At 40.2% G+C, this 144179-nt stretch overlaps 2 protein-coding genes and 1 long non-coding RNA gene across 4 annotated transcripts; 1 reads left to right on the top strand and 2 right to left on the bottom strand.

Annotated features, from left to right (window-relative positions):
* The first annotated feature begins 48412 nt into the window (after nt 1–48412).
* ABCD3 (ATP binding cassette subfamily D member 3) lies at nt 48413–94985 on the top strand. Its single transcript, XM_081946615.1, has 23 exons — nt 48413–48649; nt 56400–56433; nt 58229–58327; nt 62847–62935; nt 66582–66651; nt 69121–69218; nt 70938–71061; nt 71453–71509; nt 72441–72583; nt 73436–73505; nt 75366–75435; nt 76922–77019; nt 77116–77207; nt 77735–77823; nt 77922–77994; nt 80132–80195; nt 81471–81548; nt 81638–81703; nt 81795–81884; nt 83695–83814; nt 85491–85595; nt 89449–89505; nt 91940–94985. Exons 1-23 carry the CDS (start codon nt 48525–48527, stop codon nt 92015–92017), a joined length of 1989 nt encoding a protein of 662 aa, XP_081802741.1. The 5' UTR covers nt 48413–48524; the 3' UTR covers nt 92018–94985.
* Nucleotides 94986–107390: 12405 nt separating this feature from the next.
* F3 (coagulation factor III, tissue factor) lies at nt 107391–119746 on the bottom strand. Its single transcript, XM_081947729.1, has 6 exons — nt 119524–119746; nt 113355–113469; nt 112155–112342; nt 110835–111013; nt 109214–109373; nt 107391–108688 (listed from the first exon to the last, which is right to left on the bottom strand). The coding sequence occupies exons 1-6, from the start codon at nt 119612–119614 to the stop codon at nt 108543–108545; spliced, it is 879 nt and encodes a 292-aa protein (XP_081803855.1). The 5' UTR covers nt 119615–119746; the 3' UTR covers nt 107391–108542.
* Nucleotides 119747–130491: 10745 nt separating this feature from the next.
* LOC309389958 lies at nt 130492–133768 on the bottom strand. 2 transcript variants are annotated; one of them, XR_014175039.1, is made up of 3 exons: nt 133667–133768; nt 132696–132840; nt 130492–131946 (listed from the first exon to the last, which is right to left on the bottom strand). It is a non-coding gene; the product is annotated as an uncharacterized lncRNA (long non-coding RNA). The 2 variants fall into 2 exon arrangements; XR_014175040.1 differs by having other exon boundaries at nt 130492–132196.
* Nucleotides 133769–144179: the final 10411 nt, after the last annotated feature.

Below are 144179 nucleotides of genomic sequence, written 5' to 3' on the forward strand. Positions count from 1 at the left end.
GGGGAATATCTGCAGGACAAAGTCGCTCAGATCCGGAGCGGATGGGCCCCACTCAGTGGACCAGACGGGCCGCCAACAGCGAGTCTTGTGAGACCATCCTGGGAGGAGTTTGATTCTGTTGCCCCCGAGGATTTAGATAGGTTGCGTGGACGGCTGCAACCCACCACATGTTTAATGGACCCGTGTCCCTCCTGGTTGGTACTGGCATCTTGGGAGGTGACCCGAGGCTGGCTTCTGGGCCTGGTGAATGCCTCATTGGGTGAGGGATCCTTACCAACCGCCTTGAAAGAGGCGGTGGTGAGGCCCTTGCTTAAGAGGCCTTCACTCGACCCAATGGAGCTAGCTAATTATCGTCCAGTCTCCAACCTTCCGTTTCTAGCGAAGGTTGTTGAGAATGTGGTGGCGCAGCAGTTTCCACGACACCTTGACGAATCCGAGTATCTAGACTCACGCCAGTCCGGCTTCCGACCCGGGCACAGCACAGAGACAGCCTTGGTCGCGTTGGTTGATGATCTCTGGAGGGCCAGAGATAGAGGTTGTTCCTCTATCCTGGTCCTATTAGACCTCTCGGTGGCTTTTGATACCATCGACCATGGTATCCTATTGCGCCGGTTGGAGGGGATAGGAGTCGGAGGTACCGTTTTGCGGTGGTTTGGCTCCTACCTCTCCGACCGGAGGCAATGTGTGTTGACAGGGGGACAGAGGTCGACCCCAAGGCCACTCACTTGTGGAGTGCCACAGGGGTCGGTCCTCTCGCCTCTCCTGTTCAACACATATGTGAAGCCGCTGGGTGAGATCATCCGTGGTTTGGGGTTGAGTATCACCTCTACGCTGATGATACTCAGCTGTATATTTCAACTCCAAACCACCCCAACGAGGCTGTCGAAGTGATGTCCCGGTGTTTGGAGGCCGTCGGGGTCTGGATGGGGGACAACAGACTTAAACTCAACCCCTCCAAGACTGAGTGGCTGTGGCTACCGGCACCTCGGTTCAGCCAGCTGATCCCATCGCTGGCCATAGGGGGCGAACAATTGCCCCCTGTGGAACGGGCGCGCAATTTGGGCGTCCTCCTTGATGCCCGGCTGTCAATGGATGACCATGTGGCAGCCGTGGCAAGGGGGGCGTTCCACCAGGTTCGCCTGGTGCGCCAATTGCGCCCCCTACTGGACCGGGATGCCCTACGCACGGTCACTCATGCGCTGGTGACGTCCCGCCTGGATTACTGCAACGCTCTCTACATGGGGCTGCCCTTGGGATGCGCCCGGAGACTGCAGTTAGTTCAGAACGCAGCCGCGCGGGCTGTGATGGGGAGTACGAGGTACTCCCACGTAACACCTCTCCTGCGCGAGCTGCACTGGCTGCCTGTGGTTTTCCGGGTGCGTTTCAAGGTGCTGATTACCATCTTTAAAGCGCTCCATGGCACGGGACCTAGTTACTTGCGGGATCGCATCCTCCCACATACATCCCTGCGGCCAATACGCTCACACAGGGAGGGACTTCTCCTGGTGCCGTCCACTAGGCAATGCCAGCGGGCGACACCGAGGAGTAGGGCCTTCTCTGTGATGGGCCCAACCCTCTGGAATGACCTCCCCCCCGACATTAGAACCACTTCTGACCTCCGCTCCTTCCGGCAAAAACTGAAGACCCACCTGTTCTGATTAGCAGGCCTGGCATAATTCAACTGTCCCTCCTGGCAAATGTATTATATCTGGTTATTTTAGGGGCTTTTTAATTTACTGTATTTGTTTTTAGGGGTTTGAATTTATTTTATATCTGCTTTGTACAGTTCTTTTAACTACATTTTAACCTCCTCCATGTCAATTGTCAACTGTACATATTTAATTTAATTTTATTGTATCCTGTTATATTTTGTATGAACTGTACACCGCCCCGAGTCCCTTGCGGGAGAGGGGGCGGTCTAGAAGCATTAAATATTATTATTATTATTATTAATGTTATCTAATTCGGTAATGAAGCATATGCATAAAAATAGAGACCCAAAATAAAAATAGAGACAAAAAGAAAGAAACATCTACAAAAAAAACCCCAACCAAGCTCAGAGAGCATCAAGTACCTGTCAGATAATCTAATTCCATGCCCCATAGAGTTTTAATAGGCAATATCAAGTTAGTAATCTGAGCCTCTCCCTACTCCACCTCACACTTTTTTCTGATTGATGCAGGAAAGTTAAGAATGCCTCCATTCTGTAAAGAATTTAATTGTTTTTAGAGGATTTTAATTGCTTTGTCGTACAGCGGTTTGTCATTTTAGACAAGGGCAGACCCGTATACACCATGGTACATTAATCAAACTTGCTCATTGTTAGACAGTGATGGTTTTTAGGAAAGTATCGAATTGGCGAATCCTGGTATAAAGAATTATATGATTCTATATAATTAAGGATATTTGTAATTCTGTGCGAACACAGCTTGATAGCTTGGTCATACTCTCCAATCCTGAAAGAGAAAGTTATGGTGATTAGAACTGTTCAGATGGACATTTTTAATGACCTCTAATAGTGTGGGAACCAGGATGAAAAATTTACATTCTTTTCAAAAAGGTGCAGCAGGATAAAAATAACAAAGTTTTTCAGAAAACTGAAAGAAATCTAAGGGCTTTTTGACTTACATGAGGGGTGATCTCCAGCTAGAACATACAAGATTGCAAGTTTTTTTGAAACCTAAAAACAAGAAACCAAAACTAAACCAAGAAAAAATATTCCTGGCTTTGGGTAAAGGTAAAGGCTCCTGTTAGATTCGGGCAACGAGAGAACAGACTGCGGACACGTAGTGACTTATCAGCTCTTTATTAGTAGTAGTAGTGATCCAGCTTGCTCTGTGGCCGGAGGGTTCCCCTTTTATAGGAATCGGGTACGCCTCTCGACCAATCAGCACGATACCTGTTTCCCGCCGTAGCGGCGGACCAGAGAGGAGACTTGCTGCGATATATGCTAATATCTAACACCCCTCCCCTCTTAGACGGCGCATTCCGGTTGGTTACATAGTCCTTAAGATACGTTGGTGTTTGCCTTACACGGGTAGAACGTCGCAGTTCTGGTTGATCTGGAGTGGTTTCAGGATCGGTTGCTTTCTCTGCTTCGCGTTCGGGGGTCTGCAGACTTTCGTTGCTTTGGCGTTGTTCAGTTTCTCTTTCGACCTCTTGTTCTACCCTGGGCTCGTAGGTGTCGTGGTTCTCTGTGTTGGGGCTCTTGAGTGGCTGACTTTGTGCTGGCAGATAGTTTTCATCGTCAGCCCGCAGGTCTGAATGTGCCAGGCGACCCCGTAGTTGATCGATGTGCCTTTTCCAATTTCGTCCATCTTCAAGCTCTAGCAGATACGATCGTGGACCCGTGATGCCAATGATCCTTGCCGGCATCCACAATGTTCCCCCTGCATAGTTGTGGGCGTATACTGAATCCCCTATGCTAAAACTCCGAATTTTGCTTGTAGAGTCTGGGGGTGCTGTGGCAGAGTAATTTGGGTGAAGACGGTCCAGGTGAGACCGTAGACGGCGGCCCATGAGTAGTTCAGCGGGGCTCCTACCCGTCGTTGCGCTGGGGGTAATATGTTGAATTAGTAGGTAATGGTCAATGCGTGTTTGCCAATCACCTGGACCCATCCTAGCGAGGGCCTCTTTTGCGGATCGCACCATTCTCTCTACCTGTCCATTTGATGCCGGATGGAATGGCGCGACGAGGGCATGCCGAATTCCCTGACCTGCTAAGTACGTTTCAAATTGCATGGCCGTGAACTGGGGGCCATTATCGGAGACCAGGAGGTTGGGCAAGCCATGAGTGGCGAAAAGTCGCCGTAGAACCTTAATGACTGCCTCTGCCGTGGTTGAAGTCATTAGGACTACTTCTAGCCATTTAGAGTATGCATCCACAACTATAAGGAAAGTCTGACCTTGGACTGGCCCTGTGAAGTCGATGTGTATTCGCGACCAGGGTGCTTTAGGCTTCTCCCATTCTGTGGCGGGCGCTTCCGGGGGTGCTGGTCTTGATTCCTGGCATGGATCGCAAGTGGCCACCCATTCCTCTATTTCTTTGTCCATGTTGGGCCACCAAACGTAACTTCTTGCTAACGCCTTCATTCAAACGATCCCCGGATGCCCCACATGTAATGCCTCTAATACATTTCTACGTAACGCATACGGAATAACAACTCGATCCCCCCACAATAAACAACCTTGCAACACTGAAAGCTCATCACGTTTCCCCCAAAATAACTTGAATTCCGGGCCCACGTTTCCCTTCGGCCACCCCCTCCAAATCCAGGTTTGAACTTGCTTTATTATGTTGTCCCTAGCAGAGAATCTGGTAACGTCGCATGAAGAAACCGGTCCTGAGTCCAAACAGTCAATTAACAACACCGATACCTCGGGAGTGGGGTCTGGCAAGAGATCCGGAAGTGGGCAACGGCTGAGTGCGTCTGCATGTCCTAGAGTGGAGCCCGGTCGATGAATTAGCTTGTATGAGTACGCGGCCAGGAAAACAGTCCACCTGGTCATGCGTGGAGAAAGGGAGACTGGTGTGGGGCGGTTTCCCGCCAAAAGTCCCAACAGCGGTTTGTGATCTGTAATCAGTTCAAAATCGCGGCCGTAGAGGTATTCGTGGAAACGTTTTACTCCAGCTACAGCAGCTAACGCTTCCCTGTCCATCTGACTGTAATTCCTCTCGGCCGATGAAAGAGTCCTGGAGTAGAAAGCGATGGGTGCTTCGTTCCCGTTTGGCATCCTGTGGCTAAGGACTGCGCCGACTCCAAATGGTGATGCGTCGCAGGTCAATACCAGCGGTAGTGTCTGGCTGTATTGTACTAGCAGCGAGTCAGTGGTGAGCAGGCGCTTTACTGCGGCAAAAGCTGCTGCTTCGGATCGTCCCCATCTCCATGTTGCGTTCCTCTGGAGTAGTCGATGTAATGGCTCAGCAACTGTCGCCTTCTGTCTCAGAAAAACGCTGTAGAAGTTAAGTAGTCCGAGGAAGGCCTGCAACTCGGTCTGATTTCGTGGTGTGGGGGCGTCCTGGATCGCCTTAATTTTCTTTGAAGTGGGGTGTATTCCCTGACCATCGATTCTATATCCCAGGAATTCTACGCTAGGCACGTTAATTTGGCATTTCTCCTTTTTGAGGCGGAGGCCCTTTTCTCTGATTCTGGCCAAAACAGTTCTGACTCTTTTTAATAGTTGCTCCTCGTTTGCAGCGGACACCAAGATGTCGTCGAAATAGGGGACGACTCCCGGTATCCCTTGCAAAAGCCGTTCCATGACGCTCTGGAACAGACCTGGAGCAATACTCACACCGAATTGTAGCCGTTTGCATTTGAATGCTCCTCTACGCATCACTATAGTTTGGGCCTCCGCTGTGGCGCTATCCACGGGCAACTGCTGGTAAGCTTGTGCCATGTCTAATTTAGCAAATATTTTTCCTGGCCCCAACGAGTGCAATAAGTGTTGTACTACTGGCACAGGATATGCGCTTTGTTGTAGCGCGACATTAATTGTGCATTTATAGTCCGCGCAGATGCGGACTGACCCATCTGGTTTAACTGGGGTCACAATGGGAGTTTCCCAGCGCGCGTGATCTACCGGCTCAAGGATTCCTTGCTCTACTAACTTATCGATCTCTTTATCTATTTTTGGGCGGAGTGCAAAAGGCACTCGTCTCGGTTTAAGTCAGATTGGCGCCACTTTGGGGTCTAAATTGAATGAGATTGGTTTACCCACATACTTACCGAGACCGGGGCTGAACACATCCTCGAACTCCTTAAAAATCTGTTCAGCGCTGCTGTTCTCCACGGCGTTGATCCCGGTGACTTCTAACCCCAAGGCTTCAAACCAATCTAGTCCTAGAAGGTTCTGTAACGGAGCGCTGGCGATGGTCACGGGCAGCTGGGCTACGATGTCCTTGAAGCGAATTTGGAACGTGCCTTGGCCCACAATGGGGACTCGGTTCCCCTGGTAGTCTCGTAGCAGGATGTCTGGTGCGCGTAGTTGGCTCTTTTTGAGGCTAGGGATAGCCTTTTTCATGGAGGCCCATGAAATGATCGTCAAGGACGATCCTGTGTCAACTTCCAGCTCGCAAGGAGAGCCCTCCAAGCAGACTGTGACTTTCAGCTTTTTAGGCCGCTTGGTGCGGACCTGACTTATTGTGGTGAGATACGTTCGCAATTCCTCTCTCTGGGTCAACTCTATCTCAGCATCTGTATCCTGAAAATACTCTCGTTGAGCGTCTTGGTAGAACGCTCTCTCAGCTCTTTGTGTATAATCTCTCTGGGAATACGCCCTTTCAGCCCTTTGGGAATTGTCTCTCTGGGTAAACACTTGTGGATTTCTCTCTGGGCGCCCTTTTTGATTTCGCCAAGCCCCTGGGTTGGGCTTCTGTTGGCGGTATGTAGGCGGCTGCCGTGAGGCAGGGACTTCGCTCCGGCACACTCGTGCGATGTGCCCAAATTTGTTGCAGTGTGAACAAACAACGTTCCTGAACCGACAGGTAGACCGGGGGTGATTCCCTCCGCAGCTTGCACAGGGCGGCAAACGGAATCCGGGTCTCCCCCCAGGCCTCATGTGACTGCTCCGCATCAGGTGACTGTCCTCGAACTCGGAATCCTCGTAGTCGGGGTTTGTGTCCTCGTAGTGGACTCTGGTGTGTCTGGGTGCTGGCTGGCTTACGTTGAATCCGCGTTGTATGGTTTCCGATGATCTTTCCGCTGACTCGGATGCCCTTGCTTCGTTTAGCGCTATTTGTAGGGTTAAATTTGGGTTTGCCAACAGTCTTTTTTGTAGCGAAATGTTCCTTAACCCACAAACAAATCTTGCCAGGATATGCTCGTCCAGATCCCTGAACTCGCAGTGAGTTGCTGCTTTACGTAGGGCTGCAACATATTGGTTGATTGATTCTCCCGCCTTCTGGTTCCGCGTGTTGAATTCCTGGTGGCAAACATGGCGGGAAGGTTTTGGCGCGTAATGAGTCTGTAGAGTCTGTTGCAACGCCATCCATGATACCGCTTGTATCGGAGTAGGCGCGGTGAGGTCTCTGGCCGTGTTGAAGACTTCTCGCCCACAGTAGCCGAGGAAAATGTTTTTCTTTCGGGCATCTGTTATCCCCGTGTATTCGTTCGCTTCGAGAAAACACTCGAAGCGAATCATGAAAGCCTCCCATTCGTCGTTCGTTGGGTCGAATGGAGCGGATGGAGTGTGCATCACCATCTTCTCTTCGTTTGAATTTGCTGCGCTGCGTGTCCTGAGATGGCTGCCGGAATTTCTGCCGAATTCCTGGGCTGGATCGAATCCTGAGATTCTGAAGTAGTTCTCTTCGTCCTATCTGTCTCTCGATCCCACCTTCGTCGCCAAATGTTAGATTCGGGCAACGAGAGAACAGACTGCGGACACGTAGTGACTTATCAGCTCTTTATTAGTAGTAGTAGTGATCCAGCTTGCTCTGTGGCCGGAGGGTTCCCCTTTTATAGGAATCGGGTATGCCTCTCGACCAATCAGCACGATACCTGTTTCCCGCCGTAGCGGCGGACCAGAGAGGAGACTTGCTGCGATATATGCTAATATCTAACAGCTCCCCTTGCACATATGTGCTAGTTGTTCCCGACTCTAGGGGGCGGTGCTCATCTCCATGTCAAAGCTGAAGACCCAGGGCTGTCCAAAGTCTCCATGGTCATTTGACCGGCATGACTAAATGCCGAAGGAGCACGGAACGCTGTTACCTTCCCACCAAAGTGGTCCCTATTTTTCTACTTGCATTTTTACATGCTTTCGAACTGCTAGGTTGGCAGAAGCTGGGACAAGTAACGAGAGCTCACTCCATTATGCAGCACTAGGGATTCGAACCGCTGAACTGCTGACCTTTCTGATCGACGAACTCAGCATCTTAGCCACTGAGCCACCATGTCACTCGATTTGGGTATAAAGCTACAAAAAGGAAATGGTTTTGTGGGTAGCTAATAACAGATTGTTGATAAACACTTCTAGACAGACAGGAAGGAGAAGTGTTAGCTTTCTGTAAAGAAAAGAAAACAGCAACAGGGAAGTTGAAACTGGTGCAGAGTTAGCCAGGAATTGAATAACTATATGAATTATGCAGTATATCCTTCAGATTTACTATATTATCCTCCTTCACAAGGTCAAAGCGGCTTATTCAGGGGGATCTCCCTCAATAATAGGTAAGATTAGCTGAGACAATGACCTACCTTGGCTGAAGCTAAGCCTGGATCTCCTCATGCCTAATTCAACATTTTTAATTACTGTATGCTGTTACTAGTAACTTGTCTCTTAGACTGTGACTTACTGTTACCTAAGAAGTTTATATTGTTGTTGTGTTCTGTTGTGTCTATACAATAGTTTGCTACTTCTATCTCATGCCACCATGACAGTTTTGGAAAAAGTTCAGCACACATATACAAGTAGTCCTTGACTTACAAGTTTGTTTAGTGACTATTCAAAGTTACAACGGCACTGAAAAATGTGACTTATGGCCGTTTTTCATAGTAACAAACTTTGCAGCATTCCAGTGGTGGGTTCCGGATCCCGTTGCAACCGGTACAGTTGCAACGGGGCCTGGCATCCACTACATGAATCCGTGCAGTGTGCGCATGCGTCCTTACCTCTTGTGATGCCTCCGCGATGCTCCAGCTGCTCAGCGGAGCGTTGCACAGGTGCCGTGCACTCCTTGCATGGAAGCGCCGAAGAGCTCAAATGTGGGTAAGGAGCTTGGGCGGGTGGGCCCTCCGGAGCACCGTACCGGAACGGTACCCGGTGCTCATGGCAGGCACTGATACACCCGTACCGGGGCGTACCACCTGCAACCCACCACTGCAGCATTCCCATGGTGACATGATCAAAATCAGAGGCTTTGGCAAGTGGTTCATTTTTATGGCCTTTGCTTTGTCCCAGGGTGATGTGATCACCTTTTGTGACCTTCAGACAAGTGAAGTCAATGAGGAAGCCAGATTCGCTTATCAAGCCAGGTTGCTAACTTCTTATCTGCAATGATTCACTTAACAACTGTGGCAAGAAAAGTTATAAGATGAGGCAAAACTCACGTAACAAATGTCTACTTAAATACAGAAATGTGGGGCTCAATTGTGGTCGTAAATTGAGGACTACCTGTACAAGCTCCAGTTCTCAAAACATGGTTAACTAGTGCATAGTGAGGCAAGTGTTATAATGCATACACTACAATAACCCAATTTGCAGTTGGGAACTTTAGAGTGGCTTAGCATTAAACCCAAATAGTTCCAGAGCTGCCTTGGGCTAAACTAATGATGAGGTTGACAGAATATTGAACCTTCCCTTCCTGATGCTGGCAAAGCAAAACACGTGTTTTACGGTTGCCCTGAAGAGAAGTTCTCCAGAACTTCATAGCTCTCTGTTTTACTTTTCACCCCCTGCCACAACTACAGCTGAAGGGAAGCAGCCTCTCAGCTCTGCCCACAAAGGCGCCGACCCTGTTTAAGATATTGCAGTTCTTTTTCTCTCTATTCTTTTTTAAACATTTTTTTCAAAAAAAATCAAGAAATGAAATTTTTCAGCCACTTAGGGCAGCCAGAAGGCTATCTAAGACCACTCTTAGGCTTTTTGGCCAAAGCATCTTTGATGACACGCTGCTAGGGCAAGTAGGCCTTTATCCTAACAGAGTGGCTAAATGGTCAGCTGGTATAACAGGCAGAAGGAGTAACCTTGAGGAACAGGAGAAAGAGCTGCAAGGAATATAATGGCCAGACAAACGAAATCTGAGTCAGGGGCAGAAATGTAATTAGAGAAAGCGTCTCAGACATGACAGTCCTTAGTTCTCATAAAAAGGAAGGGAGGGAGGAAGGAAATGCACTCAGACTTGCAAGATTCTGTTATGGTAACCTAGTGTTTCTCAACCTTGGCAACTTGAAGATGTGTGGACTTCAACTCCCAGAATTCCTCAGCCAGCTGGCTGGGGAAATTCTGGGAATTGAAATACACACACCTTCAATATATATATATTGTTTTATTTGTTTTAGAAATAAAATGTCTTTTTGGACACAACATATCACCCGAAGACAGAATGTAGCCTTTAACCTGAAGGAGAATTGGATGCCTTTATTTAAGACGAGCACTCTTTAGAAGGCAGATTTCTATTGGCTCCTGCATAAATTTCTAGGCACAGTCTTTAAACAGCAGTCTTCTACAACTTTCTTTGCACAAGGTGAGAACTCAGATGTCTGATCACACCAATTATTCTGGTTGTATCATTTTGCAGTGCACCTATTTATTGGTAGACTCTAGTTAACGATCAGATGGATCTGCAACTTCCTTGATACTGAGGAATATCAGAAGTAAGATTTTGGGTTAATGTATTTTAGTTATGCTAACTTGAAGGGTGAGCATTTAGAAGGGATGAACCAAACCCAGGGGTGAAATGCTACCGGTTCAGACCGGTTCGCCCGAACCAGTAGTAAAAAAAATGCTATGAATTGGGCGAACCAATATTTCCGACAATCAGATGTGATGCATGACACACTGGACCTCATTTTTGTATCTGAACAGTGGACGAGTGATCTGGGAATAGGGGACTTAGTCATCACGCCCCTGTCATGGTCAGACCACTCATCCCTCCGGCTGGACTTCCCTGGCGCTATCCCCCACCGCGAGGAGGCGGAACCAGACTCTACAAGCTGGTACCGCCCCAGGCACCTGATGGAAACGGATAGATTCCAGACGGAGCTTGGGCCAATACCTGTAGCCTTGTCCCGCTCCCGCTCCGAGGACCTAGTGACTGCCTGGAATAGGGCGACGACTGGGGCCTTGGACCGGGTTGCGCCTTTGCGACCTCTCCTGCGGCATCGACCCACCCGGGCTCCTTGGTTCACTGAGGAGCTAAGGGTGATGAAGCGCCACAGGAGACGTCTAGAGAGCAGGTGGAGGTCCTCACGCTCCGAATCTGACCGAACACAGGTAAGAGCCTATTTGCGGACTTACCTTGTGGCAATAAGAGCGGCCAAGCGCAGACATTGTGCTGCCCTTATTGCGTCCGCGGATAACCACCCTGCCGCCCTGTTTCGGGTGACCCGCTCCCTTTTATCGCAGGGGATGCGAGAGACACCCTTACAGGGAAGAGCAGAGGAGTTTGGGGAATATCTTCAGGACAAAATCGATCAGATCCGGAGCGGATGGACCTCCGTCAGTGGACCAGACGAGCCGTCAACAGCGAGTCTTGAGAGACCATTCTGGGAGGAGTTTGACTCTGTTGCCCCCGAGGATTTGGACAGGTTTCGTGGACGGCTATGACCCACCACATGTTCAATGGACCCGTGCCCCTCCTGGCTGGTACTGGCAGCCTGGGAGGTGACACGAGGCTGGCTTCTGGGCCTGGTGAACGCCTCATTGGGTGAGGGTTACTTACCAACCGCCTTGAAAGAGGCGGTGGTGAGACCCTTGCTCAAGAGACCTTCGCTCGACCCAATGGAGCTAGCTAATTACCGTCCAGTCTCCAACCTCCCCTTCTTGGCGAAGGTTGTTGAGAATGTGGTGGCGCAGCAGTTTCCACGACACCTGGACGAATCCGACTATCTAGACCCACGCCAGTCCGGCTTCCGACCCGGGCACAGCACTGAGACAGCCTTGGTCGCGTTGGTTGATGATCTCTGGAGGGCCAGAGATAGGGGTTGTTCCTCTATCCTGGTCCTATTAGACCTCTCGGCGGCTTTTGATACCATCGACCATGGTATCCTATTGTGCCGGTTGGAGGGGATGGGAGTCGGAGGCACCGTTCTGCGGTGGTTCGGCTCCTACCTCTCCGACCGGAAGCAATGTGTGTTGACAGGGGGGCAGAGGTCGTCCCTGAGGCCACTCACTTGTGGGGTGCCGCAGGGGGCGGTCCTCTCGCCTCTCCTGTTCAACGCATATGTGAAGCCACTGGGTGAGATCATCCGTGGCTTTGGGGTTGAGTACCACCTGTACGCTGATGACACTCAGCTGTACATTTCAACCCCAAACCACCCCAACGAGGCTGTCGAAGTGATGTCCCGGTGTTTGGAAGCCGTCGGGGTCTGGATGGGGGACAACAGACTCAAACTCAACCCCTCCAAGACCGAGTGGCTATGGGTACCGGCACCTCGGTTCAGCCAGCTGACACCATCGCTGGCCATAGGGGGCGAACAACTGTCCCCTGTGGAGCGGGCGTGCAATTTGGGCGTCCTCCTTGATGCCCAGCTGTCACTGGAGGACCATGTGGCAGCCGTGGCAAGGGGGGCGTTCCACCAGGTTCGCCTGGTGCGCCAATTGCGCCCCCTACTGGACCGGAGTGCCCTGCGCACGGTTACTCATGCGCTGGTGACGTCTCGCCTGGACTACTGCAATGCCCTCTACATGGGGCTTCCCTTGGGACGCATCCGGAGACTGCAGCTAGTTCAGAACGCAGCCGCGCGGGTTATCATGGGGAGTACACGTTACTCCCACGTAACACAGCTCCTGCGCGAGCTGCACTGGCTACCTGTGGCCTTTCGGGTGCGTTTCAAGGTATTGATCTTTAAAGCGCTCCATGGCATAGGACCTAGATATCTGCAGGATCGCATCCTACCACACACGTCCCTGCGACCTATTCGCTCACACAGGGAGGGACTCCTCCTGGTGCCGTCCGCTAGGCAGTGTCAGCGGGCGACACCTAGGAGTAGGTCCTTCTCTGTGATGGGCCCAACCCTCTGGAATGACCTCCCCCCCGACATTCGAACCACCACCGACCTCCGTTCCTTCCGTCAAAAGTTAAAGACTCACCTATTTCAATCAGCTGGCCTGGCACTTTCTTAGTTTTACCTCCCGGGGATTTATTTTAATTGGGTTTGGGTTTTTAATTGGGGATGTTTTTAGGGTTTTAGAATATATTTATTTCTTGTACAGCCTATCTCCTCCATCCAAATGTATTTAATTGTTTTATGATTGTATTTTTATCTGCATTGACTGTACACCGCCCCGAGTCCCTTTTTGGGAGAGGGGGCGGTCTAGAAATCCAAGAAATAAATAAAATAAAATAAATGATTTATCTTAGCTAGAAAGCAGGATTTCCTGCTTTCTAGTTAACCTAAATCGTGTGGCACAGTGGATTCCCCCCCCCCCCCTTGTTGTTCTACTTACCTTTGCAGGCGACCTTGGTAGCAGGCTCCACCCAGCTGCTGGGACGTCATCGGGTCCGTTTTTGACGCTCTGCGCATGCACGTAAGGTACTACGCTTGTGTGGAAATGGCACAAGCGCTCACATTTGCGAACCGGTAGCAAAGGTAAGTAGATTTCACCCCTGACCAAGCCCCATAGCACCTGAGGCTTCCTTTTGACTTACAACCATTTGTTTTGCAATACTGTTTGAAACAGTGGTGGGTTCCGGATCACATTCCAACTGGTACGGTTGGAACGGCCCGGCGTCGCCCACATGGATGTGTATGGCGCGCACGGCGCACACATGCATCATACCTGCCTGTGACGCCTCCGCAAGCCTCAGCTATGCTCCAGCTGCTCAGCGGAGCATCGCGCAGGCACTGTACATGCCATGCACGTGTGCGTAAGCGCCAAAGGCTTAAAGGACAGGTAAGGAGCTTGGGCGGGTGGATGGGCCCTCCAGAGCTCCGTACCGGAACAGTACCCAGTGCTCCGGGCAGGCTCCGGTATGCCCGTACCGGGGCGTACCACCTGCAACCCACCACTGGTTTGAAGTTACAAAGGCACTTAAATAAATGACTCATGCCTGGTCCTCACATTTACAACCGTTGCAGCATCCTCATGTTTGGCAACCAGCATGTATTTTTGATTTTTGCAATGTCCCAGGGCAATGTGATCCCAATTTGCAACCTTCCCATCCAAGTTCAATGAAGTCAATAAGGAAAGATGTGCTTTGCTGAACAACTGCAATGATTTGATTTGCTTAACAACTGTGTTATAAGAAAAGGCCAATCTGGCAGGACTCACTTAACAATCACCTTGCTTAACAATGGAAATTCTGATATCAGTTATGGTTATAAGTCGAGGACTACCTATAGTACTGCGTGTACACCCACCTGGAGAAGAACTATTTCTCTATGGTAGGTCTATGAATAGATAACATTGCATTAAATCTTGCACTGTTTTTCTTCTAATGCCACTGAAAGAAAGAAAATCATTCATGACTCACCAGCGGAAAATCTTTACCTTCAGCAGTGTTTTTGCAATGTATTTCTGTATGGATGCCTATATGCAATGTTTTCTGTTCTGCGGGTATAATAAACAAAACAGTCAATAGGAAAGCAAGTAGCTCTGCTGGTGTCAACCAACATGCTTCAAAATAGCTGCAAGGATTTTTGTCCTCCTGATTTGACAATTGCATTTTGGGGGAAAGTACTTCTATCTTTCCATTGAGAAAAAAATGTTTAGAAGAACTTGGAAGGTTGACATATCAGTATTCTGGTGCCATCTGCTGTCTAAACATGGAAACTGCATTTTCTGTAATGCCACCTTCAGGGGCTTGTGCCCTGGATGTACATTGGCTAGAAATGAAATGCTATTCCAGATTTCAGCCCCTTGCAGTATAGTCTACAGGGCAGGCATGGTCAAAAAAGTCAAAATGGCAGGCTCGAGCCATGATTGAAGTCCTACCTTTTTGAATGTGTGTCACTGTGTAGGAAGTTAGCACCCGCCCCTCTCCTAGAAGAATGAAATATCCTAGGAAATATTGAAAAGGAAGTGTTAGATCTGGGTAACGAGAGACAGACTGCGGACACGAAGTGACTTAATAGCTCTTTATTAGTGATAGTAGTGATCCAGCTTACTCTGTGGTCGGAGGGTTCCCCTTTTATAGGGATGAGGCACGCCCATTGACCAATCAGAGGAATACCTGTTTCCCGCTGTAGGAGCGGACCTGAGGGAAGACTTATCCCGATATATGCTAATATCTAACACCCCTCCCCTCCTAGATGGGACGTTGCGGTAGGTGACATAGTCCTTTAGGTAGGTGGGTGTTTGTCTTGCTCGGGAGGAACGTCGGAGTTCAGGTTGTGTTGAAGTACTTGCAGGATTGGTTTCCTGTTGGTTTGAAGTAGTTGCAGGATCGGGTGCTTTTTCTGTTTCTGGAGGTCTTGCGTTTTCGATGCTCTTTTCCCTGGTATCTTGTTCGGCTGCGATGACGGGGGTTTGCTCAGCGGCTGTGATGACGGGGGGTTGCTCCGCTGCGTGCGTGATGTCCTGTCCCCCGCTTAGCTCGCCGGTGTCGTCGTTTCCTGGGATGAAGTTTCCCTGCGGTTGTCTTTCTGTGGACAGGAAACTTTCGCCCTCATCCCTTAAGTTGGAGTGTGCTAGGCGACCTCGAAGCTGATCGATGTGCCTTCTCCAATTCCGCCCATCTTCAAGCTCTAACAAATACGATCGAGGGCCCATGATGCCAATGACCCTTGCCGGTATCCACAATGTCCCCCCTGTGTAATTTTGAGCATAAACAGTGTCTCCTTCTCTAAAAGATCTGACCTTACTTGTAGAGTCTGGGGGAGCCGAGGTAGAATAATTCGGGTGGAGCCTGTCCAGGTGAGATCGTAGGCGGCGACCCATTAGTAGTTCAGCGGGGCTTCTACCCGTCGTTGCGCTCGGGGTAATGTGTTGAATGAGGAGGTAATGGTCAATGCGTGTTTGCCAATCCCCCGGGCCCATCCTGGCGAGGGCCTCTTTCGCGAACCGCACCATTCTTTCTGCCTGACCATTGGACGCTGGATGGAATGGCGCGATGAGGGCGTGTCTGATTCCCAACCCTGCTAAAAATGTTTCGAACTGCATGGCCGTGAATTGGGGCCCGTTGTCCGATACTAACAGATCTGGTAGACCATGGGTGGCGAAAAGCCGCCTAAGAACCTTTATAACTGCCTCTGCCGTGGTTGATGTCATTAGGACTACATCCAACCATTTAGAATAAGCATCTACAACTATGAGGAAGGTTTGACCCTGGAATGGCCCTGCAAAATCAATATGAATGCGTGACCAGGGTGCCTTGGGTTTCTCCCATTCTGTGGCGGGCGCTTCCGGGGGTGCTGGTCTCGACTCCTGGCATGGATCGCAAGTGGCCACCCACTCCTCTATTTCTTTGTCCATATTGGGCCACCACACATAACTTCTCGCTAACGCTTTCATTCTCACGATCCCCGGATGCCCCATATGTAAAGCATTCAATACCTTTTTTCGTAGCGCAAAAGGAATAACAACTCGATCCCCCCACAACAAACATCCCTGTAACACGGAGAGTTCGTCCCGTTTAGACCAAAACATTTTGAATTCCGGGCCCACATTTCCCTTTGGCCACCCCCTCCATACCCAAGTTTGCACTTGTTTTATTAAATTGTCCTTCGAGGAGAACCTTGCAACGTCGTAAGAAGAAACCGGTCCCGAATCCAAACAGTCAATGAGCAATACCGGTACTTCTGGAGTGGGGTCTGGCAAAATGTCTGGTAATGGGCAACGGCTGAGCGCATCTGCGTGCCCTAGAGTGGAGCCCGGTCGATGAATTAACTTGTACGAGTACGCAGCCAGGAAAACAGTCCACCTGGTCATACGTGGAGAAAGGGAGACCGGAGTGGGGCGATTCCCCGCCAAAAGTCCTAACAGCGGTTTGTGATCAGTAATGAGTTCAAAATCGCGGCCGTAGAGGTATTCATGGAAACGTTTCACACCTGCAACGGCAGCCAATGCTTCTCTGTCCATTTGGCTGTAGTTCCTTTCGGCCGATGAAAGAGTTCTGGAGTAGAAAGCAATGGGTGCTTCTTTCCCGTCGGGCATCCTGTGGCTGAGGACTGCTCCAACCCCGAACGGCGATGCGTCGCAGGTCAATACCAGCGGGAGGGTCTGACTGTATTGTACAAGTAGTGAGTCAGTGGTGAGCAGGCGCTTTACCCCGGCGAATGCTGCAGCTTCTGCTCGTCCCCATCTCCATGGTGCGTTCCTCTGGAGTAGACGGTGTAGTGGCTCAGCAACGGTCGCCTTCTGTCTCAGAAAAACGCTGTAGAAATTAAGTAATCCGAGGAAGGCCTGCAACTCGGTTTGATTTCGTGGTGTGGGGGCGTCCTGGATCGCCTTAATTTTCTTTTCAGTGGGGTGAATTCCCTGACCATCAATTCTATAACCCAGGAATTCTACGCTAGGCACGTTAATTTGGCATTTTTCTTTTTTCAGGCGGAGACCCTTCTCTCTGATTCTGGCCAAAACCGATCTGACTCTTTTGTTTAGTTGCTCCTCGTTTGCAGCGGACACCAAGATATCGTCAAAATATGGGACGACTCCCGGTATCCCTTGCAACAGTCGTTCCATGACGCTCTGGAACAATCCTGGAGCAATACTTACGCCGAATTGTAGCCGGTTGCATTTAAACGCTCCTCTGTGCGTCACTATAGTCTGGGCCTCCGCTGTGGCGCTATCTACTGGCAGTTGCTGGTAAGCTTGTGCCATATCTAATTTAGCGAAAACTTTTCCTGGCCCCAATGAGTGCAATAGGTGCTGTACTACGGGCACCGGATATGCGCTCTGTTGTAGCGCGACATTAATTGTGCATTTATAGTCTGCGCACAAGCGGACTGATCCGTCTGGCTTGACTGGGGTCACGATGGGCGTTTCCCAGCGCGCGTGATCTACCGGCTCAAGGATTCCTTGCTCCACTAACTTATCTATCTCTTTGTCTATTTTAGGGCGGAGTGCAAAAGGCACTCGTCTTGGTTTAAGTCGGATTGGCGCCACTTTAGGGTCTAAATTGAATGATATTGGTTTACCCACATACTTACCAAGACCGGGGCTGAACACATCCTCGAATTCCTTAAAAATCTGTTCAGCGCTGCTGTTTCTTACGGCGTTGATCCCGGTGACTTCTAACCCCAGGGCTTCAAACCAATCAAGCCCCAGAAGGTTCTGCAATGGCGCGCTGGCGATGGTCACGGGCAGCTGGGCTTCGATGTCCTTGAAACGGATGTGGAATGTGCCTTGGCCCACGATGGGGACTTGGTTCCCCTGGTAGTCTCGTAGCAGGACGTCTGGGGCGTGTAGTTGGCTCTTTCTGAGGCTAGGGATAGCCTGCTTCATGGATGCCCATGAAATGATCGTCAGGGTTGATCCTGTGTCAACTTCTAGCTCGCAGGGTGAGCCCTCCAAGAGGACTGTGACTCTCAGCCTTTTTGGCCGCTTAGGGCGGACCTGATGTATTGTGGTGAGATACGTTCGCAACTCCTCTCTCTGGGTCAACTCTATCTCACCGTCAACATCCTGAAAATACTCTCGTTGAGCGTCTTGATAGAACGCTCTTTCAGCTCTTTGTGTGTATTCTCTCTGGGGATACGCTCGCTCACTTTCTTGTGAGTAATCTCTCTGGGAATACGCTCGTTCAGCTCTTTGGAAATTTTCTCTCTGGGTAAACACTTGTGGATTTCTCTCTGGGCGCCCTTTTTGGTTCCGCCAAGCCCCTGGGTTGGGCTTCTGTTGGCGGTACATGGGTGGCTGCCGTGAGGCAGGGACTCCGCTCCGGCACACTCGTGCGATGTGCCCAAGTTTGTTGCAGTGCGAACAAACAACGTTCCTGAACCTGCAAGTAGACCTGGGGTGATTCCCTCCGCAGCTTGCGCAGGGCGGCAAACGGGATCCGGGTCTCCCCCCAGGCCTCAAGTGACTGCTCTGCATTAGGTGACTGTCCTCGAACTCGGGATCCTCGTAGTCGGGGCTTGTGTCCTCATAGTGAACTCTGGTTTGTCTCGGTGCTGGCTGGTATGCGCTGGCCCCTCGTTGTATGGTCACCGCTGATTTCTCCGCTGATTCTGACGCTCTTGCTTCGTTTAACGCTGCCTGTAGGGTTAAATTCGGGTTTGCCAACATCTTCTTTTGCAACGAAATGTCTCTTACCCCACAGATGAGCCGCTCTAAGATGTGCTCTTCCAAATCTCTGTATTCGCAGTGAGCTGCTGCTTTTCGTAGGGCTGCAACATATTGATTGATTGATTCTCCCGCCTTCTGAGTCCTCATGTTGAATTCCTTGCGGCAGACATGGCGGGAAGGTTTTGGCGCGTAATGAGTTTGCAGAGTTTGTTGCAACGTCGTCCACGATACTGCCTGTATTGGAGTAGGCGCAGTGAGGTCTCTGGCCGTATTGAAGACTTCCTTTCCGCAGTAGCCGAGGAAGATGTTTTTCTTCCTCGCATCGGTGATCCCCGTGTATTCGTTTGCTTCGAGGAAACACTCGAAACGAATCATGAAAGCTTCCCATTCGTCGTTTTCTGGGTCGAAAGGAGCGGGGGGAGCATGCATCGCCATCTTCTCAGTTTGAATTTGCCGCGCTGCGGTGATCTGAGATGGCTGTCGGAATTGCTGCCGAATTCCTGGGCTGGATCAAATCCGGAGATTCTGGAGTAGCGTTCTTCGTCCTATCTGACTCTCAATCCCACCCTCGTCGCCAATGTTAGATCTGGGTAACGAGAGACAGACTGCGGACACGAAGTGACTTAATAGCTCTTTATTAGTGATAGTAGTGATCCAGCTTACTCTGTGGTCGGAGGGTTCCCCTTTTATAGGGATGAGGCACGCCCATTGACCAATCAGAGGAATACCTGTTTCCCGCTGTAGGAGCGGACCTGAGGGAAGACTTATCCCGATATATGCTAATATCTAACAGGAAGAATATTATATTTCCCTGGATAAGAAATGGAGAAACATGTTTTTAGGCAGGAAACAGACTCACTCCTAATAGCCCCACCTTTGTCAATGGGCCATTTAAAAAGCCTGGGCCAGTCCATTCTACATAACAAAGATCTCCCCCTTTCAGCTCCAGGGTGATGGGATTAAGGCATGATAGTATTAGCCCTTTACCCATATCACCACAGGGTACCTGGGAAGAATCAATGCTCAACCAAACTTGAACTCAAAACACAGCCTAGAGAGTTGCCCCTGCACAGGCCCATGGGAGTCTGACACCCAATCAGAATACAAGATCAAGATCAAAGGCCAGAGAGGGCATAAAACCAGGAACTTTCAGCATCTCGCTCTCTTTTTCTTCTTCACTCAACATCTGGAAGCATGTGATTCCTCTTTTCTGTTCAGGAGCTCAAGCCATGTGATCCTGTCAACCATTAAACCATCTTTCCAAGCAGCCTCCATGTTTCCAGTGTCTTTTTCCCCACTTGGAACTGAACCCAGGAGGACATTTCTTCCAACAATTGTCACTGTTTTATACATGTGTGCTAAACTACCAAGTAAATTTTTGAGGATGCCCTTCATGTTGGCCACACGAATGAGCAAGTGTTCTTCTGAGATGGCAATCAACCTGATCTCCAATGGGTGGTTTTATTTTGTTTTGGAGCCTTGAAATCACTCTTGATTATTGCCACATGCCTAGAGAAGCCCCTGCATTTTGCTTGGCAATGTTTTTACAAGTGCACTTGCCTTCTTTTTAGGATTAAGCTAAAGTAACCGGCCCAAAGTCATCCTTCAGGCTTTGTACCTAAAGTAGGACTAGAACCCACTGTCTTCTGGTTTTCAGATCAGTCCTTTAACTATGTATCGAACTAGCTCTTATTTGGCAGGAAAGTAAGTACCCAGTGTAATAATGGCTTTTGAGGACTGGTTGGGGTGGGGTGGGGGAGGCCAATACTGTAGTTTTTTCTTATTTAGCTGAAAAGGGGAAACTTAGCAAACTGTTGTTAATTTTGTGGGTTTTTTTAAAAGCCTTTCTCTGCCGAATCTGTTTCAAACTAAGGGACACCAACTCAGAGACTGATTGCTTTGTTTCTTTCAATCTCATTTCTCCAATGGATCACAAATCAATAAATACACAACAAAGCACAAAACAAACACCACAAATATTATATTAGTTAATAGTCTAACACTGATCACATGGAAAGCACAACAGAGATGTAAAAGCCTGTTAACAAAGCCCTGAACCTCTCAATTATGCTTCTTTTTGGAAATTTAACTACTTAATTTTTCAGGAAGCGCTCTGTGTGTGTGTGTGTGTGTGTGTGTGTGTGTGTTCATTCTCCTAATGTTTTCCTGCAAGAGCAAAGTCTGTTGTTGGTGGGTTTTTCCCAACACTCAGTTGATGCATTGATTGGAACAGAAATTGACAGACTGGTCCACTGACAAACTTCTCATTCACACATCCTTGCTGAACTAACTACCATTTCATCTGGACAAAATTTGATCTTGCTTTGTTGCAACCGATTCTTACACCATCCTGACATTGGGTAAGGAATCCCACAATTTCCTGTTTAAGACTGGGTGGAATCATGTAACTAGATACCAGCATATTGATGATGCCTCACCCTGAAAGGAGAGGTATCTATCCCCAGATTATTGCCATCGTATGTACTTTATATTTCTAATCTTGAAATGATCCATTGCTAACGCAGCCAAGATTAGTTCTCGCACACATCCAGTACACATGCATATTTGTGTGTGCCCACACAGATAAACTTCCCAAACCACCCAATAAGGGTTAATCATGCTTAATGGTCCAGAAAGATGAATGCCGCATTTTCTTCATCTTGAAATATTCAGTCAAATGTTGGAAATGAATAGTGAAAAAGAGTATGGATGAATGTTTAAAGCAGGCTGACAGAGCATTCCAAATAGGAATGTTTTATTATCAAAGGTTCTAAGAGCAAACCCCTAACTTTATGTAATTTCTAGCTAAGCCAAGGTAAAACCATCCATGAACAACATTTTGAGACAAACAAACCACTGGTTTGTGATTAGATTTTGCTTGCATAGTCTTGTGAAAGTGTGAGATCTGCACAAATAGTCTGCCTATGATCCAGTTTTCCATCCATGTGATATTAGCCTTTTAAATCCCTTTGATTTACCAAATGCGAAGAAGAGCTGATTGAATGTCCATCTTCATAATCAAGAACCACAGCTCTTCTAATATCTCAAGGAGAAGTGGGCAATTGGTACATATACTAATGACAATCAGTACGTAAAAGTGGCTATACTATCGGTTCTTCATCTAGAAGCTTCCTCTATTACCCAGAGGGAACAATAATAACTCTTGCAATTCATGAAGCAATCATAATGAATGAAATAATCATCACTAATCCTGCAATTTTGCAATAATATGTTTCGTGATGATTTGTAATGTTGGAGAAAAGCTAACACAGACTGTGAAAAAAATAACTTTTAATCAATGGTGTTTGCTTGTGCATAGTGTATATACAGATGCTCACAATTCATTAGTATTAAACTACTTTACAAACAAGTTATTTCTTGCACTTGTGTAGGTAAAATTTAATGAAGTCTCCAAGTGCTGTTCAATAAATTGTCACAAGCTAGGGATTCAAACTGCTGAACTGCTGACCTTTCTGATCGACAAGCTCAGCGTCTTAGCCACTGAGCCACCGCATCCCTATTAAAAGTGTATGGGAACTATATTAACAGTATTTAGTATGTTTTTTGTTGAGATGTAAATTAAAGTTTTGTTCTGGCTTTTGATCACTTCTTGAGTATGCCTCTCAATATTCCAGAAGTACAAAAAGTTCTCAGCTCCCAACAGGCTGCAAAATTCCACCTCTATTCCATAGTATTCTGGTTTTAACTTATTTAATCTCTATTTATTTTAATTATGAATGTTTTCGTGCTTTGTGCCTTGGTTTTTATGATGTTTTGTAAGCTTCCCAGAGTTGCTTGATAGTGAGATGGACAGCATATAAATGAAATAAACAAATGCACATAAAAAAAACCCCAAGCAAATAAAAATCTTAACTTATAAAGATATTTATTTCTCCTGACTATTTCTCCTTGTTGCTGGTTACAGCATTCTAGTATTACTTCCTGGGTCTTTCAAGTCTTTCAATGCCACTGTAACTGAGTCCATACCTATTTATTAGTTGTCCTCATTTTCCCTTCCCTTCCACCTTTCCCAATAACATAGATTTCTCTAGAGAGCTGGGCCATTGTATAATATGTCCAAAATATGATATGTTGAGCCAGATAATTTGTGCCTCGGTAGATACTGTAGAGATTGAGTTAGACATTTGCAACATTAAAATTCACTGTGGCTCAATGGACAATCTGATCATCTTTGACACTTGTATAATGCTTCTGTTTTGAAGTTATATGCAATACCAGTTTGAGTCTTCCCTATCTGAAGCTCAAGGGACGTGGTGGCTCAGTGGCTAAGAGGGTGAGCTTGTCGATCAGAAAGGTCGGCAGTTTGGCAGTTCGAATCCCTGGCTCTTCGGCTTTGAAAAGGAAATGTCAGGAAGAACTAGCACATATGTGCGAGGGGAAGCTTTACTTTTATCTGCAGCTCATTGTCTTCGAAAACCTGGGACAAAATGTAGCTGAATAAAAACAAAGAACAAGATGAGACCCCTTTAAAAGAGAGCGAACAAAACCAGAATGTTAGGCAAAAGCTTTCTTAATGACAGAGAAAATGAAAATGAAAGCTGCTTTTATCATTCAGTCACTAAAGCCGTACCCATAGGTAACTTTAAGGGAGTAGCCTAAGTAGAAATGTCTATTTCAGTTTTTTCCACACAGTATCAAGATTGCAGGGTGAGTCTGTAGAAGAATACAGAAATATGTTGATTATAATTCCAATTTCATTCAAGTTAAATAAGGACTAATGCAAAAAGGCATTGCTATGCCACACAGATGTGGAATCTGTTGTTGTTGTTGCAGCATATTACAGTGGTTCCTTGGTACTCAATTGCTTTAAAACTCATCAAATATGGTACTCAATGCATTTTGATGCGAAAATTTTATCCCAGTAGTCACTGTTTGTTTGGTACTAAATGCATAAACTAAAACTTGTCGCTGTCAGTTGCCTTTTTCCTTATGGCAAAAAAATTGTTTGGTACTCACTGCACCTTTCGGAACCAAATAACAATGAGTACCAAGGTACCACTGTATTTATGAGATAGAAAAATGTAACTCACGTCAAGTGAAAACACAGTGAAACACTGGATGATCTAATCACCCCACCATATAGCATAATAGGGACGCAGTGGCTCAGTGGCTAAGACACTGAGCTTGTCGATCAGAAAGGTCGACAATTCAGCGGTTCGAATCCCTAGTTCTGCGTAATGGGGTGAGCTCCCATTACTTGTCCCAGCTTCTGCCAACCTAGCAGTTTGAAAGCATGTAAAAATGCAAGTAGAAAAATAGGGACCACCTTTGGTGGGAAGGTAACAGCGTTCTGTGCGCCTTCGGCGTTTAGTCATGCCGGCCACGTGACCACGGAGATGTCTTCAGAAAGCTCTGGCTCTTCGGCTTTGTAACTAAGATAAACACCGCCCCCTAGATTTGGGAACAACTAGCACATATATGCAAGGGGAACCTTTACCTTTACTTTATATAGCATAAAAGTTTCAACCTCACACTTCTCAAGCAATTTTCTGTTGTCCACAATATTACATAGAGGAATGAATAAGGGCACTGGACTACCCCAAAAGATGGCAAAATTGTTGCTGCCCATTTTGCAGGTGAACAAATTATTAACAGGGATGGAGAAAAAAGGAATGTGTGGGCTTGTTTGAAGCCCAGGATAGAAAGTATCTCACTGCATTGCATATATAGCAGCAGAATGAAAATCTACTCTAGGCATCTGACCACACTGACCTTGTTTCTTCATCCTCTCAGGTTATCTTAAGTGGTAGGGAGGCCACGTAGGTTGAAGAATTGGCAGGATCCATGAGAATAGTGTAGGGGAACAACCTGGCCTTAGCTGTGTTAGGAGTAGGTGGTAGGAGTTACTTTCTCGTGGAGTTCCAATGCTTCCACATTGAGTTCCAGGAGCCTCTCTTACACACCTAAAGGTTTGCTGCTCTTAGCTTCCCTCTATTCAGGAGTCCTCTTCCTTTCAACCATCTCCAATGTCAACAGCAATGGATGAAAGGAAATTTCCTGACACAATAATTTCAGCAAATATTTAAGAATAATTCTCTATTGAATTGATAGCACATTTCAGGGAATATTTAAATGCCAAGAACAGGCAGAAAAATCGCTGTGGTATCTGGGATTTCAACAGATATTGATATGTACTAACAGTGTCTACTTTGTGTCCAGGGGGAAATAGCTTATCACTGATACCATCAGAACTTGATGAGAAATCATGACAAAATGGTGTTCAGACCAGAGGTGGGTTCCTACTGATTTGGACTGGTTCGGCCGAACAAGTAATAACTTGGCGGCCTGGGTCGCTGTAGCCTGCAGCGACCCAAGGCTGCCACGCCCCCGAACTGGTTCTCTCGGCAGCGCTGTAGGCAGCACCATCTTGTTTTTGCCTTCTGCGTATGCGCAGAGCAGTTTTTGTTGCACTGTGCATGCGCACAAAGCACGCATCAAGCACACGGCCTGGGGTGGCGCATTCCTGAGCAAACCGGCAGCCGGAACCCACCCCTGGCTTAGACCCATGGTCCTGATCTACCTATATTAGGTAAACGTTCTGTTAGATTGGGTAATGGAGAGGCACACTCAGGCTAAAGGCAACAACAGCTGTTTATTGTAACAGAACAAGTATGTACAATCCAGTGAAGGTTGAGTCTGACAGCAGCCCTTTTATAGGGAGCTGTCAGACCCTTCGACCAATGAGATTAAACCTCTGTTCCCACCAGAACAGAGGACCTTGGTGGAAACCATTATAACTGTAGATAGTATCTAACACCCCTCCCCTCTTAGATGGAATCATCCTACGGGTAATGTAGTCATGCAGGTAGGCGGGCCTTTTGGTTGCTCTGCCAGACCTGCGCAGTTCAGTCGGAGGGTGTTCTTGGGACAGGTCGGACGGCTCTGCAGGTTCGCTTGGTGGAAGCTCCTGGAACCTTTCACAGGCCGCGGCTGGAGCTTCTAGAGCCTGTTCGCTCGGAGCTTGCTGCAGACCTGCAACACAACCAGATAAGTTCCCCGGTACCCTCGGGCTTGTGGAAGGAGTGACTTCTTGTTCCTTTTGGGTAGGGCTTTGGCTAACTCGTGCAAGAGTTACCTCTGGCTGCCTAGGAGTGGAGTTGGAGAGGCAGCCACAGAGTTGGTCATCGTGCCTTCTCCAATTCCGACTGTCCTCGAGCTCTATGAGATAAGAGCGAGGCTCGGTGAAGCCTATCACTGTGGCAGGAATCCACAGAGTTCCCCCAGCATAGTTGTGGGCATATACTGAATCACTTACGCTAAAATTTGAATTTTGCTTGGGGAGTCTGGGGGCGATGCGCAGAATAGTGTGGGTGTAGCTGGTCTAAGTGGGACCTTAGCCGGCGACTCATGAGAAGCTCGGTGGGGCTTCTCCCTGTAGTGGCACTTGGCATGATATGTTGAATTAGAAGATAATGGTCAACCCGTGTTTGCCAATCTCCCGGGCCCATCCTGGATAGGGCCTCTTTTGCAGATCTCACCATTCTCTTCACCTGACCATTGAAGGCCGGATGGAATGGCGCGACCAGGGCATGTCTGATTCCCTGTGCTGCTAAGTAGGTCTCGAATTGCATGGCCGTGAATTGGGGCCCGTTGTCAGAGACCAGGACATCGGGCACGCCGTGCATGGAGAAAAGTCTCCGCAATACCTTGATGACCGCTTCTGCCATAGTGGAGGTCATCAGGACTACCTCTAACCATTTCGAGTAGGCATCCACAACTACTAGGAATGTCTGGCCATGAACTGGGCCAGCAAAATCAATGTGCACCCTAAACCATGGTGCTTGAGGTCGCTCCCACTCCTTAGCGGGCACCTCTGGGGGAGCTGGTCTGGACTCCTGGCACAGTGTGCAGGTAGCCACCCATTCTTCGATCTCCCTGTCCATGTTAGGCCACCACACATAACTCCTGGCCAAAGACTTCATCCTGACAATTCCAGGATGCCCTACGTGTAAAGCCTCTAATACTGCAATGCGCAGTTTGGGTGGAACAATGGCCAGTCCCCACACAGCAAACAACCATTAACAACAGACAATTCATCTCTCTTACAATAGTACATTTTGAAATCAGACCCAATCGGCCCCTTGGGCCACCCCCTCCACACCCAGTTCAAAATTTGTTTGATGGTGGAGTCTTTTGCAGAGTGGCGGGCAACGTCACTAGACAAGACAGGACCAGTCTCTAAGCCAGTGGTTCTCAATCTTCCTAATGCCACGACCCTTTAATACAGTTCCTCATGTTATGGTGACCCCCAACCATAAAATTATTTTTGTTGCTACTATGTAACACCGGGAGCCACAAAACCTGGGTGGGTGTGGCCAACTCAACATCACTCCCACCCAGTCACATGACATCCCCCCCCCAGACATGCCTACCAAGGTTTCATATGTCAGTGTTTTCTGTGGGAATAGGGTCTCTCTCTCTTCTCTCCCCCTCCCTCTCATTTCTGTTTTTCTCTATTTTTCCTCTCCCTTTCTCTTCTTCCTTCCTTTCTTTCCTTTCTTCCCTTTCCCTCTTTCTTTTTCTTTCTCATTGAATATGATAGGAAATCCAAAAAGTTATTAATTGTAGGAAATTGCTTCTCTGTAATCTTTTTATAGTGAACTCTTAAGTTGATAGAAGCTGGCAAGATTGTACTAACAGCAATTGGATATATATTTTGATTTCTTTTGAGTTTGACAATATAATACGTTATTCAAAATTATTATAGTCTTATTTTCAGATGCATTTTTTGCCATCTCTGTTATTTTCTTTTTAAAAAATCAGACTTGCTTCCAATTTGTGCCTTCTGGCAAACTGCAGTTTTCTTGGCAAGAGATCTAGCTTGCCATTGCTTTCATCATAGGTCTGAGAATGTTAGTTTCTTTCTTTCTTTCTTTTTTTTCCTTTCTTTCCCCCTGATTTGTTTCCCTCTCTTTTCCCTCTCTCTCATTCTCTCCCCTCAGGTCTCTTTCATTTCTTTCTCCCTCTCCCCCTTCTCCCTCTAATTTGTTTCCCTCTATTTTCCCTCTCTCCCATTCTCTCCTTCCAGCTCTCTTTCATTTCTCTCTCTCTCTCTGTCTCTCTCTCTTTCTCCCCTTTTCTCTTTCATCTCTTTCTTTCTTTTTTTTAAATAAAGTTTTTTATTGGTTTTTTGATGTTTTACATAGGGAAAAGGTAGGGGAAAGGTTACAAATTTTGGCAGCTGCGAAATGCGGTAGGTGCACCCCCCCCTCCAAACTCATAGTATACATTTGCATAAAATTCAAATATTACATAATAGCATATAGTCAGTGTGGTAAATTCAATTGGTAATTTCGGTCAGTTTATATCACGTGGATTTTCTTACTTATTTGTGTGATCTGAGCTTTCTTGATGTCGTCCCATCTCCCCCAGCTGGCAGTGCTCTGGCCCCTCCCGTGTCTTGTACATCTACTGAAGTGTCCTCTGGTTTTTCTAGGAGTAGTTTATTTTTTTCCATAAAGGCCTGCGCCTCTATGGGTGTATTAATTCTAACTCTTGTCTCCTCCCAGAATATTAGCCTCTACGGGGCGTCCTGTGCCCCCCAAGGAGTGGGGAAGCCCACCGGGGAGCCGGAGCAAGCAACGAGTTGCCCGTCGCCGTCAGCCGCCGGAACCGGAAGTCCTCTTTCATCTCTTTCTTGTGTGTGCAAGCAAAATACCCTCCTGGGCCAGGATCACAGCGGCGGGGACAGCGACTCCTCCTGCTGCCGCCACTGAGAAGTGAGTAGCTGGCTGTGCTGCGCAGGAGACTCCTCAGCGCCAGACTCAGATCAGTCCCCTTTGTGTTGATTCAGGAAAGAGCCGGAGCAGTCATCTCTGGATGCAGAGTTCCAGAGCCCTGTGCAAGGAGAGCTCTTCCTTCCCTGCACCCAACCAGCTGCTGCTGCTGTTCCCCATTCTCCTCCTTCCTGAGCCAACACGAAGGGGACCGCGGCTTGCGCTGACCCAAGTATGGCGCTGAGAGTCTCCTGCGCTGCATACCGTTATTCACCTCATTACGCAGTGGCGATAGTGGGAGGAGAGTCGTCTCCTCCGCCTTGATATTTTGCTTGCGCGCACGCAAGAGATGAGCGCGAGAAAAGGGCTGGAGCTCTTCCCAACATGGAGTTGCCTGCGAAGGATGTGGAATCTCAAAAGCAGATGAGAGGCTCAGAAATGGTACCTCCTGGCCCGGCTTCTCGCCAGCCTCTCTGCGGGAGGCTCCTCGGCGACCCCTGTGAAAAGGTCATTTGACCCCAAAAGGGGTCGCGACCCACAGATTGAGAACTGCTGCTCTAAGCAGTCAATAAGAAGGACTGGCGTCTCGGGGATAGTGGCCGCAAGAAGTTCTGGCAGTGGGCAGTGACTCAAGGCGTCGACATGCCCCAAAGTGGAGCCTGGTCGATGAATGAGACAATAGGTGTATGCCACTAGGAAAATAGTCCATCTGGTCATCTGCGACGATAATGACACAGGAATAGGTCAGACCCCAGCCAGCAAGCACAATAGCGGTTGGTGGTCCACAATTACTTCTAAATTACGGCCATAGAGGTACTCATGGAACCTTTTTACACCGGCCACTGCAGCCAAAGCCTCACGGTCCAGCTGGCTGTAGTTCTGATCGGCAGCGGACAAGGTCCTAGAGTAAAAGGCTATGAGAGCCTCAGTTCCATTGGGCATGCGGTGGCTGAGAATGGCTCCGACGCCAAACGGGGAAGCGTCACAGGTTAGCACCAGTGGTAGAGTCTGGCTGTACTGCACCAGAAACATGTCTGCTGACAGGAGTCTTTTGACTGCGGCAAATGCGGCTGCTTCGGCTCTGCCCCAGAACCACTTCGCGTTCTTTGCCAGGAGATGCTGTAAGGGCTCAGCAACGGTGGCTTTCTGTTTAAGAAAGATGCTGTAGAAATTAAGGAGCCTGAGGAACGCCTGCAGCTCAGTTTGATTGCGAGGTGTAGGGGCGCCCTGGATTGCTTTAATTTTTTTCATGGTTGGATGAATCCCAGAGCCGTCGATTAGGTACTCTAAGAATTCAACCCTTGGCATGTTAATTTGGCATTTTTCTTTTTTGAGACGGAGGCCTTTGTCTCTAATTCTGGTCAAAACAGTTCGTAAACGTTTGAAAAGTTGTGCTTCATTTGCAGCCGATACCAAGATGTCTAAAACAGCTGATATCTGGAGGCCCGAGCTGAAACTGAAATTGGAAGTGAAACAAACTGTTGCTGTTTGCTACAAGGAAGAAAATTGCTGGAGGCAGTGGCAGATTTTTTTTTCTTGTGCTAATCAGGCTAAACTGAAACAGGCCGTTTGCTGTTTGCTGCAAGGAGGTAAGTCAATAACTATAAATGCCTATAGAATGTTTTAATTGTTAGACTTATTTTTTTAGTCTGCTTTATTATTGTTCTACAGAACTTAACAAAATGAAGAACCATTTTAGAATAAATGCTTGATCTGAAGAAGCCCAGTGCTATTGTATCTTCTTTTAAATAGCACAGAATAACATATACTTCCAGAAAGCCACATCAATTTTAACAGCATCTGTACAAGTATAGTCTGAAATGTAAGACCACAGTGTATATCGTCTCTACTGTTTGCTGTTTGCTGCAAGGAGGCAAATTACTGGAAGGCAGAAGCAGATTTTTTTTACTCCTTGTTTTCCTTCTCAAAAACTAGGTGCGTCTTATACTTCGGAGCATCTTATACTGCGAACAATACAGTAATAAGCACTTCTTGCATTAGGGAGAGATAGAGAAGTCAATTGAAAGGGAACAAAATCCAACCTCCTGCTCAAGCAGGAGACTCTATACCATTCCAGACAATGGCTATCCAATCTCTTCTTAAAATCCTCCAGTGATAAAGCACCCACAAGTTCTGAAGGCAAGTCATTCCACTGGTTAATTGTTCTCACTGTTAGGAAATTCCTCCTTAGTTCTAGGGGTTTTAAAATCAAACAATTTACTGGAGATACTGTTTCAAGCTCCTACTCTTCTTTATATTGGATCATTTTGGATTGTTGGACCTGGTGCCAGCTGCTACTGTGGTTTTTGCTTTACCTTAGGATACCTAGTAGTATAATTTTTGGTTGGATTTACATACTGCCAAATCTTGTTCCCTGTGCCTATTTGAATGTGAGGAATAACACAATCATGAACTTCCTGGATTACTTCAACTTATTCTATGCGAACCTAAATGGACCCTGACATGGTAGAAATTCTTCTTGCATAGGACTCTCTCAAGGAAGTAAATGGCACTTTAAGGGAATAATAATAATAATAATAATAATAATAATAACAACAACAACAACAACAACAACAACAACAACAACAATAATGTGAACCAAAGTACAGAAAAATTGCTGCAGGCTGTGAAAATGGAGAACAGTATAAAAACAACAGAAACAAAGGCAGAATATAAAGAAAAACAGCTGGCTGACAGATTAAATAGATGGAAAACCAAAGCTTTGCATGGACAGCACTTGAAAAACATTGAAGGAAAATATGATGACAAATTGACACGGACATGGCTTAAGATGGGAACCCTCAAGAAATAAACGGAAGGTTTAATCCTGGCTGCTCAAGAACAAGCACTACAAACTAATGCCATGAAAGCAAAGATACAAAAATCCACTGACAATCCAAACTGCCAACTGTGCAAAAACAAAGTTGAAGCTGTTTCACACTTAATATGTGAGTGCAGCAAAATTGCACAAACTGATTACAAAGCTAGACATGATAGAGTTGCTAAATTAATCCACTGGTCATTATGTAAAAAATACAACATACTTGTATCCGAAAAGTCATGGGAATATTGCAACCTGGCCAACGAAACTACACGGTTATGGATGGAACATGTAACAGTGATACCCATTGTCATCGGGACACTTGGTACCATGTCCAAGAATTTTATAAGATACATCAACAAATTGCAGCTACCTGTAATAACACAAGCGGGACTGCAAAAAACTGTGCTACTCGGAACATAGTATATTTTAAGAAGGTACTTGGTACCTAGAAGGTACCAAGAACGCTGGCAGCAACCCGTATCAACCATTAGCACCAGTCAATTTGTGATGCATTTTTTAATGTTCAGTTGACTGAGTTTCATGTTTAATGAAATAATAATAATAATAATAATAATAATAATAATAATAATAATAATAATAATAATAATAATAATAATAATAATAATAATAATGAATGAATATGTTCATTCTTGCCAAACTGAATAAACCATTGACTACTCTATTATGCAAACTTAACCAGCTTGGTTAGGATTCTATTGTGTAGCAAGCTTTGGAAGACTTGAGATATTTTAAGGAGCAAGAAGCACCCATAACTAGGTGGCCCTTTGCATAAATCCTGTGCACCAGTTATGACTTATCCAGGATTGGGCAGCCCTTCTTACAATCACTCATGCCTTTATCTCCCATCTGGACTACTATAATCTGCTCCACAAAAAGCTACCTTTAAACCTCACTCAGAAGCCACAACTGGTCTAAAACATGGTTGTATGTATAGTTATGTGTGTTCCCCATTTCATCTAGGAATCACATATATTCATTGAGCTGCCCTACCTACTGGTAAGCTTCCATGTGCAATTCAAAGTAATGTTTGTCAACAGTAGATTCTGTAGTAGCTTAGAACCTGGTTGACTCTTTCTCCTGTTGTTTCTACCTGACTCACAATATCTGATAAGAGTCAGTGGACTCCAGGCTCCAGCTGCAAAGAGATGTAATCTTATGGGACCTAGAAGATGTACCTTTCCTGTAATTGTGATTACCCTGTGGAATAGAATTCCCCCAGATCTGTATGGCTTTTAACTTTTCTGTGGTTTTGTGTGACTATACAAGCCTAGCTCTTTCTAACACAACGATACAGTGGTAGATTAAAGTGATCCACTCCCTAATAATTTAGGTCTGATTATGACGGAGTATCTTTTTCCTCTGATGCTCTGTATTTATTGGCTGTTCTTTTATTATTTTAAGATCTATTTCAATCCTAACTTGTAAGCTGCCTAGAGTTATTTTGGGGCTGAAGTAGCATACAAATGGATAAATAAATAAAATAAGAGGTGGAAACATCCAATAAAAGATGTACATTGCAATATTGTTCTGTACAAGCCATAGTCTCATGCAAATAAAAAGCAAGACAGTTAAAGGCGGAACAGTAAACTGATTTATTAATCTATAAATCCACCTGTAGCCAAGACACAGTTGATAACTAAAATAAGAAGAGCTGATAACGTAGACAAGACTTGAAGAATTCAGAGAAGTTGCCTTGTAAATTATTCCAGCGCTGTAAATTGCTGAAAGATTCAGAGATAAGGATGCCAAGAAGCATCTAAGACATTCTACATGTTGAAGCCAACATAATTATTTGTATCCATGCTGCTCAGCTCTCTTCACCTACTTGGCACTCTCTGACTCCTTACTATTAGAACAAGCTATTACAAGCTACGTTGTGTCAAATCCATCATTCATAGGTGGCTGCCAGCTTGTTGCCGGCAGCCACCTATGAATGATGGATTGAATTAATCTAGTAGGTTTTGCTCTTCAATCTTGAAGTTGAAGAAGTCCACAACAAATATCTGCTGACTGTACACATTAATTCTGAGGCAGATCAGATGTTCCATATCACAACTTCATAATAAGCAATGTTCCTGAGCTCAGAGAGATTTTAGTATCTTGTAACTTAAGCACTTCTCTCCTAGCGAGAAGTAGGCAGAGGCAGAGGCATAAGAATTGTCTCAGATGCTTCAAACATTGAAAGCCAAAACTGCAAACTGGCCCAAATGTCAAACTCAAGAGTTGATCACCAGGCAAGAAGCAAAAGGAACATGGGGCAGGATATCACAGGAACACTGGTCTGAGTCAGAAAAAAATGTTTTGGAGAAGGCAAGAGAACATGAAGACACCCCATTACATAGCTGTTACACTTGTGAGGTAGCCTAGCCAAGAAGCACAAACCATGAGTACCAACACTACCCTTATTGCAAGGTTACAGTAACAGAATCTTGCAAGTCTGAAAGCAGTTCCCCTCTCCGTTACTTTTACTTTCCAGAAAACTGTGGTCCCCTCTGAAATGCTTATCATGTCCTTTTCCCTTTTGCAGGCTGAGACACTTTTTACATGAGGATTGTCTAGGCTGCACTTCTTCTCCCTGTCTCTCATAGTCATTTACACGTACCATTACAATAGCCCAACTTGCTGACGGGTTAAGAAGCAGAATTTCCATCCTTCCCTCTTGAAGAACTTTGCTGATCATATCTGCTCTGTTGTGCTTAGTTGCCAGTCTCTTCTTGGACTTGCACTCTGTCTGGATCTGGCCCCTTGTTATCTGAATTAGCGGCATCCTGTCCTCTCTGGGAGCTACACGTTGTGTATATTCTGCTAAGCCTCAGCAATTTGCTACAAATTGCCATCCTTGAGCTTCCAATTCAAATCATATTCCAGAATTGCATGGATATATTTTAAGAATCAGAGTCTTTTAGATTTTATTTTTGTCTAATACACAGGTATAGGTCCATCTATCCATGGGAAGCTGACATTCCAGGTTTTGGTCAAAATATCATGAAATGGTACTACTCATGGTGAAGCAAGTCCTGAAAATCTTGTGTATTTTAATTTTCATAATTGGTTTGTCTGTGGGAAATCCATGGTTTATCCATTTTTCATGGTATTTTAGTCAAAATTCAAGCATCAGCTTTTGCACAGATCCACTCATACACGAGTATATGTGGGATATAAAGGTACTTTTAAAAAAGTATTACCAAACATACTTCAGACTAGTCCATCTGTGGATGTGCAAAACCCAATTTTTGGAATGTATTTCTATACCAAAAATTCTCACCTTATCCATGAATATATAAGGTATCATACTATTCAATATACGAAGGGGAAAATAAATTCATAAAATATAAAGCAATATATGTTACAACATCATAACCTAGAAAAAACACGATGACACAGAGAAAAGAAATACTACACATATTAAAATACTTAATGGTGATACTGTTTCTAAATACCATATTAAATCTTGCCCATACTGATCCAAATCAATCAGTATGTGTTGATAAAGAACACATTCAAAGGCTGAATTTGAATATATATATATTCAAGGAGGAGAGCCTGTGGTGTAGTGGCTAACAAATCTGCCTAATATGTAACTCATCCCAGGTTCAAATCCCAGTAAGGGTATGGCTAGCTGATGAGAGCTAAATAGCTTGAAATGGATCCATACTAGTCTCCCTTTATTTATTTATCAGCATAGTATGGATCCATTTCAAGCTATTTAGCTCTCATCAGCTAGCCATACCCTTACTGGGATTTGAACCTGGGATGAGTTACATATTAGGCAGATTTGTTAGCCACTACACCACAGGCTCTCCTCCTTGAATATATATATATTCAAATTCAGCCTTTGAATGTGTTCTTTATCAACACATACTGATTGATTTGGATCAGTATGGGCAAGATTTAATATGGTATTTAGAAACAGTATCACCAGCTATTTAGCTCTCATCAACTAGCCATACCCCTACTGGGATTCGAACCAGGGCTGTATTGCATATTAGGCCGATGTAATTGCCACTAAGCCACAGGCTCTCCTCCTTTATCAGCTAAGCCAGGGAAATAGGTATGTATTTGTGTTACCCCATACCAGGTATCAATCCAAGATTTTAAATCCAGGATAACTATTAATTATTCAGTAAAGTGAAGACATATTCTTGGATATCCTCCAAGCCTCATGAATCCAAAGTTCTCCATATGCTGCTAAATTCCACATTTTCAGAACATTGTGTCTTTAAAATTAATCCTCTTTCCAAAACCATCCTAACAATGGGTTGAATATCTGCCATAAGCAGATTATTATAGTCCTAATCACGTGTATCAAAATCTCCTCAAGAATTAGGCACAGAAGCACAGACAACTTGTAATTAGAAACCTGAGATGTGATTCTGAAAATCTTTATATTATTTATGTTTCATAGAAATTAATCTGAACAGCCAAAAATCTACCCACTGAATATTGTCATCCCTCTTTAATATTAAAAGAACAGATTTTCCATGTTGATGTTTTTAAAGCGCTCCATGGCAGAGGACCTAGTTATCTGCAGGATCGCATCCTACCACACACGTCCCTGCGACCTATCCGCTCACACAGGGAGGGGCTCCTCCTGGTGCCGTCTGCCAGGCAATGCCAGCGGGCGACACCTAGGAGTAGATCCTTCTCTGTGATGGGCCCAACCCTCTGGAATGACCTCCCCCCAGACATTCGAACCACCACCGACCTCCGCTCCTTCCGGCAAAAGTTAAAGACTCACCTATTTCAATCAGCTGGCCTGGCACTGTCTTAGTTTTACCTCCCGGGATTTATTTATTTTAATTGGGTTTTAAGGGTTTTATAGGCTTTTAACGTATTATATTTATTATTCGATTACAGTCTCATAACCTCCTTCACCAGTATTAATTTAATTGTTTATGTATGTATTTTATAATGTATTTTAGTGACTGTACACCGCCCCGAGTCCTCTCCGGGAGAGGGGGCGGTCTATAAGTGTGAATAATAAATAAATAAATAAATGTTTCCACTTTCAGATTATAAACTGATGCCTTAAACTCCTATTTTGTTTACTTTAAAAAAAATATTGTATGTGGTCCACATATTCCTTACTGGTTTTGGGGCTCACTGTAGAGAACCCCACCAGGCATAAATGAGCAAAAGCTAGACGGAGCTGTACTGAAGATCTCTGAGTGATCTTCAGTCAACAACTTTTCCAACTTTAATTTGATTAGTAACTACAACAAAAATATTTTTCCTGTGTGGTTTTGAGATAATTTCTGTGTGTAAAATAACGATGTTGAAACCAAATTTCTTAATAGGCCCATCTTGATCCCAAGCTCCTTTTTTAATTGTAGGGTTTTTCTTTTCAGCTGGTTTCCAGTGAAGACAGAATAAAATCAGATCTGCTTGCTCATGATACCAAGCCCAGTTTGAGAGGGCTGAACCATTTGCAAATGGTTATGCTGTGGGAAAAAGTTGAAAGTCATCCTACGCTAATTGGAGATGTTGCAAGGTTGAATGCCCTGAATCTAATGCATATTAATTTCCCTCAGTGAAAATTGAGTAACTGGATGCTTGCCTTTCCACTAAGGATGGAAGCACTGATTTGTTACAGTGATGGGAAATCTATGTGATGTTGCTCATGTTGCATTAAACTTTTGTGCATGTGAGTGTATTCTTATAAAATAGCTATAGTATTAAAGATTAAGAAAATTATTTTACATAGATTTCATGGGAGTCCTTATTTGCAGAGACTTTGCCCTTGTGGATCCAGGGAGATTGAAACTTTGATCCATGTCGTCATACAGTGCCCTTTCTATGATGCCCCAAGACTTGCTGTGATAGTCCTAAAGAATTCCAAATAGCAATAGCACTTAGACTTATATACCACTTCATAGGGCTTTGCAGCTCTCTCTCTAAGTGGTTTACAGAGTAAGCATATTGCCCCCAATAATCTGGCCCCTCATTTTACCGACCTCGGAATAATGGAAGGCTGAGTCAACCTTGAGCCTGGTGAGAATCGAATTGCTGGCAATCGGCAGAATTAGACAGCATTACTGCATTCTAACCACTGTGCCACTACAGCTCTTAATAAGAGGATCATACAGATACAATTTATGATCATTATTTTTAAAGGAATTCTAAACCACACAATCACATTTCAGGTGACCAAATATCTTCTCCAACTTATACAACTGCAAAAAACTTTTAATTACTTTGTTAATTGTCCTATTGTTTTTTTTCTCTTTCCCAATAATGAATTGCTGTATGAATCTACGGTACAACAGGCTGGTCAAAGACCATAATAAAGATATTTGATTTGATTTTTTTTTTACACATATATGTGTTGTATTTGTGCTGATAAATAAATAAAGGGAGACTAGTATAGATCTATTTCAAGCTATTTAGCTCTCATCAGCTAGCCATACCCTTACTGGGATTCGAACCTGGGCTGTATTACATATTAAGCAGATGTATTAGCCACTAAGCCACAGGCTCTCCTCCTTATCAGCTGAGCCAGGGAAATTGGTATGTATTTGTGTTACAACCCCTGGTATGCCCAAATATGGGAGGGAACTCACTACTCCCTCTTTCTGTCTATCGGCTCACTGCAGGAGACCATCCAGGCAGAAAACCATATTTTTAATGTTGCCTTTTTATATTTGTGTTGTATTTGTGCTGATAAACAAATAAAGGGAGACTAGTATAGATCTATTTCAAGCTATTTAGCTCTCATCAGCTAGCCATACCCTTACTGGGAATCTAACCTGGGCTGTATTACATATTAGGCAGATGTATTAGCCACTAAGCCACAGGCTCTCCTCCTTATCAGATATATATATATATATATATATATATATATATATATATATATATATATATATATATATATATATATATATATATATATATATATATATATATATATATATATATATATATATATATATATATATACATACATACATACATACATACATACATACATACATACATACATACATACATACATACATACACATACACATACACATACACATACACATACACATACACACATACATACATACATACACACACACAAAATTGAAGTTTTATAATACATTGGGAATAAATAGGCAAATATATATGTAGTTTTGTAAGATCATCATTTGTATGATGCCAATCTTCTCCATGTCCACTTTCTCCTCCATTTATATGGGAAATTACAGTAAATTTAAGAATTGTGCTTACACTCCTTTAAAGCTATACTATCTACTTCCAGTGAGAGTATAGGAGTGGGATTATGCTGAGAAAGCAGTGAGAATTTGTCTTTATTTCTTTTTTTATTTCTCCAGTCTGTCAACCCTGAAGCCATTTTGGAGTATCTTTAGGGCTGCCACAGTAGGGCTGGCTAGAGCTGTGGGAACGGGAGGGGGTAAATAGAGATAGCTGGGGACTTGTAGCCAAAATAAAATTCTTTCTCCTGGGAACCAAGGATATTCTCACCAGGTGCTGGGGAGGTGTGGACTGAAACCAATTGGAGCTTGAATGATGACCGGATTGGACCATGTGATGGACATGTGGAATGGGGGAAAGAACTTCGACTTTTAATTTGGGTGGGGAAAACCATGGGACTTTCAGAGTTAGGCTTTCACCAGATGTGCCAATATGACTTGCCTAATAAATTTGGACTTTGAGGAGCACCTTGGCCTCTGAGCTTTGGTTGTGTTGGGTCTGTTGCTTGGAACTCTGACACTGACCTAGATGGCAGAGGATTAAGGGCTGTAGGACTGGACCAAGGATTCATGATTGAAGTCACTAAAGTAAACTTAAAAGTACAAACAGAAATGTCAACTTTTTTTCAAGGCTGTTTTGCTCAACCGTTTAGTGTTAAATTTGCTGTCATTTTCTGTCTCCATTTTTTGGTAGATTTTGGTTAGCATCTATATTTATATCTATCTATCTATCATCTATCTATCATCTATCTATCATCTATCTATCATCTATCTATCATCTATCTATCTATCTATCTATCATCTATCTATCTATCTATCTATCTATCTATCTATCTATCTATCTATCATCTATCTATCTATCTACCTACCTACCTACCTACCTACCACCTACCTACCTACCTACCTACCTACCTACCTACCTACCTACCTATCTATCTATCTATCTATCTATCTATCTATCTAGGTCTCCTCTAATCTGGCTGCTGTCTTATTTCCCAAATATTTACTTAATTGCATCTACTAAAAGGAAAGCCTTTATATTTCCTTTATGGGAAACATTTTAAAACTTAGCCCTGGAAATAAGGTATTTCGTGTTCAGCCCCATCCAGCTTCAAGACAAGGGGACTGGGGATCTTACCACTCAAGAACAGGCGATGACAGCTTAATTATCTGCCCAAGTAATTAATTCTTTTTTGGGGGGTAACAGCTATACATCCATGCATCTCAGATCTAAAATAGGAGAGTGGATTTCTGAGGAAGGGATTTCAAAGATTGTGGTGAGTATTCACTAAATCAACCTTTCTGAAATGGTTGTCCACAACAGGAAGATACCAATGAGTAATGATTGTTGTGACTATATGAAAAATATCTCCTCAGTACTATACGGCATAAGTATCAAAGGTTTCTTAGCAAGAAGTAAATGGGAAGAAAAATCTTATTCCATCTGCACTGGAATATATTTATTCTTTTGCACTTGTAGAGAAATTAAACCCTGTTGAGAAATAGTGAAGCAGATGGAAGTTTTGTAATCTATTATAGACTAAAAGGGCACCTATATTCTTACAAGAACTGCAATAGGCTTGCTCTTATTCTGCAACGAATTCATTATCAAGCAAGAGAACAACAATAAATTGATTAGTGAAACTGTGTAGGAGACTTATTCTAAATGCAAATATGCATTTCTTTTGTAGTTTTCTATAGATTGTTGTTACTGTTGAAGGATACTTTTATAGTGAAGCTGAGTAGGTTCTGTTAGTTGTAAAAATCTTATTAGGGCTGCAATCCTATACAGAATGTACATACAGTACATTCAGTGAGAGCCAGTTTGGTCCAGTGATTTAAGCACCAAGTCATTAAGGTGATTAAGTAATCTAGTGATGAAGACACCAGGTTTGAAACCTGTGAATTTTAGTCCCTCCCTGGCATTACAACTGGCTGGGTGACCTGGGCAGTAACCTCTCTCTCAGCCAAGTCAGGTTTTGGCAAAAGGCCAGTTGTTCAATTACTGTGGCAAACAAATGAATCAATATTTTGCTGATAAAAAAAAGCACACCCTGCACTTGCAGGAAAACCTATGAAGGGAAAAAAACTTGCACACTCATTCAGCTTGGAAAGTGACAGAGCCTACTTCTAAGTAGCCATATATAGATTTCACCCAATATGTGTTATATATCATTGTACAATTATTCCCCCACCCACCCACCAGCAAATCAGTTGCTTAACTATCAACAGAATGGCATTATTGCAAAAACCCTAATAGCTCATATAGATATTAAAAAGCAAAAAACGTTGCTTTTTTTAAAAAAATTACACAAACCACTTAATGCAAAGAAGAAAAAAACATTTCACCATCTGGGCTCTGCTTCTACACAGGTTGCAACTGAAACTATAACATAAAACTATAACTAAAATACAACTGTCCCCAAACCTAAACTATTGGTTGTAACTTTCTTCTTCCCTGAATACTGAATTCTACTGAGTCTTCTGTGCTTCTTAGCCCATTACATGATGTCCTCGATTCATTTCTCTTCATCTTTCAATTTGGTGCCCAAGTGACCCCTAATTTGAAACAAAGCCTGTATCTCCTGATAGTTTTTGCTTAGTATTGCAAATTCAACTTGTTATTGCATGTTGTGGGCTTTCTTTTCCTTGGGAACAATGCAAAAACAATGCACAGGTTTTCCTACCTGTGCAGTTCTAAAACTAGTTGTCTAACAAGATTACCTGACTGATTTTGACTTTTACAAACTTCTAGATGTATCCCCAGAATGTAAGTACTAAAATATTCTACCCAGGGGTGGGCTTCAACAATTGCTGGGTGCGCCTGGCCTAGTCGGCCTCCTGCACCACGGCGGGAGGGGGGAGGCATTTTTTTGCCCTCCCCAGACTCTGGAGGCTTTCCTCGAGCCTGTGGGAGGGTGAAAATTGCTTCCCCTGGGCTCCGGAGGCCCTCCAGAGGCTGGAAACAGCCCTTTTCTGGACTTCTGAACTTATGGTAGGCCCATTTTTCGCCCTCCCCAGGCTCTGGAAGCTTTCCTCGAGCCTCCAGAAGGGCAAAAACTGCTTCCCCTTGGCTCTGGAGGCCCTCCAGAGGCTGGAAACAGGCCTGTTTCTGGACTTCCATAACCTCCAGTAAGCTCATTTTTCACCCTCCCTGAGCCTCCACGTGGGCCCTGTACTTACCTTGCATGATGAAGGGCTACATGGAAACTCCTGGAAGGGGAGGGGTGATAGGGGCAAGGCGGGCGGAGTCAGCCAGGGGTGGCATTTGGGGGTTTGCTGAACCGGGCAGAATCCTAGCTAGAGGATCACCCAAACTGGTGCGAACCCCAGCAGCCCACCCCTGTTCTCCAAGGCACCTGAGGGTAGAACAAGAAGCAATGGGTGGAAACTAATCAAGGAGAGAAGCAACTTAGAACTGAGGATAAATTTCCTGACAGTTAGAACAATTAATCAGTGGAACAGCTTGCCTCCAGAAGTTGTGAATGCCCCAATACTGGAAGTCTTTAAGAAGATGTTGGATAGCTATTTGTCTGAAACGGTATAGGGTTTCCTGCCTAGGCAGGGGGTTGGACTAGAAGACCTCCAAGGTCCCTTCCAACTCTACTATTCTATTGTATTGTATTGTGTTGTATTGATTCTACCTCATTTGTTCTTTATATTATGCCATCATTGAATGTGATTATCCCTTGTCCTCCCCCTCTCTGCTAAAGATTTACAACTCAAATGTCCATACAGCTCTGTTTACATTTTCATACTGACTTGGCTTCAACTTCTAATGTTTATCCCATCTTCTTTCACAATCTTTTTGCCTTTTAAGGGCGCAGCCCCATGTAATAGCTTATTTTCAATTCAAATAGCTAATTTCAGCTCCCATAGTAGCTGAAATTCCCTAAAGATTAAGAGGTACAAAAATGAAGTTGAATAAGGCATTCAGATCTTTAGATATCTTATGAACTAGTGAACAAAGACTGTAGAGAGAAAATAAATTAGTATTCAGAGAAACCATGTGGAGAATCCTAAATGAAAAGATAAAGAAAAGCAAATGTATTGAAATATCTTAATTTGAGGCTATGGTTTATCTATATACAACACTACTGACCCTTTAAAGCAATGCTATATGCAAATTAAGACAATAAAACTAATTATAGTGGGATCCTATGATGCAAAACACTTCATGCTTAGTGGGGGCTTGAGCAATAAACATCACTCACCAAGTTTTGAAATCTTGGAATAAACATGTAAATTTCTTGCTAAACAAGATTAACCACTTAATTCAATTACTATTTTTTTTCTAAACTAAAAAAAACAAAGCTACCTGTGTGACAAATGAAACTTTTCCTATGCCCAAAGCATGACTGAAGTACAAGCAGGATTTCGTAAAGGAAGAGGACCATGTGATCACATGGTCAAGTTATGTTGGATGATGGAAAAAGCAAAGGAATACCAAAAAGACCTCTACATGTGCTTCATTGACTACACAAAAGTCTTTGACTGCGTTGACCATGACAAGCTCTCAAATTGCCTCAAAGAATTGGGAATATCACCATAACACATCTGGCTCAAAATGGTTCAGAGTTGGAAAAGGCACTCAGCAAGGTTGTCATCTATTTAAAATCATCCAAATATTATTCAAAATGTATACAGAAATAGTTACGAGAAATGCACATTTGGAGAAATCTACCATTGTGGTTAAAATCGGCAGTAGGAATATCAACAACCTCTGATACGCAGATGATACAACATTATTCACAGAAAGCAAGGAAGTTCTACAGTGGCTAATCCTGAGAGTTAAAGATGAAAGTGAAAAATTTGGACTGCATCTTAACATCAAGAATACAAAGACAATGATGAACATACAGGTCAGAGTGTAAATCGACAATGAGACTTTTGAAACAATAAAGAAATTCATCTTTCTGAGCTTTAAAATTGACCAATATGGTGACCGTAGCCGTGAAATCAGAAGGCGTATAGCACTTGGAAGAACTTGATGTCCAGCATGAATAATATCTGGAAGAATAAAGACATCAGCCTACCAATCAAATGCAGATTAGACAACACAATAATTTTTCTAATTGCTACTTTTGGCTGCAAAACCTGGACTTTGAAAAAATATGAGAAGGGTGAGCGCCTTTGAATTATGACACTATTACACATTCCATGAATTGCAAAAAATCACAAATAAGTCCTAGACCAGGGGTGTCACACTTGATTTCATTGAGGCCCATATCAGGGTTGTGTTTGACCTCGTGGCATGGGGCTGGGGTAGGCATGGTCAGGTTGGGCATGGCCAGTTCAACATCACTCATGTCGGGGGGAGGGTGGGGGCCTGTGGTGGCCCGAGCGCTCTGCCAGCCAAAATGGGCTCCTGAGCTCCTGCAACCCTCTGCCAGCGAAAAAAGAGCTTTGAAGGGCCATATAGTCGCCCCCCCAAACTCTGTTATCGCTGGCAGAAGCACTGTGGGCAGGTCCTTTGCTGTTTCCAGGGCAGCCCTGCAGGCCAGATATAAGCACCCCATAGGCCAGAGATAGCCCATGGGCCTTGAGTTCAACGCCCCTGTCCTAGACTGAATCTTACCAAAAATATCATTCAGTCAAGATCCCCAAAAGAAGGCCATGTCATGTGAACTGAGACTCACTTGAAAAGTCAATCATGCAGGGAGTGATCAGTGGAAAAAGGAGAAGGGGCTGCCCTGGTATTCATTGGCTGGACATTATAAAGGATGACACTGGGGTGACCATGGCAGATCTGAAGGAGGCAATGCGAGGCAGTGGGGCATGAAGAGTGCTGATTCATACGAGTAGCCAAGGGTCGGACACAACTGAATGGCTGATGATGATGACAAAACTTGATGTTATATACTTTTAAGGTATTGATATAAAGTATTTGTCCAGCTAGATAGTGGGATCAACCAAAGCCAATTTTAAAAGCCTAAATGAAGTAAGATCTATTTACTATTTCGACCAGAATCCAGCAGAAATTCCAAGTAATGTAAGCTAAACTAGGAAGTCAAAAAACATCATGGAATAAAACAAGGCAAATCATTCCCATATTATAATCACTCCAAAGAAAACTAATCTTCGGTAAAACTGAAAGCTGTTACAACTTATAATGTTCTTCTTAAATTCCATCTCAGTACAGGTAGTCGACTTACAACAGTTCATTTAGGGACCATTCAAAATTACAACGGCACTGAAAAAAGTGACTTATGACCATTTTTCACACTTACCGACTGTTGCAGCATCCCCATGATCATGTCATTTACATTCGGAGGCTTGACAACTGGTTCATATTTATGACGACTGTAGTGTCCCAGGATTATGTGATCGTCTTTTGCGCCGTTCCAACAAGCAAAGTCAATGGGGAAACCAAATTCATTTAACAACTGTGTTATTAATTTAACAACTGCAATGATTTACTTTACAAATGTGACAAGAAAAGTCATAAAAATGGGGCAAAACTCACTTAACAAATTTCCCACTTAGCAACAAAAATTCTGGGCTCAATTGTGCACATAAGTTGAGGACTACCTGTACAGTTATAAATTATAAATTGAGGCCTTTAACATTTTTTTCTACCTCTACCCGACATATTTTGTTTAACATTCAGCTTTAAAAAGATTTTGAGAATCCGTACAGCTTATTTACAACTTTGCGAAATTGTGGTCCTACATATTAAAAGTTCTAACCTAATGTACTTTTGACATTTTTGGGGGGGTGGGGGGAGATTTTATTAATTAATTAAATTTATATGCCACCCATCTCACTGTTGAAGCCACTCTGGGCAGTTTTGTTTCATATTATGGGTTCACTTGGCCACCAAAATGAAAGATGAAGAAAAGCGTATTGAGGACATCATATAATGGGTGAAATGGTCCATGACAGGGCAACAATTCTGAGTCAGTTGAAATGGGCATTATTAAATAATTAAACTATTTTTGACCCAAGGTACCTCAAATGGGCTTTCTACAGAACGTATCCAATATCCAAAAGCCATGACTCCTGAGGGAACGAAATTTTGGAAAGTTATGGCTGCTTCAATGCTACTGGCTGCTGCTTTACTACTAGGCTGCTGTGATCATGTGATCTTTATTTTCAACATTCCGTGATATTTTCCCAGCCAGTTTTGCGATCCCTCCCTCTGTCTCCCACCCAGCAGCAGTAATTTATCTGCTTGCTGGGGAAAAGAGGGGAAGGGAATTTCCAGTGCTCCCTTCAGCTCCCTGCTCCATATGGAAACTCAATGGGGAAGCCAGCAGGAAGTCGGAAATCATTCCTGCTCCCACTGTATTTTTTCCTATCTTGGTTCATGTTTCTCTGTTCAGGCAAAGAAATATCTCTGAAATGATCACCGAATGGGATACAGGTTTTGTACATATGAGTGTGCGTCTATCTGTCTGCCTGTCTATCAACTCAAAGCAGCAAACATATTTAATACTCCTGCTTCCTACTTTCTTCACAAGAAACCTGTGAGGTGAGCGCTGAGTGAGTGACTGGCCAAGAATCACTACACCAAACTGTCTGCCTTAGTAGACAGTCTTCAGCTTATGACTGTTTGCTTAACGATACTTCAAGCTAATGATGTTCTGAGAAAGTGTGCAAAGCACTTTGTTGCAAAAGGTCACATTCCCCTCCTCAATCACGTGTTCACAATGTTTGGCAATCTGTTTGCATGTATGACTGGTTGCCAAGCCCCCACAATCATGTACTTGCTTTTTCCCTCTGCCAGCTAGCCCAGAAAGTCAATGGAGAAGTTGGCAGGGAAGGTTGCAAGCTGTTGCTCTCTATTGAGGACTCCGTCTCAACTCTGGGGTCTGGCTGAAAACGTCCTGTGCAAAAATCAGCCTAAGTGCAATTGAGATCCTTCAACACCAAACTCTTTCAGCCAACCCACAGGGAGGAGAGGGAGTTGAAATTCAAGTAGGGTTTTTAATCCCTGAGCGGAGTGGCAACACAGCAAAATAAAGAGTGCAAGGCGCTTCAGAAGTGTGCAAGGAGGCCAGGCACAGGTAGTGCACTAGTGTCTCTCTTCACTCATCGGGGTGAAAATCCTGCAAGGATTTTGGCAGGCAGGATTTTCAGCTCCTGAGTGGAAAGACACCTATATGCCACCTGCACCAGGCCTCCCAGGATCTCTTCACCCCCCTGCCCCTCCCAGTACCCCATGTGGAGCGCTGTCTACTTAATGACCTGCAAGATCCCTTAGCAACCACAACTGGAAATGCATTTGTTGAGCAAAGCAATCACATGGTATCTTGCTTAATAAGTATTTTAGTCAACCATGAGATTCTGTTGCTAACTGTGATCATAATTCAAGAACTACCTGTACTTTATTTCAGACCCTACCGAAAAAGCATTGTTTGTACACCTGAGGCAGTAAAGGTAAAACAGGACATCTAGAGCCTCCATTTACATTTTGCAAAAACACACATATGTATGTAGGAACACACTGAAACAACATTGGAATTAAATGTGCAAGCTACTATGATTAACTGTAGAGAGCCATCAGAAAGATTTTTCGCCTTAAAAGAGTTTTCTATTAAACTCTGCAAGGTCACAATTAGAAGATAAGGCAATCTTCTCTTGTTGTCCCAAAAATCTCCAGGCAGAGAACGTGAACAGCATTGGCTGCTTCTGGAGGTACAGGTAGTCCCCGACTTACAACAGTTCATTTAGTGACCATTTGAATTACAGCGGCACTGAAAAAAATGACTTATGATTTTTTCACTTATGACCATTGCAGCATCCCCGTGGTCATGTGACGTACATTCAGAGGCTTGACAATTGGCTCATATTTATGATGGCTGCAGTGTTCCGGGCTCATTGTTTGCGACCTTCTGACAAGCAAAGTCAATGAGGAAGCCAGATTCACTTAACAACCGTGTTACTAATTTAACAACCACAGTGATTCACTTAAGAAATAGCGGCAAGAAAAGTCGTAAAATGGGGCAAAACTCCCTTAACAAATTTCTCACTTAGAAACAGAAATTTCGGGCTCAATTGGGGTCGTAATCCGAGGACGACCTGTATAACTGTTCCTCTTTGGGATCTTTCTTTGATGACATTTTATTTCTAGAGCTCATGTTTTTGTTCTTTATTTTTGCAGCTGTCACTGTAGACACAGAACAAAAGGGGATCATGCAATAAAAGCTGCCACCTATATATACACAGAACACGGGTAATTCTTGACTTACACTTGCTTGGGCACCTGCTCTTGAAGCAGAGGTCTCTCTGACTTTTAGCTGAGCTTTCTTGTCAAGAAGTGTCTTGCTTTTTTCCAAAGGTGCTTTTTTCAAGAGGCACCTGGTTTTTCTGGTTTTTCTTTGAAGACGTTTTGCTTCCCCTCAGCTCTGGATGAGAAGTGAAACGTCTTCAAAGAAAAACCAGAAAGTCCAGTTGCCTCTTGAAAAAAAAGCCCCTTTGGAACAACCATGATTTGATTCTGGATGATTAAGAATCTCCATAGACATGTCTTGCTATTGCTTTCTTCCGGGATGTTTTGAGGACTTCCCAAGTCTAGCTTCGAAGCAGGGGATTCCCTGCTTGGTTTTCCATTCCAATATTACCACCTTCATTTCCAGTCCACGCACGCTCGTGGGTATCTAAGCATTTATCACACGCAGGCAAGCGCCTCTATTGTAGTGAATGCCTTCCCCACCCCCCTCTCTCTCCTTCGCCCGGCCTTAGTGATTTCGGCGCTCTCTGCTGAGACTGCCACCGCTCGGGCCCGGCTGCCGGGTAAGGAGGAGCCAAGGCGGGGTTGCCAGAAAGAGGGCAAGGCCCGAGCCTTCTCCGTTGCCGGCAGACGCCACCTTTTTTTCCCGACGTCCCTCTTTGCGGCGAGCCTGTCCTCCGGTCGGCAGCCGCCGCTTCGCCGCTCGGGGTTGCGCTCGCCCTTCTCGTTCTTGCTGCGCCGTCATGGCCGTCTACAGCAAGCTCCTCACCGCGCGCTACTCCACCATCGCCGGCACCGCCGCTGCCGCCTGCGCCTTGCTCTGCCTGCTCAGCAAGCGGCGGAAAGCAGCCGCTGCCGCCTTGCACGGGTCAGTGACTGTGATCGGGTGGGTGGCGGCCGGCTGGGGTCGGGGGCTGCGCTCACGATGCCGGGCGACAGGCTGGCTTCTCCAGGGTTTGCCCCGAAGATACAAGGTCACCCGAGTTGGCCGAGGTTGGGTTGGGATGGATGATCTTCCCCTTTCCTCCAGTTACCTAAGGGCCAGTTCTAGCTCGGAAGGTGGTAAGGAAGTCCGAAAGGAATTTCGCAATTGACAGAGGTCAACAAAACAGCTCGGTTGAGCTGCTGATCCTTGGTAAAACAGGTGGATGTTCAGCAGGTGTGCCTTTTTTCAACGAGGTGGGGGGTGGGGGATTCTATTTATCTGATCTTGGAAATCTTCCTCTTCCTTCAACCCAACTCTTGTCCCTTCCAAACTCTTGATCTTGTCCTGCATGGTTGGAACTCTGTGGGGTCATCAAAGGATCCCAGGCCATCCTGGGCTGCCCTTTGTGATGAGAGAGCAGTCCAAACCATTATCTGGAGGGTCTCCTATTATTTCTTTCTGATATTTGAAACCCAGTTGTTTGGAAACCATAAACAGTGAATGCAGGGTTTATGTAGACTTCACAATATTCCAAGATTTGTATGGGTTTGTTTTCAGGAACCGTGACCAAGTTTTAAGATAAATCGAAGCTATGATATCCATCTTGGTCTTATAGTGACTTGCTTGCTAAGTGGTACTGGTGTTTGCACTGTCTTTTGATTCCAGAAATATAGCTGACAGCCATTCTTCTTTGTTAGGAGGAAGAAATTGTACTACAAAAATGTATATTATTTTAATGTTACAATCATAATAATTATCCTTCACAATATACTCAGTGGCTCTTATACAAAAGATCTAACTGACACAAACTGCAGAGGGCAACTGCAGACTGTCCTATATGAAACATGATGTATGCATGGACCTGTGGAGAAAAAAAATCCTGTAAAAGTTGAATCTTCTGAAGGGTAGATAACAAGTAGTGTTATTGTTCAGCTTGTAGGATTCCCTGTTGAAACACTGCAAAGTGGGTAAACCTATTATTGCTGGTATGTACAGTACTGTGCAAGTCTTAGGCCGCCATTAGATTTGTTGTAGCAATTATATAATGGCCATTTATAATTATATTTCAGTCTTCTTTGTTAGATTCGCTATTGACTTAGCATTCTTATTACAAAGCAGCCAGAAAATACAGTACTCAATAGCAGGAAAAAGCAGAAGAAACGGCTCCCATAGGTTAAAGGGGCAAGTATTTAGTGTGACCTTTTCTTACACCTGAGCAATAGCAGACACCTGGCTCCTGCAAACCTAAATGAAATGGAACCCTGAGTACTGACAAGTAGGTTACCTGTATGTGTCCCACTATTTCATGACAAAATGACAGCTGTGTAAAAAAGTCTTATATTAGGTTTGTGCAAGACCTTCTTGAGCATTACATACAGTGCAGACACGTTGTATGAGTGTAATTCCTTGGAAGCTTGCTAATAAAACCAACTTTCATCACATCATTCCAGTCAAAATGCCAAAGAATTTGACAGACATAAAATTATTCTATTGCATCAATGAGACCACTCAAAGGGAAATCAACAAATAAACTGGATAGTCAAGATGTAGAATTCAAGACGGAAAAATAATTATGGACAGTCATTAAAACTTTGCTACAAATCAAATCAAATCAAATCAAATGATGGCCTAAGATTTTTTGCATGCTACTGTATAGCTTTCAAGTTTGTAGCTGTGAACTGAGTTTAAAATAATAGTTTGGGTACTATTTTATGTTGTTTTTTTTTAAACTCAGCGCTCAAACAACAATTTTAAAGATTTGTAGGTTAGTACTGCCACAATTAAAATAATCAGACAACAATTAGTAAATTGAGTTTTATCAGTTAAACACACACACACACACTATCACACTATATGCTGCCAGAACTAGGGAAAGTTTTTTATCTAATTGACAAATCCAATAGCTATCTTATTTTCAGTGTACCCTTCAACCTTGATTGTGAGTTTGTTTTCCTGAATTTCTATTTACTTGTTAAATGATCTATCATACTCCTTTGATTTGGCGAACAGGTTTTGTGTATTTTATAAATTCACTGACAAGCAGCTCATACCTATATACATACTAAAGCATGTTGCCTTTATTGAAATACAACCTATTTTAGTTAGTTATTTAGAACATTTATAAAACCGTTCATTTTAAAGCCAAACTCTGGGTGTTTTACAATTGAAAACAAAAACCAACATATGCAACAACAAAAACAAAATATTTTTTTTAAAAAAACCAGGCGCAACAAGTACACTTTCCTGATGCAACATCCAACATTCTCTTCCCAACACCAGAAGGGAAATGCCAGGTCTCACCACCTTCCTGGGGGTTACAAGGATGTGAGCCTGTTGGATCTCTGTTCCAGAAGGCAGTGCTAGCAATGGAGAAGGCATACTTCCCAGGGCCTATAAGATGGTAGTGTTTAAGGGAAGTGACTGTGACTGTGCCCACACTATCTGCTTTGGTGGAATGAGTATATACACTCAGGGAGAGGCAGTTCTGCAGGTGACCTGGCCCCATGCCATGTAGGATTTTAAAGGTGATAATCAGCAACTTAATTGGACCCAGAAAGAAACTAGGAGCCACCAGAGTTCATGCACAACAGGAATGTAATATGGGTCAACCTACAGATGCCCAGCCCTGTGTACACAGCTGCCCCTTGTATCAGGTAGTCCCTTGTAGGGTTCATTGCAGTAATCCAAAGGAAAGTGATCCAGGTGGGTGTTCAGGAAAGGGCATAATTGGTGCACAAGAGAGCTTTGTGCAATATCCCCCTAACTACATCTGTCACTTATTGCTTTTATAGACATACTATGACATCCAGTGATTCTCCAGTCACACAATAAACCCTTTTCCAACACTGTCTGCTCAGCCTCTCAAATTTTCTCTGATGAATTTTATTAGAATGAATATTCAAATAAATATAATTGATGGAAATTCCTATTAAATGACCTTTGGATGGTTAAATGACCATTCATGTTAAATGATTTAGTTAATGAATTTTACTTGGTTAAAATGAATCTAACATCCTTAGTATTCAAAATTAGTCTAGTAAAGTAAGCAACAAGATGAGTGTATGTATGTTCATACATGAAATTATAGTACCTATATCAGATGGGTATGTGGTGAAGAACAGGATTGCTAGAATTCTACTGGAGGTTTCATTACTGTTTTATTTGTATTGTTTCAGCATTGTGATAAATGCTGAATAAAATGCACCACAATGGACTGATATGATCTCATCTTAAATGGAATGACCCTTGAAATATATACAAGCAATTCTAATCAAAATTTCATTTGTGAAATTATTAGTTATCTTCATAAATAAATGAGATTATCTATCTATGGATTTGTGAACTCATATGTTTGGAAATGTTTTGATATAAATCTTTTAGTTTGGTAAACGCTATATAAATACTTTTATCCAAATAGAAATTGCACAGTGCAGCAGCAATAGCTTTGATATTATCCCAAGTACTATAGAAGGCTTTACACTCAAATAATATAAAACCTCATTTGGCAACCAAAATTACCGGATAATGTAGGAGGTAGGATTATGTCGCAAGGACAGATAGATTTTTTAACCTTTGTTCTGTTGAGATGAATCACACTTGATTATTCAACCAAAGAAATAGTTGTGCCTTTCCAAAGGTAGTAGGAAGCTAAATGAAAATTAAGGGAAAACTATACATAGGATAATAGTATGTAGAATATGAATAGAGAAACTTCATTTTTTCAGATGTTACTGAATTAAGTCCCTGTTATTTACCTAGTTAACAAGTTTTAGAAGATCATAGCTCCCTCATTACAGATTTAGAGAGTGTCAGGTTGAATTCTTAAATGCTACTTTTTGAGAGATTCTTACACATTGCCACTAAGGAAAGCATATTAACTATACCTGTGAAAAAATTCAGTTAAGGGGAAATGATTTTCCATTGCAATGAAATTGATTGAAGCGAGACATAAATGCTCTCTTAGGTCAAGATTATTTCCATGACTACACCCAGAACCTGGAATCATTCATGCTTTATTCTTTTGGTAGTTTCTCCCAAGTGAATATCAAGGGACCTGACTAATGCAGAACAAATAGAACTGTACTGTTGGCTACAGTAGCTTTGCTACTATTGTATGAAAGCATGAGGATGAATTTTGCAGTAAAATAGTAAAAATAAAAAAGATAATTTATTTATGATAATAAAAAAGAAGCAACATTTCGTCTGACTATTGTAACACAGAACGTGTCCTTCCCAGCAAGTCAATGTGTTACTTTTGATTCTTTGGTATTTTGATTCCTGTTGATAATTAACAGCAAATAAGTTTGGAAAACCAAACACATTGTACAGTATTTTCATTAATGTACAAATGAGAGTTACAAAAGAGGCAAAAGCCAGAAATGAATTTGGTCAGTAAAGATATATTTGCAAAAATGCCATCCCAGGCCCCAGGAGCACTTTGCAGGCCTCCCAAACCCTGTGCGTGTCCATTTTTGCGAAAAACGGGATGTGCGGGGCGGGGTTTCAGGAGGCCAAAAATGCTGTATTCAGTGTATAAGACACACCCAGATTTTCACCCTCTTTTTAGGGGGGGAATGATATACTCTGAAAAATGTGGTATATGTAGGTGACAAAATTCTGGTCCACTTTTTCCTTCAAAGAGGAAAAGGAGGGTTGCATCTGTTGATCCTTTTTGTAATTGTTTGCTAGGCTTCTTATCAGTGTGAGAAATTACTGTCACAACTCTATCCTTTCAACACAGTGAAAGGAAATGCATTTCCCCATTGGCAAAGAAGGGATCTGTTCTGATCTTGTGTGATATTTGAGCATAATCTGGAAAAAAGCACAGTAGGTAAAGGAGTTTCTTGTGTTTATTAATTAATCCTTGATATTCCAAGACCTTGCTGGGTGGAGAGAAAGAGAAGTGACAGCCCCCCCAAAAAGTAGTCTGACAGGATATTTTAAATCTTAGCTTCTTATGAAATCAAATCTCTGAAGGGGCTGTGAGAAGAATGTCGCCTTCAGATTGCCATCTGAAGAGTTACCTTAGAAGTCATTTCTTCATCACAGAGAATAATGACAACCTGCGTGAGAACTTAGATGTCTTTTAAGTTCTGGTTGTCCTGCCACTATTTATGGTCTCGTTTAGAAATATCTTCTTATAGAAAGTTGAATGATTTATTCTGACCCAACATCCAGGTGGAAGGTTCTATTACTAAACTCTTGAATGAAATCTTGCCTTTCTTAGGATGTGTCCAAGGTCCTGGTATGGATCATACAGTATAATTTTTAGTTTTTTTAAAAGTGGCAGGTAGAATAGCAATTACATTAGTGTTGATTTTTATTTTCTTGCTATGTCTTTTCTAATGATTGGTTTGAATAACAATAGAATTGCTTGATACTCATTTGGCAATAGTTTATTTGTCTGATTCTAAAATTCATCATTTAGTTAATAAGTAGATTTAAAGGGATGAATTGTGCCAAAGGTAGCATAAGCAGATTAGGAAATACATAGCTTCAATATCTGGTCTACTTTTGACTACAATTGAGCCCAAAATTTCTCTTGCTAAGTGAGACGATTTTTAAGTGAATTTTGCCCCCTTTATGTTTCTTGCCGTGGTTGTTAAGTGAATCATTGCAGTTGTTAACTTAGTAACATGGTTGTTAAGTGAATCTGGCTTCCCCATTGACTTTGCTTGTCAGAAGGATGCAAAAGGGGGTCACATGACCCCAGGACACTGCAGCCGTCATAAATATGAGCCAGCTACTAAGCACGTAAATTTTAATCACATGACCATGGGGATGCTACAATGGTCGTAAGTGTGAAAAATGATCAGAAGTCGCTTTTTTACAGTGATGTTGTAACATCGAATGGTCACTAAACAAACTGTTGTAAGTCGAGGACTATCTGTAGGGTCTGTCTCACACATACCTGTGCTAACATTTCATGTTTGTATTTAAAAGAAAGAAAATAACAATTGAAAGGGTGAGTGAGCATCATATTATGAGCATGTGTGAGTTTATTGCATGTAAGACTGGCACCCAGCTTCCCCCCTCCCCCACAAAAAAAGCATTATTTTGGATTTCTACTTTTAGAGAGCACGATAAAGGTCCCTTCTTGGAGGTGGACCCTCAGGTAGCTACAGCTGGATTGAAGAACAATAAAGCAAGAATATATAACAGTTACTTTTGACCAACATTCGTTGAAGTTGTTGAATGAATCATGTTGTCAGGCCTGCAGTTCCTTTAAGAATCTTTGGCCTGCCACACTTTCTTATAATTTCCTATGTGTTTCATTAGTGTAGTAATTAGGAGGGGGGGATAGAAAGGAGTAGGATTGTGGTATGTATTGTTGTCATTCTTTCTTAGAAGCCAAGGTCATCTTTTGTCTCCGCACCTCGACACCTGACCGGAAGCAGAGGGGTGTAGACGCCAGCGTGGAAGATGATGATTGGAACATGTGATGAATTATGGGTTGTGGGGATAGATATGAACCTTCAACTGGGTGAACCCACAGGATGTAAAATAGAGTTGAAATTTCATAGCATAATGCCAACATGTCTGTCTTATTAAATTGGAGCTTTAAGGATAACTTTGCCTTGGACAATGATTTAATTCTGCATGATATTTGGAACGCTGACACATGTGGTCATTAAGTGAGTCTGGCTTTCCCTTTGACTTTGCAGATGAAGGTTGCAGATGACAATCCTAGTGTCAGGGTTCCAAGTAATACACCCATAGCAAACAAAACACTGAGGCAGGTAGATTCCTCAAAGAATAGTTTTGTTTGAATATATCATATTGGCACAGTTCTTGTGTTATATGTGTGCACCTTTTGTTTTCTTTAAATGTCTTCCTGACATCAACTTGTAGAGTGAACCTAAAATAAGCCATGGGTACAATGCTAATTTGTGCTCCCATCAGCCTCCTCTACAAGCAGAGATTCCTTTTATGCAATGTATTTCATAAACATTGCATAAACATCATCTTATTTCTTTAACATGCTAGTGGTTCTTATCTTTATCATTAAAATCAGAGGTGGTATCCAGCCAGTTCTGACAGGTTCTGGAGAACTTTGCTTTTTAGAATCGGGTTCCCAGATATTACTAAATTACAACTTCTAGGAACTCACCATCGCCGTTCAGGTGACACTACCAAAATTATAGCTTGGCGGTATTTGAAGGGATACAGGCTCTCCATTCTAATTTAGGAGGAAAATATTCTCAATTAATTCACATGCATTATATTAAAATATGTTGAATTAATCTTATTAAAATAAGTTACAGACTAATACCCTCATCCAGTGAAAATTAAAGAGAATTTTTGTGCAAATGGAGGCATTTTCATGCATTGGTTTTACCAGCTAGGTGTCTCTGGGTTATTACTATCTTTTTTTGTTATCTTGAAACTATGTAATTCTGTTTTTATTTTTCTCACATAACATTGGAAAATACTTTTAGAGTTATGGTTTCAGGCACAGATGTTTTATCATTTAAATTATACAAGAACAGAAATCCTATTGAAATTGATAAAATCAGGAGAAACTAAAACAAAATTAGCTAATATAAATTTAATTCTAAAAATATCCAATAGATAGTGTGTACGTATATTTTGATTTTATTTGGTAAAGAAACAACTTTAAGAATGTGTTCTGTTAATTTTGTAAAGAATTTTGTAAGAAACAATACAAGTAAAATAAATTTATTATTTGCAGAAAGAAAAATGGAAAAAATTTATCCAACAGTGAGGTAAGTTTTACTACAGTTACCCTATGAAATCTAGAAATTCCATGAAATTATGTTGTGTGTAGAAATATGCTAAATACAATAAAGAAGAGTTTAGAAGAATGTTTTAGCTATATTTTCTCTTATACAATGTGAAAATAGAACACCTATTTAAGTGATGTATATTATATAATCCTATATATGGAATTTCGCTGACTGCAATAGGCCTTATTTCCAAGCAAATAAATAAAAGATTATGACATACTAGCACTGTTATTGTATGTAGCTTCATTTAGAAACTGAAATAATTATAATACATTTATCAAAAAATCCAATTATATCATGAAGAACAACTAGTCATGAAGTCAGAATCAATTTTTTATTACAGTACTTCATCATACTTTAGAGAAGAATAAATACAAAACATATAATAAAAATAAAAGCAAAATAAATTCTGGGACATCTTTTTACAAATTTGTATAGGAAAAAAAAGAATCTGGCAAAAAAAATCACACTTCTTTTGATATGTCTAATACAAATATAAAATACAGTACTTGCCCATAGAGCTTTCAGGGAATTGATTTAAAATGGAGTAATAAATACTAGATCTGCTGTGTGGTAGAAGCAATAGAATGTTATATGATTTAATAATTCTAAAATATCAGCTTTGATGTACTAGAATAAATTTGAAAAAAGGTTATGTTCACTAGTCTTAGTAAAGGGAAGAAGATAACTAATTGGTTTATATTGGCCAACGTAAAAGGTTTTAAACAATGCAGCTTTTCTTTAAGATGGTATCTGTTTTGGAATATTTACATCATAGTGAACTTAATTGATATTGCTTATATGTAAGCTGTTTTAATAAGTAAGTTTCTTAAAGTGTTTTATAACAGTTTTCCTTTTGTGGCCAAAATATATAAAAGTTGAAATATTTTCCTTAAATCTATACTATGTACTTTTCAGTTCTTAAGAACTGGTCATACATGTCTGGATGAATGAGAAGTAGATACTTAATAGGGACATGGAAAACATTTGAAAGAAGTGTTTTTCAAAGGAGTTAAGTCATATGTAAATAAATCTCCTCTTTTTGAAAGATTAAAGCAGCTGCATTTTCTGCAAAGCTTGTGTAACTACTTAGAGGGCTGTATTCGTTCTTCTGGGCTTGAATTTGATGGCTTTTCTGGCATGCAGACAGACAAGGGACAGCCTTTGAAACAGCCACATGAGCCTGGCGAAGGAGGCGACTGCTTTAACGCTTCAAAGAGAGACACTTCATTCACACTTTGCAAAACACCTCTGTAAAACACTCTATTTACCTATTTATTCTGTACCATTGTAAAATATCCTACCAAATTGTAAGCAATTTCACATGCACTGCTAAAATACGTATGGTCGTGTTTTTATTACTGAATATAATCCAGGAAAAAAGAGAGCTGTTTTGCCTTTTTGATTTTCACCTGGAAATAACAGAAAAATTGCTTGCAATAACCCAATTAATTTGGTGTGGGAAATGGAAAGGGCAGGCATGTACTACTAAATCCCAGTTCAGTCTTTTTGGTCTATCCTGGCTGACTAGATTTACAACCTATCTACTTGGTTCATTCAGGAATAAGCATTGATAAAATAAAGATACAGTATTAATATAATGAAGAAAATGGCAAGCTCTGTTTCTTTTGCAAAGCAAAAACATTGGCATTCTTTATTTGACAGATCTAGGCTGCAGAGAATAATTCATATTAAATTGTTTAGCTGTGTTGAAATAACTAAGATACACTTGTTTTGATGAGACCCTTTCCTCCTGTAATCTTGTAATATGCAGAAAGAAATCAAGAAAGAGCGAGCGGTAGTAGATAAAGTATTCTTTGCAAGAATTTGTCAAATTCTGAAAATTATGGTCCCCGGAACATTTTGTAAAGAGGTAAGTTGCAAATAGAGAATAACCAGTCTAATACTTTTGTTATGAAACCTTATTAGCTTGTGATCTTTCAGATGTATTTTGGCTGCAATATCTAGAATGCCAATTCAACACAAAGGCTGTTCATTTCAGTCATTTGAAGACTGAAAATTTAGTAATTTGCAACTGCTGTTTATGTCAAACTGGCTCCTGAATATTTTTATGGTTGCCCATGTTAAACCTATATTTACTAATCTAGTATCTGGAGGGTGGTTATTCTTATTAACTTGAATTAGTTAAACATTGAAAACCATATGCTGTAATTTGACTGCTGTAGACATTCTTAAAAGAATCCAAAGCAGCAATCAGGAATAACAAGTCTGCTCTCAGCATTGTCTCATCACCATGGAAGAATGCAGTGGGTATGAATAAGTACTATGTAATGTATTTCTAGGATTTTTCTTTATACTGGCACTCTTGTTTATAAAGTTTGTAACTTTTTTCAAAGTTTATTTGATAGACAGTGGAGATTTGCCTCTACTTGTTAAAGATACAAATTGCGTCCTAAAGCTGGGCTGTTGTTCCTGTTTTTACAAACACAAATAGTGTTAGAAGTGGTAGCAATTGTGCACGTTTCGTTCATTTCAGCACTGTAGGCTATATTAATATGCTATATTAAATTTTCTACAAGTAAGCCATCTGAGAAACTTGATTAAACTGTAACAATCATATTAAGACTAGAAGTCTAATAAATAACAGTTACAATCATTTTTTACTCTGCTTATTTTAATACACTTTTACTTTGCATTTACCTTATTTTTCAGAGTATAAGACGCACCTTTTCCCTCAAAAAAAGAGGCTGAAAATCTGGGTGCATCTTATACACTGAATACACCATTTTTGGCCTCCCAAAACCCCGCCCCCTTCACAAAAATGAATGTGAAGAGGGTTTGGGAGGCCTGCAAAGTGCTCCTGGGGGCTGGGGAGGGCAAAAGCAAGCAAAAAACGGGCTGTTTTTGCTCCCCCCCCGCCAAGCTCCCAGGAGCACTCCTAAAGGCTACACATGCCAATTTTTGGCAAAAAATGGGCCTTTTTTGCTTGTTTCTGCCCCTCAGTCTCCAGGAGCACTTTATAGCCCTCTCAAATTCTCTGCATGCCCCGTTTTACAACAAAAAATGAAGTGTGCAGGCAGTTTGGGAGTTTGCAGAGTGCCAAAACTTTTTTTTAAATTTACCTCTTCAAAATCTTGATGTGTCTTATACTCCAGTGCATCTTATACTCTGAAAAATAAGGTATACTGAAAAGAAGTGAAACACAATGAGAATTTCTTAGAAACACTGAGAGAAACAATTATTCACCTGAATTTTTTATAACAGTACATATTAAAAAAGCCTGAGCTTGACTGTAGTCCTAATTCCTTTTTTTAAAATAACTTCATTAGACTTTTCAAATAAAAAGATAAAAACTAACAAAAATTAAGATAGAAAAGAGAAAAAAGTAAATAATGAAACAGAAAAGAAAGTTAAAAGTACAGAAAGAAAAAGAAATAAAAGAAATCGCTTCTGAGTTCCTTTTACAACAGATATAAGTATAAATTATATTAAACTCTTAGTCTAAATTTACAAAAACATTTTCCCATTATCTACTATTTTTATAACATCAAATCCATGTCATAATTTAATTTTTTTCTGTTTCTGAAAAAAAGTCCAGAAGGGGCTTCTAATCAGCATTAAAATTACCATATTTTGCAGAGTATAAGACACATTTTAACCCCCCAAAAGAGGGTGAAAATCTGGGTGTGTCTTATACTCCGAATGTAGCTCCACCCACACGCTCCACGCATCGCATTTTCGGAGGGTTCCATGTGACGGGGATCCTCACTTTCCCATGGAGCCTGATTCCCGAAGCTGCCTGGGGAACTGTGATGAAAGCCTTTTCAATGAAAGCATTTTTGGGCTGTAGGGTCCTCTCCCCGATTCCAAAAAGGGCGCATGCAGGGGTCAAACAAGTGCATCGCGTTTCAGGTGGCAGGCGGTTCCAGCACGCGCTGTCACCTGAAAATACTTTCCTTCCCACTTCCCCGGTGCACATCGCACAGCCATGTGCCCTCATCTTCTACAGACTCGCCGCCTGTTTTCTCCTGGTCAGCACCGTCAGCTGGGGGAGGCAGGGAGAAAAGCAAGAGGGCAGCACAGTCATGAAAGGGCACAGGAGCCGGGCACGAACACAGGGCAGGCAGATTAGAGGCAGCCAGCCGATTGGCGGCTTGGCTGCTAGCCACGCAGAGTGTCCAGGCAGCGAAGAATATCCGTGTTGTGGCCGCCGCTGCCTCCTGCCTCCTGCCTACATGCCTTGAGGAGGTTGAGCAGCAGCAGTGAAATGTTTCCCTGCACAGAACAGCTAAGAGAGAGAAATGGTGGAGCTGCCAGACTCAAGAAAGATGTTCGGGCACAATTTGGGGGTGGCAGGTGGGGCAGTGGATGGGGCAGGGTGGGGCGCGCATCTTATTCAAGTCTGGCAGCTCCACCACTTCTGTCACTTCTGTGCAGGGAAGCATCTTGCACCGTAAAGAAAAACCTCTCATGAAGTTTTTCTTTACTGTGCAAGGTTTTCCTTGCAAAGACCAGCCGAGAGATGCAAAGGAGCTGCCAGACTCTAAGATGCACATTTCGTTGTGGGGCACAATTTGGGGGTGGCAGGTAACGGCATCCCTGCCAGTGGTGAAGAAGTGCCTACCTACTGTATTTTTCTCTTTCTCTCCCTCTATCTACCTACTTATTTTTTTTTTAATTTGCCTCTTCAAAACCTTATACTCCGGTACGTCTTATACTCCAAAAAATATGGTAATTAATATCTGTTTGTCCATCAGTCCCAAAAGGCATGTCTCTGATTTCAATTATATATTAATTTTTAATTTTTTCTGAATTAATATATGTAATTGAATCCAATTTTTAGTTTGTTTACATGTTCGCCAAGCATAATAAAAAGTTCCCTCTTGTTGTACATACTTCTAACATATAATCGAGGTACCTTTAAATGTTTTAGAAAAATTTTCCAGTGACAAATGTCAACAGGACATCACTTTATAACACCAACACCAAATCATCTGCAAAAGTTTCTTTTTTTCATTTTTATAACCATTGTCCTCTTCTCTTGCAATATATAGGTCTATTCACAATGACAAAAACCAAAGTAAACAAAAAAAGGGCAGGGATTAATGGGGATCTTATCCTTATGTATTTTACAAGGTTTAGGTCTCCATTAATAATTTCTGTGAAGAATACATTGATTTTACCCATTTTATAAAACTCTCTCCAATGTTTGTATCTTCCAAAACTTTAAACAAAAAGGGTCAAATTGTCAAAGGCTTTCTCTGCATCTAAAAAAAAAAATTAATGGTACTTGTTGCTCTTTCAAATATTCTGTAATGCCTAATACAATTCTGACATTAACTTATAATTTAGATTAAAAATATATAATATTGGCCTTCATGAATAATTTCTTGTAGAATTGTTTTCAGTCTATTTGCTAAAAGTTCTGTAAATAACTTATAAACACTCTTCAGTAATGATATTGGTCTATAGTTTTTTAATCAGCCCCGGGATCATAACTCTTAAGTCCCCTGAATTTATAGTCAAGTTAAATCTTGACCATCTTTAGGTTTTAATGTTATGTTAGCCTCTTTCCAAGACAAAGGCATCATACCTCTCTGTAATGTAGTTTCCTGATTCCTGTAGCTACATATCTGTTCCCTTTACTTCTTCACATATTTAAAATGCCTACTTAGAATACCAAATAATATGAATGAGCAACTGGAATACAACTCCTTAGAATTGCTTTGATTAATTGATTGATTGATTGATCCAGTTTATGTAGCTGTATTCCATTTGCTCATTCATATTTTTGGTGACTCTGGGCGTTATACAACTACTGCTAAAACACTCAATAATTACCTAAGAGATGCAGCAAAAATAATCCCTGCATCTCTAGTATACAGGGAGTCTTCAGTTTAATGACCATTCTAAATTGCAACAGCACTTAAAAAAGTGACTTATGACTCTTGCAGCATCCCTGCATTCACATGATCACAATCCAGGCATTTAAAAACTCAATCACTTTTATGACAGTTGCTGTATCCTACTGTCATGTGATTGACATTTCTAACCTTCCCAGCTGGCTTCCGACAAGCGAAGCCAACGGGGAGTTGGTAGAGGGTTATAAGTCATGGTCACATGACTGAGGTCTTGCTCAACTGCAGATGAGTAGCTTAATGACCGTGGTAAAAAAAACGGTAAACTCCAATTCAGTCCCATCATGTCTCACTTAATGACCACACTGCTTAACAGTGATTTTTCTTCTGGTCCTTATTTTGGTTGTAAGTCAAGGACAATCTGTACTTCATATTTGGAACAGATTGGCTTTATTTTAAAACTTAATTTGTACTGATTCTTTATGGTTGGAAAAAATCTGTATGCTTTCTGTGCAGATCAATACATCAAAATCAATACAATTCTAAATATTGTTTCTATCTTTCTTACAATAGACAGGTTATTTGATACTTATTGCCATTATGTTGGTACTTCGCACATATTGTGACATCTGGATGATTCATAATGGAACAGTTATTGAGAGGTAAGGGTCATTTATATATGCCAAAACAATTTCCTACCATTATTCTTTTATGTTACTGTATATCAGAAGCTAATACTGCTATTTTTAGAAACACAGTGCATACAAATAAATAATATTTAACTTAAATTAGTAAATACAGGCTTTATCCAAGTACAATACAAAATCAAAACTTCTTTCTAAGTGAACATGCTAGGACTCTCCCCTTTGCTATTAGTCTCTTGGAGCTGCCTGGAGAACAAACTTCCACTTTTAAATTAACCAGTGGCTAATAAAAAAAGCAAAAACCATAGTTTAAGGCAGTGATGGCGAACCTTTTTCGCCTCAGGTGCCAAAAGCATGCACGCGCTATCGTGCACACTTGCGTGCCCAGCCCCATAATTTAATGCCCCCCCGTGTCATGCCCTCTGCACATGTGCGCATGATTCTGACCCACAAATGCACGCACGGCTTTCTTGGAGCCTGGAGAGGGCAAAAATGGCCTCCCTCCCCCTTGGAGGCCCTCCAGAAACTGGAAATGGCCCATTTTCCGACATCCAGGGGAACTGGTAGGTCCATTTTTCACCCTCCCCAGGCTCCAGAGGCTTTCTAGTAGCCTGGGAAGAGCAAAAAAGGCCCAACACGCAAACCAAAAGTTTGGAAATGGACTTCCAGGTTGCCCATTTGGCCGTTTTTCACCCTCCGGGGACTTCAGGAGGCTTCCCTGAAGCCTCTGGAGGGAAAAAAACAGCCCAACCCGCAACCGGAAGTCCGTTCCTGAACTTCTGGTTTGTGTGTTGGGCAGTTTTTTGCTCTCTGGAGGTTGAAAAATGGCTGAAAATCAAGGCCGAAAATCAGTTGGCCAGCGCATACCTGTGCGTTGGAGCTGACAAGGTAACGTCTCATGTGCCCTCAGAAATGGCTCCATGTGCCACCTGTGGCAAGCATGCCATAGGTTCGCCATCACAAGTTTAAGGGTTAGCCTTGCTCAACTGGTGCCCTCTAGAAGTGCAAAAATCATAATTTTCTCCCAAATCCCAGATATGTTGGGATTTCTCTCTCAGAATTCCCTAGTACATGACTATAAGTTATGTTGACTGGGAGTTTTAAAGTTGGTATTTCAACATACCTAAATGTGTCAGTCAACTGCGTATGTGTACGAGTTTATTTTATGGAAGGTAATAATGCATGATTCTTTACTCCTGTGTTGCAATGCAAATACAATGCAGTATTGTGGGCACAAATTATCTAAACATATGAATATTCTTGGATATCAAGAATTTTACTCTGGGCGCCAAGACTCAATTTTAAACAAATCTTATGGAGAGGAATTTATTTTAAGCTTTCCATTTTGACATTCATGCAATAATCCTGTATTCTATGAAACGTAGGATAGCTTTTCTTTTTACCTTAGAAATGTTGATGTCTACTGAGGAATGTTGTTTATTAGACTTCTGTAGTACTGGTAGTCCTCGACTTACAACAGTTCATTTAGTGACCGTTTGAAGTTACAACGGCACTGAAAAAAGTGACTTACGACCATTTTTCACACTTATGGCCATTGCAGCATCCCCGTGGTTTACATTTGGAAGCTTGAGAACTGATTCATATTTATGACAGTTGCAGTGTCCTGGGGTCGTGTGATCACCTTTTGCGACCTTCTAACAAGCAAAGTCAATGGAGAAGCCAGATCAATTTAAAAACCATGTTACTAATTTTAGAAACGGAAGTGAATAACAAATGTGGCAAGAAAAGTCAGGAGCAAAACTCAGTTAACAAATTTCTCACTTAGCAGCATAAATTGTGGTCGTAGGTCGAGGACTACCTGTAGTTATTATCCATTGCTCTTTGTACAATAAAAGTATGTAATGATTACTTTGCCTAGTCAGAAATAAAAATGTTAAATTCTGTACGTTTTTTTTTTCTTTCAGTGCAATCGTTAGCAGGGATCTGTCGCTATTCAAGAATTTCTTTCTTAAATTTGTAGTTTCCATTCCACTGGTAAAGAGATATAAATATAAGCATGTATTTACAATGTTTATGCTCATAACTGATGCATAAATGAAACAATAGCTTCTGTTCCCCAGTGGCTTTTTACTTTGGAGAGATTTAGTTTAAATAATACCAGCTAAATTGTATACTCCATGGTTTTTCTAAAGCTTTATTAATTGCTTCAAAACTTGTATTCTTAAAAATTGTACAGTGTGGTGCTGGTGACTTTCACTGTTGTTTTCTGCTACTCCAAAGACAACCACTTAGTAGGTTAAAAGTAAAGTCTCAATTGCCGCCAACGCCACTTTGAATATTGTTCTAGATTGCTCTTAATCTAATTCCCAGTCAGTGTATTGGGAATGCAGTTCCCAGATTTGGCCATGCTGGCTGAGAATTCTAGAAGTTGAGGATGAGCACACAAAGAAACATTATTATGATTATTGGATGATCGTAGTCAAATTTCTTCCTGCTACATTCCTAAACCATTAGTATTATTTTTTTTCCTACCCTGTTTCCCGTAAAATAAGACCTCCCTGGATAATAAGGCACTTGAGTGCATGTGCTAAAATAAGCCCTCCCCGAAAATATTTAAATGCACATGCAGCCGGTCCCCGCCATTTCCTGGGGGGAGAAAGGGGGGAACATGCCCCACGCACCCCACCTGCACCTGCCATCCACACAGATCAGCCTTGCAGTGGCCGCTACCGCAAACACTAGCTACCGTGCCCCTTCTTTTAGTAGCAGCTGCAAAAAGAGCGGCAGACCCAGCAATGCTAGGGCTGGCAAGAGTGTGCCAGAAACAGAGACAGAACTTACGGCCCTCTCTGGATCAGTTGATCCATGGGCCACGGGCGGAGGTTAAGGGGCCTCCTGCACCTCAAAAATAATCAGATCTCCCCGAAAATAAGACCAAGCGCTTATTTGGGAGGGGCGGGGGGGTCAAAAGAAAATAAGACCCTGTCTTATTTTCGGGGAAACATGGTACCAAATTCTCCCTGAATATCATTTTTTATTCCTTGCCCTAGTCTTGTTTTTTCTCTATATGTATTTCTATGTTGGCTTTTATGCAATTCAAACCCTGTTTATTTAAATTTTTGCATTTGCTGCTATAATATAGGAATTGTTTTTGTTTTGTTTTTTTTACAAAAAGCACGGAACTGCCTTTTATAGCGGCAGCCCATGCTTTCTCCTACGATAGACCTCCCATGCCCTGATGCCAGCAGGAATGGGGAAAATGCATATCTTAGTGATGTCAGGATGGAAGTGTAGGTTAACCAGGCATTATGGAGGCATGGGATTTGACAATTAGACTTATGTGGCGTTAGCTTTCTTTGTAGTGTGGTGTCTTCAAGGAGATGGGCGACGGCATGTGGAAGTTTAACCCCCACCCCCACCCCTGTATAATTGGTTTCATTAGAATGAAGGGTAGCAAGGGAGATGATGGCTTTCACCAAGGGTCAAAAGGGAGGTGATGGCTTTCACTGATTCAGTTGTTGCTTTGTCCACCGTTGTGGGGAGCACATCTGAATGTTGATAAGGTGTAAAGAGAGTCTTGCTGCTTCTTTTGTTGACCTTTTCTTGTGTTCGTTTTCACGGCTTTCCACTTGTCCTTGTGGAAACATTGTGGGATGGGTCTCCTTGCTTCTGCCACTAATCTTGTGCATGTGGTGGTTTGCAGTGCTATCATTGGCCGCAGTAGAAAAGATTTCAAGAGGTACTTGTTCAACTTCATCGCTGCCATGCCTGCTGTAAGTGGTGCTTTTTTGTTCTTGAACTCTTTGGGGTAAAATGAATCGGTATTCAGTCACAACTTTTCCAGTAACATTTGGCCACTTTGTACTCCCATGAAATTTATTACCCTGAAAAAGTTTATGGGTTTGCAGTATTTCATTCCCCCCCCCCCCACTTCAATCATGCACTCACTATATTGTAGTAGAAGGGACGTGGTGGCTCAGTGGCTAAGACACTGAGCTTGTTGATCAGAAAGGTCGGCAGTTCGGCGGCTCAAATCCCTAGCGCTGCATAATGAGGTGAGCTCCCATTACTTGTCCCAGCTTCTGCCAACCTAGCGGTTCGAAAGCACATAAAATATGCAAGTAGAAAAATAGGGACCACCTTTGGTGGAAAGGTAACAGCATTCCATGTGCCTTAGGCATTTAGTTATGCTGGCCACATGACCACAGAGACGTCTTCTGACAGCTTTGGCTCTTCGGCTTTGAAACGGAGATCAGCACCGCCCCCTAGATTCGGGAACGCCTAGCAAATACGTGCGAGGGGACCCTTTGCCTTTATATTGTAGTGAGTTCCAGACGTTAGCGCTACAACTTTATCAAGCAACCCTAGTATGACCAATGGCAATTCCACAATGTTGTGGAAACTGTCATCCAAACTATTTGCAGTGCTCCCAAATTGCCTACCCTTGATCTTAATGTGAAAGATTTCTTTAATGTCACTCCAACTACAATGAAACTGGAGGAATGAAATATTCTATGTCCAGCGTATAGCAGCATAGGAAAAGTTTGTATTTAACAATGCAAAAAATATTTAAAAGTTGATGAACTGTTCGTTCATTTTGATTTTGAATCAAAGTACATAAGATACAATCTTGGTGTAGTTTTCCCACCTTATCATTAACAAAATTATAGTTTCTCACCTCATTAATGGAACAGCTCCTCTTCCAGTTTGATGGGAAAGCGTTTTATACAAGAGAGGATTTTTTTAAAAAAAATTTTTTGCTCTACATCAAAGTAATAGCAAGAGTAGATATAAGCACAGGTGGATTTGATTTGTGATAGGGCAGAAAGCGCTAGGTTGGAAACTAAGCTTGGTGGCATAAATAATGCCATAATGATACCCATAATCAAATTCAAAAGTATCTGAACTCCAGACTGCCACAATAAATATCATTAAAGTAAAAGTTGTAAACATTAATAATATCATTTTGGTTCATTATGGCTCCCGCTTTCAGCCAGATGCTGAGACTGGATTTGGCATTTTTGTCTGCCTGTTGAGTCTTTCCCAAGGACCTGGGATAGGCAGACAATAGGGACAATAGGGAAAATAATAGCACAGTCAAAATGTAAGATAAACATGAAACACAACAGTTAAAGGAAATTGAAGCAGTTTAACCAGTCCCTATACGTTCTGGGGAAGAGTTCAGAATGTGAAGAGGGATGGTGTCAGTCTTATTTCCAAGGGAAAACCATTTCACAAAGCCAGAGAAGTAGGATCCCATGACCTTCATTCTCCTTACTTATAAAAGTGGGGTATGTGCAAAAGCTTCTTCCAGGAAGAACATATCAAATGGGCCAGTTCACGAAGGTGGAAGCCTTACTGTAGATCAGGGGTGTCAAACTCAAGACCCATGGTCCAGATCCGGCCCGCAATATGGTCAGATCCAGCCTGTGGGGCCATCTATTCAATGCGAAGAGGAAAGATCAGACCAGCGTGGCTTCGGCCCTGTCTACCCAATGTAAAGAGGAAACAGTTTGGGTAGTGGTGTCAAGCTGATCATGCCGTCCAGTTGGCCACTCCCAGCCAGTCAGTCACGCCCAGCCAGCCTTCTAAGGTCAACCAGAGCCGTAATGCGGCCCTCAAATGAAATTGAGTTTGATACACCTGCTGTAGATAGTTGAGACCTGCATAGTAAGATATTAGCATGTTTGTGTGTAGAAAAGCCAGCAGAACAAGTCCTAGCATAGAAATGAGGGGAAAATGTAAAGCTTTCAAAATCAAAGAAAGAATTAGAAGTTCCTGATTCATACAAAGCCCCCTCCACGACTACTGCTTTCTATTTCTTTTGCGGCACCAATATGTGGTTCTTACAGATAAAAGATAGCTCACCAACATGCTGTAATTTACAGTATAGTATATTGTGATATTGTGCCATGAGAAACTATCACCGTCTGGTAAAACAGTTCACAGAGTAGCAAGTACTATTACACTTCAAGCTTCCTCTTGTATCTAAGCATGTATTTCTTCATGAAGTTTTTTTTAAAAAGAAAATACCGATTACAGCACAATCCTATGCAGGTTTACATTGCATTCAGTTTATTGGGGCTAATTTCCCAAACAAACATTGCTATGATTGCAGATGAATTCTTCGTGGATTGTACTCTTAAATTGGATTTTAGTTTGCCATCTGTTGGGATCTAAAGTGGTGATGGGCTTTAAGCACATTAGATTATGCGTTCTTATTGATACCTTCTCATTTATAGATTTCCCTGGTGAATAACTTCTTGAAGTATGGACTAAATGAACTTAAATTGTGTTTCCGTGTCCGACTTACCAAGTATCTTTATGAGCAATACCTACAGTAAGTGATTTTTTTTTTTAGTTTTTAACATTACATTACATTAAACTTAAACTCTAATCCTTTAAAGGCAATATGAATTGTAATGTATAATTTAATGTATAACCAGAACCTGATTCACCTTGCCTCCTTGCATGATCCTTGCGAGATCCCACCTGCTTGGATAATTTTTGTCCATTTTTCTCATTTTCCCTTCTTAGGGAAGGTGGTAGAAAAGATAGTTGTTTGGCAGCGTCAGAGGATCCTGGATGAAACAGATTATCTGGACCCCTTTCAATCAGGATTTAGGCTCAGTTAAGGGACAGAAACAGCCTTGGTTTCACTTGTGGATGATCTCTGGCAAGAGTGGGATGGGGGTAATATAATCATCCTTGCTCTCCTTGACCTCTCAGCAGCCTTCAATACCATTGACTATGATATCTTTTTGGGCTGGCTATGGGGTCTGGTGCTGGTTTTGCTCCTTTATCCAAGACCAGGTCCCAATTGGTGTTGATAGGGAGAGAGAGATCCAGCCCCCAGCCTATGGCAGTGATGACTAACCTTTTCCAGACCGAGTGGCCAAAGCACGTGCGTGGCCAAACCCCCAAAATGCAATGCGTGCATGGCCCCATGTATGCGCCCTGCCCCGACACATGCATGCACCCCCCCACATGCACCTAACCCTCCACACATGCACATGCATCCCTTTGCACACACCCTGCGCATGCGTGGCAGAGATCCAAAGACCAACTGGCTGGCGGGAGGTGTGCACGCATGCGCAGTAGAGCTGAACTAGATGGCTTGCGTGCCCACAGAGAGGATGCTGCGCGCCGCCTGTGGTATGTGTGCCATAGGTTCACCATCACAGACCTATGGCCTGCCGCAGGGTTCCTTACTCTTGCCTCTCTTTTTAAACTTCTACATGAAGCCACCAAGTGAGATCATTCGTTGCCGTTTGGATGGAGTGGCACTACCCCACACAGACCTGGTTCACAACTTGAGGGTTCTCCTTGATTCATGAGCAGGTGGCAGTCACGGCGAGGGCAGCCTTTGCACAACTTTGGGTTGTGCATCAATTGCAGCCTTTCCTGGTTCAAGAGTCCCTGCACTCAGTCATTCAAGTCCTGGTCATCTCACATCTGACCTACTGCAATGCACTGTACATGGGTCTAACTTTGAAGAGCATTTGGACACTACAGCTGGTGCAGAGTGTGGCTAGTGGCCCATGTCACACTGCTGTTCCGAGAATTATACTTGCTACCGATTTACTTCCAGGTGCAATTCAAGGTGTTGGTTATCATCTTTAAAAACATGTATGGCATGGTTCCAGGTTACCTGAGGGACTGTCTACATTCCAACCAGGAGTATCACAATAAAGGTGGTTGACGGACTCGTAGTAGATTCCATCTCACCCCTGCAGTTCTTATTTTCAAGTTTCAAGTTTATTTGATTTATAGACCGCCCACTCTCCCCGAAGGGACTCGCTCTCCACCTTTTTCTCATAATTTTAAATACTCTATCTAATCAGTCTATCAATCGATCTATCGATCCACACATGTATAGACATATATGTATAGTTTTATTTCTTTTAGATGTATATGTATAGTTTTATTTCTTTTAACCTTGTAAGCATCCCAGAGTCGCCTTGCAGTGAGAGGGTTGGCAACAATTTTAATAAATATAAATGTAGTTAACCATTCAGTAAAACTTCTGTATTATATTACTGATTTCTTGACATTTTAGGAGTTACACATTCTACAAAATGGGCAATCTAGACAACAGAATAGGCAATCCTGATCAACTACTTACACAAGATGTCGAAAAATTTTGTAACAGTGTAGTGGACCTATATTCAAACCTCAGCAAGGTAAGTGTGAAAAAAAAAGTGATTATGTTGTCATCTGCATGTTTAAATATTATTTACATAGTAGCAATTTAAACATTCATTCTCAGCATGAAACTGAAAAACTGCTGAATTAAAGATTTTTCTTGCATTTTAATAACTCTTGAACAATAGAGGAAGCAAAAACTCTTGAGAAACTGATTTATATTGTGGGAATTTTTTAATTACAGATTTTTAGTTTTTCCAAAATTGAATTCGCATGTTCACATAATCTTTGAGAGACTAAGTTATAATAAGACATTTTAGCTATGTTTATTTGAAAAATGTGACCTTTTTTAAAGTGTCCTTTTCAATAAATAATCATATTGCTTGTTTCTCCTATGGCCAATATTTACAATTAAATTTTATTTTACAGCCATTTTTGGATATTGTTCTATACATCTTTAAACTAACAAGTGCAATAGGAGCACAGGTAAAATTGTATTTTTATTTATGTACTTTAAATATGAATTCTCCAATAGAAGAGATGAATTATTGACAATTTTCTATAATGTAATATTGAAAAGTATTTGGAACTAAAATGAAAAGAAATTTAGAAATTTTCAACCATTATAATCTGTCAAATGTGTGTTACATACTCTATAAACAGATGGTAAATATAATGTGGCATTCTTTTAACAATGTCTTGATAATGTAATCCGTAGAAAGATAAGATCATTCAGAGTTTTAAGAATTTTACTTACATTAAAATTCTTGTAGACAGCCAGTTTGGTGTAGTGGTTAAGGCGCTAGACTAGAAATCTGGAGAGTGTGAGTTCTAGTCCCACTTTATGCATGAAAGCTAGCTGGGTGATCTTGCCCCAGTCATGCCCTCTGAGATCTAGAAAATAGGCAATGGCAATCTACTTCTGAAATCTTGCCCTCCAAACTCATCCAGGCAGTCACCAGGCATCAACACAGAGATAAACACATACAGACATGCATGCCCACATCCCTACACGCATTTTTTTGGTAGTAGAAATGGTTGTATTGATAAGCCACTGTAAAAAGTTAAGTGTCATTGTGTCATAATCTTTCAGAACAGTTTCTTATCATAGATCAGCCCTTGACGTATATGATACAATATAAGTATTTACTCAGAAGCAAATGTTGTTATATTTAGAACCGGCTGTCATTTATAAAAATAAGTGTTATTTCATTTCAGAATTGGCAGGTCTTACTTTAAGATTGATTACATTTTTCTGTAGTTGGAAGTAACTCCTCATCTGTAGTCAGGTGATACTTTTCTTTGCAACCAGCCTCTCCACAGATGGATTGCTAGGTGCATTCTTTTTGAAAAAGAAATGATTGTGAATAAATTTATTCTGGAAGTTGTGTCTTATTTTATTCTTTGATATTTTCAGGGCCCTGCTTCCATGATGGCCTACTTGATTTTTTCAGGCTTTTTCCTTACACGCTTAAGAAGACCTGTTGGTAAGATGACTATCACAGAACAAAAATATGAAGGCGAGTACAGATTCGTCAATTCACGGCTCATTACAAATAGGTATGAGATGGTTTCAAGACAAACTAATATTCATTAGGCCAAATATTATAGGCTAAATCAAGTCCATTCTGTTGTTATTTATTTTTTTTAAAAAAACTTCTAAACTGTTTCATGTTAAATCTCTCTATATTGGTTGGCAAAGAATGAAAACAATCAATTTTCATCTGAAAACTGAATGAATAAGATATACATGTTTGTTTGATTTGTCATAATTTGTTTTAGTGTGATTTAATTTGTTGTTAGAAGCACATCCTAAGAGAGTTGGTTTCTTTACTAAAGAAAACTTCTTAAAATACCCTTTTTATTTTTTTTAAAAAATGAAGTTAATAGTGATGTAAACTTAATGTGACCTTTACTGCTTGACTACTTAGTGTGAACTTAATGTGAACTTTACTGCTAAAGCAGTGAAAATCAGGAGTAGTTATTTGTAATTCTCTTAGAGAACCAAGAGTATGGCTGTAACTAAGAATTTAAGGATGCAAACACTGAGTTCTTTTGCTTGGTAATTTAAACAAGAACATTTTGCTAATTTTGTTGTTGCAGCAAGATTTCACTAGTTGTAAGACTAGTTTCAAATTCTGGTCCAGACATGTAGGAGATCGAAAATCATGAAATGCTGAAACAGCCAATGTGATTCTGTGTTGCAGGGCAGGATTAAAACATGTGTAGTAAGCTGAGAAAGATATTGAGGGAGCATTTAAAATTATGACTTCCAACCGGTTGTTTGAAACAGCAGGTGTCATAACACTTTTATCACCTGTAGACAAACCCCATCTCATTCTCCTGCTGTGTAGCTTGATCTTGCTTGCCAATATGTGCTGATTAGGGCTTCTTTTTTTTTTTTTTCTACAGTGAGGAAATTGCATTTTACAATGGGAATGAAAGGGAAAAACAGACAATTCACAAATCTTTTCGCAAACTGGTAAGTTAGCATGAAACCATTTGGCAATGTAAATAATCCGTAACATTTGGCACAGTGATGTTAAAGATTATGAAAGGCTTCTGTGCTAGAGGAATATCTGCATGAGACGATCACTTAAGGAAAGGTGAAAAGCAATAGGTGAAAGAAACTATTTTTTTTTTCTGAAAGCAATGCCTAAGGACTATGTGTATTTGCCAAATGATATAGTTAAAAAGAAGGGGACATGATTGTAGCATATTGGCCTTTTCTATAAATTGGCCCTTTAGTCGTAATAAAGATTTTGTTTCCTTCAATTTGATTTGATTCCATTTAATTATATTCATTCTCCAAAAATCTTGCCAAACTTGCTTATCACCTTCTTCCCTTCTCAGTCTTTACAGCTTTATTTTTTCCTTAAGTCTGACTTAAAACTCCCTTTAGACCCAGTGACTTCAGAATCAGTGAGCTTTGTTGATCCTGGATGTGGATTATTTTTTTAAAAAAAAATGCATTTGACTTTTACAAATACTATTTACAAGCACCAAAGCCTTTTTTCCCCCTCACCGTTAATTCACTTTTTTAGTTTCCCATATTGCATTAGAAATATGCTTTCACTTTTTTAGTTGTGAGTAGGTTGAAGCCCTATCTGAGAGGCAAAACAAATCCTATTGTTAAAGCTTAACAAACTTGATATATGAAGTTTAAAAGGCAAAAACCTATTTCACGTTGCAGACTCTTGCCTCTGAAAATTCCTATCATTTCCTTGACGGATGTGACATTCTAAGAGCTTTACCTGTGTTTACCTTTCTGCATATTTTATTCTTGGGAGTCATCAACATAACGCATCCACATATTGGATACAGTTTCTGTAATTCTTTTTTAAGACATATATACGTGCATGTATATTTCAAAATTGCTCCACATTTTCTATGTCATTAACTTCTATGTCTTAACTGTTCTTTTTTCTCTTTGACTACATTCCATGCAGCATACACATACATACATATATACATACATACATACTTTTTTTTCCTGGTCCTCATTTTATGCTGCTGTCATTCTACTGTAAAGATTTTTTTCCTCACCTGCAGCATTTTTAATAGACATCCCACCAAGTATCTTTTCACAGACTTCTCATAACTCCACATATTTTTGTGGTACTTTGTAGCATACATCATTTCGTTCTTTTCCAAACAATTTTCTCATTCTTTTTCCTTATGTCCACTTTTTGTTCATCTAAATGGGAGATTAATATATCTTCTAAAGCTTTTTCATATAGATCTTCAAACTAAGATCTTTAACGTAGAGACTACTTTGTAAGCCAATGTGCTATTTATTGCCTGCAAAAATACCAACTGAGAGGCATATGCAGTGAAATTACACAAAATGAACCAAATTTCATAAGATTACTATTCTTGCATGAAATATCATGAGATTTTTAAAAAAATCATTTTTCTAATTTTTCTTTTTGGGCACACTCAACAATACACAGTGATTGTCATTGCCTCAAAAGGGCCATGATTCCCTCATCCACGAACATCTAATATAAAGATATATAAATGTGATTAAATTGTGAATAAAAGGTTATCTTGAAATTATAACGATTTTTACAATGCACTATAACAATAAAATTTTCCACATCTTTTCTGAAAATTATGGCTTATAAAAAGATGGTACTTTTTAAAAAATAAAACACAACAATTCTTGGATAAGTCGTTCCCTCCTGTATATTGTAGAATGCAACATTTTTCTTTTTTTTTGTTTCCCAATAAAATAAATGCATCCTAAGAAAGACTGAGAGATGATCTGTTTTTAATCCATAATTTAAGTTCCATGTTTAAAATGTATTGACATAACTTTTCAATTTTTTAATTGCCCTAGGTAGAGCACCTGCACAATTTCATTTTGTTCCGGTTTACAATGGGCTTTGTAGACACCATTATTGCTAAATGTAAGTCTTCCTCCCTCCCTCCTTTCTTTGTTTCTTTCTTTCTTTCTCTTCTGTTATAGAATTTCCATAAAACAGGCACTCATCCCTCCGGCTGGACTTCCCTGGCGCTATCTCCCACCGCGAGGAGGCGGAACCAGACTCTACAAGCTGGTACCGCCCCAGGCACCTGATGGAATCGGATAGATTCCAGACGGAGCTTGGGCCAATACTTGTAGCCTTGTCCCGCTCCCGCTCCGAGGACCTAGTGACTGCCTGGAATAGGGCGACGACTGGGGCCTTGGACCGGGTTGCGCCTTTGCGACCTCTCCTGCGGCATCGACCCACCCGGGCTCCTTGGTTCACTGAGGAGCTAAGGGTGATGAAGCGCCACAGGAGACGTCTAGAGAGCAGGTGGAGGTCCTCACGCTCCGAATCTGACCAAACACAGGTAAGAGCCTATTTGCGGACTTACCTTGTGGCAATAAGAGCGGCCAAGCGCAGACATTGTGCTGCCCTTATTGCGTCCGCGGATAACCGCCCTGCCGCCCTGTTTCGGGTGACCCGCTCCCTTTTATCGCAGGGGACGCGAGAGACACCCTTACAGGGAAGAGCAGAGGAGTTTGGGGAATATCTTCAGGACAAAATCGATCAGATCCGGAGCGGATGGACCTCCGTCAGTGGACCAGACGAGCCGTCAGCTTACAATAGCCCTTACTTAATAACTGATTGCTTTACCATAAACTAAACATTACAACCCACCTTCCAAGTTAGAACTGCCCCACATATGCTTTCACAGTCCCACAATCACATTTCAGACACTTGGCAACTGTTTTGCATTTAAGACCAGTTGCAGTGTCCTAGGGTCAGGTGGCCACAATTTGTGGCAATTTTTGCTGTTTTCCAGCAGAATATGGCAAAAAAAAACAACCCACCCACTGGATATGCTGGATTCGCTTAATCTCTCGGTCAGCTTAATGATAATATGATTTGATTAATGAATGTTGTAGCTTACTTTATGATCGTTGTAAAATGGTTCTAAAACAGAATCAGGTTACATGGGCACATACGTAATGACCACAATAACTTACGACCAAAATTCTGGGCCCAATTGCGGTCATTAAGCAAGAACTCCTATACTGTCTTGCTCTCCAATGAATATAAATACAAATATTAATTCCTTTGTTGTACCAGTACTGGAGTAAGCCATTCCAAAGGGCTGGGGAATGGTTAGGAGGCAAACAAAAGCCAAGGTGCGAAACAGACCAGCCTTGTCAATTTCACTTGTCAATTTCAACCCTGAAATCCAGTTCTGATCACACAATTTCACCACTTAGCAGCCGGGACTCGCTGGTTCCTAATTGTGGTTGCTAAACAAGGACTACCTGTATTAAACTGAAAAGAATAAAATTGTGCTTCATGAAATTGCTGTCCGAATGTTGGATCAATCCACATTTAAAATAATGACATGGAATTAGAAATACGTTTTCCCCTCTTTCAATTGTTACAGATCTTGCAACCGTAGTTGGCTATTTGGTTGTTAGCCGCCCATTTCTAGACTTGTCTCATCCTCGTCATCAGAGTAGCAACCATGCTGAACTTTTGGAGGTGAGTAATATATTTGCTGCAGTAGTTAATAATAAATGACACACATATATTGCCTGTTGGTTTTTGAGAGAAAAACCTATATTTCATTGTTTTAAGGATTACTACCAAAGTGGAAGAATGCTACTGAGAATGTCTCAAGCCCTTGGCAGAATAGTTCTCGCGGGTCGTGAAATGACTCGATTGGCTGGGTAAGTGACAAGTACAAGCAATTAGAGCCATAAATAGTTGAAGTAAACAATTTTATTGACTTCTACCTGTGTTATAAGAATCTTCCCAGACCACTCACCTTCCTCAGGAACAGCCAGATAAGACTGTTGAGGGAGATCAAGCTTGGCTGTGCAAGAACTCTAAGCTAGACCCTTGCTTGACTCCTGCTTCCAGCCTGGCCAGTAGTTTCCCAACAGTAAGCTTCACCAATAAGTGCAATCCTATTTTCATTCATAAAATAAATGTATTTTATCCTCCTTGTTAGCCCCAAATGCATATTAATTTCTAATTATGAGATAACTAAGATTAATTTGATTGTTTTGAAATATAAAAAATGAAGTATTTTAACAAAGCTTGAGCCATCATTTGTAGAAAAAAAAATCTAAATATTTATAATATGCACTCGTGATATGCATTATTTTGTTTTCCATTTTAAACTGTCAATTTCATCTATTTTTGATGAACATTCCGTTTTGAAGTGTCAGTTTAATAGTTTTATAACCTTTAGCTTCACAGCTCGAATTACAGAATTAATGCAAGTTCTGAAGGAACTAAACAAAGGGAAATATCAACGAACCATGCTGGCACAAGACAAAGGTAATTATGATGCCCTGAAGTTGATTATGGAATTAATACAAAAACACATAATAACTTTATTATTAATTACTTACTATTTTTATTTTTTTTAATTTAAGATTTAGAACTAAAGCAAGCCACCCCGTTGATTCCTGGTGCAGGACGAATTGTCATAACAGATAACATTATCAAGTAGGTAAAAATCCCTCATTTTTTATTAAGATGTCCTATCAACTCAACACTTTTACTTACCTATCCGTGCTATCTAAATTTAATTTTTAATTTTTGGCATTTGTGGTAGATCTCTGCACACACCTTTTACCCAGAAGAGTAAACTGTACAAGAAGCAGCTGTGAGACCATGTCTACAATTGCTTCCTGGCAATGCCATTTTTCAACCTTCCCCACCCCCAATTGTGGTCTTCTGAATGCAGAAAATCATGTAGGCTTCTGTATGGACATGCTTCTACAGATCTTGTAGGCCCCTGTATGGACATGCTTCCACAGACCTTGGAGCTCTTGTCATCTGCATGGGATTCAATGAATTAAGTTGAAAAGCAAATCGTATTACATTTGAAATGTTTAATGAATGAGTATCACAAGCCACTACATATTCAGTTGGCAGAGTTATCTAGCGATCTGACTTGATTGATTTAAGACAACTGTTTTACATTGATCAGTGTTTTACTCCAACTGTCAACAACTATTGCCATCTCTTGGATCCACAAGAAGCTTTGTGGGATAGAGTTGCAGTGAAGTAAACATATAAAATAGGCTTTATTAAACCACAGTCAAAAAGTTATTGAATGGTTAATGTTCATACATATCCAGACTTTCAAAAGGAAACATTCAACATCAACACATTTCCACCTTTAGTTCTCTTTTATGTACAGAGCTATGATCGCAATTGGAACTGGAATGTCCACCGCTAAACAATGTGATTATAAAGCTTGATATTATGCGACGGCATTGCTTAGCGATAGCAATCCTGGCAGCCCCGATTGCAATTGTGAACGGAATTCCACTCATCGTTAGCTGAGGACGCATTCCAATGCAAATCACTCCTGGCTTGGTAGCAAGCAGCCCAGGAACTGCTCAGCCTAGGGCCATGATGGTGTGGCAGCCCAAAGTGGCACGTGAAGCCATGTCACCCGGCACGCGCAGCCTTGCCTGTTTGTCTTCTGGGTATCTGCCGCGCTTGTGCATGCAATAATCAGCTGTCCTTTGTGCACGCGGCAGTGGCAAAAACTGGTGTATGCATGCACACTGGCCAACTGATCATCGGACGTGCATGCACGCTAAAACCCAGAAGTTCAGCTTTTTCGGAGTGCGACCCCAATAAGCGCGTGTACGCATGATGTTTCCGTGTGACTTTTTTGGTACTCGGTGCTAAAAAGGTTCGCCATCACTAGCCTAGGGGCTGCTTGCCACATTGCAACTCAGGAGCTTCATGGCTTGCCACAGCTCTCGATCTGCAAGGAGTCCTGAGCCCTAGCACTAAGCTGCAGTTGCCCCAGGTAGCTACAACCATCACAATGGGAAGCCCCAGTCATCTCAAGAAGTTGCAACTGCCCAACACCAGCTGCCCTTGTTGCTCTGGCCTCTGAGGCCCCTACTGTCTTGCATTCCACTGCCCCAGCTAAATTTTGCTGCCTTCTTGTTCCCACTGCTGACAAGGTGTAATGGGTTATGCAGGAAAGAGCTTGGGAGACAGGCAAACAGAGGCTGCCTATGGAACAAGGACAGCATTAGCCACATCTACAGAATAAGAGGCTTAGAAGGAACCCTTCCTAAATTCTGGCACAGGTGGGAAAGACAGGCGGGGAAAATTGAAGCACCGCTGTGATTGTAAGTGCAGATGGGCTGCCAAGTGCCTGAATTTTGATCACTTGACTTCAGAAGTGCCACAACAGCCGTAGCTTCAGGAACCAAATGTATCATTCACCTGTAACTTTGACCCATCACTGAAAAAATGGTTGTAACTTAAGGAATGCCCATATCGTTTTTGAAAAGTAATAGCATCTACAAATATTAAGAAAGAGGGACAGAGGTTAATGCTTGTGAAACATAACAGTATTTATATTTTTAACTCTGTATATTTTCATATATTTTCCCGTTTTCGACTTCAAAAATTTTGAAGTGGACATTTTGTTAGTGCCTTATTTTGTGGCACGGCGATGTTGCAAGGACCTTGAAAATGTTACCCTCTTGTTTAACAGTAATTCACTAGTAAATTGAGTAGACAGTTTACTAATTAGTTTATTAATTGTCCCTTTTTGTAATGGTAATATTTTTAATAATTAATGGTGGTATGTCTATTTTCCTTGAAGATTTGATCACGTTCCATTGGCAACACCAAATGGCGATATGCTGATTAAAGATCTCAACTTTGAGGTACCTTATAACATTCACAATTTCATCTGGAAATAATTCGCTGAATAAGAATAAAAATTTGTTTTGTTCCACTTCCCATCCCAAAACATTTTCTTTGGAAGATTATTTCAGAACAAAGTGATCTCTGATAGTGAGGGAGATTGCCTTCAAAGTGAAAAACTATCCAAAATTAGTGGAGGTACTTGGTCAATGAAATCTACCCAATTTTGAAGAATTTCTCCTTCTCAGTATAGGGCCCTTTCACAGACAAGAATGTTTTCTAAATTTGGGGGAAAGTCCTAAGAGGCAGAAAAAGGAAAGATTTCTATATGAGAAACTTTTAAGAGGGGAGCTAACCCACATAGATTCTAAGTAGTTTTCCCATCCTCTGTATGCATAATACTAAATATTTGCATAAATCTCTTGCTGGTGATAATCATGCTATACACATGGAAACCAGGAGAAATTTGACAGATTGCTATTCTCCATGGACCTAGTCAACATTAATATAGGAATTTGAAAAAAACATATTAATCAGGCTGAGTTTTTTTCATTAGGTAGTCATAATATAAACCAGAATATCCATTCCATAACATTTTTTGTGTAGCTCCAAGATTGCCTCAGGAGGGTTTTAGAGCAACCTGTTTTGTCCTATCCAGATCCTTATAGTTTCCAGACCAAAAAAAAGGACCTCCACGGTTGATGGAGTCCAGTTCAGACTTGGATGGCGGCATAAAACTTTGTCTCATCAGCACCCCAAGTCATTTCAGAATTTCTCCCAGTGGCTTCCAAAAAATGATAAAGAGTAGGGGAGAGAGAGGACCAATTTCTGTGGCATTCCACAAGTAAGTAACCAGAGGGATGATCTTTAAGGTAGACCAGATCAGAAAAATACCTCTGTATTAAGACCAGAACCATACTTGATTGAGACAGGCTACAATAGCAGAATCTTCCATTTTATTTTCATAAAACAATCTAGTTCAAATTATTTTTAAAATGTGTCAATTTAACTGCATGTTTTAGTACTTTAAAAAAGCAGGTCCATCCCGTAGTGAACCGAAAATTTGCGTGTAGGTTTTTAACTTCCTTCTACCAAATTTTATAAACACTTCAAAGTTTGAATACTTTTGAGTGCTTGTGTTTCAAAAGAATATCTAGAAAATATTTGCTAAATCAGATATATGTTCCCAAGTTAATGAAGCAAATCTCACGCATTAGGATGCTAATTCATATACCGTAGCTTTTAGTATTTGAGAAACTTTAAACATATATATTCTGTCTTGATTTATATTCCAGGTGCAATCTGGTGCAAATGTTCTTATTTGTGGGCCAAATGGATGTGGAAAAAGTTCTCTCTTCCGGGTCCTTGGTGAAGTAAGTAAAGGCTAAAGTAAACTTGATTTTAAGGGCAAAAAAATGACGTTACTTTTCTATTCTAATAAATTGTGTTTTTCTTATTGCAGTTGTGGCCTTTGTTTGGCGGCTGCCTAACTAAACCCGAGAGAGGAAAGTTGTTTTATGTTCCCCAGGTAAATCAAACCACTAGGACTGTTGACATTTCTTCTCTCTGACAAATGCCCCAATTTTCTCATTATAATGTAAGTATAATTTTAATTTCAGAGACCATATATGACACTTGGGACGTTGAGAGACCAAGTAATTTATCCGGACACTATAGAAGATCAAAAAAGGAAAGGAATCTCTGACCAGGTGAAATGCATTATTATTCCTACAATTTATTTATTTGAATCTCCCCTTTATTATTTTTACAAATAACACAAGGCAGCTAGCATATCCAACTAACTTCCTCCTCCCACTTTTTCCTCAACAACAACCCTGTGAGGTACATTGGGCTGAGAGAGAGAGAGAGTGACCCAAAGTCACCCAGCCGGCTTTTATGGCTAAGGTGGGACCTAGTTTCCTGCTTTGTAGTCTTGTGCCTTAACCACTAGATCAAACGGGCACTAACTATTTTTAAAGGTTATATTTACTATAGATGTTTAATAAAAGTAAATGAAAATTTAAAAAAACAGAAATCACTGTAAATTTTAAAAGCATGTAATAATTTGAAATGCCAGTGATTTAAACCAGTTTTGTCTCAGTGCATATGTACAAAATCTCTATGAATTGATACTCTTTATTTATTGCAACCTTAATGGGAGCTGAGAAGAAGAAGGGAAATTTATGTTTCTACTCATTCTGATTTGTCTTTCTTTCTTTAAGAAATATATAATACTTTAAAAAGCAAATATGTATCTATTATAGATAAGCATGCCAAAAGAATAAGGTATTGTGATAGAGTATTGTTTCATTGGTTTTCAGATTTGCTGTTATAGTGGTATCTGTGTTTCAGGTATTCCTAGGTTGATTCTTGTTTGATTTTTTTTTAAATTGAGGTTAATTACAACATTGCTCATACAAGCCTTAATTTTCTCAATTACTGTAGAACTGTACTGAATTAGTATAGAAGTAGAATCATAAAAGCTAATTTTTTCTTTATTGTAGACACTGCCGCTTGGCAGATAGGAAAATGTGCTATTATGTGAGCATCAGTGGTGGGATTCAAATTTTTTTACTACCGGTTCTGTGGGCGTGGTGTGGCGTGATGTGGCTTGGTGGGCGTGGCAGGGGAAGGATACTGTAAAATCTCCATTCCCTCCCCACTCCAGGGGAAGGTTTCTGCAAAATCCCCATTCCCTCTCCACTCCAGGGGAAGGTTTCTGCAAAATCCCCATTTCCTCCCAATCAGCTGGGACTCGGGAGGCAGAGAATAGATGGGGGCTGGGCCGTTCAGACGTAGTTCTCCAAGCTACTCAAACATTTCCACTACCGGTTCTCCAGAACTGGTCAGAATCTGCTGAATAGCACCTCTGGTGAGCATCCTGAAGTTATAGGACAGAAAAATCAGGTGCATAGCTCCCTATCTGCTCATACCGTTAAAGGGTATGAATGTAATAACAGATACATCAGTTCATCAGTACGTGCATAGAAATTGCTCCTCTGCTTTAACGTCTGCCAAGCTTTCAAGATAGGGGAATTTTATAACTGTACACATGGATTTCCAAGTCCCATAACTCTGGTTCCTATGTAGAAAAAGAGAATGTTGATTGAATCTGAAATTGCGCTGATGCTTAAATGCCAGGTTCTGTAGCAATGCCATTGTGATTTCTGTCTTGAATCACGGAGAAGTTGGAGAAAAAAACCTATAGATCTGGTGAAAGAGAGCACTTGGTTACTTAGGTTGTCTATTTTAACAGAAGGGAAGGCCAGTGAATCAGAACCACTTTCAGGCCAACTGTATCTGAGGCTGCATAACATTTATCATGTATTTCAATACCACTTAAAGTACACAATCTAGCTCAGCTAATATTGTTGCTTGGTACAATTATCTGACAAAACATTTTGAACTAAACCAATCTAAATTGTCAGGGACGGGGAGGATTAGATAAATTAACAGGGAGGTAGTAGCAAACATATCAGCAATCTGTTAAGCAATATTTGTTTACTGTTTTGGTTGCAGGTGTTAAAGGAATACTTAGATAATGTCCAGCTGGGTCAGATCTTGGAACGTGAAGGAGGCTGGGATAGTGTTCAAGACTGGATGGATGTTCTCAGTGGAGGAGAGAAACAGAGAATGGCGGTTGGTTGTCTTCACAGTGTCCCTTGACACTGTGTACATTTTCCACCACTTGTTTTGATTGACGTGTTTACATAAATTCAGTAGTAAAACGGTGGCCTAATACCGCTATTATTAATTACATTTATAGACCCCCAAATCCCTAGGTTCCAACAAACATAAACTATTAGATCAACCATTCCTAAGTGTATAGTCCTTCAATAATTCATTTCTTATAGCAGTGGTTCTCAACCTGTGGGTCGGACCCCTTTGGGGGTCGAACGACCCTTTCACAGGAGTCGCCTGAGACCATCAGAAAACACATATTTTCGATGGTCTTAGGAACTAAGACACCAATTTGATGGTTGGGGGTCACCACAACATGAGGAACTGTATTAAAGGGTCGCGGCATTGGGAAGGTTGAGAACTACTGTCTTATAAGGATGCTCCATAGCTGTTTCCACTGTTATTGAACAGTGGTTTCAATAACCTCCCCCCAAAAGAGGTGGTTGAAGACTGGGCAATAGTCATCTAATACGTTTGGATCCAGAAAGAACTATTTGAGGAGGTGTATCGCAGCCTCCCTCAAGGCTTCCGTTAGCATCCCGCATCCATCCGTGAGGCATTAATAATCTCCTAAATCCAGATCTAGAAATTCCCTCTCCTTTAGCTGCCCAAAGGAACTAGAAAGGGCAAAGATTTAAACTATAGATGTTTGAGGAGATCATACCCACTTCGCTGGAGGTCACAAGCCAAAAAGAATTGAAGTAAAATGATGCCCCAGTCATCATCCTGGACCCATAGGTAGTCCTCGACGTACGACCACAACTGAGCCCAAAATTTCTATTGCTAAGTGAGACATTTTTATGTGAGTTTTGCCCCATTTTACAATCTTTCTTGCCACATTTGTTAAGTGAATCACTGCAGTCATTAAGTTAGTAATACAGTTGTTAAGTGAATCTGAATTTTGATCACATGACCATGGGAATGCTGCAATGGTCATAAGTATAAAAAACAGTCATGTTATTTTTTTTCAGTGCCGTTGTAACTTTGAACAGTCACTAAACAAACTGTTGTAAGTCGAGGACCACCTGATTAATAATTTAGTACAATATTACATAGGAACAAAATGTGTTGCAATGTCTGCTTTTGGCAATAAGCTTTTTAAAAAAATAATAATAATAATAAGTTCACTACTTACAGTTCAGAATCTGCTTAATTCCAGTTCAGAATATTTGTTCTTCTAATCTAGAATTAACTCAAACTGGCAGCAGTCATAGATAAATCTCCCATTAATTGCTATCTTTAAGAGGGTCAGAAATTTAGTAAAATATTTTCAGGTAATTCTGTGTGATGGCAACAGAATGAAATTTTTCATCTATTTCAAGGGGGGGGGGAGAGAACTGTGTGCCACATACAAAATTTGCTTTGTTTTTATTTTCATGTTTACTACAAATAATGCAACGAAAAAAATAGCTTCCAGGACTGACAGCATACAAATAATGTGACTCTCTGGAGAATATGAGTGTGATGGAATTAAGGGACATTTTTGTAGTACTTTTGTGATTTGAACGTCTCTCCCATATTTTTTATGATTACCTGCAAAATATCTTAGTTTTTTTTAAAAAAAAATCCAATTTAATGGTCTTCGTATGTATGGATTATATGGTAATCCTTTATCATTTCTTTTTCCATTGCAGATGGCTAGATTGTTCTACCATAAACCCCAGTTTGCCATTCTGGATGAATGTACGAGTGCCGTTAGTGTTGATGTGGAGGGATACATTTACAGCCATTGTCGGAAAGTATGTCTTTCTGTGGTTAATCTTGCACTGCTAATTTAAGATCCAATTTTAAAGCCATGTTAAAAAAAGAAAATGGTATGACTACATTAGAACTGGCAGGAACCCACCCCTGGCCTAACTTTACCATAGAGTAAAGTTAGGCCAGGGGTGGGTTCCTGCCAGTTCTAACCTCTTCTATAGAAGAGGTTCTACAAATCTGCTGTGCCGTTTAGAACCGGTTCCAGCTCCCTCCCCCCGCCCATCCACACATCATCAAGATGAAGAGCGAGAGGAGGAATTCTGGGAGTTGAAGTCCACAAGTCTTAAAGCTGCCAAGTTTGAACACCCCTGGGGTTTTTTTTCTAAAGGGTTAGGGGTGCAAGGGTCTTGTAACTTGACAGCTTTAAGACTTGCGTGCTTCAAATGCCAGAGTTTCTGAGCCAACATTTTGGTTGCTAAGCAAGAGCGTTGTTAACTGAGTTTCACCACATTTTACAAGTTGGCCACGCCCACCCAGTCACATGGCTGGCATGCCATTCCCACCCAGTCACATGGCTAGCAAGCCACTCCCACCCTATCACATGGCCGGCAAGCCACTCCTACAAAGCAGGCCACATCTATAGAAGAGATTCTAAAAAATTTTGAAACCCACCACTGTGTTAGGCCTACAGACCCTAATCCTAAAATATTAACATGAGAATGTGTTAAAGAAGGCAAAATAAAACAGCAGAGAGAAAAATCACATGAAGAGTAACGACAGTCTACTTTGGCTGATTTTTATTTTGATATTTTGAGTAGAATATAACTTAAGTCTGTTCTTTTCTCATGAAGTTCCTCCAACTTGAAGATCAATTTCACTGAATTAAAGGATAAGAATGATTTATTTCATTGATTAATACGGGTCATTGTTTTTTTGGGGGGAAAGTGGGGAGATAGGGGCTGAGCGAATAAAATGGGGATTTGATAGAATTAATTCTCCAGTTTCAGTGAAAAAAGCTGGACCAAGGAGGTAGGCCGCTATGACATATTTACGACATATGGACTTCAACTCCCAGAATTCCTAAAGTCAGCTGTACAGGTTGTAAAGTTGTCATAGTTGCCCAACCCTGTCCTGGATAGGGGATGGAGGAATATAATGCAGTAAGAAGCAATGTTCCCTCTAAGGTGCGCGGGTGCATGGCCGCGCAGGTGGCAACAAAACACCGCAGCAGTTTCCAATGCCGCGCAGTGATCTTTAGCATGATGGAGGCGGCTAGGAGGCTTCTGTCAGCTGGGCTGGGATATTATAGAGCCTGGACACACCCAGAGGAGGGCGGGCCTTTGGCCAACAGAAATGTGGCCACCTAGGGTTATGATTGGGCTCCCTCCGCTGGCACGTGGCTGATTGACAGGGAGGCCATTCCCTCCTGGATCAAAGTTACTGAGTGGGGAAGCCGCGGCAACAACCAACTCTCCGTGGGACGTGCGGAGCATGCTTCTGTCGCGGCTTGTCGGCTAAGTCCCCATGGCTGGGCTCCCCGCTATTGGCTCCGCTTCCAAGATGTGGATGTGTGGGAGGCGCTCGCCACGCAAGCAAATGGAAACCCATGCTGGGTGTGCACATGTCTGAATCCAGGCTCTGCGTTCGGAGCATTGGGGCTCGAGGTTTTTTTCACAGGAAGGGGGAGTCGAGCTGGTGCTCCACAGATTTTATTTGATTTTATTGCTCGAAAAGAAAAAGAAAACAGAGGCTTCTTGGTCCACGTGGACCCAGAAAGTCAAAATCCGGAAAATTAACCTTGTTTAGGAAAGTTTTGCACTGATGGAAAAATAGTGTTTTCCAGTGAAAGTTTTTCCTACTTTTCCTTGTTTGCTTTTTTGGCCTCTATTCCTTCTCTTCTCGCCTCTCCTCTTTACTTTCTTCCTTTTTTCTTTCTTTTTTTCTTTCCTTCCTTCCTTCTTTCTTCCTTTCCTCTTTCTCTTTCTTTCTTTTTTCTGCCTCTTTTTCTTATCCCCCCTCCCTCCTCTCCCCTTTCTTTTTCTCTTTCTCTTCTTTCCTTTTTTGTCTGTGTGTTTGTGTGTGTGTGTGTGTGTGTGTGTGTGTGTGTGTGTGTGTCTCCCTTCCTTCCTTCCTCCCCCTCCCTCCTCTCCCCTCTTTGTTTGTTTCTTTATGTGCCCCAATTGCTAATCTACATCAATTGGTAATTTATTCATAACTTGCTAATATCACTGCAGACTATTGGATAGTAAGGGGGAAAGTATAAAGCATATAAAGTAATTCATAGTATGGAAAATGTGGATAGAGGGAAGTTTTGATCCTTTTCCCATAGAGAGTCATCCATTGAACTTAAATACAAGTAGTCCTCAACTTACAACAGTTCACTTAATGACTAAAGTTACATCAGCACTGAAAAAAGTGACTTATGGCTGTTCTTCAAACGTATGATCATTGCAGCATCCCCATGGCCACATGATCAAAATTTGGATCTTTGGCAACTGCCTCATATTTATGATGATTGCAGTGTCCTGGGGTCACCTTTTGCAATCTTTTGCCAAGCAAAATCAGTAGGAAAGTCAGATTGACTTAACAACCAGGTTACTGATTTAACCACAGTGATTCACTTAACTGTTTGTAGCAAGAAAGGTTGTAAAATGGGGCAAAACTCACTTAACAAATGTCTCACTTAGCAATAGAAACTTTGGGCTCAATTATTGTCGTAGATTGAGGACTACCTGTATAGGGAGATTTCTTTACTTAATGGATATTTACATGGTAGAATTGAGTTTCAAATAAAACTGATTTCGTTGTTTGGTTTGGTTTGGTTTGGTTTGGTTTGTTTGGATTTATATGCCGCCCTTCTCCAAAAGGACTCAGGGCGGCGTACAACATTAAAAAACACACATCCCAAAAGTTAAAAAAGATTAAATCCATATCCAAAAAAACAAACCGAATTTAAAAAAAACAATACATTTAAAATAAGTCTTGGGTGACATCTGTGAAAAAAAATTCAGGTGCTCAGGCATGAAAATGTGCTGCTCAAACACTATACTTTTCCGCTCACACTGAAAAAAAAAATTAGAGGGAACATTGGTAAGAAGGCTAACTGGCTATTTTGTGGATTTATTTATTTATTTAAGTTTATTTATTAACTGTATATGCTTCCCCATCTCACAGTTGAAACTGAATTAGCTGATCCTGCCCTGAATCCTTGTTTTGTCTTTGTTATGGCCAAAGCAAATAAGAATTGTGCAGTTGCTGAAGCTGGAGTTAACTATTCATTCACATATTTTCTCATTCACTGCATTCAGGTTCCTTCTTTGCCTTGGAATGCAAGTTTTAAAAATGGTTAAAATATATTTGAAGCAATTTCTGAAAATTGGTCTTCAACTCTGGCGAATTCAATGAAAAAGATTTATGTATCTTTTATCTCTTTAGGATTTAATTTTGGAACCCATAAGTAAAGATGACATATGAGTTATAGCCTGATTTTTAACCAAAGGGTAGAATGGGAGGACAGGGTTAGGAGACGGGAGTGAATTCTTATGTTTCCCATGGAGAGCCCCTGTTCAAAATCACCCAACTCGAAGCTGCTGTTATTTATTGAAGGGAAAATGTACAAGCATCACAATGCAGCTGTTAAGTTACAAAAGAGAATAATGCAGCATAAAATTAAACAGAGAAAAAAGTGTCATTCTGGCACTATAATCTTATTCTAAAGGTTCCCTCTTCCAATAGCTGCTTTTAGAAAAAGGAATACTTTGGAAAATTGGATTATTTTTCTGTAGATTATATATGGGTTGGCTTTTTTTATTGTTTCTTGGGCTTCGGTGCAGATAGATATCTGGCAATCTAAAGCTCATTTATAACCTTTTAAACTGTGTTTTGGCATTTCAGGTTGGCATCACTCTCTTCACTGTTTCTCACAGAAAATCACTTTGGAAACACCATGATGTAAGGCTTATTTTATTTACCTGTTGTTTTTTTCCTAATGCATAAAATCCATTTGACATTATCCATGTCTGATCAGGAAATAAGACCAACTTGGTATGTTATTCCTGGATAGGTTGAAAACAACATGCATAGGATCTCTTATTATCTGAATTAAGGGGCATAATCAAACAGAAAACTTACTCTTTAAATATTTGGGTCTCAAAGCATAAAGTTTTAAGCCTAGGAATTAGCTTGAAGGCATTATAACGCTTTTAATAAGTATAGGAAGTCCCCAGGTCACAAACCTCCCACTTGCAAGTCACTTCTAGATTACTAACAACAACTACATTGATTCATTTAACAAGAAAGGTTATGAAATGCAGCAAAATTCACTTCACAAATGTTTTGCTTAACAACAGAAATTTTGGGCTCAGTTGTGATCGTAAGTTGAGGACTATGTGTATATAGAAACCCAAGATACAGAGTCAACCTTAACGTTATCAGCAAATTGGGAATCAGGATTGAATTTAAAGAGAAGTCAAATCCAGGGAGCAGCACTACCAAAGAACCAGCTTTGGCAGTAAAATCAGCTGATCATTAGCAGGAGAGAAAAATCCTCCTATTGTTCAGCAGCCCTCTTGGGGGAAGTCTGCTCGGAAATTGAATTATTTTTTAAATGAATTTACATACCGTATAGCACTTACTTTTGCATAATTTTATTATAATATGTATTTTGGTAACATTTTCCTTGGTTTTGCTCTTGAATTTTCCTAAACATAAACATTTTTTTACCCTTATGAGTCTCTTTCAGATTTACTTGTCAGGGTTCCAAATAGCATCCAAAATTAAATCAGAGTCCAAGGCAAAGTATTCCTAAAGTTCCAATTTATTAAGAGAGCCATGTTGGCACATCTGCGAAAACTCGAACCTGAAGGCTTCCCGGTTTTCCCACCCAGTTGAAACTTCCAGATCTTGCCCTCACACCCACAAGTCCATCACATGGTCCAATCTTCTCCACTGCCATTCTGGCAGCTTCTACCCATCCAATTCCAGTCAGGTGCAAAGACAAAGGATGACCTTGGCTTTCTATAAAAAATGTTGTTATGGCTACATATCATCTAACTCCGTAAAATCCCCCCTCCCGTTTTCCCACAATAAAAATGCATAGTAGAATAATAGAAGGTGTGGTAGGCCTGAGGTCCGAAAGAAAAGAAGAATAGCAGCCTAACATTATTTCTTTTTCATCATTTTCCTTTATTTTCCTAAGAAATAGGGTCACCATTCTTATCATCCACCCTTTAAATAGATTAATGATTTACATTGGCTTGAATGTTCACTGGAATGTCCCACATCAGTTGTTTCTGCCTGTCTTATAAGAACTAATAGAGTTAGAAATGCTTCAGATATCATCTGTTAAACCAATATCATCATCTTATGGGATCCAGTAGACAAATAATTTTCTTTGTCACTACACCTGCCTTTTGGAACAGTTTCCTCTTGAGGTCTGTTTGATCCTAGTCTTGCACTCCTGAGAAGAACCTTAAAGAACTTGCTGTTCCCACAGACACTGTGCTGGGACATTGCATGACTCAGCATTTTGAACTCTGAGGCTGTATTGTTTAGTTCCTGTTAGTTTTTTTCCTCAGCCCTTTTTTCCCCTCAGTGCAACTCTTTTTTATGATTTTTTTTAAGTGCTCTGTATTCTTTTTAACTCTGTGTGAGCTGCCCAGAGTCATTGGCGAGTGGGCAGCCTTAGAAATTGACATTGTAAGTAAATAAATGGAAGAATTCACTACATATTTTCCCCTTATTTTTGAGTGTTAAGAGCCAGAGGTTTGCTTATATTCTGTTATAATTTTCCTCTAAATTTCTAAGTTCAGAATCATAACCATATTGTCACTGAAACTTCCTTTCAAAAGTATATCTCTATATTAGAATAGAATAGTGGAAGAATAAAGTCATAACAAACCATCACAATAAAACCAGTTTTATACTCCTCCGAACCATGTACATTTATCTCAAGGATAATTAAAGAAGATTTTCTGTATTAATATTGCACATTGTGATTGCTCATAAATATAATGAAAACGTTGTTAACAGTTAAGAGAGGTCACTTTCGTCATTAGTTTGTTGTAGTTAAGTTTTTTATATATAAATCACTTGTTTTAATACCCATTGTCTTTAATGACTATTTGAAAAATACAGGATTATTATTTAGCAATTTATGGGTTTCAATAATAAAAAGCATTGAATTCATTTTTGAAGGATAAGGCTTAAGCCACTGGTTGAATTATCATGGCCAGCAGATGGTGATCAAATGTCCACATTTTACAGAGCTCTTTTTCCCAAGGGTGATGTCTGAATATGAATTCCTCTAAATGATCCTTATCTAAACAGATGCATACTTTTCACTCTTTAATATCCAAATTTGCTGACTGTTTTCTTGTCTCCCCAGTTTTATCTTCACATGGATGGAAGAGGCAACTATGAGTTCAAGAAAATTACTGACGAAACAGTTGAGTTTGGTTCATAACCCCCATCGCCGGCCATCAACAGCCATGATTGTTAACAATACTGGACTTGGAAAACATACATTGTGGTGTAACAAAGCTACTTGACTTACTCTTAAATTGATTACTAGGAATATGATAACAAGCTGTCAGTACCTTTATTATTATGTAGAATATTACTAATTTGTGTTTATGTTGGTTTAATTATTAATATGCTCTAAGAATGTTCTTATTCTTGTGTTTTTTTTAAAAAAAATCTGCCTAAATTAAGTTGGGCTTAAATCACTGAAATGTTGGTTCATCCTGGGATGTAAACAGTCTGAAGTCAACTAATTTGACTTCTGTTTCACCATACTTCCTCTGGGGAAGGCCCTTATTAAAATTAGATTCACTACCTCTTCTGTCCCCATCAACATCCTAATGTGTCAGTTCATTACTTGTACTCTTTTCAGGATAGGATTTGTCGTATTACTGTAACATAATACAGGGCAATTGGCCTTCGTGTTAGCCATGGCTGTGGAGAGAGTCTCCTTCCAAGTGTACTGATGGGAGAAAAGCCCCTTTAGAATATCTTTGCAAAAAAATAAACTCCATCCAACATCCTCTGGCCATTGCTGGACACTACCCTTCAATCCTGTCTTTCCATTTTTTCCTGCTCAGTGCAAATAAAAGAACAATATTCCATTTGGCCTTTATATTCCAATTTCAGAAGGCCAAATAAGAGGAATGAGAATGGGGAGGGGGGTGATGAAGAAGAAAGAAATAAAATAATTTCCAAATCCTTGTCATGGAGTAAAGATCAAGGACATTCTCACTTATGAGAGGTCTGATAAGTTTGTAGTTTGTAGAATGTAGTGTGCAAGTTTGAAATGAAATGCCATACATATCTGCCACAAGGAATTGGATTTTTTCAGAGAAGGCATTTACTTACTGGACATTTTTGTACCTGGCATGTAGGTCTATAATATGTGATTTTTTTTAAAAAAAAAGGAATGTAAACTATTTAATGCCAGAGACACAGCAGTTCAGAGTCCCCAAGAAACAGTTCAGAATCTTTTAGAACTGTTTTATAGTTATTACTTGAAGAATTGTTTGGCTTCCTGTCAATTACTTTTATAAAAATGACATAACCACAACTATAAATAAGCACTTTTGAAACAAGTATGTGATAAAACTTACATACGGTGATTATAAATTATTATCCAGATTTATTGACATAGATGGGACTGGAAGATATGAGTTGGTTAATCTGGCTATGTAATTGATTCCCATTCTTCTAACAAATCTTTAAAAGCTGTGCTGTATGATGTGATTTTGTCCTTATAATATAATATCCACATGCACTTAACATGATGGCAAGCACTACATGCAAAATAAATGTGGTTGGTGTTCCCCCCTCCCTTTGCTTAAAATCAGCATTTGTTCTTAATTATTAGTCGATCATTAATTATCCCTATTTCATGGGAAATCTGGAATTTTTCAAACTTCCAAACATTTCATCAGATTTGTTATTTTTCCGAAAAGTCTGTTTCTAAATGCCATTGTTTTCATGTGTGCTGGGTAAATGGGTGGAGAGTTGGTTTAGGATAAATTATCTGAGAAATGCAAAAATGAATGTTAAATAACTACTTTCAGTTTAAATATTAAATAACTGGTTTCAGTTTGCTGCCATTTCATATTTAACAAAGAATTGCCTTTTTTTATGATTACTTCAATTTTTTTCTCTCCCTAAAAGCTGATATTGATAGTATTAGTTGATATGAGTTTACAGACAATGCATCAGGACATGTCATAATCTGAAAAATGAATTCCAAACAGCAAGAGTATGATACCAATTTAGCATAAATCAATTGCTTGGAATGGCTGTTTCAGATTGAATGGAAATCTGACGCAGGAATAAATAAAGCTCTGGTTTGAATTTGGTTGCCAGGCTTCTGGTAAAAACGTCTTTTTCCATATATGATCTTTTTCCCCCCATTTTTGTGCCGCTATTCTACAGAGAGCAGCTTTTTCAAGAAATTCCTAGGAAAAAAACTGCTTTTAAAATACATTCCTTTACAGGAAATCTGGGCTACAAGTGAGTAATAGTCAAAAATGACATGTATGTTTTTGTTCCTAACTGGAAAGCACCCTAAAGCATATAGCATCTTTTGTAGAAAATCCAGAATTGCTTAATGGCAACATTCTTCATAGAGTGGGATATTGCATTGCTTGGGAAATAGAGCTAATTGTTTACGCTGAAGACATCTCCCTTCAGCCACCACAACCCTATAAAATCTTCTCTGAATCTAGAAGAAGATTCTGAGGGATATAGGTTGTTGGGAAGAATTCCACATTCTATGAACAAAAAAGCATTTCTAGTTATGGGAAAGTCTCCAATGAATTTTATCCATTGGGCATAATTTTTTAAAATGTTATCTCTCAGATGGAGCTGATTGTGTGACAGTGACTCTTAATCAGTGATACCGGTTGATTTCCTTCAGTGCTACATGAGACCCTGATGGAAAATGGGGTTTTTAGATGACCTTCATTAAGCTCAAGCTTCATACTTATTATATTCAGAGTGCATCAAAAATCAACCTGCCCTATGAGAAAACTAGCATGAAGGTAAAAGTAACCAGAGCAGTGCTCAAGGGGATAAGAGTTGTTAAGGTTATGCTTTTCGTCTGTAATGGTTCAAAGGTTATGCAAAATGATCCACAAGTCAGCCATGATGGTCTTGTCATGGTCATGTGTTTTGATTGATACTGTTAACGATTTATTAAACTGGAAATGTTGGTATAATGCAAGAATGAAGCATCGCCATTCTTTATACCACATTTAGCCTGGTAGTATTTTGTACTGTAGTTGATCACAAGAGACTCTTGTTTTGGTGGGAAATAATTGCAGTAATTTGTTATTTTATAGCTTGTAAAGTCAATTAGAAAGAAAGGCATATGTACGATTTTTCTATATATAAGTGCCTCTGGATAATAAAATTGAAACACACAACCGAGTATTTTTTTTTCTTTTTAATTGTTATCAATGAAACATTTTTACAACTGTACACTTGATTGCCCTAGTGATTCGGCTTTCATAATTTTAGGGCTAATCCCAGTTAAAGTGAAAAATTATTTTATCATATCAAGCCTAAATTAGCAACATTACGGAGCCCAAATTTCTGTGTGTGCATGCCTGCTGGTTTTCAATTTTCTAACACAGGATCCAGTCAACAGAAGATCAGGAACCTACTGTAAATTAAATAGCTTTGATTTTGGTTCAAGGCCACTTTTTAAATCAAGTCTGATTGCAATTTGCTTGTTTTTGCTTCATGGTAAAACAAAAGAAGTAAGAGAAACTTTAAACTTGGAAAATGTATATATTATGTAGGTATGCATCAATCCAGCTGCCTTCTGCTTGCTATGAACATATTTTGCTCTAATACATCATGGTTTGTTTCATTTTATCTCCATATTGCTTGACCTCAGCCATTGAGAGTTAAACAATTGTTCCGTGTAATTTTTGAACTTAGGAGTATGTTTACAGTAAGTAATTTACAAAGGCTTTTCTGATTACATCTGTTCTACCTAGTTGTAGTTGCCAGTAAGGGGCATGACAAAAGTGTTAATTTAACACTTGGCTAAGAGTGACTGTTAAAAGGGTTTTCTTAAGAAACTGACACTTTACATCTTACGAACAACTACAGCATTGTGGCCTAAAGCTTACATAACCATTTTTCTTCTTCACACGTACCACATACACGACTACATTCCTTACATATGAACATCATCTCTTCTAAGTTGTTATGACACACACATACGCTTATGAATGCATATATAAAAGTATTATGTGAGTGTATACCATAATACATACATACACATGTATGTTTAATATAGTCCTTTGGTTTGTTTTTTTTAAACAGGAATAAGTAATTGAATTGTTTTACGGGAGAAACTTCAATCGCTTTGATGAGTTTCCATGACTCTGATCTCTGCGTAGCAAAGCTGTTGATGATATATAACTCCCATTTGGTCTTTATTACCATAATGGGAGATAAAGCAGACTGCAGAGGACAAGTTTACATTATAAATACTTGTCAGTGAACTATGCAGGGACTAAAACGTAAGTGGGGGGGGAATGATCTTTGTGGAATTAAATCAGTGACAGATCATGCAAGCAGTTTTCGAACATAAAGTCCACTGTTTAGAATAGGAAAGGGGAATCAAAATTCTGATAGGGCTAGAGTCCATTTTTGAATATTGTGATCAACATGCAAACAGGTTTTGATTTAAGCACTTTTATACTTGCTATTAAAAGACATCAGTAGTACATATGGATTTTTTTTTCCAGACAACACATTCATGGCATGTTAAAGTACTTGTCATTCATGTCTGTTCAAAGGCTTTGTTTATTATAATGGAGCAGTTTCCCATTCATTTTAAAAACCTTGCTTGGCAGATTATCTACTGGAGTTGGAAGAGCCAAGCGTAAAATTCTCTTGATCCTCCGTCTCGGGGGGGAAAATGAAAAGTGAAAAAATGGTTTTAGTTCTCTGTTCACTTTATTAAACACACCATGTTTTCCCCAAAATAAGACAGGGTCTTATTTTCTTTTGACCCCTGAAATAAGCACTTGGCCTTATTTTCAGCGATGTTTTATTATTTTTGAGGTGCAGGAGGCGGCGAGTGTGGTTACCTCATGGCTGCTGCTGTGTTGCAATATTTTCAGGGAGGGCTTATTTTCGGGGAAGGGCTTATTTTAGCACATGCGCTCAAAAGCCCGGTTGGGTTTATCCAGGGAGATCTTATTTTCAGGGAAACAGGGTTGTAACTTTTGGGTTTTTTAATTGATATTTAAGGGAGATGTCAGACAGTTTTCTACTTCCCGTAGACTTTTATCCCTTTTAATCAAGTAATACAGCATCTTCTGATCGTCTTTTATCCATCAAAGGGGTTAGATCTGTCAATGTTCTCATCAGATCATAGCTAAGTGATCAGATTGCTCTTGGCTGAGATGAATAGGAATGATAGGAGTTGAGATCTAAACCCTGAAACTGATAATAATTAAATTGGGCAAAAAAAAATCCACTTTATAGGCAACTGTAAAAATTCAGACGTATCATCAATTTAAACCAATGCTGTTCCATGCAATATGCTCACATTCCAGACATTATTATAGAAGTACATAGTGCATACAAGTACTATGCTTTAAAGGCACAAATTGCTCAAGATATTTATGGGATTTTAGTTTCTATTGAAACTAAAACATTGACCACAAAAAATAAATATTGGATTTCAGGAGAGGTAAGTGTTACAGCTTTTATCTGTTCAGACATCAGGGAGAGGGTTACTAATAAAATTTAAAGCACTTTTCACTCAATTAGTAAGCAAGTGAAGGATGGGGGGCGGGGGAACCAGTCCTAGATTGGTGGCAGAAGTAATCTACTGTAGGAAATTGCAATCCTACAATTTGGATTACACATTGATGCTTTCCTTCCACCTGATTTAATGGCAGTATGTGCAAAAATAAACCATTCTATTTGTTTGTTTGTTTGTTTGTTTGTTGTCTAAGATGTACAAGGTAACAAGTATAAGTATGAACATGAACAAAGCAAGTAAATGCAGATAAATGGGGACAGTAAGACATGGACGGTAGGCATGCTGGTGCACTTATGCATGCCCCCTGCTACCTATGGTTTATGGTTTCTCTACCATAAATCCAGATTCCAACTCTGTCTCTATATTTTCTCTGGCAATGATACTTCAGTTTCTGCTGCTATAGCCATAATATCCACTCATCTTTCCAATATGATATCCACTATCATTTTCAAGTATGCCAATTCATTCTAGGTAAAACATCTTTCTGCTGTGAGTATAAAAGAGCAAATCTATATAATCCAACTTCTGAAGTGGTGTTATGCAAAAACAAGCAGGAAACCCTTAATCTTCTGGAACATTCCATCATTGTGAGAAAAAAAGATTCTAGAAATAATGGTTTCTTTCCACCACCACCACCACCACCACCACCCCAAAATTCACCATGTCTGTTTTTAGTGGAATACAATTTTTGCTTTTTGTTGATTAAAGCTATTAAATTTTGTTGATTAAAGCTGATTCCTCCCCCCCCCCCCAATCATTGGCGCTTAAAAACAGGAAATGCTAGATGAATGCATACTTTTAAACATACTGTGGAGATGTAGAAAGAAGACACTTGAAATATTGCACAATTTGCCATTTCAAGAAGGTTCTCCTGTTTAAAGCTTTTAACAAAACTAGAGAAGTTGTTTAAGTTTTAAGGAATTTAAGGACCCTCCCCCCCCTCCCATGAGATCCAGCATCTCCAGCAAATGAAGGCAGGATAATCTTTACTAATAACCCTAGGAATGTTAATATATCCTAGTTGTTTACATAAAAAGTTTATATTATAGATATAATAAAACTTCTAACATTACCCACATAATTTGTGGAAATTCAGATAAGCACACGTCTGTTCTAAGTACGTAGAGATTTTATGTATGAAATCTAATAATTCATATTCTGATTTTACTTATAGGAAAGATGCTTTTAATATGCATAAATGTACAAAGGATTGAACAGTATTTGGAAATTAATGGACACAATTCCCATGAATTACATGTGCCTATTAGTGCTAATGTTTTCTTATTCATGTCACCTTTTTATGAATAATTAATATGGTTTGCCCAATTCCAATTGTGTGCAAATACGTACTTCTATGTTTTGGTATAATTGAGGATCAAATCAGTATTTTTTAAGCACTGCAAAAAAAAAACCTGAGATGGTAGAGGAATATGCACATGTAAACCATAGATAATGTTATTATGCCACCTTCATAACATAAACCATCGGTGCTTTATGAGTGATGCTCATAGATGGTGTCTATATAAAACCCAAATCCAATCATTTTTAAATGATTGTGATCACATGCAATAGATACATCTTCTAGATTTCAAAATTCTAACAAAATCTCAGGGTTGCATTCCTGGGAATCCTGTTCTTTTTAATGAACTAATGTGAGGATTATTCTTAAATATTTGTTTTATATCCAGGCCTGATCATGTCTAGCATCTGAAAAGATTGCCAGTCCCTGTATCAAAAAACTGTACATGTCTCTCACTTAAATCATTATAAAACCCATGTTGACATTTATATATAATATGGATTAAGGTAGCAACTAGTATGAAATTCATAAGTGCTATATGAGATTTGACAACATGCAATCCTAAGGAGACACAAATTGTACTGTGATTCTAGCTCTCTAAGAGCTACTGTTGACCCCAAGCACTCTGGTTTCAAATAATAAATTCTTGCTGTGCATACATGTATCAGCCCACCTAAGAATTATGGTGATCAAATATCAGTTTCAGCTAGCTGGTTTTTTTTGTTGTTAGAGGATTTGCAATGTAAGAACAATTGCCCCAGGGTGCTGCAGTATTTTTTAATAAAAACACTCTTTGACATCAATATGAAGAGTAAAAGACATAGCAGTAAAAATGTTAAATGTCACAAGTAAGTCTATAATTGCTACATTTAAAAAAAAACCCAGAAGATACCAAATGAGGCATTTAAAGGAATATGGAATAAATAATTAGAAAACCCAGTGTGTGAACTTCAGGAAAAGCCAATTTTGACACCCATACATCATATTTCTAGCTCTAATTTCAGTTAATCCAACTGAAATGTTTTGGGATGCATGTCATACCTATATGTGTTTAGAAGGAAGCTGTTGTGTTCAGCCAATGATTGGTGTGGTAGTTCTAAAATGCAATACTAATTCATAACAAGGCCATATTAGTCATTTGAAAGAGATGCTTTATAGAATGCAGGAATTGTTCAAACATTAATTGTCTTATTCTAGGTTCTTATGACACATGCAAAGGTCACTCCATAGATGTACAGAGAGAATATGGTGCATCACGGCCACTTTTCCACTGAAAGAGATGCTTTGTATGCACTTTTTTGCATTTCGAAGCATTTCTCTGAAGAATTTGCACACCTTCCATTCATATAATACCATCATGTAATACAGTAACTGCGTGTGACTCATTGTAATTCAAAAGAATTATACTATAATTATACTGTAATTCAAAAGAGTTATGTACAAATCATTTAGAATTGAATAGAATGACAGCAGAAATCTACGTTACCGTTCAATCCTGTAAGACTGGAAGAATGTTCATTCTCCACCTATTATTCAGAGGACCGAAGATCCTATACCTCTATATATGGAAAAGAATTCTATTGCTGAAAGATTCATTTGGGGAAGCATATATTATATGTTTTAATGAAACATATTTTATAAAAACATATTTTATAAAATTTTAGACTTACTTTGTATGTAAAAAGAAGAGAAACCCACAAAACATGTAACTGTTATGTATGAGATACACATGATACACATGAGATATTTTATAAAATTTTAGACTTACTTTGTATGTAAAAAGAAAATAAACCCACAAAAACATGTAACTGTTATGTATGAGATACACCAGCAGTGGTGGGTTGCAGGTGGTATGCCCCGGTACAGGCGTACCGGAGCCAGCCGGGAGCACTGGATACCGTTCCAGTACGGTGCTCCAGAGGGGCCACCCACCCGCCCGAGCTCCCATACAGCACATGCGCGGCACTCCACAGAGTAGCTGGAGCGTCGCAGAAGTGCTTGAATGCATGTGTGTGCTGCGCATGTGTGAGTGAGTGCTGCGTGTGTCTATGAGGACGCTGCCAGCCCCGTTCCAACCGTACCGGTTGGAACGGGATTTGCAACCCACCATTGTACACCAGGAAAATGTATAATTTATTATTTACATGATGGAATGTACTGTCTTATCAAGTATCTACCAAGACACCTACTGTATGAAAACAATACAGCACTTGATTCTATGAAAATGTGTATCTGTATTTGTGTTATTAATCTGTATGTTAATATATATATAGTAAAATAGAATCACAAATAGAATAAGAGAGTTGGAAGGGACCTTGGAGATCTTCAAGTCTAACCCCCTATACCAGGCAGGAAACCCTATACCATTTCAGATAAATGGTTGTCCAATTTCTTCTTAAAAACTTCCAATGCTGGAGTATTGACAACTTCTGGAGTCAAGTTGTTCCACTTTTTAATTGTTCTAAATGTCAGGAAATTTCTCCTTAGTGCTAGATTGCTTCTCTCCTTGATTATTTTCCATCTTTTGCTTCTTGTCCTGCCTTCAGGTGCTTTGGAGAATAGATTGACCCCTCTTCTTTGTGGCAACCATTAAGCTATTGGAACACTGTCATCACATCACCCCGAGTCCTTCTTTTCTTTAAACTAGACATACCCAATTCCAGCAACCGTTCTTTATATGTTTTAGCCTCCAGTCCCTAATCATTTTGGTTGCTTTTCTCTGCACTCTTTCTAGATTCTCCACATCTTTTTTATATTGTGGCGACCAAAACTGGATGCAGTATTCCAAGTGTGGTGGCCTTACTAAGGCATTATAAAGTGGTCTTAACACTTCATGTGATCTTGATTCTATCCTTCTGTTTATGCAGCCTAGAACTATGTTGGCTTTTTTGGCAGCTGCAGCACACTGCTAGCTCATATTTAAATTGTTGTCCACCAGGACTCCAAGATCCCTCTCACAGTTATTACTGTTAAATTAATACATTTAATTCATATATATGCTTCCAGTGCAATACAAGATGCTTATTATTTTTTGAAAGCCCTCATGGCATAAGACCTGGTTATTTGAGGCAGACTGCCTGTCCCCCATGATATCTGCTTGGCTGATTCAATCATGTGTCAGGTTTGACACATTCCAAGTTCCTTTACTGGACCAATGTTATCTATTGAAATACTGGAAGCCCATTTTTTCTGTAGCAGCACTACCTTCAGGAACAAGATTCTCCCTGAGATCCAAATACCACCACCACCACCACCCAGCTGTTGTTTAGAACAACCTTGAAGACCTGGCTCTTCACCCCAATATCAGGGAGTGAGACCGCCTACTTTATTGCACCTGCCATATTTTATCTTTATTGATTTTATGGTGCTTATTAATTGTATGAGCCATCCAAAGTCAATGAGAGTCAGGATGCATGCAAGTTTAATAAATCATCATCATCTTCATTATTATAATCTAATTTCCTTTTGGATTGGCAGCATTATGCAAATCATGGGAAAAGAAATTAAAAGAAGGTAAAAGAAAGGGAACGAAAATCAATTTTATACTATTAATTATAATACCACATCTTTCTATCCTTGCAAACCACCCTTGCTTCCATCGTCTCCATACACTGATTCATACAGTCCCTCATGTTTTGTCCTTTCCCCATCAACTCCATCTTAACATTTCTCAATTTTTCCAAGGTTTGACTTACAATTTCTGATTCATGCTCAAAAAGGTATATTAGATATTCAAATATAATGTCTCTCTAAATGGGTAAATTATGAATAGCAGTTCTTCAGTGGATCGATAGCATGAGATCTGGATGTTTCCCACAGCACTGCTAGCTTCCAGAAAGCACTAAGGACAATATTCCACATCCATCCGTCCAATTATTGCACAATAATGATTCTTAGAAGTATATTATTTTTTCAGTGATGATGATCCATATGTTGCTGAACTACAACTCCTAGCCTCATTTGCTATTCTTCAAATTACCAAGAATGCTGATAAAAATAATAGTTCAACATGATTTTTAAGAGCAGAAATTCCTGATTCTTGTTCTATTCCCAGAAATTTTCGCACCGGAAGGGATTGCGGTATGTGTTACTTTTGCCAGAAAGTGGAAAAATGACAGACTCTGGAACAGTCTCAGCATTGGAAGGCTTCCACAACCACAACCCTCAAAAATGAATGTTGTGGCCAAAAATTTTAGGAAATTGTTAGGGGTGGTGGTGGAGCTGTTAAGGGAAGGCTGCTGTCAAGTCGACATCCTCTACATTCCAAAATCCAATATTCAAGGAAAACAGTGTGAGTTCTATATCTTTGAAGGAGCTCTGGCTAACACTAAGGGATCTATATAGTTCATTAGCATTTTAATTGTTTCTTCTGTTGTCACACTTTTTAAAGTACGTTGAATGGAATATACAAATATAATGAAATCCAATAGCAGTCTGCAAGATTTTAACGTGGAAAGGAAGGACTGAAGGAGAATGCTTTCCCCCAAAAGCATCAGAAGACATTAAGCTTCATTTTTAATGGGAACTTGTGCATAATATTATAAGAATTACTGCTGCAACAGAGGTCTGCTTCAGTGGTGTACTAGTTTATCTGTAATACTCTGTTTGTAACATAAGTATGAAGTACTGATACAGCACTTTTCTTTCATTCCAGTTTGAAAAAAAACATGTCCTCGTAAGTTTCCCAAAACATATGCTATCCTCCAGAGGTGAGCTTCTGGGAGTTTGCAGGGGTTCGGGAGTTCAGAGAACCCCCAAATCCAACTCTTGGCTAATGCCGCCAACCCCTCCCTTTCCGGGAGTCCGGGCCCATTTTGGATGCAGGTAAGTGCAGGGTGTGTGCGGAGACTCAAAGAGGGTAAAAAATGGGCCTCCAGAGCCTGGAGAGGCTGTTTTCGCCCTCCCAGAGGCTCGAGAAAAGACTTGGGAGCCCAGGGAGGGCAGAAATCCCCCCTGCCATGGTGCAGGAGGCCAACTAGGCCACGCCTACCATGGGCATGCCCACCCAGCAACCAGGCAGAGAATCCCTTGCTAAAACTTTTTAAGCCCACCCCTGCTATCATCAAACATAGGAGTCTGTGCTGCTGGAATTTACAGGAAAGGCCAAATCTGGGTAGTCCATTCTGAAATGCAATCAATAATTAGTTCAAAAGTGATTTGTTTCCTTGTCAAAAATAGCAATTTCGGATATTTGTTTATTGTGCTAGACTGGACTGGATGCACTGGAGAAGAAAGTGATGGAATGGAATGTATGACTGACCTTTGGGAAAGAGGGGGAAAGATGCTTGCTTAGGAAACAATCTGACAAAAGAAGGCAGAGTCCTGAAGGACTTAAACTATCCAAGAAAGAAACTTAGGAAGGATCTGCACTAATTGATCAGATGGTTAAAAATGGCATTGCAAAGTTTTTAACTTCAAATTTGAAACACTGAAGTCAGCCTCCCCACCCCACCCTCCCAGAAGCAAGCCAGACAGGAAAAACTACCAGACAACTAAATTTACTTTATTAAAATGCTAAATTAACAGAATTTTGCAAGTCTGAAGGTACAAACATTCTACCTGAAACCATCTGATAAATTTGGGTGAGTACTTTCTACATTTTTTTATCTGACCATTAAATCCTTGGGCTCTTCTTTCTCTTGACTTATTTCCTAAGCAGCATTTATTTCCCCAAAGTCATCCACACATTACACAATTAAAACAAGTGAACAGAGCACGCTGTGTGAAAAAACAGATCAGTAAAAAAAATAAATTGTATTTGGTTTTGGGGAAAAAAGATGTGCTTATAAGAGAAATGTGCTACATAGTAAAGAAAGCATTAAATACAATACTGGATACAAAATTAGTTTCCTGCGCATCTTTCTTTTAATACATTTTAAGGAAAATGAGCAACTTATTTCAGTGTCTTATGTAACATGTTTGGTGTGGAGTAAAATCAATAAAATGTTTGAAGTAAAATGAATAAAAATCAGCTGGATGATGTCATGCAGGAGAGAAAGCAGCTCCTCAAGATGTGATAAATGAGTCATTTGTGGTTTTAAACACTATAAAAGGACACACAATGAGAATAAATTCATAGTAGCACTTTCACTTCAACATTTTACTGATGCATTTACCTTATCATATTAATTCTACAAGGTGGTCTTGATTTGTAACACCTCCATCTTTTCCTGTATTTTCCTTACTTTATTTTATTTTATTTTTTTAAATATGGGGTTAAGAAAGGAAAGTTGGAATGGCTCCCCAATTACTTTTGTTTAAGATAGCTCTCGATTTAGAACTAAAATTGACCCTGGCAATTCTGGTTGTAAGTCATGAAGATCGTAAAGCAGATCATCACATGACCGACCTGATATTATGAGGTTTTTTGTAATGGCTGTTAAGCAAACTCTTTGGGTGGGGTTTTTTGGAGTTTTTTTTTTTGAAATTGGAAGCAAACATCGGTTTTCATCAAAAACATTCATAAGTTGTAATAACATGACCTCAGATGCTGCAAACTGTCACAAATACAGGCCAGTTGCCAAGCCTCTAAAAAATGACCATATGAATGGTGGGCATGGGGGGGGAGTGGTCAGAATTTTGAATACGTTCCAACGCGTCCTAAATTACATTTTGGGGGAATTCGTTGTAACTTCTAATAGTTGCTAAGTGACCAGTTTTAAGTTGAGGACCACAGAGAGGAGGGGGTCAAGCTATTTTCCAAAGCACCTGACGACTGGACAAGGAATAATGGATGGAAACTGATCAAGGAGAGATTCAATCTAAAAATTAGGAGAAATGTTCTGACAGTGAGAGCAATCAACCAATGGAACAGTTTGCCTTCAGAAGTTGTGGGAGCTTAATCACTAGAGGCTTTCAAGAAGAGATTGGACTGCCATCTGTCAGAAATGGCATAGGGCAGTGATTGCAAATCTTTTTTGGCTGCCATGCCAAAAGCGGGAGGAGCCCGGGGGTCATGCACCAGCATGCCACACCCATAATGCTATGCGCCCTTCCTAGTGTGCACGCATGTGCACAATCAGCAACACACACACACCCCTTTTGCCACGGTTTTTCCACCTTCCCCAGCTCCAGAGGCTTTCTAAGAGCCTGGGGAGGGCGAAAACAGCCTCCCTGCCCCCCACCCGGATGCCCTCCAGAGGCCTCAGGAGCTTCCCTGAAGCTTCCGGAGGGCAAAAAAAGGACCTATGGGGAACCCAGAAGTTTGGGAATGGTGACTATTTGTCAATAGGGCCACTTTTCGACCTCTGGAGCCTTCAGGAGGCTTCCCTGAAGGCTCCGGAGGGCGAAAATCGGCCCGACGGACAAACCGGAAGTCATCATTCCCGAACTTCTGGGTTCCCCATAGAGCCGATTTTTGACCTCTGGAGCCTTCAGGAGGCTTCCCTGAAGGTTCCGGAACGCAAAAAAAACGGTCCTACAAGCAAACCAGAAGTCCGTTCCTGAATTTCCAGTTCGCCCATAGGGTCGGTTTTTCTGAGTTTTCTGTGACAGATAAGATCAAACATGATGATAGATGGAAAAGCTTTAGCAATAAAGAAGGACTCTCCAAAAGTGTCATGAGCAACTTAACCTGATCCATCACGATGGAACCCCGTGAGCATTTTTTCTATTCTTCCTGTTCAAGCCCACAATAAGCAGTTCCAGTACTACAAACTTTGTGGATCCCCGTGATCTACAGATTGTTAAAAGCAGTAAATTTATTTCTTATAAAAACTTCATAGGAATTGAAACAACAAAATTAATTTCGTTGGGGTGGAGGGGATGAGAAATGTTACACAAATTAATTAACATATGCTTGGTTGATTCTAAACGGTGCAAGGCAGTTGCTGCAAAACCCATTGCCCAATGTAGGCTATCTAGAAGATTTGTGGCTATTTAAATTAGTTGATATTTTGGATTAAAACTTAATTTTACTGCTACCATCTAATCATTACATTAAATGTTTTATGTTGGGAATGCTATCTAGATGAAAGGGGTAGAATAAACATTGTACTGCATGTCACATGTACAACGTCATAAGCTTTTTATTCAAAATAGTCACAAGAAACCACATTCCTCGTTAAGCTCTTAATTACATTCCTGACATACCTTTTGGCAGCCTGGACTTGTTCAATGACCTTGTTATAATGTATGATACCAGTTGACCTCCCAGGTTTCTAAATAGGATCTTAATGTTTATAAATACGTAATGTTTATAAATTACTTATTTGTACCATGCTAGCATTATATATATGTACTTCTCCACTTGCAAAAAAAAAAACCCAATAACCTCACAACATAGTTATACTTTCTATATAAAGAACTCTTTACAACACAGAACACAAATAGGAATTATAGGAGTATATTCTACATTTCAAATAGAAAATGTTCTATGAATTTTAAAAATCATCAGTAAACCATGGTTGAATATGTTTCTGTCTGATGGTGGAGCTAAGATTTTGTGTTACTAGCGAATTCATGTTGGCACACTTGAAATGTATTTCTGCAAGTGATTGTATGTATTTTACAGTACAGAAATGAACAGGAGCACAAACAATTCGTGTGTTAAAAGAAATCCTAATTATGGTACTTAATGGGAAAATATTTTTCTCCTCTAATTTCTCAGTTAATTTTGTGGTTTTAGCTGTCAACGTGACAAGTTTTAAAATGTACAACGACATGCCCATTTTTAGCCAGCATGGGCAAAACATTTGATAATAAAAATCACCGAATGCCCCAAATCAAGAAACGTACATCTGTAGTCCCCATTTACCTTTATTATATTAAATAAATTAATGCAATAAATACAAATATACTTTCATTCATAAAAATCATAAATATAGTACCATGAAGAGCCTCAATTCACACCACCTGTATTTACAGTTATACAGAATTATTAAAAAGTTAAGATTTCTTTCTTTCCAGCAGTTAATTACTAATACATATTTAAAGTGCTAAGTTCTAGCAATGGCAGCCAGCAACATGTTACCGGCTGAAATAGTTGACACAGTTTTGATTAAAACAGAATCATTATTTAACAGTTGTTGCCAGATATCTGCCCAAGAAAGGCATTTCTGAACCACGTCCATGGTCAATGGTCAAGTTCAGCTCAAAGGAATCTTTTCCTTTTTATCAGTTATTTTCTTGCAACATATTCTAATATTTAAGCGCAATTTGTACCATACCTTTTATGCAAAATCAGATTACTAAAAACCCATTCGTATAGTATTATCACCACTTAATGTACCCAGAACACCCAATCTAAAAAGATGCTATCAATAGTGCAGTAGAAATGGTAACATTTCATCATAGGTAAAGGTAAAGGTTCCCCTCGCACATATGTGCTGCTCATTCCCAACTCTAGGGGGTGGTGTTCATCTCCATTTCAAAGCCGAAGAGACAGCGCTGTCTGAAGATGTCTCCGTGGTCATGTGGCCAGCATGACTAAATGCCGAAGGCGCAAGGAATGCTGTTACCTTCCCACCAAAGGTGGTTCCTATTTTTCTACTTGCATATTTTATGTGCTTTCGAACTGCTAGGTTGGCAGAAGCTGGAACAAGTAACGGGAGCTCACTCGGTTACGCAGCGCTAGGGAGTCGAACCGCTGAACTGCTCACCTTTCTGATCAACAAGCTCAGCGTCTTAGCCACTGAGCCACTGCGTCCCTAACATTTCATCATTTATGTCAGTTAATATATTTCAAACAGTTCTCATTGTTTTAACAGTGAAGTTAAAACAGGAGTTTAAAATAGTGTTTTAAAATCAGATGTTTCACAGAAACCATAAAAGTCTGTACAACGAAGAGTCAGTTATTATTGCTTCCAGAGAGGGTTCCCCCCACCCCATGGCATCATTGTAACATTAACGCATATCAAGCCTTTTGCTCAGTCAGGGCTGAGTGTTTAGTCCTTACAAATTTGGAGGCATATTTTCTTTTTCTGATGATCTGCTCTTTGCTTTTTTGCACTTCCATATCACCACGGGTAAAACAATAATCAGAATGAGGACTCCGACAGCAGCAGCTACTATTATGATGATTTTGTCCCAATCAAGAGCTGGAAAGAAGACAAATGCAACGTCAGTTGAATTAGATGCATTATTTATCTGAACTTTTCCTTGACTGCAGCTATTCTACATTAATGAGGCATTAAATGGTGTAATAAATCCAAAGCATTCCCTTCCAACTAGGAGATAACATTCTAGAGGCACTGGCATTCTGACAAAGCTTGTGTAGAAAAGTAAGTGGATCCGAATAATAACCTTAGCTTAACAAACTAGTGTAGGTGTTTAGATAAGAAGGATTATTATACCCTGAGATATTTTATTTGGTCCGAATACTTCAGACCAAGATCTGTGATCTGTGATCTTTCTGAATATGGAATCATAGATCTGTGATCTTTCTGAATATGGAAATCTAAGAATTTCCTTAATTCTTAGAGGAAAAAAATAGTTGGTGCAATCCATATGAAGCAACAAAATGAAAAAAAAATTATGACCATCCCTTGTGCAATCTGAGCAAAGTGAGTCACAAATCTTCATACACTTAATGGGAAACATGTATGACATCACATAATACATACCATCCAAGTCTTCCCTCTGGATACTGGTACATTTTATACCGCTTTTTTGACTTTTCTGGTTATTTAAGCGGCTTGGAATATTAGCCTCAACGTAGAAACAATAGCTCTTCCCTTTATCAACATCAACTGCAAATTGATTAGTTTTTGTCTTTGCTATTTTCTGAAAAGCAACAAAAAGATTGTTTAAAGAGTTGTCTGCAAATATTCCAGTTCTCCACACTGCAAATTATAATGGACTACAGGTAGTCCTCGACTTACAACAGTTCGTTTAGTGACCATTCAAAGTTACAATAGCTCTGAAAAAAGTGACTTACGACTGTTTTTTTAATATTTACAACGTTGCAACATCCTCATCTTATGCGATCAAAATTTGGATGCTTGGCAACAGGTTCATATTTATGACCGTTGCATCATGGGATCGCCTTTTGTAACCTTCTTACAAGCAAAGTCAATGGGAAAGTCAGAGTCACTTAGCAGCCATATTACTCACTTAACAACTGCAGTGATTCGTTTAACAATTGTGGCAAGAAAGGTCATAAGATGAGGCAAAATTCACTTAACAAATGTCTCAGCAACAGAAATTTTGGGCTCAATTATTGTCACACATCTGAGGATTATCTGGCTACCTGTACTGAAGTAACAGCAGTATGTGTATGATTATTGCTATTAATACAAAAATTAACATAAAGGTTTTCAAATATATTACAGGTAGTCCTCTACTTACAACCCTTCGTTTAGGCACTGTTCAAATTTATGACACTGAAAAAATGACTTATGAACTGTTGCAGTATCCCCATGGTCACATGATCAAAATTTGGGTGCCTGGCAACTGGAAGGTATTGATGTTGTAGTATCCTGAGGTCATGTGATAACCATTTGTAACCTTTCCAGCCGGCTTCCGACAAGCAAAGTCAATGGAGGAAGCCAGACTCGTTTAAGGACTGCATATTCACTTAACAACTGTGGCAAAAAAGTCATAAAATGGGGCAAAACCTACTTAACAGCTGTGTCAACTCTGAAGCAAACCTGGCTGAAGCCATCTTTAGCCGCCTCATACTTGCCACGAACTTTGGAGGGGGGGGAGGGAAATAGATAGGCTGACTAGCAGTCATAACAAAAAACTTTCTCATGGGAATCAAGGTCATCCCAACAAGTGAAGAAGAAGAGGAATGACCAAGAAATCCGCCAAACATCGTAATTGGACAATGTGACCGGGGACATTTGGGGAGTGGAACAAGTGCACTTTTAGTTATGCTGCAAACACGGGAAACCTCTCACAGTTGGCTTTCACAGTCTGTGCTAATATGATGCGTGTAATAAACATGTTCTTTGAGGAATCTATATACCTCAGAGTTCTGCTTTTGATGGGCACAATAATCGGAACGCTGACAAACTGTCTTGCTTAGCAATCAAAAATTTGGGCTCGGTTGTGGTCATAAGTCAAGGACTAGCTGTAATTATGCTTTTTTATTTATTCCACTCAACTTTATTGTTGACCCCACTCTACAACAAAAAAATGTCAACCAGCACAGAACTATGTTTTACATTCAAATGAGTTTTAAAAAGCAAGTGTTAATGCTGACCAGCAAAAGTTAAACGTTCTTAGAAACTAGATTCTCACCTTGCCCGTGCTCTGATCCTTCCAGTAGTACAACAGGTATTCCAGATCATTTTTGAATATGGCCCTGATAGTTTGCAAGGTATTATTAACTCTATGCGGTATTAGTGGATCGGCTACTTCCACTTTCAGAATTTCATCTTTTTGTTCAAAACGTGTTACGGTTGGCATTCCAAGCTCAGCTAGAAAAGAAGCATGACCAAGTTTGACTTTTTAAAAAAAAATAATGTAAAAGGAGTACACAACTAATGCTATTATTTTCAAAAGGTGCTTGTAAGTCTTGGGCAAAGAGATTGTATAGAATGGGGAGGAACAAAAAAAAGGAACATCACCCTTTTTTTAAATCAGCTGTCATAAATTGGGGGAAAATGCATTACAGTTCTAACTGCAAACACTTATTTATTTATTTCTGAGCGGAGATTATTTGGGGGGGGGGTAAATTTACAATGGCTATTATAAAAATATAGCATATGACTGAAGCTGCATAAGATGTGTTTGCGGGCCTTTGAGTCATTGTTGATTTCTGGTGACTACCTGAACAAGTCCCTTCTGTTTTCTTGGCAAGATTTTTCAGAAGAGGTTTATAGTTTAGGCACCAGGCTAGAAACTGGGAGACCATGAGTTATAGTCCCCCCACCACCACTTAGACACAATGCCGGTTGTGGGCGACCTTGGGCCAGTCACTCTCTTTTGGCCCTAGGAAGAAGGCAGTGGCAGCCTCCATCAATACGTCAAAATGAAACAAATGATTAAATCTAATGATTTGTTCCAACTGAATAAATTACCTTTCATCCCTTTTAGCCTTTTATTAAATGTTGGGAGAGCCATATGTTATACAGGTAGTTCTTGACTTATGACAACTTAGACCAATGGGGTAGTTAAGCAAGACATCCTATGAATGTACTTAATTTTACAGTCGTTAAGGAGTCTGAAAACTCAATTGACATTGCTTGTTGGGAACTGGCTGGGAAGGTCACAAATTGCAGGATACTGCAGCCGGTCATATCGGTTGCCAAGTGCCTGAATTGTGATGATGTAATTGCAGGTGTGTGATGTGACAGTTGCAACTTTGAGGACAGGTCATAAATCACTTTTTCCAGAGCTGTCATAACTTTGAACCTTTGTTAAATGAATGGCCGTAAAACAAGGACTACCTCTATGTAAAATATTCAGTCTCTCAAAACTAAATTACAAAAATGAACGATTAACAGGAAGTACTGCCTTCCTATAAATCTTTTTTTTAAAGTCTGTATACCTATTCTTCTTTTCTATGTATAAATATATCGAAGATAGTGGAACATATATCATATTTATCATACTTACTTTGTTTGTAAGGTACAAACTCTGAAGAAAATTGGTATGGAGGTAATTCAAAATTATCCTCATCGTATGGTATTTCAGAATATATGCGTGCCTTGTACGTATCTTTTAAATTCTGAAGTATCACATTCGTAACATCACATTTAGTTTCATTGGTATGAATGCATACTTTTTCTCGTCGTAAGATATCCCTATAAAGATTAAGATCAAGAATGTAAAGCAAACATTTTATGCATATATCAGAAGAGTAAGACTGTTATACATGCATTCCTTGCAGTGGTCAGAAAAAAAATGGATATCATCCCGGCCAGATACAAAAATGTGTACTTTAATCCATATAGTCAAAATGCAAAATGTTACATGTTTCAAGGTCAGCAGTAATCTTGCCCATGTTAATGAGATAAACAGTGTAACTAGGAAAACTATAAAAATATGCCCTTGAATATTTTGTACTGCTACAATAAAAAAAACACAACTGCTTTCACAGCAGACTTAGAAGTACTGAAAAATGCAATAATTTAGGACATGTAAAATTATGGGGAATTAAAAAAGTTAATGAGAGAAATAAAAATAAAATAAAACATATAATATGAAATTAACTAGCCTACAAATAAATTTATATAGAAACTAAGTACACTAAAGAAATATAGTAACAATCTCTACTATAATTAGATTCAATGAACCTCAACCTTTGATATTTAATCAAAGCACTTCCCTCTGAAACTCCAGATCAGAGTGGTTGTTTATTTCAATCTGGGCCCTATGTCTGTGCATGTGAAAGATATAAACAGAAGACACCTTCTATAAGTTTGAAGCACACAGCTGATTCAACACTTGAAGTGATACGATTTAATTTTACCCCTAAAATTGGAACAGTTCTAGGGGACATACCATAGGAAGGGTGAAATTAAAAATTATCTAGGGAGACCTTTAAGAAAATTTAGATGAGAAAGTATTGGATTTCTTCTTTCAACAATATACACTTATTAAATGTTTTATGTAAGCAGGTATGCTTCAAATTATAGTCTTACATGAAATCAACAGTATTAATTTTAAGTATCAATTCATGTCCAATATTAAGTTACATCATGGAGATGTTTTTTCATATATGTATTCTTGTTATTTCTCAAACTCCTCCATTACAACAGATGAAATACAGATACCTAAGGAAAGGCATGGTTGTGCTTCCAAACATTAACTTACCCGTCCATTTCAACTGTATAAACATAATCAACGGGCTTTGGATCCCAGTGGAGCAGAGTCTTAAAATTGATTGATGACCAAGTTATGTTTACAGCTGTCTTTACTGCAGAGCTACCTGTATGAAAATGTATAGAGAGGAATATGACTTAGGGGTTTTCCCACATATTACAATATTCTGTGTGGACTGTTGAATTGTTTAAGGCACTAACAATATTATAAACACAATAATTGATCATGTTTTTTTTTAAAAAAGTCTGATTGAAATTGGAATATAAGTCAAACCTTCCCAACCTGATATCTTTCTAGGAGGTGGTCTACAAACTGGCATGAGTTCTCAGCAAACCAATCCATAGTGGCTAGGTATTTTTTAATATATTTTTGTAATCCCAATTATTTTTATTTCCTCCTATTTTCTTCACAACAACCACCTTGTGATTGACCCAAAGCCTCCCAGATAGTTTTCATGCCTAAAGTGGGACTAGAACTCACCCTCCTAGTTGCCAGCCTGGTGCCTTAAATCACTAGACCAAACTGGCTCTCATTGCAAAGGTTGCAGGAATTATAGTTCATGTGGTTTAATTTGTATAAATCCACAATTTAAAAATGAGATATATTATTTCCTCATGCAGCAGAGGTCTCCTTGAATCAACAATTCAGACAGGCTGTATCTGTATACTATGCATAAAGCAGTCTTCTATAATCAATAGATTGTAACTCATAATCTCCTCTAACTTGTCCATTGGGCTATAACCCAAAAGATGCAAAAATTTAGAGAATATTTAGAATATCTAAGAGATTCTGCATTAGTACCAACACATTGGTTAGGTTCTTACATGGTGTTTAATCCTGCATAACAAAGTAAGCATGGTAATGGACACTTCACATTATGCATATATGGCACTGCTGCTACATAAGCTGCCTTTGTTGCCTGGAATCTTCTGGATGCAATTCAAGGTGTTGGCCATCACCAGAAAACCCTTCATGGCAAAGTTGATTATCTATCTGGTTATTTGAGGGACCACATATCTCCAATTACTTCCGTACATGCAGGCAGAGTGCGTGCAATCCAGTTCCTTCACACAAAGACTGCCACCTTGTGGGACCAAGGAAATATGTCTTCTCTGTCACTACCATTGGTTTCTAGTACAGTATCCCTGCTATTTTGGGGATCCAGAAGATCTAACTTGGTTGTCAGGCCTGGAACTAATGTGTTTGTGGGACCCATTGTATTTATACTACTTATTATTCTGACTATTTTAGTAATGATTGCCTGACATATGTATGTATGTATGTTTTTAACCAATTTTTTTAAAAATGTAAGCTGCCCAGAGTCTAACATAGTGGGCAACTGTAAAAAATTTAACATAATAAAATTTAATATGCTGGACCTGAACATCTAAACTTATATTATTTCTCAGTGTGCTAAAGTGGTTCGTCCAAGATGCTAATTCAATGTTTAGGTTCCTATCATCCTCTACAAAGATTATCTATCCTCATGTTAGCTTAGAATGTTATATGAATCAAGATACTGTAATTTTGTTTACACTAAGTGTGTTACCACTTACCAGTTATGGTGGGCATATGAAATTTCTGTAGAAAAACTGGAAGTGGGATTTTTAGGACTATTAAATCTGCATTGTAAAGATCTGGATAATCATACAGTGCTAGCAAAGAAGTGTAGAAATGTGGAGCCCTTGGTGCTCTCTAAATTTGGTTGTTCACTTACAGATGTTTCATTAGGTGATTAGTTGACACAGTCAGTGCAAGTGAGTGTGGGGTTTGTTCCCTGTTTACTATGCAGCAGCTTTCCCTGCCAGGGTTAGGGAGGAATGGTTTTCTCCTTGGTAGTTCCTTGATTAGAGTATGCTTGATTGTTTGTCTGGTGTTTTGTTTGGTGTTAATCCTTGCTTATCTAGTTGTAGGTTGCCAAATAATGTTCTGGTCTTGTTTCTTCCTTAGATTTTTATTGTTTCTTTGAATGTTGTGTAAAAGTAAAAGGTAAGAAGGAAACAAACAGACCCGGACACATCTTTTCCGGCTGCCTACACCCAGATAAGCAGGAATTAACACTAGACAAACAATGAAGCAGAAAAGAACACTGTAATCAAGGAACTAAAGGGAAAAAAATAGATCGAGGAAACTATAGACCTATCAGTCTGACCTCAACACCAGGAAAGATTCTGGAAAAGATAATCAAGCAACAAATCAGCGAACACCTAGAAGCAAACAAAGTAATAACCAAAAGCCAACATGGGTTTGTCAAAAACAGATCATGCCAGACTAATCTTATTGCATTCTTTGACAAAGTGACAAAATTAGTGGACCAGAGGAAAGCCGTCAATATAGTTTACTTGGACTTCAGTAAGGCATTTGATAAGGTAGATCATAACCTACTACTAGATAAAGTAGAAGAATGTGGGTTGGACAGCATCACCACCAGATGGATTCGTAACTGGCTGACCAACCGCACTCAATGTGTAGTCCTCAATGGAACTGCATCTACATGGAGGGAAGTATGCAGTGGAGTACCCCAAAGCTCTGTTTTAGGGCCAGTACTCTTCAACATCTTCATCAATGATTTGGATGAGAGAATAAATGGGCAACTCATCAAATTTGCAGATGACATCAAGCTGGCCGGAATAGCCAACACTCCAGAAGATAGGCTAAAGATACAGAAGGATCTTGACAAACTTGAACATTGGGCACTATCTAATAAAATGAAATTCAATGGTGAAAAGAGAAAGGTTCTACATTTAGGCAAGAAAAATGAAATGCAAAGGTACGGTATAGGTGGTACCTTGCTCAATAGTAGCAACTGTGAGACGGATCTTGGAGTCCTAGTGGACAACCATTTAAATATGAGCCAACACTGTGCAGCAGCTGCCAAAAAAGCCAACACAGTCCTCGGCTGCATCAACAGAGGGATAGAATCAAGATCACGTGAAGTGTTAACACCACTTTATAATGCCTTGGTAAGGCCACACTTGGAATACTGCATTCAGTTCTGGTCGCCACGATGTAAAAAAGATGTGGAGACTCTAGAAAGAGTGCAGAGAAGAGCAACAAAGATGATTAGGGGACTGGAGACTAAAACATATGAAGAACGGTTGCAGGAACTGGGTATGTTTAGCTTAAGAGAAAGAAGGACTAGGGGAGACATGATAGCATTGTTCCAATATCTCAGAGGTTGCCACAAAGAAGAGGGAGTCAAACTATTCATCAAAACACCTGAGGGTAGAACAAGAAGCAATGGGTGGAAACTAATCAAGGAGAGAAGCAACTTAGAACTGAGGAGAAACTTCCTGACAGTTAGAACAATTAATCCGTGGAAGAGCTTGCCTCCAGAAGTTGTGAATGCCCCAACACTGGAAGTCTTTAAGAAGGTGTTGGATAGCCATTTGTCTGGAATGGTATAGGGTTTCCTGCCTGGGCAGGAGGTTGGACTAGAAGACCTCCAAGGTCCCTTCCAACTCTGCTATTGTATTGTATTGTATTGTATTGTATTGAACTACCAACGAGAGAAGCACACACACATGTCCAACAGTTGCAGGGCAAACTACTGTACATAAACATAAACAGAGAGCAAACTCCACAATCACTACCACCAGCAACGATACCTAGATAATGAAGCAATCAAGCTCAGGGGGCACTAAGGACTCCACAGTTCAAACCTGAGCAACATATATTCTCTTCTGTTGGAAAATATTAATTCTTTGATGCCATTTTGTAGTTGTCTCCTATATTTCATACATATCCATATTTGTGGGTCTTTCCAAGATTACTCCCTGTAGAAAAGAATATTGAACTGAAAGGATGATTGGCTCTCATGTTTATGACTTGAGAAAAAGGGAAACCTTTTTCTTTCTAAGAATGCATAATATCTCTCCTTGGGCTGCAATGATTACCATCTTTATATTCATTGAATTTATATGCTCCTCGTAGCTACACATTAGCCAGCTACATTATTGTACTATTGAACAGTTTGAAAGGTACCCTAAAGTTGCATTCCTTCTTTAGAAAACATGTGACAAAACAGTCTTTGGCAGGCTCCATAGCTCTTCAAAGCAATTATTTAGATTTTGTTTGCTTCTTGGTATTATTAGATTAAATTCTTCTTTTAAGGATTATCGTTATAACAGAGACCCTACTGTATAATGTGCTCAGAAGAAAATTATGTTTTAAATACAGGTTTTCAAAAATTTGTTCGTGAATTTACTAATAGCATGTGCAGTATGTTTGTGCAATGGTCATAAACATTTCTTATGAATCTTTACATGCATGTTAAAGCATTCCAGGTGATTAACATGAATATGTGTGTTGCCATCTTACTTCTGTCCCACCGAGTTTTTCAACCATACTGTAATAAGTGACTCTTCTGTTGTTAAGCATGCAGTGCAAATGTGGCTAACACCTCTAGTTATGTCCACATTAGTTTTAAATTCCAGTTAGTACCAAAATCCCATTCCACATTTGCATATTACATTTAATTGTATCAGATGAGAATAAAGAAGCAGCCCATTCCAGAAACCAATCTAGGGAAACAATTATGTATGAATGTACGTCTCTGCTTTTATATTGAAGATTTACAGCTTAGTAAGGCTGCACCCACTTAAACATTGATTGGGAAGTATTTCCAATCTTGAAAGACTGCAATGTCTGCAAATTTATTAACGTGGTCCAACTTTTTTGCAGGTGTTCCTAAGGTGCTGCTTTAAGCTACCTATTAACATCAGTGCACCTGTAAAGCAGCTACAAATTTTTATCAGGTACACTAACCTAAAAAAGATCAGGTTGTTTTAATGAAAGGCAGGTACTTATTATGTTTATGTGAGGCTCAAAGCACTTCCAATCATTTTTACACTACAGATAGCCCTTCTGCTTAGCAAATCATAACGTTTTTCTGGAATAGATCTATCCATATCCTGTTGATATTAAGAAACTGCATTGTTTTAATATGCCACCGTGATACTAATACAGTATTTAAAAGCGCACCAATATTGCACAGTACTTATACACATATTTAATTGCTTTCAAAATGTTGTTATTTTCCTATTGTTAATAACAGATGATAAATTTCTCACTAAACTTGCCTTCCCCTTGAAGCACAAGATGGGTGGCAAATAAACTGGATAAATAAAATACTTAATTGATATTCAGACTATAGACTTAAATTGTGCCATTTCTCTATCTGCGCTTGAACAATACACTCAGATTTGATTAGAGAACAATGTATATCCCTAACGCTTTAGTGCATTCTGAACAGAATATACATCTTGAGCCCTTCTGGTATTTTCCATACTTTTTTAATCACCCCACCCCCCAAATGTCCAGAATGATGAGCAACCTGCTCCATAGACACTTGAAAGTTTCATGGCTTTTAACTTACTCAGCTCAAATCCCTAGAGCCAGCTGTTCTTAAACTTGAGCCCCGATGTTGCACCGATGTTGCACCGCAGTCCAAATGCAAGGATGACTCCTGGCCCATTTCAAACTTATTGTTGTTGTTATTGTTATTATTATTGTTGTTGTTGTTGTTGTTGTTTTATTCATTAAACATGAAACTCAGACAACTGAACATTTTAAAATGTTATCATAAAAATAATAATAATAATAATAATAATAATAATAATAATAATAATAATAATAATAATAATAATAATAATAATAATAATAATAATAATAATAATAATAATAATAATCAAATTGCAGCTTCCTGCAATAACACCAGTGGAACAGCAAAAAACTGCGCTACTCGGAACATCTTAAATTTTAAAAAGGTACTTGGTTGATACCTAGGACGCTGGCAGCAAACCGTATCAACCATTAGCACCAGTCACTGGTATTTGCAATGCATTTTTGAATGTTCAGTTGGCTGAGTTTCATATTTAATGAATAACAATAACAATAACAACAACAACAATAATAATTAGTGCAAAACCATGGGAAACGGTGAAAGAAACCACGCGATCAAAACAGAAACTACCGATTCAGAAACATTGGCCAGGGCCAGTATCCACGAGGAAAATCCAGCCTAACCCCTCCAGACGGAAAGCAGACCTCGCAGAAACCAAGTCCAAAGGCGCGAAAAGGGGATCTCGGGGATGATGGAGGGAGCGGGGGGAACGACGGAGGAAGGGAGCGCGCACCGTTCGCTCGCTCGCTCACTCACCTGAGTCCGAGGGAAACAGAGCAAGCAACGCGCAGAGCAGCAAGGCTGGAGCACCAGGCGCCCCCGTCGTGGGAAAACACCGCCGGGCCATCGGGACTCTTCGAAGGGAGTTCACGAAACGGAGAGCAAGGTTTCGTGAGCGCGCGTGGATGTGTGCGGGTGCCTGCGAGGCAGCGGCTTTAACTAAAAAGTTGGCCGGTTCTTCCTTTTTTTATATAGCATTCCTCTCCCCCCCCCCGTCTCTTTCCCCCTCCCTCCTCCGGAAACTCTTGGGACAGACGGCGGGTGGCTTAGCCTTAGAGGCTCATTGAATCACTCAGGCGCTGGCTGTGATTCAGCTCTCACGCCCGCAAGCCGTGAGAGATGAACCGCTCCTTCCTTGTGGATTCTCCCTCGCTCGCTCTTCAGGATCTGGGTCAGGTGAGGAGCGGCGGTATAAGGGAGGAGCGGCCTCGCCTTTGGCCCAGGTACCTTAAGGTGGAGACCAGCCGACTTCGGGGGGGAAAAGAGGCCGGTGAATCGAACCTTAGGCTCGAAGGGGTGAAGCTAGCTTTCCCCCCTTGCTCCGCCCCGCGATGCGCGGGAACGGAAGGGCACCAACGGGCCAGCCACGGATCGCCTTCTGTGACGGAGGAGGAGGAGGAGGAGAAGAGCTGGGCGACAGGAATGTGGACAACGATGCTTTTTCTAACGAAGTTTAAAGAAACTACCCTTGTTGAAATCAAGAGGGTGGACACGAACCATTTAAGAAGCCCCGTTGATCTCGGTAGATCGGTTCTGAGGACACGTGGATCGAATCGCAGAACTGGAAGTAAATGGGTCTTTTTTTCCCCCCTCTCCCTGCCAATGCAACTTCAAAACCAAACGTATGGAATCAAATGTGTACCTTCGGCTTTCCATGATGTTTTTAATAAAAGATGATGCTCTGTTTCACAGCTTGGTCTTCATGGGGGAGCTATAGCTTCAGTGCAAAAAATCTTTGGTAAGAACTCCATTTGAAACGACTCTGATCTGGTGGTAACAGTTATAAACCTGACCAGGTTTATGACGCCAATGTCAAATTTTTTAAAAAAAGCAGGATTGTCTGACGTCCATGTAGAGATGATATTTCAAATACTGTAACCTCAAGATGTTTCCATGCACCAGTTGCATGAGATCCAGATGTCTGCACCATAACTACTGTATCATCAGCTCCACATAAAAATATAAGCAGATGTAGCCTGTAATCTGATGGTTCTTTCAAGTGGATCCAATGTAAAAAATCAAAGATTCTACCAAAACTCACAAAATATATCACCCGCAAATCATACAATACCACCTTCTCTAAAATGCATAGACTATATGCATTTGAGAGGTAAATTGGGACCAGTGTCAGACATTTTTTCATTTAGCTTCTCAGGAACTACTGTACCTTACTAATTTTTATTTTTTATTTTTGTATTTAGGGATTTACAGCATTGTGTTACATTTGGATGCTGGAGAAAATTGCACATATTAAATTTATCTTTGAAATGTAGCTATAGTATAGAAGGCATCTTGCTAAGAGGGGGAAAAAGAGGTAATGTAAGAAAATTCTTATCTTTCTTCCCTCTGCTACATTAATGATGATACTTTTGAGAAAAGAAAGGAGGCTAGAAGAATTTCTTGACAGTGCTAATTATACTGGTTAAAAACAACAGGTAATACTTATATGTTTATATTATGGTATTTATCCAGTTACTTTTTTCTAACTGTAGATACATGAACTGCACTAATCTAAACCATGATTGATCAGTCTACAACTTAGTCTGTTTATACAAAGCCTGTCAGCATGATTAATTTATGCTGTATGAACCCAAGCAGTTAGGCTAATTTAGCAAACACATTTTAATTAATCATGGATTAGTATCTTGTTTACCTGGTTTCTTGTTTTCAAGATTTCATATTTCATTTATAGCAAATATTTTGGCTTACATATAATGTAATCCAACTTCAGTTTGAAGTCAGGAGTGGTGTAACAAGATAACACTAGATTCCATGATAGGAAGCCTGCATTCATATCTCTGTAATATTCATATCTCTCTCTTGTGGTCTGAAGATGGAGAGAAGAACCTTAGCATACTTGTACACACTGGAACAGTGAACTATTACTCTACTGATTTCCTGAATGCAAACCTTAAGAAAACCAAGATCTGCTGGTTTTTTGTTTTCCATTGTTGCTACTTTTGTAAGTGTGTGATACAAAAATATGTCCAATATAATGATAATTTATTAAACAGCCCCTATTTTGTATTTTCCCCTCTGCAACTACTATAGAATATAAGGCAAACATGTGGCTGCTTTAAAGAAGTGCGGGAAAGTGCTATTTGCCCTCCAAAGGACATGTCTAAAATCAAATCTGAAGTGATGTATAGCTGTAGAAACTATAATAAAGTAATTTCTATTTAAACTCAAGCTTGACTTTCAGAGTTTACTTTCATGTACTTCTTAACAACAAAATAAAAATGATTTGCTATTTCCCTACTCCATGACTTCTTGTGTGCGGTTTTTGGCTAGCCTATTTCTTGATGGTGTCTTATGTAAATAGTATGTAGGGCCAGCCCTTGTTTACCTTTCTGAGAATGCCTGTAATGTTAAACCTGCTAATGATAGAGATATTGTCAGATAATATCACTGGGTGTTTACATTCTATTGAGTAGTGTCCAGATAATTTCCCATGGTGCCTTTTTAACAATATACATCTGAAATATGGGTGGGGCAGCAAGAGAAGGAGAAAACTTTCTATGTATTAATATTTGGAATAAAACATGATTATGCTAATGATAGTAGTTTTAGATAAATCTGAACTGCAAAGATGTTCATGGGATCCTACAGTTCCTTGTGCCTCCATAACAATTGGTTTAGGCAGCACTGTAAAATAGATCTGTTTTGCAGATGGCAACATTATTGGCCATTCACTATTACTTTGTTTATGTCCTTTTCATCACACAGGTTTTTTTGGGGGGGGTCACTGTTGACACCTGCCAACTGCCTTGACTGGTCTCTGCAGTTTTCTTGATAAGGTTTTTTGGAAAGTAGTTGCTTGCTTCCTAAGACTGAGAGAGAGTGACTGGTTCAAAATCACCCAGCTGATTTCGTGCCTAAGGAAGGATTAGAATTCATGGTCTCCCAGCTTCTAGCCCGATGCTTTAAATACTACACAAAAAGACTCTGTAATTACTTTGTTTAAAAGGGGTTAAAAGAAAAAAAAACTGTTCTGGGGAATTAATTGATATATCAGAAACAAGAAAATAAAGTTAAATGCTATGATAATTGTTGATCCATGTGAATAGGAAAGCACTACTATTAGATATTAGAACTACTACCGACCTCCGCTCCTTCCGACAGAAGCTTAAGACCCACCTGTTCCAATTAGCTGGCTTAACTGATTTATAGTCCCATTTTAACCTCCTGGCAAACATCTTATTGGGTAGTTTTTAAGGGTAATTTTAATGTTTATTTGTATTTTAATTTAAATATTGTACAGTCCATATCCTACCTCCTCCGTTTACCTACTTGTATATTTAAGTATTTCTATATTTTGTATTTATACTGTTTTAATATGACTGTACACCGCCCCGAGTCCTGTTTAGGAAAGGGTGTGGTTTATAAATTAAAGATGATGATGATGATGATGATGATGATGATGATGATTGTTGTTGTTGTTATTATTATTATTATTGTTATGTATGTTCTGTGTTTTGTTTTGTCTTATTGTTTTTTTCTTTGCTGTGTCTTCCCTATTGTTTTTAAAGATCAAAACATTTTTTTTAAAAAAAAAGGAAAACATTACAAGAAACCTTGACTTTTCAACACAATTTTGGCTGTGGAGGTCATTCTTGATATAAAAGCTACTGCACATGTTGTTGCCTCTCAACAACACCTCTTTCTTTTGGCTTAGAGTAAGTTTCCCCAACCTCGTGCCTTGACAGATGGGACTGCAATTCTTGTCATTCCCAATCCACACCTTTCATGCAGGCTAGAAACTTGGAAAGAATTATGAAACAAATTTGAAAGATACCAGCTTGTGGAATATGGTTTAGAGAGATGGCATACATCAGGGTTTTTCAAACTTGGGGGATTCTGGGAATTGAAGCCCACACATCTTACAGTTGCCAAGTTTTAAAACCACTGATGTACACCAATAGTGAAAAGGCTAAAAGTTTCTCAAAATGTGGGTGGCACATTTGATACAAAAGTATGCTGACTGCAAAGCAACATGAGAGTTCCAGAGCCTATTAGAAGAAGCCTGAACGAGCTTTTTTCCTAAACATATGTTTGCCTTTGAAAGGAGGATTCCTGGAAAACACTTGGTTTCTACTCAAAGATCTTAAATTGATGCTTATTCTGCAGTGGGATTGATTATGGGTGGAAAAAGAAGTAAGGGCTTTGACTATTATCACTATGTGGCCGTGTAGGAGAGAATCCACAAAGCAAGCTGCAGCATTTAAAGAAACAGATTTAAGGCAAGAATTACTGTTTTATTTTCTCCCTCCTGACTGATGGGAGTCAGAATGATCGTCTTTAAAATGAAACCCAAGTCTCAGAAAATATGCAAAAGCAAGCAAACTCATCATTCCATTGAAATATTGCTTTCAACTGTTTTGTTTTATTTCCAGTAAAACAATATATACTCAATTATAGAAACACTTAAAGAAAATGATTATCTTGATCTCTTTCAATTAATTTACTATCTTCAGGGATTGGAAATCCATCAGGTTTCTTGGAGGTATTGTGTTTTTTTTAAAAAAACTGTTGTCATATGCAAATGTTCAGTTACTGCAAACAATTCTTATGAAGATTATATAATATGCAATCTTAATTTATTACTTAGTTAATTTACAAAACTTAATACAGGTGCATTAAATATAAAATATCAATATAACATTTAAAAACATCTAAAAAGCATCACTTAACATTTAATGGCCTTGCCTAATTTTAAATTCTCCAGGCATCCTTGGGTTCAGCTCTCATTATCTCTGTTCCACAATATCTGGAAAGCATCAGATCAAAGAAAGGGGCCACTGAGCATACAGTATAGGAAAGGTGAGGGACAAAAATGTTGGGGTAATTATATGAAGATTGTACGCATTCCAATTTGGGAAAAGATTAGCTAATTACATTTCAGTTTCTGGAAAATGTGGGAGGAGAAAGGAAAAGTCTGCTGGAAACTCCTTTGAAGTGCTTCATGTTTGCTCTTGATCTGCTAGTTCAGCACATAGTTGGTATAAATTCCTTTAGTCTGCTTTGTAATCCACTAAGGGAATAATATGTAAATTAATTCTTATTGGCATATAATGTGAGTCATGTCCTGATCAAGCATTATACATAATTTCAACATAATTCCAATTAATGTTATTTAATTCAAGTTGAATTTCATTTTGTTATTAATGGGTCTGTGTAGAGATCCAGATTCAAATATCAAAATGTGATTTGTAGCAAAGATTGGCACCTGTCATGAATACCTTAAAGTAATTGATGTTTGATCCCAGGAAAGGGTAGGTCTGCTTTAAGATGTTCCCATTAGGTGCTATGTGTGCATTCTATGAATGCTGAATCTGGATCTCCAAAAGACTCTATTAGCTCAATATCTGTATCTCCTCCTTTGCTTCATCAGTCTGGCTAGTGAATTGTTTCAATGCACTATAACTTAGATTTCAACTTCTTATTTTGCAAATCCAAAAGCAGGTTTTCAACTTTTGCAACAGCTAATGGAACATTTCCATAGTACAAAAAAGATCCAGTGCTTTGGCCCACACGGTCTTATAACCTTTGTACCCTGCCTGACGTGCCTTGGACTTTTGGGGTTCTCTGGAAAGTTGCGGGCTCTTTAAGAGCTCTGTTTTTAACAGGCAAAATATATCTGTTCTTGGGGTACAAACTCTCTATCCAATCTAATACCTGCATAGCTGCTGTTCTGTTGTAAAATTCCATACACTTTATCTTTGCTACAAGTTAGAGAGATTTCAGCTATGTACTGTTTTCACCAGACTCGAAATGCTGGCTGACTGAATAGATAATTAGGTTGCGTAAGAAAAATAGATTCTAATGTAGCATTGTATAGTTTATAAAAAATATGATTTTTGGAGGAAATTTCCAAGTGCTATGAAATAGCTTTATGAGTAAGGAATTATTTTGAATTAGAATAGAGTCTTTTGAATGATTGCAAAAATTGATGAGTTTCCTGATATTTCAGCAAGCAGGAACTTGTTCAGTTATACAACAAGCCAAACCAGACCTAATGGGAATACAGCTAAGGCAGAACTGTAGGTCAAAGAGCAGAGTTTGTATGCAAGAATTCTCATTGTAAAATTACACAATTTTACTTCTTTAGCCGAGGAAAACAAATGGTTTGTGTTATGCTTTCACCTTCTTTATTTCTCTGAGTTGGTATTTAAATTACAACACTTGGATTTAATAATTCCATTGATAAAAACCATTTGACACAAATCATTTAGTTTTTTCTTTGGAACCATGGCTTCTATGATTTCTTGTTTGTTAAATGTCATAAAGCAGAGTTGTACGGGAATTACACAAACGGTTCCAGAAAATAATAAAGTGTAGAGAAGCTGAATGAGGTCCTGCACATTGCCACTCATGCCCTTGTTATCTTTTGGTTGGATTACTGAAACATGCTCTAATGAGGCTACCCCTAAAAAGCATTTGGAAGGTACAACTGGCGCAGAACACAGTGGTTCTGACTGTTCTGTAAACTCCTAGGGTGGCCCATGTAACACTGCTATTATGTGAGTTGCTTTAGTTGCCAGTCTGCTTCCAGGTCCAATTCAAAGACCTTTGAAGTTCTTTATGGCATGGATCTAGGTTACCTGAAGAGCCATCTTACTCCAATTGGATTAGCCCATTCCACTTGCTCCAATGGAAGAAGCCTGTTTTGGATTGCATCTGCCAAAGAACTTCAGCTGGGAGGATGCAGCAGAAGAGCCTTCCCTGCTGTGGCTCCCATCCTTTGGATTATTTTCCCATTGGAGGTGAGGTTGGTGCTCACATTCCTGGCCTTATGAAAGGGCCTTAAATGCTGGCTCTACCAGATGGCTTGGGCCCCCAATAGGGGTGCTTTATGCTGGAGGAGGCTGACGGGATAGAGATATGTTGCCTATCCTGTTAGTTTTTAGCCTTTATTTAAACTTTTAAACTTTTCACATTTTGTATTTTCTTTTCCTTTTTTTATTTTCATTATTTTTAAAAAAACTTTCTGTGCATGCCCAAACGACAGCTGGGCAGCTGGGCGGAGCCTCCCACAACCACTACCGGTTCGCCTAAACCGGGGCAAACCAGCAGAATTCCACCTCTGTTTCCCTTCCCTTCTCCAAATTTCTGCTACTAGAATGTGTAGAGAGTGAGAGGACATATTAGTATCAGAGACCGTTTATCTCTTGGGATGATGAGCAGTAGGATGCTATCTCATTTTCTACATTTTAATTATGGGAATAAAGTGCTGGCCTGGAAAATTACTTAGTCTTATTCAGCAACGTATTGTATTGGCCATCTGAATCTAGGCATTTGCACAAGTATTGAAGTTTAGGCACTTGTAAAAGTATTGAAGTTTGCACTTGCTCTTCTTTTGAAACAGCAGTCAACAAAACGATAACTTGTACTTTCATGCGTATTGCTATATCTTACCCTTGATCTTACTGAGTAGGACTTAAGAGTGTTCTTTCTTTCAAAAACGGTATTGGTTTCTTCGAATTGCTTCTAATTACTGTACATTTGATGCAGAAAACTTGCACCTTAGTTTAATTACGTCCTAATAACTATTGATACATGCCCATATTTCCATAATCTGGTGCTCTGCAGAAGTATTGGAAGACAGTTGGCAAAATACCAAATCAGTTGTGCTGGCTGTAATTGTTATTGCTGCCTTGTCAACCAGCAGGTGTTTAGGTAGGTACTGGTTACTGATTGACAGGCCTTAGAACTGAGTCCTTTTTTTAAATTCATGAAGTTTTGTCATGCTACTAATGTTTAATAAATGTGTTCCTTTGTTTCTTAAAACAGGAAACTGTGCAATTTCCAAATCTACTGATACAGATCGTGGGAAGATGCTCATCATATGGAGGGTGGCGACAATAGGGCAGTGCAAAGCAAGCCACACCATCTGTTTCACCAGGCCAAAGATCTAAATAGGTCTGCTATTTTAGGGCAGCTTTCCAGGGATGAGCTGTTGGGGGTTCGCGGAAATTCAGGAGAACCTCTAGCTAAGATACTGTGCAATTCAGAGAACCCCCAAATCCCACTCCTAGCTGGCCCTGCCCATCTCACCCCGACCCTCCTAGGAGTCCCCACGTGGCCCATTTTGGATGGAGGTAAGTGCAGGGTGCGCACGGAGGCTCAGGGAGGGCGAAAAATGGCCCCATGGGAAACCTGTTTCCAGCCTCCAGAGGCCTCCGTAGCCTGCGGAGGCCGTTTTCACCCTCCCAGAGGCTCAGGGAGAGCCTCCGGAGCCCAGAGAGGACAAAAACATGCCCCCCGCTGTGGTGCAGGAGACTGCTCACCATGGCCACGCCCACCCAGCAACCAGGCAGACAACCCCTTGCTAAATTTGTTGAAACCCACCCCTGCAGCTTTCCCTGAGAGTCTTTAAATATGTTGTGGTTATAATTCCCAGAGTTCCATGATGGATATGAATTGTACTACTAGGCCATACATCTGGAGGACATCATTTGTGGGGGGAAATAAGAATTATATGGTTAAAGATTTTGGACTGGAAGATGTTGAAGTATTCTTTTGCTGTTTCAACCAGAATTATTTTAAGTCATTAACTCAGCCAAGAAGAGCTACAACTATAATTCTAGACTCCAGAATCTACATTTTTAAAATATTGCTAATGTAGATAACATTGGGATATTAATGCGGCAGTCCTATTTGAGGATTGGCTATTGAAAACAAATGGGATTTAATTCTAGAATTACTTTGTTAAATTAGCAGAGAATTATACTAGGCTAATTAATTAACTAAGCTATATACTTGCTACATTGCTGTTTAATTATCTTTGGTATATCAACATTCTTAATGTTGTTTAGTTAATATGTATCTTGGCATTCTACAAATCAAATAAATGAATGACAGATGCCAACCAGCAACAGCAACTGTAATGTGCATTTTATAACATTTTGATTCTTGTTGTACATGTCATTGTTCTGGTATTTAAAATTATTGTTTAAGTGTATTACAGCTACCAATTGCGAACCTTTAATTGCTTGCACATTCCAGTAACATTAAACCTATACTCCTAGAAATAACTCATGGTGGACAGGGCATAGATAAGGGATCAGGCTAAATATGATCCACTGGAGAAGGAAATGACAGCCCATTCCAGCATTCTGATAAGAAAGTCAAGGGGACATTCATAGTGAAACAGTCAGTGTGACACTGGAAGAGGAACTGCCCTGAATTGGAAGGCATTCAGTGAGCTACCAAGGAGCAGCAGAGGGAATATTACTCTTTAAAGGAAATAATCCACTCCAAATTGTGGGTTCTTGGATACTTGTAAACTTTTCTGGGATTATGAGAAAATACTCTTACGCTTTTACCAAAATGAAAATAAAATATCTAAGAACCCACTGAACAAGGCTGCATTGCTATTAGCACGCACAGCCTGAATATTAGCTACTTTTATTCTTACTAAAAGATAGTTACTATTCCATCAAGCAATTTTGATCACCAAGTCTAAGCATGTTTGATTCAAGATTAAATAAGCATGGAAGAATACAGAGAGACAATCATAGTAAAATTTTGAATGGGATTAAAAGGTGAATGCGTAAAAGTAGAGAAATATTTTTATGAAATGATTCATTGATTAATTATTTATGTTCATTTACTGTTAATTGTTAATAAGTATAACCTTTTAACTCACTTCTGTTTTAGCTATGAAAAATACTGATAGCATTTCACCATTCTTTGGATTGTATTTTCCTTAGTTTGTACATGGGTGTCTGTGTATGCATATATTCTCTACACATATATATATATATATGTATGTGTTACAACCCCTGGTATGCCCAAATATGGGAGGGAGCTCACTCCTCCCTCTTTCTGTCCTTCGGCTCATCACAGAAAACCATCCAGGCAGAAACCCATATTTTTTATTTTTAATGTTGCCTTTTTATATTTGTGTTGTATTTGTGCTGATAAATAAATAAAGTACTATAAATAAACATACTAGTCTCCCTTTATTTATTTATCAGCACAAATAGAACACAAATATATATGTCACCATATATATATATATATATATATATATATATATATATATATATATATATATATATATATATATATATATATATATATATATATATATATATATATATACTAAGATACTTATGTTGTAATAAATATATTAAATATCCAGTATAATATATATTCATATTCTTTACTTATGGTTCCTATATTATACCAATTTATTTAACATTAAATGACTACCTAATCTTCAATACAGATTAAATGACTATCATTACAATCCATATCTAAAACATATTTAACATGTTAACACATGTAGATGTCAATGAATGTGACATAAATGGGAATTGTTTGTAGAACTGATGAATTGTGTAATCCTTTTCTGTTTTACTGCAACATTAGGTTAGAAGAACGTATTAGAGAGGTGACCAAAAAAAGTGGGAAGGATAGTAGCACATGCACAATTTTCCCTATTTTCTGGATTTCACTTAGATTTGTTCCAGTTTGATATCTTGCTATATTTCTCTTCCAAATCTAAAGGACATGCCTTCAGGTGGAGAAGAAAAAAACATTAATGCTTAATTACCATATTTTTCAGAGTATAAGATGCACCTTTTTCCCTCAAAAAAAGGCTGAAAATCTGGGTGCATCTTATACACTGAATACAGCATTTTTTGCTGTATTTTTCCCGAAATCCCACCCCCTTCACCAAAATGGCCATGCATAGCTTTTAGGAAGCTTTCAGAGAGCTTCTTGGGGCTGGGGAGGGCAGAAATGAGCAAAAAATGGGCTGTTTTTTGCTTGTTTTTTTACACCACCACCCCCAGGAGCACTTTATAAGCCTCCTAAGTGCTATTCATGCCCTTTTTTTGAAAAAAATACGGGCCATTTTTGGGAGGTTTGCAGAGTGAAAAAACTTTTTTTTAACTTGCCTCTTCAAAACCTTGGTGCGTCTTATACTCTGAAAAATACAGTACTTCCCATAAAAGAGCATGGATCATACACAAGTTATTATTTTGGTGGTCTATATTCAACTTCTACTACCTGATTTTTATCTTATTTTTCAAGATTCAAGCAAATGTTACCCTAAGAAATATGAAAGATTTCCTTTCCCATCTAGCACTACCAAGGAGACTTGTCAAAATATTTACTGAAGCCAGTAAGCCAAATATTAAGATGGGAACCTTCTACCCAGTGTAAATTAGACAAATGATACCATAGTCAAATTTATTTATTTGCAGTATATATCACCCATCTCCCTAACCAAAGTGACTCTGGGCAGCAAATGTACATTATGCATGACTTTAATCGTACAGAGGTTTTGGAAATACATTGGAGGATCTAGAATGCAACTCTTAAAATATTGCATTGAACATTGTTCAAATATAGAAATATCCAAATACTAAATAACAAAACCAGATGTTATATACTGACAGCCACTATGGTAGTTTCCACCAAGGTCCTCTGATCCGGCAGGAACAATACTCAAATGTGATTGGTCGAGAGGTCTGACAGCTCCCTATAAAAGGGCTGCTGCCAGACAGAGTCTTTGCTGGAATGTACATAGTTGTCACTTAATAAAGAGCTGTTGTTGCTGAAGCCTGAGTCTTGCCTCTTCCATTCACCCGATCTAACACCAGAGATTTCCAAATCATAAGTAATGGGTTCCCCAATGTCCCCCAATGTTCTGATATGCCAGATTTTTCTTTTTAAAAGTGTTAAGTTGCCGTATCTTGAAAGTAGAGAATACAATGGGGTTTTTAAAAACTGTAAATATCATTGTTTAATTTCAGTAGCTGTCTCAGAAATAAGACATTTTTCAATTGTCAGAAATAAGGTGCAGTTCAAGGAAAAATAAAACATTTGGAAAGGGTGTACTCTTATTATTAAATTAATTTTTAACTTAAATGCTAATCACCACCACTACCAGGGTGTGATTTGAAGGAGAGCTTGGAATCTGCCACCTCTTCATGTCTAGATTAGTCATAGTTTTGACTGAACGTACATTCAGTGCTTGAAACTGACGGCTTTTGATTTAAATCCCTCTGTCCTTTAGCTTAGTGTGTCTTTCCTGTTGTTGTCATTCAGAGGAGGATGGTTGTTTTATTCTTTGCAGGAGGCATTTAGTTTAAAAATTCAAGGAATCTTTATTCTTTGCTTAGTTACCCTTCCAAACAGGTTTTCTGCACTTTGCTGAAAGTTTTTCTGTACAAAAACAAAAGTCAAGATTCTTTGGATTCAAATACTTCAATGTAATATCTTTGAAAATTATATAGGTTAATGTTTAACTTTCTTATAGAATAGTTCCCCAAATCCAGTTTGGCTATTGGAGGATGCAGAAACTGTATATGGAAAATGATCTATTTAGTCTGATCTTCATTAGTACCGGTGGGCTTCCAAATATAATCTGTTTTTAAGGGAGAATTGTGAGGACACATTTTTAGAAGTATCAATACTGCAGCCCAGAAGTAAAAACAAACAAAAAAAAGTTGCAGAATGAATTTGTGTACAAAGAAGCTTCTTGCAAGAATAAATATAAGCTGGTTTATTTTTTTCCTGTCATGCTGCTCAATTTTTAATGATACACACTTTCTCTAAGTAGATTACATAACTGACAGTTTCTTGTTGCTTGTTGTTGCTATTGCATGTTATTCTACAAAATTGTTTACCCTAGAGGGAAGATCTGCTAAACAATGAAATCATTCATCCCAGCGTGGTCATGACCACCCCTGCTTATTTTTGCAAGTCAATCTTTCCCTTTTTGTAACCTTAGATAGGATTGCAAAAAGTTTTAAACTGAATGATCATCAAAACCAGTTAAATAAAATCAGCCATCCTGGAAAAATATGGAAGAGTTTGCAGTATGTATCAATTAAATATACCTGGGCAGTTCAAACAAGATATTAAATCATGGGTACAATAAGTATCACACACTATCTCTTCTACTTTCTTACTTCGTCTTAGGTTCCATTTCATTTGTTACTTCCTAGGTGTAACAAGCCATTATCCATACTTAGGTGCAAATATATCCAGGTGCTATCTCTTTGATGTAAGCAACATTATGCAGAATGCAAAAAAGGTGTAAGAAAATAGAACACCCTATAAAAATATGAATTAAGAGTGTAAAGAAGAATACAAAATAATTTATAAATTACAAAATTTAAATTTAAAAATTATTGTCAAATATGTAAATTCAAATATATCAATTATAAATTCATCATTTATAAAATTATAAGAATATTATTAAAAGAATATAAAAAAGAACATATCATTAAACCTAGTCTACACAGTATCAGCATTATTTCCTACATTTTCCCATATCTTTCTGATCTTAACAAACCACCTGTGTTTTCTCCGCATCCATCTATTCGGTAATGAAATTTTTAAGGATCTCATCAACTCCATCCAACCCATGACTTTCCCAGTCTTTGCCTCTCACTTCACCCAATCATTCTTCTTTCATCTATTGGTTTTGTGAATCAGTCTTTATTCTCTCTATACATTTAAACCACCTCATTGTACATTCATGACAATCTTAAGATACCTTATGGTTCTTGACGAATGTATCTTGTCTTTTTATGTACACTGAGAGCATATATACCAAAGGCAAATTCCTTGTGCATCCAATTATACTTGGCCAATAAAGAATTCTAAAGTCTAATCACTTTCATATTCAGTCTTCATTTATTCTGCTGTGGAAAGTTATCACCCAGCCCTCTCCCAGAAAAATGAAATATCCTAGGAAATATTGAAATGGCAGAATATTATATTTCCCTGGATGTGAAAAAGAAGAAACATGTTTTTTTAAAGACAAAGTAACTCCCTGCAGCTTCCTGCCCCCACCCACTTTGTCAATGAGCCATTAAAGCCTGAGCTAGTCCACTTTACATAATAAAGTTAGTATCAGCTTTTCACAGAAACTCACCACATGGCATCTGAGAACTCAACCAAACCTGGATTCAAAACACAGCCTAGAGAGTTGCCCCTGCATAGCCCCATGGGAGTCTGACAACCAATCAGAATACATTTCTTACAGGAACAGATAGGTAGGGCAGAACAGATTATAAAAAACCCTGCAAGCCCCTCCCTCACCTTCTCTTTTTCTCCACCAACATTGAAGCATTGAAGCAAGCTTTTCTGTTCAGGACTCAAGCCATGTGGTCATGTCCACCATTAAACCATCTTCCCAAGTAGCCTCCATGTCTCCAGTGTCTTTTTCCCCACTTGGAGCCGAACCCAGAAGGACATTTCTTTCATCCCTGCATTCACACATTCTGGATAGTATCTCCTTTTGTTTTACAATATAGACAAGCATTCCATTCAAACTGCTTTGGACATATCTTTTATGTTTTTCTTGATATATCCAACTCTCACTTTCCTCTACCAACATTTGCAAATGTCTCCAACCATTTCCCCCTCTTTAGTAAATACTTCCAAATTTATATATGTTGCTGTAGATTTCTTCATTTAATTATTACTTGCAATTATACATTTAGTTTTTCTTGTTTAGAAAAACTACTGTGCCATTTATGTATTATCTGTACTTGTTGCTCCCTAAAAATCTATCTGTGGGAAATAATTTGGCTTCTTAGCCAAAAATAAGACTACGCAGTGACGTGCGGTGAGGTTTATGACTGGTGAGGTACTGACACAGTGCTGGGTTTCAAATATTTTTAGACTTGTGGATTCAACTCCCAGAATTCCACAGCCAGGCATGCTCAGTTCCAACTTAAAGCGACAGCATTTGTTTTTCTTCTTTGCTCCTTCTTTCTTTTTCTTTTTCTTCTCCTTCCCCTCCTTCCTCCCTCTCTCCCTTCCTCCCCCTCTCTCAAACACACACACACACACACACACACACACACACACAGAAGTTGGATTGGACTATCTCTCTTACCCCTTCCCTCTCTCACTCACTCTCAGACAAACCCCCCCACACACAAAAGTTGGATTGGATATCTTTTCCAGTGGCTTGAAAGCAGCTCCTCTGCCATCCCCCCATTCCCCTGCTGCCTTTCCCAAACACCTCCACCATTGCAAATGCAGCCTGCTGTCTGGGTGGGAAATGCCTGGAACACAATAAAGCCCACCCACAACCTCCTGCTGGCAGACTGGGGTGAGAGGAGAGGCAGAGAAGCCGGAGGGGAGCCCATCCGAGCCTTCCAAAAGAAAGAGGCTGGGGGGAAGTGTGTGTACTACAGCATGGCTCTTTGCCTGGCTTCCTGCCTCCTCCTGTGGTCTCCTCAGTGCTCGTTTGTGCTCTCCCTCCCCAAGTGTAGTTTGATTGCAGGCGGAGCCACGTTGCCTTTTCAAACTTGTAATCAGTGAAGCTGGGCTAGATTTTTATATAGTTTTATCCAGCTGTGTGTGTGTGAGAGAGAAATGAATGGGCACCTGGGGAGGAAGTCACTACACTTGGGGAGGGAGAGCACCAGTGAGGAGACCACAGGAGGAGGCCGGAAGCCAGGCAAAGAGCCATGCTGTAGCACACACACCGGCCCCACAACGTGGCTCTGCCTGCAATCAAACTACTCTTGGGGAGGGAGAGCACAAGCGAGCCAGGGTCCTTTCCTCCAGCCTTTGCCCAAAGCCCTGCACAGCACCAGGAGGATGAAGTTTGAATTCCTCCCCCTCCCTCCAACCCACACGTACCTTTTCCAGCTTTTTTAACAGTTAAGCAGAGTCATCCACAGTGAGGCAGTAACTAGCTCAGCTTTTTCCTTTTACTTTTTTTTTTCATGATGAGAGTGGTGAGGCTGTGCCTCACTTGCCTCACCTGACTGCACGTCACTGAGACTACGAATATACTATCCTGACTACATTTTGATCTATTGTTCAACTCCATAGTCACACAAAACATTCCATTCTTCAGACCTGTTCATTTTACCCTAAGCTTTTTCTAAAACAACGAACACTGTATTCAATTAACTTTCCCACGATCTCGCATTTCCAAATGCCTTGCTGAATCACAAACATTTGTTCAGGACACTCTCTGACTGGCATAAAGCCAAATAGCACCTCCTAGATTTTTTTTCATTGTCACATCTTGTACACTGTCAATCAGAATTTTTCCAAACACCTTTCCAGGTACATTTAATAAACTAAACCATTTTCATTCACTTTTGTGAAAGATAACAGCATTTGCATGTTTCCAAGAATAGGCATTGTTGCATCCTTCATAATACATTAACATTCTGTAAGTAAAGTCTACCTATATTTTAAAGTTTCTTTAGTTAAGTCATCCACACCTGCAGAATTACCATATTTCAATATTCTCAGGGCACTTATTACTTTTCTATCATAGGTTTTTCTTGGACACTACCATTAATAGGCTTAGTTTCAATTGCACTTTTTGCTATTTGCTATGCCATATCAATTCCTATACAAATTTCTATAGTGCTCCTTCCAGCATTCATTGCAGCTTCATCCCAAATAATTTCATTATTGTTGTTTTTAACTTCAATAATTCTGCTGAAAACAATTCTGTTCATTTCTGTTCAGGTTTTTTTTAGGTCTATTGAAATTGTTCTTTTTTCTACCTCTTTGAATCTTAATATTTTCTTCCTCTATTGTTTGCAAATATATATTTCCTTTATATATATATATATATATACACATTATGCAATCTATTTCTCTCACAATTTGTTTCAGAATTATTCTCTTATATAGCTTCCTCATCCACAGCTGATTTCACTTAATGAACCCACCCACCCACAATTTTTCCATTTCTAGCACACACAATTCTTTGACACACTGTAATATAATTCTTTTTGCTATTTCTAAGAAGTTTCCACATCCTCTTTTTTCTACATTCTTTTTCTGTTCATCATATTGGGAAAGGACTTGCGCTTACTTTTTCTGTAGTCACTTTACTTGGCTAGCCTCACCAGGTAAACCAGACCAAAATATCAACTTTACAGGTAGGCTAAAACTACTTTTATTGAGATTGGCTATAAAACAGAACCTTGAAACTCTGATTTTGCTATACCTCTTCCTCCTTCTTATAGTTACATGAATTAGGGAGGTTTCTGCTTGAGTTGCTTCTAAAGGTTATCTTGTTGCTCTGTTTCAACCCCCTTTACCTAGGTTAAGGTATATCTATGTCAAGGTTATCTTCCTTATCCTTTAAAATTAATTTCTTTAACTTTTTTTACTGTTTTTCCTAGTGTATTAAGTTAGCACCCACCCCTCTCCTAGAAAAATAAAATATTCTAGGAAATATTAAAAAGGCAGAATATTATATTTCCCTGGATGAGAAATGGAGAAACATGTTTTTAGGCAGGAAACAGACTCACACTTAATAGCCCCCAGCCTCTTCAATAGCCCACAGCACTTAAGAGATAAAGGGATAGCTAGGTCTATTCATGGGCAAATGCCCTCACCCAAGATCCAACAAAGGTAGGATTAGCCCTCTACCCATCTCACCACATGGCATCTGGGAAGATTACCTTACCCAGCAAGACTCAACCAAACCTGGGACTCAGGATAGCCTACAGAGTTGCCCCTGCATGTCCCCACGGGAGTCTGACAACCAATCAGAATACAAGCTCAAATTCAAAAGCCCAGAGAGGGTATAAAACTCAGGCACTCTCAGCATCTCTCCCCTTTTTTTTCTTTACCCAACATCTTCAAAGCATGTGATCCTGTCCACCATTAAAACCATCTTTCCAAACAATTTCAATGAACCCAGTATCTTTTTCCCCACTTGGAACTGAACCCAGATGGACATTTCTTCCAATACTAGGACCCACAGAATCTATCTCCTATTCAGAACATACTTAGAATATCTTCGTAAGCTTCCCTAATTCTTTCAGTCTTTAATCATAAACAATCAGATCAATTATGCTTTTAGTTTTATACCTATTCATTTGCATTTGATTCCATTAACCATGGTGTCCTTCTTCGCCATCTTTTCTGTCCAGACTTATAAATTTTCTCTGAACTTCACAATGCCAGCGAAAAAGGCCCCCATTCCTAAACCAGCATCGGCTCCATCTTCTTCTGTTTCAAGTCCTGTTCCACAACAAACACAACTATCTTCCTTTTTACAACCAAAAGCCTCCGAGGGGGAACAGCAGTCTCAAGAAATGTTTCAACAAATGTTCCAGTCGATCTTAAAGGGACAGGATGAAATAAAAAAACAGCTGGCAGACTTAAGGGAAGAACTCAGAGAAAATAAACACCAGACTTTACAAAATAGCCAGAAAATAGAAGCTCTGGAGGAAGGTGCTGTGGGGGTGGGAGAAGAGATGAAGGCTTTACAACAACAACAAAAATACTGGGATTGAGAATTATATGGAAAAAATGGAATTTGAAAGGATGTCTCTCTTTCTTAGATTTCAAAACATACCTGAAATGGAGGGTGAAGACTTAAGGGAGATTATGACAACAATGCTAGCAGATTATATTAAAAGAGATAGGCAACAGCTAGGGTGGGATATTGATCTGATATATAGAATTAACTCAGCATATGCTAGAACGCACAATGTTTCAAGGGAAGTTCATGTTAAATTTTTTAGAAAGACCACAAGAGATGAAATTCTAGGAGTTCAAAGTGGGGAACCTTTAAGATATAAGGACAAAGAAATAACCATCCTGAAACAGATACCCAAAAGAATAAGAGATAAGAGGAAGAAATTCTTCTTTCTAACTAAAAGATTATATTAAAAAAATATGTGGTTTAGGTGGTTAATTCCAGAAGGCTTGTTGATTTTCTGGGAGGGGGGTAGAGAGAGAATTAATACAGTAGTGGAGGCAGAAGCCTTCATGGAAAAACACAAGAACCTCCTAGATGAAACAAGAGACACTACACAAGAAATGAAGTGGGGAGGAGCCATGGCTCAGCCAACAGACAGGGGAGAAGAGACAGCAATGAGACTTAGGTCACAGAAATGATTTAAAAACAGTGCAATTGTTAATATAATGAAATGGTTAGAAGTGATATAAAGTATGGTTGAAGATGTTAAAGAATTTGAAGTAAACCTAAACTGCTAATATGTATGTAATAATGATATTTTGATATATATAAAATAAGAGAGAGATGTAAGACTCTGGGGAAGTACCACCTTCCGTATGATGTAGCTGTCAAAATTTTTCTCCACATTTATGTACCCTTTTCCCCAAAATATTTGAAAAAAACCAATAAAACTTTTTTATAAAAAAAAAACCATGGTGTCCTTCTGGACCACCTGCAGGGATTTGTTTGTTCATTAGACTTGTTTTCTTCCCAGATCACCAAGAGGTGAATTTAGGAAGCTTATCACCATTGAAGATTGGATGGATTGGATTTTCTTTTTTTACAATGGTTCTTCTGCTTTGTTAGACTAGAAGAGGTTGACCTGACAATCGCTTCCTTGTGGGATGCCATAGAGTTCAGCCTTTTCCTCCTTGCTTCTTAACAGATACATGAAGATTTCAGGACAGACAATTTATTGGTTGGGATATATTATTATCAGAGCATATCAAAAGATACAGTTTTATATTTTTTCCTGGCCCGTGAGGAAATGCTCTTGCCTTGATTCAGGATGTGGAGGCTGCTAGGGTTGCATGGGATAAAATGGTTTGAGGCTAAATCCCTGCAAAGCAGGGGTACTGTTTGTATCTAGGCAATTTCTAACACTTCCAATTATGTCTATTGATAAGATCAATGACTTGGAAGGACCAGATCTGCAACTTTGGCAGATTCGTGACTATTGCTTTATGGCAGGTGAATACTGTGACCGGGAGATGGAGTGGGTAGGGCCTTTGTCCAAATTTGGCTATAGAGAAGTTGTGGTCTTACCTGGAACAAAAAGATGACCCTCGCAGTGGTGACTCATGCCATCATCGCTAGTTAGCAATATTGGGGATGTGTTATCTCTTTCAAATCACACCCTTTGAAAGCACCTTGGAAGTTTTAGCTGGTGCAAAATGCAATGGTCTGGTGTTAACTATAGGTTGGCACCCAGCACCACAGGCATATTATACTCATACTTCAGGTAGTGCAATGATTCTTGCTTCTGAGTGTAATTCAAAGGGCTGATGTTTACAAGCAAGTCCTTAAATGGCTTGGCATATGGGGTACTTGCAGGATTATAGTCTGCAGACTCAGTGGTGGGATTAATTTTTTTTACTAGCGATTCTGTGGGTGTGGCTTGGTGGGAGTGGCGTGGCTTGGTGGGCATGGCAGGGGAAGGATACTGTAAAATCTCCATTTCCTCCTGTTCAAATGAGACTCGGGAGGCAGAGAATAATGGGGAGGGGCCAGTCAGAGGTGGCATTTACTGGTTCTCTACTCTACTGAACTACTCAAAATTTCCACTACCGGTTCTCCAGAACTGGTCAGAACCTGCTGAATCCCACCTATGCTCCAGATGCAATTAGATTATCTCATATAAACATCCCAGGAAAGACTTTTGTTCCTCCTCCCTTTTGTGATGGTGGGGACCAAAAGCCAGAATCACCGTTTCTTTGGATATGATTCTGTTCTAATGCAATGGTTTTTCCTCAGAAAAGAGGCTTGTTCTTTCCTTAATAGAATTCTGGAAAATTATAGAAATGGTGCTTCTTTCTGGGAGATTTAGAAAAGGCTTCTGCCATTACTTATGACATTGTTGTTGTTATTGTGATGTTGTACCAGAATTGTTCTACTGAAATTGTGGGGGGATTTTCTCTTCCCAGTGTTCTCCAGTAAGCGCAGACTGTGCCTTTTTTTTGAACAACCAAATGTTGATCCATTGGTTGTGACAGTGTAGAAAGTTATCACCCAGCCCTCTCCCCGAAAAATGAAATATCCTAGGAAATATTGAAAAGGCAGAATATTATATTTTCCTGGCTGTGAAAAAGGGAGAAACACATTTTAAACACAAAGTAAATTCCTGCCGCTTCCTGCCCATCCCCACTTTGTCAATGGGCCATTAAGAAGGCCAAGCTAGTCCACTTTACATAATAAAGAGTTCTCCCCTTCAGCTCCAGGGGGATGGGATTAAGGCATGATAATATTGGCACTTTACTCAACTGACCACATGGCATCTGAGAACTCTAAGAATTCAACCAAACCTGGACTCAGCCTAGAGAGTTGCCCCTGCATGGGCCTATGGGAGTCTGGCAACCAATCAGAAAACATTTCTTATACAGGAACAGGAAACAGATAGGTGGGGCCAAACAGATTATAAAAAGCCCTGCAAGCCCTTCTTCACGCTCTTCTCTTCTCTTCCCTTCTCTTCTTCTCCACCAACATTGAAGCATGTGATCACCTTTTCTGTTCAGGACTCAGGCCATGTGGTCCTGTCCACCATTAAAACCATCTTTCCAAGCAGCCTCCATGTCTCCAGTGTCTTTTTCCCCACTTGGAGCCGAACCCAGAAGGACATTTCTTTCAACAATAGAAAATGATTGACTGGTTGTCACCTGAGCCTGACAGCATTGATTTGGAGACGGTATTTGGTCCAAAGTCACCCAACTAGCTTTCATACCTAAGAGGGGTCTAGAAGTCATGGTGTCTTGGTCTCTAGCTTGGTGCCTTAATCGCTAGGCCAAACTGATTTAAAGAAAGAAAGAAATAAGCATCTATAAAATCATATATTTAAATTTAAAGATAATACCAATAATTTCAAACTGAATTGTTGAATTAAATTGATAGCTTCAACCTGCTGGACGTGCTTGGCAGATTTAATGTTATATAAGTGCAAGCAAACAAGGAAGCAATGAATAAATACAGCAAGCCATGATCAAATGGCAAGTTCAAATGACATAGTAAGCTTCAATGTAACATAGGTAAGCATATGAACCAAAATTAATTGTGTATGCTTTGCTTCTGTTTCTGTTCATTGTTCAACCAGATTTTCATAATACTTATTTTGAATTCTCACCTCTTTGCAATCTTCCCAGTATTCATTAAACATTGCACTTTTCTCTTTTTCTTTAATAGTCCACAAACTAAATTTGGATGACCGAATGTGCTCTTGCCGCAAATTTCATTATATTGCACTGAAGTATTATTTTTGACAACTGCATATTTATTCTGAACCCAGAAAAGGCTCTCCCAGACTGAATTATAAAGTTTTGATTCATCATAATACGATGAATATTAGCATTGCCAGGATTTTCATCTGGGATTTTAATCTGTTTCCTGAAATCTCTATTTTTCTCCTCTGCTATTAGAGGAAAAAACCCTTCTGTTTTGTGAGTGGGTGTAGGTTTATACCTATATACGAACATGTCAAAGTAACGTATTAAGGAAAGTATTTGATTTCCCCCACCACAAAGCAATTAGAGAAATCAATAAACAGTGTAGAAAAACTACAGAGAAATATTTCTGAACTGGAAAAATGGAAAATAAACATAAGATTGTTATGAAAGAACTAAAAAATGATATGGCAAAGTGTACCTTTACTATTTTACTTAATTATAATCAACTTTATCACTTTGACCCATATCTTCTACGATGTAGAATTCGAAGCACATGGATTAGTTTAATTAGTTTTGTACTGGCAAAACAATTTGAAACTTGCAACACTTCCACTCTACATTCTGAAAAGTTTTGTTTGGGTGGTAGGACCTAGCTTTTAATGAGATCAAGTACTGCCCTACGACCTTGATTTTGAAAAACAAAATGAACAGAATTCACTCTGGTTACTATTTATATGGGAGAACATCAGTGTATGTTAGGGCTTTCAACTAAATCAGAAAATCAAAAAAGGATCTGGAAAGAAAGGGAAGGCAAATGACTTCCAGCCCGTTGCCAAGAAAGAGGGAAAAAAACCATTAGTCAGCAGGAGTTGAGGTCAACCTGAAGGAATCTTTCCCTTTATTAACTCCGTCAAGTCCAAATACTTATGGAATGGCATATTCATCACTTTTATTTTTGGAAACAATTGTTCCTGTCTCTGTATTTGGTGATTCCTGTGCTTTTGGTCATGCTCAGGACTGACCGATGACAAAGCTTACTTTCTTAAAAGCTTACTGCTTCCCAGTAATTTTTTCTTGGACTTAAGATACATTTCCTCTGACAATATTTTTGCTGACACAAACATTCCTTAGTGTTCTCAAGTTCCCCACAGTTCTAAACAGTTTAAACAACAAAAAGAATTCCATGGCTCCTGCTTTGTTTATACACACACAGACACACACACAGACACACACACACACCTCAGAGGTGGGTTTTTGCCGGTTCGGCATTTGCAGAAGCATTGCGCACACGCACAAGCGAACCTGTAGTAAAAAAAATGAAAATCCATCACTGCCACACACACACATACACACACATATATATGCACACACACACACACACACACACCAGTGGTGGTTATAGGCGGTATGCCTTGGTACGGGTGTACTGGTGCCTGCCGGGAGCATCAGGTACCGTTCCGGTATACAGTACTCCGGAGGGCCCACCCGCCCTCCTTGCCTATATTTGAGGTCTTCAGCACTTCCGCGCACGGAGCGTACGGCACCTGTGTGATGCTCCGCAGAGCAGCTGGAGCATCGTGGAGGCATCACAGGAGATAAGGATGCATGCACCCACTGCGCATGTGCGTGCGCACACTGCGCGCGTCCACATGGTGGGTACCAGGCCCTGTTGCACCGTACCGGTTGCAACGGGATCCGGAACCCACCACTGACACACATGCACAAACACACACATACACATAATATACAGAAAAAGAATTAAGATACTTTAATGCAGGGGTGTGAAACTCCAGGCCTGGGGGCAGGATCCAGCCTGTGGGGTGCCTAGATCTGACCCACCGGTCCACCCTGGAAACAGCCCATTTTTGCTGGCAGAGCTCTCGGGCCACCACAGGTACCCCTGACACGAGTGCCACATAGCTGGTCACCCTCACCCCATCTCCCAAGGTCAAACACAACGCTGATGCGGCTCTCAATGAAATTGAGTTTGACACCCTGCTTTAATGCATAAAAATGCTTGCTGAATGGAGCTGTTTATTAAGATTATCTTTTCCATTGAAAGAATAATAATAACCAAACATACATTGAAATCACATTAGTTTGAAGATGCTTTGCTTATTTTTGTTGAGTGAATTAATAAATAAATTTTCCTTTAAAAGTTTAAAATGTGTTTACTAAAATAAGGCACTGATATAAGCTAGAACTAGAGAGGAAAGAAAAGAGGAATTAGAAAAGACAGTTGTGCAGAAATACATTTCAGAAAACAGTTCCAACATTCCAAATATTAAAAGTTATGCCCTCGCTTATATAGGACAGTTTATCCTGTCTGGCAAGATTTCTGACACAATAGTGAAGTACTTTGACATTATAAAAGCACGTTTTAGTTCCTTTTTTATGGCCAAATTTCATGAAAGTAATAATTTTTTGTCAGTTGACTAATAATTCTGGAGTCGTACTAAAATGATTAAATATGTCTCGGGCTACATGGACTAATTTGGTAATATCTCTGTGTTTTATGTAGAAAAGTAGATTTTTTAGCAAAGCCAGCAGTA

Source organism: Natrix helvetica (assembly GCF_964273705.1).
Source record: "Natrix helvetica genome assembly, chromosome: 3".
Lineage (NCBI taxonomy): Eukaryota > Metazoa > Chordata > Lepidosauria > Squamata > Natricidae > Natrix > Natrix helvetica.

Bases quoted from the DNA above. Each gene is read 5' to 3' on its own strand.
- F3 (XM_081947729.1), bottom strand. From the start codon at position 119,614: ATGGCCCGGCGGTGTTTTCCCACGACGGGGGCGCCTGGTGCTCCAGCC. The intron at 113,470-119,523 runs GTGAGTGAGCGA...ATTTTCATACAG, and splicing joins TCTGTTTCCCTCGGACTCAG to GTAGCTCTGCAGTAAAGACA. The intron at 112,343-113,354 runs GTAAGTTAATGT...TAATCTTTATAG, and splicing joins TATACAGTTGAAATGGACGG to GGATATCTTACGACGAGAAA.
- ABCD3 (XM_081946615.1), top strand. From the start codon at position 48,525: ATGGCCGTCTACAGCAAGCTCCTCACCGCGCGCTACTCCACCATCGCC. The intron at 72,584-73,435 runs GTATGAGATGGT...TTTTTTCTACAG, and splicing joins TCACGGCTCATTACAAATAG to TGAGGAAATTGCATTTTACA. The intron at 77,995-80,131 runs GTAGGTAAAAAT...TTTTCCTTGAAG, and splicing joins ATAACAGATAACATTATCAA to ATTTGATCACGTTCCATTGG.